Source organism: Centrocercus urophasianus, unplaced genomic scaffold (assembly GCF_019232065.1).
Source record: "Centrocercus urophasianus isolate 14NV4802_14NV808 unplaced genomic scaffold, USGS_Curo_1.0 seq_26, whole genome shotgun sequence".
Taxonomy (NCBI): Eukaryota; Metazoa; Chordata; class Aves; order Galliformes; family Phasianidae; genus Centrocercus; species Centrocercus urophasianus.
In genome coordinates this window covers 548996-691280 of record NW_024884822.1, presented here as the reverse complement: position 1 = coordinate 691280, position 142285 = coordinate 548996, and the positions used below count along the sequence as shown (strand labels likewise).

Here is a 142285-nt window from a genome sequence, read left to right as displayed (position 1 = left end):
AAAATTTGCAGCTGCTTTATTAATTTAAATAATAAGATATGGCTTTCTCTAGCATAGCTTGAGAGGGTTTCTAATGGAGAGGGGCTGCTAGATGAGGCATCGCAAGGAAATCAAACAGCCTCATAAATAAATGAGTTTTCTCTTTTCCAGGGCATAACCGAGCTCATTCTTACAGCGCCCACAGAGCATCACATCACGGGGAGGGAGCTGCCGAGGGAGCTGCCCAGAGCTGCGGTGCCTGCTGCTGCATCCCGAGGGCAGTGGGCACCCCGCATGCCCTGTGCCCTCCGGTTCCTCCTCCCCTCTCCCTGCTGCTCCTCCACCTGTGTGCATGCACTGGGTGATGTCTGTGTTTCTTGCAGCCCTGTGCCAGAAGCCCTCCATGCTCAGCCCATTGGCCCCAGTGAGTTGGGCGCACGCTTGTTAGCCCAGCGTTAATTTTAGGTTTAGAGGCAATTAAGAAGCATTGTGTTATCCTTCCTGTGCTAAAGCAGGCTGTCAAAATCTTTGGGTAAAACAGCAGTTAAATGAGGTGCTGACAGAGAGTTACAATAAGGAAAGACAATGGCATCATTATACTGGGATTTATCTTCCTGAGACAGGATTGTCCTCATTATTCAGGAGCGTGTACCCAAAAGCCTCTAATAAGGCTCCCTCCCAGGACAGAGATAAATCCCCAACCTCTGGCAGAGCTGTGAATGTAAATGTTCTGCCTCTCTCCAAGCGCCCTTTGGTGTTCTGCACTGCCAGGTGGGCCTTGCTTTGCCATGCAAGTGGTTCTGGGGACCACTACAGATGGAGAAGAAAACATGAGGGCAGAGGCTCCAGCACTGTGCTGGGGGTTACATCCCTGCCCCACAGGGAGAAGGGGAAAGGGGCCTGTGGGGCAGCGATGGTACGGACAGGTCCTGTCCTCAGCAGAGAGCTGTGGGAAGCAGGGGGTTCAGCTCTGCTCCTTAATTCTTCGTGGTGTAATTAAATGGCATCGACTGGAGAAACGCCTTCACATTCTTCACATAGAAAAATCCATGCTTCCAAAATAAACAGGATACATTCTTTTCTGTTATGAAATAAGAAGGTAGTTACTACATCCAATCCATACTTGGGAGGTGCTGTGTTGTTTTAACTTCTGCTTTTCCCTTCATGCTGCTCCAAAAGCGGTCAACAAATCCAGATATAAGCACTGGGATTTGACACGGATTTGCAAGGAGGAGAGAGCTGTGAGTGAGGGTCATCCCAACACTGGGAGCCAAACACTGAGAACAGAATCATGGAATCATTCAGGTTGGAAATGACCTTCTGCCTACCAGGTCCATCAGCATCCGTCCTGGCATCCATTGCTTCCCATCAGGGCAGAGGGCTGACACATCCCTGTGCATGGAAAGCAGCCATCTCTGTTTCCTCTGCCCAAGGATGGGGCAGTTTTTAAAAGGAGAAGATGTATTTCTTGGCACCTTTGAGATGAGTGATGTGGAGGATCCTTGGGAAGCACGAAGGGCAGCGTGAAGTGATGGATTAGGGGCTGGCATTCAGAAGATTGCTCTCATTGACTGAGCCCACACCACCCGGCGCTGATGGAGGAGCTTCCTTGGCTCTCCTGCACAGAATCATTTTTCTGTGCTTTGCAGACACGGTGCACAATGCATGCAGTGATGTGATCCCCAGGCCATGTCCCTGCTGTGTCCCCCCTGACTGCAGCAGGGGCTGAGCAAATCCTCGCCTCTTTGGCCTACATGAGATTTCAGCTCGGAGCTTCACGTTGCCCAGAACTCCCCCAGTCACACAAACCTATCCAAAATCAGGAGCACACAGCTTCCAGATGCCAGTGGTGCCTGCCACAATGCACTCCTCCACGCCGCTCTTATTAATAAAACCCTTTCATCTCTGCTGGTTTCTGTTTCATCACTCAGCAGCAAAACACCGTTAGATGTTGTGTGATTCCTATTTGGTGCTGGGAGAGGCTGGTGGGCACTGGGAGTGTTGCACGCACAGACCAAACTCAGCAAAATGAGGTCTGGTTCCATTGTCACACATCTTACCAAGACTGACTCCGCTGTTTGGGATTCCTGGAGGATTTACTGGGGATAAAATCCCCAACCACCAGAATGCTGTCAGTTAACAATGAAAAACAACGACAAGCAGGTGCAGCTCTCCAGCACCAGCACTGGGGGTTCACAGCCCCTCACACTCTCTGCCAGGAGGATGCTTTCTGCTGGGGCAGATCCAAATGCACAGGACAGCCCAGCAGCAGAGAGACAAATTGCAGCTCGGTGCCACACAGCTGCTGTGCGTGCACTGTGCTGTGCCCTGGGCTGCTGTACCTCAGCTCCAGCTGCACCCGGCGCAGCATTGGGCACAGATGAGCACCGCAGGGCTCTGGGATGCTGCCCCAGCTGGGACATGCCCAGGAGCCACACTCGGGGTCCCACGTTTCACTGCGCTACTCTGAGCCATGGCAGCGTCAGGAGATGAATTACACGGAATTATAATTGCATTACCCTCACCTGCTCCGGGCAAAATGCAAAAGGTCATCTTCCCTCCCCTCGCCGCTGATCTCCAATATGTTAGGGCACTTACAGACACTGGCGTGACATTTACAGCAGGGCCGGGCGCCATGCCGTGCAGGCACTGGCACAGCGGTGCTCCCTGCAGGGACACACAATGCACCACGTCCCAGTTAGGGCTGGAGGGACGCAGCTGGGAGCAGAGCACGGGATGGGAGCTGCATGGGATGGCTGCTCACCCCTCCGTTCCTCAGACATCCCATGGGCTTCTCAGCTCTCCCAAGCTGAGGACCCGTTTCTCTTTTTTGCAGCAATTCTCTCCAACTCCAACAGCTCTGGGTACAAGTAAATGAATACAGGGAGGTTCTGCGCAGAAGGGAAAGCAGAGAAACCTCCCCAGGTCCAAGAGCTCTGACCATGCTCACTGAGAGGGAAGCAGGGCAGGGATAAGAGGGGCTGGTGGGATGGCGGCCTCAGGAGCCCCAGTGGTCCATGATCCCTCATTCAGAGAGGAATGTGGATCCCTGGGAGAAGGTCTCCCTGCTGAGCACTGCTATTTACTCAGAGGCTGCCCAAGGACCCAGAAAGCAAAGCGTGTGACTGCTGTGGACAAGGACAGCTGATCCCCTGCCTGGAGCCTCAGAGATGTTCCCAGCTCTTGGGAGCTCGGTGTGGGCATGGGACAGCCCTCCCCATGGCATGCAGCGCTTTGCTGGGACCTTGTGTCTTGAGGGGTGAGGGACTCAGGCATCCCCAGGGCTGCCAGCAGTGGGGAGCTGACAGATGGGCATCGCTGCCTGGAGTGGCAAACACAGGCTGCAGTGATCCCCCTGCACAGCTGGGCTCTGGGCTGGACTCTTACATTGGAGGGTGTCCATAATGTTCCATGCACAGCATCACAAGAGCACCCCACCACCACCATACCCTGTGAACCACTATGTAAGAGCATCCTACCACCATGATGCTCCATGCACAGCTCCATAAGACCATCCTACCATCATAAAGTTCAATCCACAGCTTCACCACGCACAGCTCCATAGGAGCGCCTTGCCAGCCTCCTCTTGCCTTTGATGCTCATCACATCCTAGGAAACACCCTTTGACCCCATGGCCCTGCTGCAGTCCTGAGCAGCTTGGTGGCCTCATCATCCTGGGACCAGGAGGCTGCTCTGCCCCCAGCACCTCCATCAAGGGCTGTGCTGATCGATTCTTATCTGTTTGTCTCCTCCGGCAGCTCATGGTTCGCTGTTGCAGCTCACTTTAATAATCAGTAATAGGTTTTTCTCCTCTAAAAGCTCTTGGTTTGCTATCGCACCAACAGTATCAGGTGTTCTCTGCTGTAGGTACACTGAGATAAAGATTTCAGGGTCCTCTGAGCTGTGGTGCAGACCTTCCTACAACAGTAACGGTGATATTTCCATTCAGTAATGTATTTATATCTTCCCAGTGAGGTCAATAACAGAGTATCCCTTGAGCTGAGAAAAACGATGAGCGATGTCTGGTAATTACAGAGACCATAAGGCAACAGTGAATCTAATTTTGACATTAAAAATCACGACAAGCACCTCCATTTCCTCTTTTATTTGCCGGTTTGGGTGGCGAGGTCCACGGCAGCGCGAGGCACGGATGTCTGTACGCAGGGCACGTTTGGGGGCTGCTGGAATCTAAAGCAATTAACCGCTTTTGCCTCTATCAGTTTCCTGGCATAGAGCCTGACCTTGAATACGATTCATCCTCCTCATTTGTGTTAGATGTTTGCAAGTCATCTTGCTCTGAGCAATGTAGGCTGCAGTGGGGATTGAAACGCCTGATATTAGCATCCTTCGCTCTTCCTTAGCTCCGAGCCAGCCGGAGCGCTTTCACAAAGCACGCTTTACCGCCGCGCACCGCAAACAAGAGGCGGAAGATGAATGGCATCAAACAACTCTTCAACGAGGTACATTTTGCATTTCAAACACCGCCACTCCAAATGCCCAGCTGTCTTTGCCAGAGGAATGGGTGGATTTTTTTTTTTTATTATTCATTTATTCTCATTTCATACCAATAACATCGCTCAGACTTGGTGTGCTTAGAAACCCAATGTTTTTCTGTGGAGTCAGGCTGCTCGAACCCGAGCCCGCTTTGGCTGAGTTTGCAGGCTCTCCCCTTTCTGCCCCGTGTTGGAAGAGCTGGTTTAAGGCCTCCTGAAGCGTTTGAGTTGAAGGCACCAGGATTTGCTTCCAAGGTGATAAGATACTTTTCCCTAGAAGTCAGAGGAGATGAAATGCTGCTTTTGGAACAATGCAGACTCTCAGGAGTTGAGGATGGAAGAACCTGAGGGTCGGCCCTGCCTCAGTAAGTGACCTCCCTCCCTCCAGAAAGATTTCTCCAAACCTTCTTCCCTTCCAGTGGTCATGCACCAGCATGGGCTGCCCAGCAGTGGAGTCACCACCCCACCAGTATTCAAGAAGTGCATAGATATAGCACTGAGGGACATGCTTAGTGAGCATGGTGGGGATGGTCTGGAGTTTGGACTCACTGGTCTTAGAGGTCTTTCCAACATTTATGATTGTGTGACTCAATGGCAGAGACCCCCAGCAGAGCACCCAGCACAGGCCATGAGAAGTCTCCTTCTCTGCAACTGCAGCACTTATTCCCATCTCAACCCTCTGCAGACATAGCAGTGAATATTCCATCGTTCGGATCGTTAGGGAAAACACTGACTCCTATTAGACCAAGGGCAGATTCCTGCAGAAAGTCGCTCAATCCATTCTTTCGCTTGACAGCAAATCGTTGATCCCTCCTCTGGTTTCCAGCTGTGTGCTGCCCCATCCTGCTCTCCTGTTCAGCTCCCCACAGCCTGGCTGGAGCAGGATCATATACCGTAGCTGGCAATGCTGCAAACAGCTAAAGGATGATTGTCCTGACATTTTTTATGGCAAATATAGTTCTTTTTAATAGGCATTTCTTTCATAATTGCATCTCTTCCCCCACAGGATTTACTGCGAATCAGGAGTAAATGCAAACACAGAGAAGCAAACGGTGATTAATTGCACTTGGGCTGTTTAAGGTGTGATGGGGGTAAAGCAACAGCAGCTAAACATAGGGGAAAAAAAAAAAAAAAAAAAGAAAGGACAACAAGATACCCAGGCTGCTTTCCAAGGAGAAGACTGTGAGAGTGCAGCCCCTGATGTTGGGCGTATCACGGATGTGGGTTCTCACAGCACCCTGCTGCAACCTGGTTGGGGTGGAAGGAGCGCAGAGGACTCTGTTGGGCTGGTTGCAGCAGAGTGGAGCTGGCTGCATCTCTTCCTTCACGTCCCCAGTGCTGCTGGGAGCAGCGGGCACAGCAGGCACCATCTCACCCTCACTTCCGCTTACAAATCAATAACCCATTTTTTTTTACTCAGCAGAGCCATTTGTCACCGACACGATGACAAATTCCCTGCTCCTCCAGCAGCACTGCACCAACCACTGCCACATGGGCAGGGCCAGCTGGGACCCTGCTCAGTACCAGCTCACCCTTTGGGTCAACACGGGGCTCCCCTTGGATTTTCAGCACAGCTCATACCAAATGTGCTGTGGGTTTGGTTGGTGAGCTCTGCTTCTTTCTGTTTTCTGGCAGCTGCTTTGCCTTTCTACCTTTACCCATTGAGATGCACCACCCCGCAGGGCATGGGGAGCATGCTGAGCACAGGGCTGGAGCTTCAGAACTCCAAATTTCAGCCACTCAATGCAAGCAAGAGCATTATGCTAGGATGGGGAATTTCTCCCTCCAATAAATAAATAAATGAAGAAAAAAACACTGCCAGTAGAACTGCTCATGATGTTATAAATGAAAATGGATTTGGGGACTCCGGGTTTTCTGCACAAGACAGAATTTTAGACCATTAAACTGGAGACATACATTACTTTCCTTTCAACACACTGTGCAAAACAGGACCTGTGCATCTCAGAGCCCCAGAAGGCTGCACAGTTATGTTTGCAAGTTATAAGGACACAGGTCTAACCCCAAAGCAGCTCTGGTGGATGTTTGGAGGTGTCTGGATGGGGACGAGCCAGCAGTGGGCTCAGGGCAGGGCTGAGAGATGCGGTCCACATTGCATAGAGGTGTGATAGCTGCCATCATCAATAACAAGCAGAGCTGGTAATAGCAGCTGGATGCTGATTGCATTTTGTGCATGGAAAAGTGGCACTCACCGCTGCCAGCCTGGGGCCACCACCTTCAGTACCAGCTGCCACCGCCTGGGGACACACACAGAGCCGCTGAGCTGAAACACTCCTCGCAGGGCTGATGCACTGGTATTCATGAGGGAAGAGCTGGCATTGCTGCTGGCAGATGTACCTAGCAAAAAGATCAGTGAGAGGGAGTAAGGAAGAGAGCCATCCGTCATCCAGAGCCCAGGAGGGATGTGGGGACGGAGCTCAGTGGGTGGGAGGAGGAGTGCTGAGCATGACCATCAGCCACTTGTATTTTCCATGATTAACATTTCAGGAGCAAGATCACATCATGTAACAATGCATCCAATCTTAAAATCTCTTCAGTGCACAGAGAGTGGTCAGAGATGCCCTCCCCTTTATCCCCCAGGCCCTACACAAAAAATTTTTGCACACCCTGGGAACGTCTGTGCAAACACTGGCGTGGTATTTTCCAGGCTGATCTCAGCCTGATCACTGCTGTGAGCACCACCTTGTAGGATCCCTACATTTGCATCCCAATGAGGCATCTATTTCATCTCCAGACACTGTGGGTTTTCCGGCATATTTATGAGTCCTCTATCTCATTAATCAGGTGAGTATTCATAGGACTTCCCTTTCATGCTGGAATATCTGAGGACAAAGTCTTTCTTTATATATCCTATGCCAAAGAACCTTCCTCAGGAGTCCACTGGATGAAGGGTTTTCACCTTTAAAAATTCTTAATAGAGTTTTCCCAGCAATATGTCATATTTTAGAAAAAAGTCAACTTCTTCATGGCAGGCCTAAGGTTCATCTCTTTTATTACCTTGACAAGATAACATTCAGTGCCTCTCAATGCCTGCTTTCTTCCACAGCCCACGTCACACTCACGCCGCTGAGCAGCGATCTGTCATGGTAACAGCCTTACGGGAGCCCTTTCACAAAAAAAAAATCAGAACACGGCACAAAAGGTCACCCTGTGGCATCCAGCAGGGGAGAGCAGAGCAAGGAGCACAGCTTGGTGCCACCAGGGGTGGCCGCTGATGGGGTGGGCAGTAGGGTGCCTCACATCGCCCCGGTAGTCAGGCTGAGCAAGGTTTGGGCACCTGCACATGGTTTGCCAAGAGGTCTGGGCACAACTTCCCCTCCCCACAGCCTTATGGAGGGCAAAACCTTGCCACATGCAAGCCCACGTGCCCCTTCCCAGGGCCCACCAGTACCAATAACCGCAAGGACCAGGCTGGCTCCCACGCAGCTCCTTTCCATTAGAGCACTCCTTGGTAATTGCTTTTCATTAACTTTTTTCAGGGGTCTTTTTAGCACTGTATCTAAATCAATATCGTAATTAAAACAAAAAATATTTCAGGAAAGCCGCAGAGCAGTAAAAACAGGGAAGCAATTACAGGAAACCTTCGAGCATCAGCACCGAAAAGGAAATAAAGGAATAAAAGCTTTCAAGCCCCCATCTGGACCATTTACAGAAACATCTCTGTGCAGCAAATGGCCTTTCAAAGCATTCCCCCCAGCCGGCCCGCAGCCTGTGCTCCGTGCTGTTTTGTTGTAAGCTGGGCTGAAGCGCAGTGGAATTATTCCTCCTGGGCCCCTGCCCTTGGTTTCTCTTCCAGCTGGAAGGGGCCGGCGGCAGCGCTGTGCGCAGGGCTGGGAACGTAGCATCTCCACTGCTCCATCACCACCTGAGTGGGGTTTGGCTGCTCCCCACTGGGCACGGGGCAGCCTCGCTTCTCCTTGCGCCGTGCCCAGGTGAGGGGTGAGGAACGCAGTGCGGCTCTGCCCAATTATCCGTCAGGGAAAGGGAGAGCAAGCACACAGGAAACAGATGGGGCTGGTGATGGCTCGAGAAGTCAATCTGTTTGTCTACTAATTATTTAATGTACGAGACAATTTCAATACTTAACCCTCTTGATCCCAAGAGCTGCCTCTCTGCTCAGTATGGGCGGCAGGCAGCACGCTCCTCATTAGCATTTAGCACGGGAGAGCCGGATTAGCTGGCACTGAGGTTCTGAATAAAAAATGTAGGGGAGTCAGACAGCTTATTCATCATCCACGAGGAAGATGTCAGGTTTGGGTATCCTGACCATTATCATAATTGCCAGCAATATTCATCCACAAATGCACATCGAGCAGTGCCAGCCTCTGCCCTCCTGCCCTGCATCCCCGCCCCACTGCTCAACTACCAACGTCCCCGTGCCTCTGGCTCAGACCCCACCCCGCTCTGCAAGGAGCATCCAGCTCCAGCTTCACTCTGCTCGAGTGCTGAGAAGTCCTGTCTCGTTCTGGGACTTCTGGAACACCCAACCCCCTCAGCCTCTCCCTCCAGTAGCAAGAAATCACCTAAAAAGGGAATTTCTGAGGCACAGATCCACCATTCCCTGCTTCTCCTCCAGTGACTTGCACTGAAGCAACAATGAAGCAATAGAAAGGAAATGCTGTTTCTTTCCTGTCCATGCTTCCTGTCTCCGCACCTGCTGCTGCCACATCCCACAGAGCTGAGCACAGGGCTCCAGCAAGCTGTGAGCCAACACCAGCACAATGCCTTGCCCCACCAAACCCCTCAGTGACACATCTCCACAGCTCTTGAACACCTCCAGAGACGGTGACCCCACCACCTCCCTGAGCAGCTGTGCCACTGCATCACTACCTGCAGAGAAGAAAAGTCTCCTAATACTGAACCTGAACTCCCTGACACACCTTGAGGCCATCACCTCTCATTCTATCTCTGTTACCTGGGAGCAGACGCAGACCACCCTCACCACAACCTCCTTCCAGGCAGTGATAAGATCCCCCCTGAGCTCCTCTCCTCCAAGCTGATCAATCCCTCTTCCAGAGGAGCAAAGCATAAGAGATTGCACCATGAACAACTCCAGCACCTCCTGAGCCCACGTCTCAGCTTCGGGACTTTCAGTACTTGGCCAGGGAACATTCCTCTGTGTCCCCAAGAACCTCCCGTGATGCAAAGACACAGCAATGCCTTGGAAGCCAGAGATGGGAGCCAACAGCTTGGTACATCTCCCAAAGGCTGGATTTCCACGTCCTTGCAGCCCATACACCTCAGAGCACAGAGCTGCTGTGTTCCATATGGATCTTATCTTCCTTCACTGTGAGAGTGGTGAGGCGCTGGAACAGCTGCCCAGAGAGGCTGTGGATGCCCTGTCCATCCCTGGAGGTGTTCAAGGCCAGGTTGGATGGGGCCCTGGGCAGCCTGGTCTGGTATTAACCAGAGGTTGGTGGCCCTGCATGTGGCAGGGGGCTGGAGATTCATCATCCTTGAGGTCCCTTCCAACCTGGGCCATTCTGTGATCCTCAGATAACCAAAGTCAAATAAAGTGAAATCCAAAGAGTTAACGAGCGCAACGCTGCACTGCAAAAAGAAAAAAGCAGTCCCTCAACAGGCCTGTTCCAAATAATAATTCAAGTTCTTTAGAAAGCAGGTCAGCAGCGCTGAGTAATAAGTTCATTATAATCTAATAAAGTTCATTAGTCCTTGAAAAGTCTAAAATGCAAAAGCAATATTACCGACGGAATCGCCCTCTGGCGGGATCATTTCTGGGTGGGAAAGAAAGGATTTGAGATAAAAGGAAATAAAAATAGGAAGCAAAAATTGGAAATAGGAGAAGGCATCACTGGGAGAACTGCGGATACCTCCAGCATACCAGGAGCTGGCAATGAAAGCATTGGTCTGCAAGTGGAGGGAAACAGCTGTTAATTGTGGGACAGCAGTGCAAGGGAGCAGAGAGCAAGCCAGAGCATTTGGAGAAGGAAAACCTCTGCAAAGGGGATAATAGAATCCTTTAACATAGTGCCAGCAAGCACAGGGTTGAGACAGGGCAGGCAGCAGCATGCTGTGCTGTGTGGGATCTGCAGTGCAGTGAAAGCACAGCAGGGCTAGCAGCTGCCCCAGTGCTGCACAGGTTCTGGCCTTCAGCCTCAGGAAATGGCATCGGGCCCCAAGAAGAACAGCAGCAGTTTCTGTAGCATATATTGACTCATTTTTTTCCCTTCTGCCCCTCAAAAGACAGTTATTGCTGTCCTTACTGCCATCCAGACGGCAGCCAAACAGGGCTGTAAAAGCTCTTTGCCTAAGAGGAACAGGGATAAGGAGTAGTGTTAAAGTAAATACTTCACTTGAGACTTCATTCTTAAGGCTTCTAAATTGGTTTTCCTCCTTTCCCTCCAGGAAGAGGCCACATGCCACACAAGCTTCTCATCAGTGTGACTGTGGTCTCATCCCCACCTACAGAACAGAGGATACTCTGTGGGACAAAGCAGAGCAGGAGATAACACCCAGAGCTGTCAGTGCATTGCTCAAATACACAGAGAGCCCCACGCAGCCACAGTGAGAAGTGTGCCTTAATTAGAGTCTGCAGTGATCAATGCTTTGGGGGCACGTTTTTGCTCTGTGCCCTGTAGAGCCGGCAGTGCTCAGCCGTGGGGATGGCTCCTCACCCAAGGGTCATTTGTCTCCAGCAGCCACAGAGGGCAAAAACCTAGATCTGAAGGAAGAACACAACGATTTGGTCAAACTACAGGAGAACATATTGGGAAAAAGATGAAGATAATGACCTTAAAGATTGATTCTTCTAACCAGCATTGTGATGGGCTGCAAATTAAAGCCAGAGGGACGGGAGTGAGGTTGCAATTATCAGAATACTGTGAAGCTGGGAGAAAATTTGAAATATCAGAGCAACACTTAATTAGAAATAGCATTCCAGATTCTGATCCTAGTGACATTATGTGAATTCTGGATCATTCCATTACAAAAGGTTGCGTCCCCTCAGGAACAGCCCAATGCCCCCAAACAAAGGGCCAGGTGCTGTGCTCATCTTACAGCCAGGGTCCCACAGCCATGGGACACCCAAGCAGCCCACCACAGCCCACAGCAAAAGAGGTTTCTCTAAGCTGGGCACTCTGACTTTGTATCTTCTCTCCAAACTGGAGAGCTGTGGCCAAGTCTACCCAGGGATTATTGCTGGCCCTGGCACTGCAGGTGTGGATGCAGGAACAGAGGTCACTTGCCACATGCCATCACAACAGGCATTTTCCACCTGGTTCAGTAGTTCAGGACATAAGCAGAACTCACACCAAAATGCTCATTCTGCCTCCACGTCCTGCAGAGATGCCATGCAGATGATTGCCAGCCAAAGGCTCAGCACTGGGTCAGCCACGGCTGTGGGTTTGGGACACCAATCAGCAGCTCACAGAGCAGCAAGGAGTCGCTGCCTGAGCACAGACAGTGCCTGAATCATTCTCCCCAAAGTTTGTTATGAGGTCAGAATCATGCTTTGGACCTGCTTCCACATAGTGTTTTATGTTTTGCAAGCGCTGCATAGGATTAGCTGGTTAATTAATACTTAGCATTATCCTCACAGATGGAGAGAGCTTCGAAGAACTTAAGGTAAAATATTTTAGCAATACAGATTTGTGCCAACCTAAATTTACGCTCCTAAGCATAATGAGATTAGTAACAGGAAGAAAAACAAAATGGGAGTAATAAAACAGAGATGGTTTTATGCACACACCGGTAACTGCCTTTAAAGGTGCCTCTTCTACACTCAGTGCTCTGAAGTTTCAGCTCAGCCTTCCGTGCTCGTGGCAGCAGCTCTGCAAGGGACAGGGGCAAGGCAGCAAGGCACAGCCCATGCAGGGCATTCCCAGCTTGGACAGGTGTCCCTAAAAAGGGATCCAGGACAGGTCAGCAAATGTTCAATGTTGAAGTACTTATTTTCACACCCATCTTCTCAACTGTTTGCCATATTTAAACTTTTAAAACTTTTTTTTGATGGAGATCAGATTTTGGGGCTTGCTTCAAATAGAAAATAAATCAGGTTTGCACTAAAAGATGTAAAAAAAACAAAACAAAAAAAAAAACAGCATAAATTCAGAGGCAAATCCAGCCCAGGTTGGCTTTGCTTTGGGGTAGCATAGAGAATCTCCAGTGCTCCTTCCAGTCTGAGCATTCCCGTGTTCCTGGTGGATTATTTTAAGACATTTTGAGGTAGTTGGTAAAAATGCCATCTCCAAAATAGCCTTTTTGTCTACAGTTGGACTTTCAGAGTGAGACAGCATTTCAACTGAAAAATGGCACTCAGCTCAGATGAGCTCTAACTCCACATGCTCCAGCTCAGCTGGGGCTGAGAGGGGATCCAGCCAATCCTTATCAAAAGGCAGGGGTCAAGCACCAGGCTCTTTTCAGTGGTACCAAGTGACAGGACAGGATTAGGGTCTGGCCAAGCTCCGAGACCTCTTTCCAGGCATACAAGGGCTGCTTTGGTTTCAGGGCACTTTCAGCCCTCATGGCTCTATCTCCCAGCCCAATCTCCTATACCTACAGAGCAGTGTGGAGCTCCAGCACTGAGCCTCCCACCCACAGCAGCATTGTTCCCCAGCTGCACAAGTCATCACTGCTTCCACACCGCATCTGGCTCTCAACTTCACAACAGGATTAATCAATATCTCTTACATTGTCTTCCCCAAAGCAAGACCCATTCACTGATGGGCAAGGCAATGCCACAGTGACAGTACCACAGCCCACCTGCTGCCCTCCCATGAGGAGTTATGCTCAGGTGGGCATGGAGCTGCAGTGGCTTACAGGATCAGCTCTGTAGTTTACTTTGGATGGAGGAAGGGATACGCTTCTATTGGTTGAGACACGGCTCCAAGTACAGCCTGCAAGGATCTCACCTGGAATTTGGGTGGCTGAGTTTACATTACTACTGCATAATGTTATTGTGGGAGGCTTTGAGTGCTGGCAATCTGGCAAGAGCAAAAAGATCTCTGGGGGAAAAAAATGCACTGGGGAGTTAGTGATAACCAGGACAGCACAAGACTGGAATCCCACTCTGCAGCCTGGGAGAGGAGTGACCCTGGAGCAGGCCAGCCCCTCTCCGCACAGCCTCTGGGCAGCATGCAGGTCCTGGCTTTATCCCAGGCCCCAGGGAAAAACAGCTGCTGCCAGGGAGACAGCTCCACATCAGGTGGGCATCACTTTCCCAGGGGCTTTCCAGCAAAAAGGAAAGTGGAGGAGGGAAGATGTTGCTTTGAGTCAACACTCCCCACAGCCTCCCCAGCTGTGCAGGGTTATCATCTCCCTTACACCTTAAAATGGACCACAGGATTTGCCTCACTCCACTTTGTGTGGGGAGAGCAATAATTAGAACAAAGCAGGGCCTGAACTTAGCGCTGATGGGAACTTCATTGGGGGAGAGCACATTGGCAGGAAAATCAATCTGCCATGAAAAGGGAAAAGAAAATCAAGCCATGAGGCTGGCGCACCTTCGATCAGCCTACCGGCACACCTCTCCAAATGAAGGGCACCAGGCAGCTCAGCTCAGACTGAGCCTCAGTCTGCTTTGTAAAATAAAATCTGCCCTAAATAAGACATTTTCAGGAGTGGCATCAGCATGGAGAACAGCTGCAGCCCGTGCGGGAGGAGCTCAGCACCATCCCCAGCCAATGGGCCCATCCTGCTCCAGGTGTCCCCATGTCCCTGCGCTCGCTCACAGCCCCAGCGCAGACAGGCACATGTGGAAAGTGCCCCCAGGGTGCAGAAACAGAGCACAACGAGCTCTATATTTAGCTTTCTGCTTATGGAAATACAGCACTTGGTTTCGTAATGGACCACACAGGCTACTGAGTGTGTTTGGGGAAGGCAAGAGCCATCCCAGCTCTCCAGCCCCCCCACCTGCACGCAGTGCTCCTGGACCTCGCTCCTTCCTCCCAGCCCTCAGCATCCTCAGGAAATTACACAGCGTTATTAAACAACCTTGTCCTGACCCGGCTTCTCTGCTCCAAGTCAGCAGCAGCCACACACAGATGTCATTTTAACAAATAACCACACTCTGGCTCAATAGTGCCTCCATCACAGCTCAGAGACCCCCGCTCCACCCCAAGTCCCAGCCCCATAGGCTGTAAACTGTGCTCCCCATCTAAAATTCAATTAAAGCAAGCATCCCTTTGCTGTTACCTGGTCAGAAAGTATTACAGTGCATTACACACCACATGCAGGCAGAGGCACAGCAATCCCCATCAAGAGGGAGGGTCTCCCTGAACATTTGCTCTAAGCGATACCAGTTTATAGGATCTTTCAAGTCAGCTTTTGCTTAAACCCAGAGTGTTACTTAAGCCATGGCTAAGCAGCACTGCTTGGCCCCAAGAGGTCCCAAGGAGACAGAGCTGATGGGCACTGCATCCTCCAAGCTCAGCCCCAGGGGATGGGCAGCACCAGCTCCTGCCCCCAGCACACAGCCCTGCTCTGGGCTCCTGCTTCCACAAAAACAATAAGTTTAATTTGAAGGGGCATAATTCTTAATTTATGTGTTGTCATGAGCAAAGACAGCAGAAGTAGGTCATTTCATTATCTGCTGCCAGAGCGTTTCACCAAGGAGCCAACGCATAAAGCTAAACAAAATCATCACCCAAGGTTCTGGAATTGTTTGGAAAAAAAATATTACAGTTATTTTTCTCCTTGCTTGATTTGCACATCTTGGATTGCAGAGCATATTTAGCTAGGCTTTATAGCATGCATTTATTGTGACTGCCATATTCGATAATGCTGCCTATAGTCAAAGAGCAATCTTTCATGGAATACAGTGTCTCAATTTATAATTCAGTATCACAGCTTTGAGAACTCACACAGTAAGTCAGCCAACAACAAAAAGCCCCAAGTGCCTCTATGCAAATAAAGGCGTCAGGATGAGCAAACACCTCCCCAGGACGGTGGCGCCTCCCGCCTCCCTCCATGCAACTGCAGAAAGGCTCAAGGACAGAGCTCAGCACATAGGGGATGCACCTGTCAAGGTCTGGGGAGCTGCTACTGGGGAAGTTAGGTTGGCACCTCCTTCAAAGAGCCCTCATAGGGGCTCAGTGCAACACATGACAACAGCACATCTCTCCACCTCTGAGAGCACCTGGCAGAACCCGGCCAGCCAAAGTCCCCACCAGCACTCAGGTTTTCCTCAACGCAGAACAAGGTGGGAGATGAAGCAAGAAAGCACCCCATGAGCTTTGGGGCAGGCACAGCTCTGTCTGAGACAGCAACAAGGACCCAAAGCCACCCATCACTTCCCAGTCCCCTGCACAAAAGCAGGAACATCTCTGAAACCCAACCACCCACTGCAGCCAGTGCTTACCTGCCTCCAGAGCTGCTTTCTGCTCTCCTGGCTCACTGACTGCTGCCCAGGCACAACAGGAGGCATTAACTCCTGCTCTATCCTCTGGATGCTGTCAGCAGGCCCTGATATTATCACAGCGCTAGGGGCTGTTAGCACTGTTGCAGAGCTCAGCCCTATGGTTTGGTGCCCAGGACAGAGGCAACACTGATGGAACCACCCTGCTAGCCAGCCCTCAGCAATCAGCTTATACTGAAAAGGGAAGGAAAAGAAGAGATGGAGCTTATATAGAGCTGGGGGTCCCAGGTAAGGCTGCTCAGGGCAATTAGAATCAACAGCACAACCATGATATGGCACCTGTTTTCTGGTTTAGAGCAATCTTTACAATGTGTGTGTCCTATTTCTGTGGATACTGCTGGGTGGGAAGGGGGCTGAGGGCTTCTGTCCTTGGGGGTAGAGGAGCTTTGGGTGCAGCTATGGGTCCTGCAGTCACAGCCCAAGCTGTGCCCAAACTCAGGCAGCCTTCTGCCACGTCCTAAGCCACGCTGAGCACTGCGCTTTTTTTCTGGCAGATGGACCCAGCTATGGAAGGTGAGGCTGAACAGATTTCCTTTTGCTTGCTGACTTATGCAATGGATTTGCTCAAGAGTGAGGGAGCAAAGGTGGGGAATGTCTTTATCTGCTAATGATTCTGTGAATTATACATGCTTAGTATTCATGCATTTGAAGAAGAGGCAAACACAGCCGTTTTCTGTGGGATGACCTTTACCAGCAGCCAATACATTTACATTTAATTTAGAATTACAATTATTAGGTCAACTTGGGAGCAAGTGGAACTTACATTTATTGAGAGGAGAAGAAAAATTGGTCTTTCTGCTTTCATCCAGTTAAATGCTGCTTTTCTCTGGAAACACACTCAAAGTCAACCTCTAGCAGTGTCCCACATGCATTCTGACTGGCTGAAGCCCTGCCCAATGGAGCTGCCAGCTCCATGCAGCATCACTGGAACCAAGCTGGCTTTGGCACCACCAGGAACCCATCAGAAGGCTTCCTGTCCTGTGTGCTGCATGGAGCCATAGCAGGGACTGTATGGCCATACTTATAATGAGGATGGCATCACCCAGGAATGGGCAGGTGTGAGCGAATGAGGAAAGGGAAAGATTGCTTGGTGTCCCTTCTGCAAAAGTCCCTTCTTTTTCTTTCCCACCCTCCTCTTCCTGTCCTGGCTTGCTAACATTGAGAAGCTGGAGATTTTCTAACTCTGGCCCTGGGGTGACCCCGTGGGATGAGGAAAGAGCTTGGGTTGGTCTGAACACCTAACCCATCCCATAATACTCAGTGAGAACCAGTGGCACTAGCCCAAGCCAACGATGCCCATCAGAGGACACCTATCTCAGGAGAAGCCCTCATCCTTCCCATCTCTATCACCCTCAAGCAGAAGGGCACTGCTCGACCTGGGAAGCCCCTCACTGGGAGCCTTTTGGTCCAAAGTAACTTTTCATGGAACAATAAGATTGTTTGAGCTGGAAGGGACCTTTAAGGGTCACCCATTCCAACTCCCCTGCAATGGACTGGGACACCTACAGCTCAGTCAGGATACTCAGATCCCTATTCAGCCTGATCCTGAGGGTCTCCAGGTGACCTTGAGCATCTTCAGGACTCAGGTTGGTGTGGGTGAAGCCACTGGAGTCTTCCCACCACTCCAGTATTCCCAGAAGCCCTATCTGAGCACCCAGCCAGCTTCATCCCTTTTGTAGTTGCAAGGAAGTTCACCTGGAGTTCATCAGGGCAACTTCTGTGCTGGGTTTTGGCTGTAATAATTCATGAACGCTGCTTCTTGACCGGGTTATGGCAATGGCTGCTGTGCACTGAGCAGTGCCAGTAGTGGGGCAGCACCACGGGAGGTGGCACCATCCCACGGGGCTCATGGCCACTCGTCCCACCTGGTGGCTTCAGCTGGGGCAAGCCATCTGCCTGCAAAACATCAGGACCCTGGGGTGGGCTCACGACAAGAACCCATCAATATTGCAGCACCCTGTGATCCCCAGCATGCAGGTGGGAAGAATTAATTGCGTTCCAGGTGATGTTTAAAGCATATAAAAGATGCAAAGCCTGCTTCTTGTATTCACTCCCAAGCTCTGCAGCACGCCGGTGGGATCTGTTGCTCTGCAGTTGGGTAATCACAAAGCAGCATGTGCGTCAACAAGCAATTTCTCATTGAAAGCACCACGGGTGGGAGTGCAGGAGCTTCGACCCCTGAGGTGCTGCGTGGCACAGCTCAGCCCAGCACTCGGGGGCTTTCCCAAAGCCTGCAGATGTTTGTGGAGTTCAACAGGCTGAAAGCAATGTCCCACCCTGGTGGGGAGAGGCAGCCGGCCCCAAAACACAGCACAGCCTTACAGGACTGTGGTACTGCTTTGCTCCTTGTGCTGTCAGAAGTGCAGCATGGAAATTAAGTCTGTGGTGTGATTGAAATGGTAAAGGACTCTTCTCTTAAAAAAAAAAAAATATATATATATATTTATATTCCTATGGGTGGGTACTCAGCTATTCTATTCCATCCTATGCTGTATGTGTGGATTTGTTGGATGGATGGATGAGATTGGTACCCAGTTGTCACGTTCTGTCCTACCCTATGTGCATGTGGATGGATGGCAGTGGTACCCTGCTATCGTGTTCTGTCCTATTCTATGTGTGGATGGCTGGATGGGATTGGTACCCAGCTGTTCTCTGGTTGCACAGAAGCCCCCAGCCATGGGGATGTACTGAAGTATAGGCTGGGGCTGGCCAGGGATCACTCAGAGGGTCACATCCCCCCATGGGGCCATCTCCTTTCATCCCGGACAGTGGAAGGAGCCACGGCTGTGTGAGAGGTGATCAAAGCCCCATCAGGAGAAGGGATAGGGGGCTGCAGGCAGTATAGGGGGCTGCTGTTTAACCAGCCTGCCTGGCAAAGATGATCCCCTTTACTTTGGAATTTTGTCTTAAAATCCATCACTGTGCTGCGAAGGTTACTGAAAATATCTGACAATAATAAATGCATTAGAAATCAGCTTTACTCCTGAGATTGTCTCATCAGTTCTGAGCATCACCAGCACGATAAATGTTGCTCCACAGACCCCACACTGCAGCAGAAGCCGCCTATTTTCACCCAGTTCCATTAACCCTTGTGCACCATGATGCTCCCAGTGTCCCTCTATCCTTGTGGGTGTAGCCCAAGGATGTCCCCAAGGGCTGCATGCTATCCAGACCCACAGGATTCCTATGTAATTGAGTGGCCCTGGCCAGGATCACCTGGTTTTGGGAGCTCTCTGGGAGAAGTGATGTCCTCCATGTGGAGCCTACATGCAGCAGAACAGGGGGCAGCAGGGGCTGTTACACTGGGATTGGTCACAGTGTCATGCAATAATGTTGGTTTTTGGGGGGATGGAGGAGAGCAGGAGGCCATTTCCACACCTTGGGACCCGTGGGGTATCACTTCTGCCAGTGTGAGAACAAGTTCATCTTTCTCTTCCAGCAGGGATGCCAAAAGCTTGGGCTTTGCTTTGGTCTCAGATCAGCCCTTCAAGGCCACTTGCCTCACAGTGCCTCAGCTGAGCAGGGTGAAGGAACAGAGCTGCCCTGGCCCCTGGTGACTCTCAGAGGTCGGGTGCTGGCCCAGGTGGGCAGTGATGTGAATACATTTATTTTCCTGAGTTTGCAGTGGAATTTTTCAGCCCTTTCCCAGAAGAGACCTCATCTCTGCTTCAAAGAGATAATTTATAGCCAAGAAACAATTCACCTCGCCTTTGGGCTTGACTTTTCCCTCCTGCTCAGTCCAGCGAACATCCTGGGTGACTTCATGGCATCTCCATGACTAATGCACTGCTGAGGACACAGCACGAAGCACTGCGAGGGCAGCGGCTGCGTGAGCTCTTCCCTCTTAGCCCAATGGATTTCCCCTTCCTACCTGGAGACCATGAGCTTGTTGGCAATCTACATTAATGCTTTCATCCTGCCTGCAGTCTGATAGCTGCACAACAGATTAAGCAAAGCCAATCAGCTTTCAGTTACTAAGGGTGCAGGTGAGGATGTGTTCTCGTTCCTTCACTGTAAGCACAGGGCTCTCAGCAGAGGTTGAGAATCATGGAATCATCAAGGTTGGAAACAATCTTCCACGTCCCCAAGGCCAGCCATCACCTACTGGGTCCTGTCACCACTCTTCAGTGCCACGGCCCTGAAATGGCCCAGGGATGGGGGTCCTATTCCCAAGCTGCCACGCGAGGCCATTTTTTCAAAGGAATTTCCCCAAAATACCCACTGTAACCACACAGAGGGGCTTTTTGGGGCAGTGTTGGGGATCCCCCTGGTTTTGGGACCCTCTCCGTGCAGACAGAGAGGCCGGGGCACTGGGGCTGCCATGGTGTTTGCTTCCCTTTGGGTCCCTTATTGAGTTGTCTCTTGCACTGCTTGCAGCAGTGAAATCTGCCATGGGCACGTTAAGAATTCTCCATGCAAAACTGCTAAGCTGAAGCCTCATTATTATCCTGCACAGTGATTATCTCTACTTGATGAAGTCTCGTATTTGCCCAATTTCAGATTGAAACCTTCCTCTTTTCAATTTGAGCTTAATTCATTTCTTGACTCCTGGTTACAGTGCAAGATATCACAAATGCTCCCGGCCTCTGCTGGCTCTGATTTATATCGTTAAGAATCATTTACTCGCAATTAAAACGAGCCTTCGGGGCTTTCACAAACAAGCTGGATTAGCTAACAGCAAAACATTTGCTTTTCATAAACAGTGACTGAGGGCTATGGAACAGGCTGGGAGGGGAGGGACTGGAGGGGACAATCCAGCTTTCCCCATTCCTCGTATCCGGAGCACGGGGACACACTGGGGTCAAGGAAGGAGCATCTCTGGGCATCCCTACTCCCTCCCCTTCCTCCTGCATAGAGAGGAAGGAGCTGGGGGGATATGGGGTGCTCCCTGCATGCCCCCCACTCCACTGTCCATCACTCAGCCTCAGACTGCTCCAGACATATCCACAGGTGCAGCTCTGGGGATCTGGGACCCAACCACCATGGAGATGTCACCCAGTGGTGTGTTCGTAATGAAGATAATTAACAGTAGGATCGTGTAATTGGCAAAGCCTCCTGCTCTTGGCTGCTCTGCTGCAGCTGCTACTGACAAAACTCCATACCCAGAGCATCACTACAGTCCTCTGAACATGTGAACTTGGCCAAACACTGAGGATTTAGGATTCAGTGCCCCAAATCCCAGCATCAATAGACAGCATGGCTGGCTTTTCAATGAACACAGCTGCTCCCAGAGCAGGGTCTGCAACAGGCTCCAAAAATAGTGGAGTGTAAACATACACAGAAACAATGCTGACCTGTTTGCAAAAGGTTCTGTCTGTGCTGCAAACTGCAAAGAAACTGCAATGGGATGCATTTCTGGAGGGAAATGCTCCTGCTTTGGCCAAAGCCACTGGTGGAGTGCTGCTCCCTGCACCCTCCCTGCTGCTGCTCTTGTGAGTGCTTGGAGCATTTCTAGCAAAAACTGTGGTCCTGTGCTTCCCAAAGGCCTGTACAAAGGCCCTTACACACGTGGCAGCAGCATTTCCCTGGTGCACAAACACACCAAAACTTGCAGCTGCACAAAGGGACATTGCCCACAGACTGCTGGGCAAAGCTCACCTGTGCCACCAGCACAGTGCCTCCACGTCTCGTTACAAAAGCAATTAAGCTCATTCTCTCCCTTGGCTACTGAAGCTGGGAAACACTGTGAGGTTTTTACCTACAGTGTGCAGTTGGGAGAGCTTTGTTGTTTCTAAACACATCGCTTCCATAATTTCTTTAAACGCAAAAACGGATTGCTGTTGTGATGCTCAGCCATGAATGCAGGTGCCCTGTGGTGAGGGCAGACCCAGCAGTGCCCCATTGCCAGCACTGCCCAGCAGCAGGAGCACCGGGATGAGATCAGCCCCAGGTGCTGCTCACCCACACCTGGTGGCCACCAGGCTGCAGCCCAAGCCTCTTTAGGGCTTTGGTAGCAGGACAGAAGCCTCAAAACCTGTGTAATAGGCAGTCATGTCTTCCCTAATTAGGAAGATGGAGGGTGCTGAGAAGCTGCTGGGAGCACAGCAGTGCTGCTCTCCCTCCAGACTGCAGAGCTGCAGGGAAGCAGAGTAGGGAAAGACCACTGCCTGCCCTCCTGCTGTAGGGATGATCCACGTGAGCCTGCTGCTGTCGTGCCACAGGGTGCAGGCCAGGGACACAAGGGGCCCAGAAGTTCTCTTGCTTGGGGACCTGAGTGCCGTAGCTTCTCGTGCAATTGATTTGTGGCTTCTTGCAGAGCCTGGGGCTTCGCTGGTGTGGTTTAGCAGTGTTTTCCCAAGGGCTGCAGCCTAAGCAGTGAAATGCTAGATTTGCAATGATATTTTATGTTGTGAACAGTAATAAATCATAAAAGGCTTTTTTTTTTTTTTTTTTCCCCTGGGAAAATGCTTCAGCTACTGGTACAGAGGGCTCCTGAGTGAATATCTGTGGCTGTGCCTCCCTCCATCTGCCAGGAGGGACGGGGGGTTCTCCAGCCAGGCCCTGACTGTCAGTTTGCCTCTAAAGCCTGGATGAGACAGCCCGCACTTGCAGGTCTCATGCAAAACTTGTGTAGTTTTCTATAAATTTGGGTGCCCCAGTGTGGCCAGCCCATCCCTAGCTGCACCCAGAGGTGGGAGGTGGTTTAAGGCATGATTAAGGGTCACTGCCACCTGCAAGAGAGGGGCTGAAGGTTTGGGGACTGGGGCTGCAATAAAGCCCTGTTCTCAGTAGTGACAAAACTTCTCTTCTGTGTGTCAAATCCTTTCTGGGAGGTTTGTGCTGGGTGAGATGGGGCTGAAGGCAGCCAAAGTGTGAGGGAAAGTCCTTAGGGCACTGGGGATGTGCAGAGGCCTCCTCCTTGCCCACAGGCGACCACAGCTAACAGCTCTCGATATCACAGGTGTCTCAGTGATGACTTAAAAAGGCTCAAAGCATTACAAATTCCCCAAAGGAAAATGGCTGCACAAGAAGAGGATGCAATCTCTGCTAATGGAGCTCCTGCATTGGTTATTGGAACAGGGGACCCAGGGGCCCCCACCCACCTGCAGTCCATGTGATTTCCATACCCTGGAGCCTTACAAGTGGGGTCTCCTTGACAGTGAAGCCAATGTGTTGCCTCAGTGAGCTGCGTTCAGCGATAGCTGCTGTCTCTGCAGGAGCTCTGAGCAGGACACCCATACCCTCCAGTCATCTGCTGTGTCTTCCTCTGCTGACATGCAATATTTATTTGGTGACTGGATAATTTGAACCTATGGAGTTATTAATTATGACCTTAATCTGATCATTGCTTTGTTCCATTTTTAATTAGCTTAGTCAAACCAAAGTCATTTCGCTTGGTAATATACTTGCTTAAGTGCATGTCTGATTGCATATCCTTTTTATATCCATCTGAAGCGTGCGGGTCTGGCTCTCTCCGTCAGACTGCAGCCTGGGGCACGAACTCCCAGCAAACCTCAGGGAACAGAGAGCAGAGTTTTGCAGGCAGTTTGTTCTGCTCCTGAGCAGCTCACCATACCTGGATAACAGGGGAGAAAGTGGGAATTTGGACCTCTGTGCCACCGGGAGCTGGCCTCTACATTCAGCATGAACCAAGTGCAAGAAAAGCACTGCTTTATCTGAATGTGAGGTTTGGGGGAGCACAAACCCAGATGTTTCAGCAGGAGCTATGTTGCTGCTGCTGGGCACAGAGAACTCTGCTTATGCCTATTCCCGGTTCTCGGTTGGTGGAGCATTGCAAGCAGATGGAGGAATTGAAATTATCTTCTCTCAAGGACTTTAGTGATGCTCATGGGTAGTTTTATCTCAGTATTTTGGAAGGAGAATGAAGCTGTGAGCAGAGAGCATGGGCTGGACAGCTTTAACTGCTTCAGACCTGCCAGCATGGATGTCCCCAGCTGCACAGGACAGGTGGGTTGGAGGTTTGTGGCCTTGATGCTGACATCTGATGGCTCATTTATGATCCTGGGGATTTTTCTGAGATTTCCTTAATCAGGGATCTTGCTGCATTCCCAGCTTTCCTGGGCTGCATAAGGCAAACCCGTGCCCTTGGTTCCCCTGGAAGAAGTGGATGCTGCTGCTGTGTGGAAGTGCTGGTGCTGGAAGGCTGTTTTGCCCCATTTCTTCTACCCAAGTGCATCAGCAGCCCTTATACATCCTTTTGTGACTGGCTTGGCAGCCAAGGATTGCAGTGTGAGACCGGCACCTGCACAGGTTTGCTGGAATCATGCTATAATTGTGTCTCCTGCCTTTTTCTGACAGCAGAGGTGCTGGGATCATTAGGCACAAGAGCAGTAATGAAAGAGAACCAATCCCTGCCATGTTTTCCACTTTCCCCCACTTTATTGCCTAATTCACAGCAGGGCAGTGCCACGTCCGTTCTCTTGGGATTGAATTTAAGCAGAACTGCGTTTAATCACCTGTCTCATTAATCCCTAATATTCTGTGTGCAGATCCTGCTAACAGAACTGTGCAGGAAGGCGGTGCTGAGCTGGCGAGGAATTAAACAGCTTTACCCTAAATGAAAGCCAAACTAGCAGTTCCCCAGCTGCCAAGGGCTGAAACCCAGGTTATGCTGGAGGATGTGGCCCAGAATCTCCCAATGGCCCAAGTGTCAGAAGAATGGACCAATATGGAGCTGGAGCAAGGCAGCACTCCCTGCAGACGGAGACCACACTCATGCCAACGTTTGCATGGGGCAGTTCTCATCCTGAACGTGGCTGTCACCACAAGGTGGTCACCACCATTTCCATACTGTCTGAAGTAAATGTTCACCTGGAGTTGCACTTCTTTCCCTGGAAGATGCAGCAGTGGGGCCAATCCCCACTCACTGCTGGGCATCTCTATCTTCCCCATGCCTGCCAGCTCCAGGATGCAGCAGGAGGGATGTGGCTGCAGAGGGAGCTGGGAGCATCACCATGGTTACAGGCACTCTTTGATTTTTATTTTTTTTTTTAACCACTGCTCAGATTGAAGCACTGCAAAGGAACCAAGTAAAAGGTGCTGAGGTTTCAGATCCCTCCCCCTCTCCCCCGCCCCCCCCCCCCCCCCCAAGAAGTCCACATAGCTCAGGATGGAGACTGTTGAGAGAGGAGCTCTGGTTGGTAGTTCATTTCTTCTGTCCTAAATCAGTCAAGCAGAAGTGCAGTTTGGCTCTAAACCATGTTGTTCTCCCCGTATTCCCCGGAGGAACCTCCCACAGACTCCCTCCTAAAATCTCCAAACCACCCCTTTGATACAATGTCTGTGTGGCTACAAAACTTATCACCCCTCCCTGATTTACCCAATTAAACCTGCACTTAAGGAGTCACCCTTCCCCCCCACTTGATGTCAGTTAGGAGGCACACCTCAGGTGGTGATGGCTGGGGTTGGACTGTGAGTGAACTGCTCTGCTTTGGATGCCCTGCACTGGAGCTCCTTACTCCTCTCTCCCATTTGGGCCCCACTGCTCTGCTCCAGGAGGACGGATGCGGCTGGCGGGGGTTTCCGCCAGAGTTTCATCTATAAATGGTTGAGCACTTTACAACTCCATTTCTGCCACAAGCTTCTAGAAGGGCTTTGGATGTGATGCATAGATGCCTCACCAAGCAGCAAGACGTGGGTTTGTGCTGCTCCAGCTTCTCCTGCAGAGAGGAGAAATGTCCCTGAGCTTGAGGACACATGAAGTCCCAAAGCCTGGCAGGGGCACCTGGGGATTTGCTGCTCCAGATACAACGTGACACCATTCTGACACCAGCAGAAATATGCTAACATTGCCAATCCTTTCCTGGAAAGACCCAGAAGTAAGCAATGCTGGGGGCATACCTGTTCTCCTTTGCTTTAGTGATGTATGTTTCTGGAGAGCTGGGAATGGTTGTGCAGAGGTAAGGGGATGCCCCCACAAGACACACTGAATCCAGCAGGATGCTTCCCAAGTCAGTGCTACTTCTTTCTCTTCTGCATTAGAGGAAAGCAGATCAGCAGATAAATGTGCTGAGTGTGATGCTCATTCTCTTTCTACAATACCCCAGGAGGTGGGAACCCCACCAACATTTTCTCTGGTTAAGAAGTATCCTGGTGATATTTATGAAATGTTTATTCCTTTCTTAGGAAACTGGTAAGACAACGGGACAATGCTGCCCCATCCTTTCTGTACCCCAGGGCACAGACACAGAGCACAGCCAGCTGCCCATGCGGACAGGCTGAGAGATGAGAGGAGATGCGATTATTTTTCCCCGATGATTTCCCTCCTGTGATCTTAGCCTCTATTTGTAACAGCAGCAGATCCATGTCCTCAGACAAAATCTGCTTTTCAAGTGACGATGTCCCTTTACATAACAAATGCTGCCAGCTCCTAGAAGTGATAGCTCACCATCGGCGAGAGGACACTGGGACGCTCTCCGAGATGCCGTGTCGAATAGATCTTCCACTGTACTGCAACAAATCAAATTTAGGGAGAAAGAATTTGAAAACAAATTACCAGTGAGATATTTCAAGCTGACAGCAATTTGGAGCAACTTAGGTCTGTCTGGTAAGGACTGTATTCCTTTTATTTTTCTGTCAATAGCATCTACCTTACAGGATCGTTTTCTCAATGATAATTCTCTTCTCTGAAACAGAAATGCCTCAGTACACTTAAGTTGATAACTCCCCCTTTGATCACATTTTGGTGGCAATACCTGTCATTGATGACAGCATATCTCCCTTTGGAGGAAGTTCTGATATGTGGCAGTGGGATTTCCAGCTCAGGGAGGAGAGAGACCTTTGGATTCCCTGTGGAGATTTTCAAGACCCATCTGGATTCCCCCGCAGCCTATGTAGTGAACCTGCTTGGCAAGGAGCTTGCTAGGTAACCTCCAGATGTCCCTTCTAATCCCTATGGTTCTGTGGTTCTGTAATTCGGGCACTGGGGATAGCTGGACACAAGCTTGGGCTTTGCCCACCTCATGGTCAGCAGTTGGCATGATGATCTTCATGGTCTTTCCCAATCTGAACAACTCTGTGATTCTTCGTGTTTGAGAACGGCACTAATCTGCTCTGTTTCCCTGCAACACCATAAAGGCAACTTGTACCTATTTCTGTCTGCACCAACAACCCACTGCCACCATGTCCAGCCCCGTGTGAGCGAGCAGGGTGCTTTAATCACGGAGGAAAGCACGTCAGCAGCTCCATCAGCAAGCAGAGAGGATGGGTGGTGAGGAATGTGGCGGGTGGAAGGGAATGCGGCAGTGCTGACATGCCCCGAGCAGCACAGACATAAAAGGAGTGCACTAGTCTGTAATTTGCCTGCAATTTCTCCTCGGGAAGCAATGAAATTTTACGACTAGCCCTGTCCATGCCCGTGTATTTCTTCCAGAAAGAGGCAGATAAAAATAGGCTGGAACTGCACTGAGAAAAAGAGAATGTTGACATCCCTTTGAAATCTCTTTGCAGCCAACAGATGCCAGCTCACTTTGGCCAAGCACTTAGCCAGGTGATGCTGGGGGGGCTGAGCAAGGGTAGGGTCCCCCTGTGCAAGGCTGGCTCATTGGCACAGGCCTCTCAGCCTGGAGAAGTGGGCCAAGAAGAGTGGTGAGTTGAGCCTTGTGTCCAGCATGTGGGAATAAGGTGCTCATCGGGAAGGCGGGAAGCCTTGAGCCAACAGTGTTGGTTGTCTTCGGGTCCTTTCACACCCTAAATTAAAATCACACAGTATTTGTATTGCCCTGCTTCCCACCAGGATAAAGAAAGCAGTCTACAATGCTTATTTATTCAAGTGGTGCCTTAGAAGCTAAAATCTTCTATTCTCCACGGATATGAAATGCTCACTGATATAACAGAGGCTCTATTTAAAATTAAGAATTCTCTCCCCATGCCCTTGGCTGAGCTTTGCTGCCCTGCATAGTCCCACCTATCTGGGAACCACATTTCTGCGGTGCTGCATGCTCTCTTAAGTCCTCACATCGTTTTAGGATCTTCCCAGATGGAAAGCGCTATAGAAATGTAAAACTTTATTAATTAAAGGCTGAAATAGATGCAGTGTGTGGAGGTCAGTGACTCATACAGTAGGATTCTCAGGCTTCTGCTATGCATTGCCTCGGGGCATTTTTTTGAATGTTCCCTTCTCTGGGGCTACAGCAGTTTATTACACAAAGGCTGTGTGAACGGGAGGTGAATGCAAACTGCTCGGGCTGCACTGCTGGCAAAGCAGCAGCCGCTGAGCCCAGTTCATGCTGAGCCTTTTGGGACAGCATCGTCTCTCTCTATTGTTTTCTGCCTGTTCCAGGATGCCCGTGCCATAGGAGAGGGCACAGGGGCTGCTGGCCCCATGCTGGTCACGTTGGCATTATGGATTGCTTTCTATTTCCACAGGCCCCGGGAGCACTTGGCAGTGAGGAGGAGGCAATGCTGCCATTCAGATCCAGCCACTTCCTAAGAATGAATCCCAGCATGTTTCTAGTAGAATGCTTCTCTCAGAGAGAGTGGGCAGTGATGGTGAATGAAATGGTTGTGAGCCCTGGAGCAGCGAGGGGAAAATGGGCACAGTGGCTGTAGCCCCAGCTAATGCACACTGCGCCAACCCTGGGACACAGCAGAGCCCAGCAGGGCAGCAGTCCCATTCCCAGGCAGAAAGCAGTGCCGGTGGGAGCCCTGCGTGGGGGCAGACGGACTGGCAAATCCATCCTCCTGACTCAGCTCTGTTTAATTGAGGCTGCTGCTTTACTATGCACAGCTTGGATGGTGTGGCTGCTGTCCCACCAAAAGCAGCACCTCCCAGTGCTTCCACCCTGCTAACACAGTCCTGAGGCATCCATGGCCTCAGGACATTGAGATGAGCTTCCTGGCTGTGCAGATTCCTAACTGGATCCTGTGAGCTTCCTATGCAGTTCTGTGTCAGAGCCCTGAGGAGGATCAGTGATGTTTCCCAGCAGCATGGAAATGCTGAGACTGATTCTGGGGTCCCTCAGGACCTGGTGCCATGGCATGCATGAGATGGCATCTGTGCTAGACCCTCAGTTTGGTCTCACAGTGCTGTGTTGCTGGCTTCATTAGAGCCACCCAAGAGAATGTTGCTCACCCAGGCATGAGGTCCCTGCCCTGCCCCATGCTGGTAGACCAAGGGTAGGCAGACATTGCAAGGCTCTGCACTACAAGGCTTCTCTGTGGCTGTCCTTGTTGGGCTGTAACATCAGCCTGCACCAAGCCTATATCCCCAGCTGCATGGACCTTGAGATTCTTTTACACTTATCTTTTGTTTTTACTCTTGCCACTGACCGTTCAGCCTCTTCTGCAGCACCTTCCACTCAATGCTGCTTTATACCTTCCCATCTTTTCTTCCTTGCTGCCTTCATCTCCTGCCCTCTCCCATTCTCTCGATTCCCCTGTTACCACCTCTGGCCCCTGCAGTCCCATTTCCACACCCTTCGCTTTTGCTTCAGTGCTGACTTCTCAAAAACAAAACTGAAATGCTCCTATCAAAACCCACAAAGATCAAACGTACACTTTGAAGCAGGCATGAATGTATGCATGGAGCAACTATTTTACTTTCAGCAATGTTGTCACAGAAACAGAAAATCCGATTCCAGCTAACGCACGTCACTTGGCCCCCTGTCAGCTGTGACTAGCAGGCAGCACAGGTACACCAGGTGCCGTGTAAACAAGATCCTTGCTTAGCACGCAAATCCAGCCCAGGATACAGCAGGGAGAGGGCAGCTGCTGCTGTGGCTACACCCACACGGGTATCCTTAGGCAGCAGTAGGCAGCGACTGCCTGGTGCACACCTCTGACTAACGCAGGTACTCTGCCAGCAGTGTGCAATCTCCAGCCACAGTCTGCTGTGACGTGCTGCACCCTGAGTTTCCCTAATAGAGGCAAGATCGAAAGCGTTTGTTTGCTTTGTGCTGAGCAACCCGCCAGCAAAACTGCTGCTGCACCCTCTCCTCTGTGCCTGCTTCTCCCCCTGGCTTACATTTGCTTTTTAGCTGGTGAAAAGGGCTGAAAACAAAACAAAACACTGAAAGAAAATGGAATTACAAAACCATAAACACTGTTAAAAGGGAGATTCAGGGGCAAGCAGAAAAATTCTGACTCATTTCAGAAAATGGATTGGATTTCAACTGCTGGCACAGCCTGATGCTGTCTCAGTGACATGTGCTGGATGGGAAGTGCTAGCTATAGTTCCTGGGTGCCTGTCCAAACAACACCCTGCGTTTCAGTCTTGCTGACAAAGCCTGCCACCGTGTTCCGAGAGAGCTGCTAATTAAGAGGCAAAGTCCAATCTCAACCTGGCTGGCTCTATTTTTACATGATTTTGTTTTTGTTTCCTGCGTCTTTTCACTTGATTCACAAGCCGTCAGAGCTGCCAGCTGATTGCTTGCATTTTTGCTTTGCTTTTCAGCAGCGTGGCACAGAACGTGTGATTCTCCACCATGCCAGGCCTTCTACCCTTGGGTTTGTAGTTTTAAAAGAGTTTTTTTTTGTGTGTATTTTTTTTTTAATCTGACATTTTGTCCTGAAAGGATGTGAGACGTGCGAAACCAGTGAATGTGGAAGCCACCACAGGAGGCCAAGACACAGTATTAAAAGGAGTAATGAAAGAAAGCAAGCTATTGAAGTGTAAACTCAATTTTACTGTGAGTACGCTGCAGATCAGAAATGAGTAGTTTGGATCCCTGTTGCAACCGACACCAAAATATTAATGTCTTGGTACAAACAGGAAACAGAGAGAGCTTAGAAATCTGTTCTCTCTGTTTTTCTAGAGGAGACAATTTGTTAGGACACCGAACACCCTGTGTCATCTTAATAAATAGCATCTCTATAATAACAGACCTTGCTTCCTTTCGATTAACTTTGCTCACAAGGTTGGACTCTTGATCCCTGTTTTCTTCCTGGTTTGGAAAACAACGGCGTTGTTTTTATTTCCCTGCCTTGGATCCCTTTCTTGGGTTAAATCCGCAGGAAGGAAAAATGCAATCTGAATCGCTGCAGGACACCGCCTGCCTTCCTGTAGCAGCGGCCGGCAGGAGCCTGGTGAAAATAGGAAGTGCAGTCCTGGTAATGTCTGGGCCCAGAGAAAAATCACAGCTGGGAGCCATGGTGTGAACCACAGCATGCTCTGCAGTGACATGGGCTGGGGGTTGGCACCCCGGGAATCTGCATGGGCTGAATTGCACTGCTCAGATGTAAGCTCCCTGAGGGCTGCCCGAGCTCTGTGTTTTGATTAGTATCAAAGGATGGAGCAAATAGATTCAGGTATCTCGGAAATGCTGGCAAATGAGTCATGAAATGTATTAAATTTATTCATTTGTTTTTACAATGCAGTACGAGCGCAAGTTCTGTAGAGATATTTGAATTAAAAGTCATGTCAAAACAAACTATGAAAAATACCAGTGATTTGGTGCAGAGTAAACGTGGTCGCTGGCACTCTTCAAAGCCTTTGAAATACATTCTTCCTTGGAGACATTTTTCCCCATCCACAAATCTACCTCCATTGACTAACACTCAGCTCCTAAAAGCTCCCTAAGAGCAAGGGCTGCCACTGACCGCACCAAGCAGCAAGCATGGCTCAGGAAATCCTTGCAGCGTCACCGCTCACACAGCTCCATTCCCTTCTCTGGATGCTCTCCAGGGCTTCAGTGTCTTTCCTGCAGCGAGGGGCCCAAACCTGAACACAGCGCTCAAGGTGCAGCCTCACCAGTGCTATGTGCAACGGGAGTGTTGAGGAGCAGCATTAAGCTTTCAAATGAAAACAACTCCCGAGAGGAACGGAGCTGTTTTCTTTGAGATCCTCCACTGGTTTTCCACAAGCTTGCTACCTCTGCATCCTGCAGTAGCCCAGGAAGTTGAGGGCTGCTTCAGACTCCTGCGGACTCTCACAGCTAAACGTATGATGTGTTTTCACTTGTCAAAATTAGACATCGAAAGACTAACTACAACTCCATAATGTCTCAGTCAGGAGCCACAGCTCCAAGACGGGACATCCCAGGTTTGACTTCTGGGGGCCTACAATGCTCTTGTAACAGCAGTCTTAGTGAGGAGCAGCTGAGTGCTCTGGGCTGTCCAGCCTGGAGCAGAGGAGGCTCTGGGGAGGCTCTATACACCTTCTTGCAAGGAAGATGTAGGAGCACTCAGTGTGTTGTAAGTGACAGGATGCAGGGAGACAGCAGCACATTGCACGAGGGGGAATTTAATTCAGCTATCAGGAAGGATTTCTTCATAGAAAGAATGGTAAAGCAGCGGAGCAGGCTGCTGGGGACGAGGCCCCATCCCACAGGCACTGAGGTTGCGGATGTGGTGCCTGGGGACTGCAGCAGTGCTGCTGGGGGTGCGCTGGGTGGTCCTGAAGGTCTTCACCAAGTGAAAGCACCCCGTGATCTCACTCTGGTTGGTCAGTAACCGGACGATTTTTTGCACCCGCGAGAAGTTTTGACTGGAAATGTCGGTCCTGCCCCAAGCATGAAGTGCGAAGGGAGACGCCCGGGCACCGCAGCACGGCCCGGCCGGCCTGCAGGGCCGAGGCGAGGCGGGCGGCACCCCCAGGCCGGGCCATCACCTGGCCGCGGGGCGGCGCGGCGGGCGGTGCCGGGAACAGCGGCCGGGCGGGGCGGGTGCGGCGGCGGGAGGCGGCCGGAAGAGCCCATTTCCTCCGCGGGACGGGAGCGGGTGCGGCCGAGACAAAGCGGCCGGGGGTCAGAGCGGATCGTGTGGCGCGGCGGGGCTCCCTCTGCCCTTCTCCGGTAACTCTCGGCGCTCTTCCCTCGCGGTTCTCCCACACGGAAACTTTTGGCGGCGGGACGGGACGGGCGCGGCGGCCGGAGCTGAGGCCGCTGGTCGGGAGCGGGGCCGTGGGGCTGCGGGCGGGGCCGGGGCAGCGCGGCTTCCGGGAGCGGCCGTGGGCCGGGGTCGGTCCGCCCGTCGCGTTTCGGTGATCTCGGAGGAGGGCGGGCGGGCGGGGCCCGGCAAAGTCCGGGCAAGTTTCGATGTCTGCGCGGAGTTCGCTGGGAGACTTCGCCCGGCGCGGGGCGGTCCCCAAAAGCTCGGGCTGCCCGCCTGGTTCCTCGGGGCCGCTCCGCTTTCTGTTCCTCCGCTTCGGGAGCGGCCGGCCTCCCTCCGGGCGCGGTGCCGGCCCGCCGCTCCGCTTCGCCCTGCTGGCCGTTGGGCGCCGCCCCCGCGCGCGGGCGGACGAGGCGGCGGTGCGGCCCGCTGCGCTGTGCTCGCCCTCGGCCGGACGGCGGTGTCCTCTTCTGTCTGAGCTGCCGATCCGTGACCCCCGTGCCCCGCCGCGATTCGCGCTCACTGCTTGCCTTAGGAGTGCCCGCGGCCTCGTTCCAGCACCCGGCCTGCCCGCCCGTGGCGTGGCTGCGGTGGTTGGGTTGAGCCGCTCTTTCCCTTCATCCCAGTTTCCTTTTTTTCTTAATATTTTTTTCCCCCCTTTTTTATTTTCTTGGGACGGGGCTGAACGACCAGAGCCGTTCCTGGAGCTGCAGTTGCTTCCTGTGTTTTTCCTGCACGGGGAGGAGGAGGAGGTGGGGAGGCTCTGCTGGCTGCACCCATTCCAGTGCACAGCACTGGGTGAGGCTTCGCTTCACAGGCTGCCCAGCTCAGCCCTTGGGCCGGGCCGGTGGGAGGTCATTCTGTGCTTAAATGGTGTGAAAGCCAGCTTGCCTCGTGGAACGCGTGGTCTTTGGGTTTGGTTTGGTTTGTCTTTGGGTGCTGAGTGTTTGGTAGCACTTGTTTCTCCTTCCTGAATGGAAACTTCTTCTTTGGAAAGGGCGTTATTTTATGTTGAGTCTTTAACTGTTTTTTATTCAGAGGAATGGTTTTTAAAGGAAATGTCTTAGTCTGTTCCTCCTCTGAAAAGTCAATGATTTACTTCTTGTGTGGTTTTTTTTTTTTTTTTTTTTTTTTTTTTTTTTTTTTTTTTTTTTTTTTGGAGGCTTTGCCCTAACCTTTTCCATAATAAACAACAAGCCTTCAGCTTTTCTCAGCCAGCTCTAATAATAGGCCTTTGCACTGGAGATTAAAAGTTTACCCAAGGTGGCAGGGGGGAGCGCAGCGGGCAGAGATTAGAAATCCTGCACCCAAACCGATGACTTAAAATACTGTAGCAAATATTTATGTCTCCATAAATTCTCGAGCTTTGTGTAACATCAGCGTTTCCAGTGTCTGACATGTGTAATGGCAGGCGCTAATATACAGCTGCTTCACAGGGTGTCCGTGGGTCTGATAAAGTTAACTGAAAGACGTAATAGAAAAACAATTTGTGTGTTTTCAGTGGCACGAATATCTTCCTCCCGCAGCTGTGAGATGGAGAAACTGATCTTGCAAAAGAATCTTCATAAATATAAGTGTTTATGAGCTGGAAATAGACTTCAGTAGGAAGTCAGGCCTGCGTTGAAGTTGTACCTACTGTTAGAACTTGATTTCTAAATTTCTTTTCTTATGAACAGAGTTTGTTAGGCTCATGGAAGTACTTAATGGCACGGCCAATCAACTCATCATGGATGGTTAGTAAGGTTGGTGTAGTGTGAGAAGGTACAAGGCCATGGTTCTCTCTGAAAAGACTGGATGTATGGCATCTGGTTTGGTTTTACTGACATCTCTTGGCTTTGGACACCAGAGGAAACATGGTGAATAAAAGAGGACTGATTATTATGTTGCCAGCACAATGCCATACTGAGACAAAGTCATCTCACACAAAGCTGAATGCCCATTGTTGTTCTCTTCTGAAGTGCCTTGACTGGAAATCACTCAAAGTCTTGCGTTGTGGAACATTAGTGTGTATAACATTAGTGTGTATTTATGAGTGGTGTTCCCCAGGGGTCGGTGCTGGGGCCTGTCCTCTTCAATATCTTTATTGATGACCTCGATGAGGGCATCGAGTGCACCCTCAGTAAGTTTGCAGATGACACCAAATTGGCTGGAAGTGTGGATCTGCCTGGGGGTAGCGAGGCCCTACAGAGGGATCTGGACAGGCTGGAGAGCTGGGCTGAAGCCAATGGGATGAGTTTCAACAAGGCCAAATGCCGGGTCCTGCACTTCGGCCACAACAACCCCAGGCGACGCTACAGGCTTGGGGCGGTGTGGCTGGAGGACTGCGTAGAGGAAATGGACCTGGGGGTATTGATGGATGCTCGGCTGAGTATGAGCCGACAGTGTGCCCAGGTGGCCAAGAAGGCCAATGGCATCCTGGCTTGCATCAGAAACAGTGTTGCAAGCAGGAGCAGAGAGGTGATTGTTCCCTTGTATTCAGCACTGGTGAGGCCGCACCTCGAGTACTGTGTCCAGTTTTGGGCCCCTCACTGCAAGAAAGATATTGAGGCCCTGGAACGTGTTCAAAGGAGGGCAACAAAGCTGGTGAGGGGTCTGGAACACAGGCCATATGAGGAGAGGCTGAAGGAGCTGGGAATGTTCAGCCTGGAGAAGAGGAGGCTCAGGGGAGACCTCATTGCTCTCTATAACTTCCTGAAGGGAGGTTGTAGTGAGCTGGGGGTCGGCCTCTTCTCTCGTGTCATTAGTGATAGGACCAGGGGGAATGGCTTCAAGCTACGGCAGGGGAGATTCAGGCTGGACATGAGGAAGTATTACTTTTCAGAAAGCGTGGTCAGGCACTGGAACGGACTGCCCAGGGAGGTGGTGGAGTCACCGACCCTAGGGGTGTTCAAGGAAAGACTGGATGTTGTGTTGAGGGACATGGTTTAGTAGGAGCTATTGGGAATAGGTGAACGGTTGGACTGGGTGATCTTTTAGGTCTTTTCCAACCTTGGTGATTCTATGATTCTATGATTCTATGATTCTATAACCTTGAGGATTTGGGTTCTTTATTACTTCTGGGAATCCACCCCAACTTAGCTGTATAGCTAATCTGGAGTAGCTCTGCTCTGTGTGTAGCTCGTGCGTTGGTTAAACGGAGTTGCAGCTTTACAGGAAGTGCAGATGTTGATGATTACTACTTTTAGCTTCATATGATTTTAGTCCAGCATGTGAGGCTGGAAAGAAAAACTGCAACAGCACCTTTGTTGGAGGAACCCAACTGAGAAGAGAAGCACTGGGAGTGACCTGTGGTACCACAAGGCAGCAGTGGGTGGCAGAGCCCAGTGCAGGGATGTTGTGCCTCATGGAAGTAAAGGAACTGCAGGAGGAACGCAGCTGTAAGTTGGGTCCTTCTCCTGAGTAACTGAGACTCTTCGTCTCCCATTCAGGGTGAGAATGGGTGTCTTGGTTTTTGTGTGTGTAATGGGTTACTATAGACTCTCCTATTAGCAAATCTGATACTTGAATGTGATTCATGATTCTACCTTCTCTGCTCTATTTAAAGAGCCAGCTACCTTTTATCTGGCATGATTACGTATTTTTGTTAGTCGATCCCAGCTGTACAACACAAAACATCTGCTAGTCCTTTCGTGGATGTTTGTAAACAACTCTGGTAGAATCAGAGAGGAGTAACCTTTTTGTCTACGCTTTATGAAGCAATAGAAATAATTCAGAGTGCCTACCACAGTTTGCAAATGGAAATTCTCTGCAGTCTCTTGACATTCCCTTACTTCTGTTAGAATTCTAGTTCATAAGGCAGCTACCTGAATGATCGTATTTACTCATCTGCATATCTCTTAAAGGCTTTCTTTGAATTCAGGCATCTGAGAATGGGGAAAGCAAGCTTGGGGTCAGGTACAGCTAAGGGGGGTAGTTTACTGAGGCAGATAGTGCAACAGTAGCAAGAACACAAACTAAACCTGATGCCAAACAGTTCCCTAGTACATCTGTTTCAGTATATTAAATGACAAGAAGTGTACACACATTATAATCTAAGAGTGAATTCAAATCCTTAATGTTTCCAAGGGATGAGCAAACAAACTGGAGCCCAGCAGTGATGTGCCAGGTAGGATTTCAGTGCCCACAGCGAGGTACAACTGCCAGTGTGTACTTCTTTCCAAAGAACTTCCAGTTTCCAAAGCTATCTGTGCTGTTGCAGAACAGAGCTGTGCCTCACGTGTGCTTCAGAAGGCTTTCTGGTCAGCGTGGGGCTGATGGCAGGGAGCGGGTGGGATGTTGGTGTAAGCTGGGATAGGAGATGCTGTGAGCCCATTGGTGCACTCTATTCTGGAGTGGCCTTGAGCAGTTATTTTGGGAAAAGGAGACTGAAATTACAGGGCTTGTGGAGAGCTGATGAAGGCTCAGGAAAATAAGATTCAATTTTTTTTTTTTCTTCTGGATATTGTCTGAAGGAAATGAGGAGAGTTAGGGTCAGATGCTTCTGATGCGCTTCTGTCCTTGCTGCTGTGCAGCACAAGATCAAGAGGGCATTTAGGGAAATACCTAATTTGCTGCTTTTAAATGGATAAAGAAGTCAATAAGAAGTGATGCTGCCCTGAACTTGACCTTGATGGCCTTTTTTTTTTTTTTTTTTTTTTTTTTTTTTTTTTTTTAACCCCTCAACCTTCTGTGGCCTTTCACACCCACAAAGGTTCAGAGAGTTTTCATTCATTCCTTGCTTTGTTCTGGGTCCTTTCATGGGTGATATCTCCACAGCTTTAAGGGAGGATTCTTTTAGAGTTATCTTTCTAGGTAATATAACCTCAGCCCAGGAGATCCACTTAAATGAAATGGTCTGCACTAAACTTCACTTAACCAAAAGGGTCAGTTTAATTTTTTATGTAAACAAGACTGAGCTGTGTGCTTATAAAATAATGTTTAACCTGAGTAACACCGGGCGAGTCAGTATTCATCTTTGCAAAGTGCTCTTGAGATGAAGCTTTAGAGAGGCTTTTTATTATTATTATTGACTAGAATGATAATTATATTAAGAGACAGCTTTGAAATATCGGGGACAGGACTGGTTGTATGCTGGCGGAGGTGCAGGATGGTGCAAGCAAGTATTTCTTCTGCATAAATGTAGCTGATGGATGTGTACAAACTCTCCATTCTGTACCCACTTTAAAGTGTCCATGGAGTGCCTGCTTGTAAAACTAAGTTCCTTTGGCATGACTTGGAGGCATAAGGGGTATTGTGGCTCAGTGTCAGAGTTGCCAAAGGTGTTGGATAACTCGTGGAATAACATTTGGTGATGGTGGTGGAAATGTACGTACGCACAAGTTCTGTGCAGGCTTTGCATGCTGTTTGTGTTGTGAAATGGAGTTCATGTCAAGCAATGCCTGATAATTTAAGCATATTAAAGCTTGAATTATTTTGTTTAAAGGATGAGAAGCCAAAATAATGGACTGGAAGTGGTGATGGGGGATTTGATGGGGTTTTCTTGGGAGAGCTGGGAAGTTGTTGGCCTGCAGTCCTGTCTCCAAGCCTTTTGTTGGGGGAGGGCCTGGGTCCCAGTGCTGCCATCAGCTTCCTGCTGACTGCCTGGTCCTTGTCTGAGCTCTGGCTCAGATCCTCTTCCTGGCCTTCACCAAGCTGCCTGGTAACACTAGGAGGAGAGAATAAGGCAAGAGGAGCTCAAGAGCCATTCCCTCTGCTTGTCACACCGTGAGCAGTACTGCTCTGGTTTTATCCGTATTCCATCACTTGTGCCAGCTGATGCATTTATGGAGCAATAGATGCTCTTGGGTAGTGGCTGGTATCTTCCTCTGGTTTCCTATTTATAATTTTTGACTCTGACCTCTTTTTATTATCCCCACAATCACTTGGCTTCCTTCTGTCTTTCTTACCCCTCCTCCCCCCCAAGTCCATAAAATCATCCCCAATGGGAAAGCAACAGGAAAGCAATAAAAGAAGGAAATGGCATTATTTTCAATAGGCTCAATTTGATGACTTACTTTCCTTTAAATTCCCAAACCCGATTGGGAGTTCAGAAGGCTTCGTACAAAGGAGGAACGTGACCTTTTTTTCTTTTTTTTCCAAGGCAGTAAAAAGCCATGATGTGGTTTGGGTCGATGAAAATGGCTTGATTTCTACATGAAGCTGGGCTTTTTTATAGTTTGTGCCACTTCCACTTTCTGGGATATGTGTTTATTTACAACCAAAAGAATTTCCTAACTAGCCTTAAGTGTCCTGAAAGCAGGCATACAAGGCTTCCAGGAAAATAGGCTCAGGGGTTACTTGTTGCTCCATGGCACTTCCACTGCTGTCAGGAGTGCTCAAAGTACTTCAGTTTTGTAGTGAAACAGAGAAGAGTGTGATGTGACTCCTTTTGCCCTCCATTTCTGGCTGGGGTTAGTCTGTCTTCGATCAGATCCTGAGTTGGTTTTTTCACTCAGTAAATCACTGTCAGCAATTTGTTTTGTTCCTCTCTGTGCCCTTCCAGAGAAGCTGTGCAGCTCCCACTGGTCCCTCCTATGTGCTCTCCTCAGCTTTGTTCCCCGTTGGTGCGCAGAGAGGGTGTTTGTTTGAGCATCCTCCCTTACGTATTCCTCCGGATAATTGCAGTCATTTACGACACTTAACTCATCCAACAACGCTTGTGCGTTACATTCCTGCTCAGCCTTCATCCCGGGCTCTGCTTTTGTGTTGTTTTTTGATTCCTTAGCTTGTGTGTGTTGGTGGAGCTGCAGGCTGACTTGTGTGGAGGTGTGTGGTGATGGTGCAGCTCTTCCTCTCACCAGCTCCTGGTTTGTAGTGAAGAGATTTCTCGTGATGCACGTGGCACATCTCAGTGCTGTTCTGAGCCCTATCACCTGCGGTTTGTTATTCCTTTTTTTTTGACTTACTGCTTTGTCATACTTAGATGAGTGTTCCTGAATGAAAGTGAAAGGCTAGAAATCTAAATGTCTTTTTTTTTTTTTTTTTTTTTTTTTGAAACTTCAGAAAACATCTTTCTTTGGGGGACTCATCGAGCTCTGTTATTCAGTGCTGTAGTGGATGCTACTCTTTCAGTAGCTTGCACAAACTAAAAAGCAGTGGAAAAACCTTTTTCTCACCTTTTTAATACCATAGTGAGGGCTTTTTTTTTTTTTTTTTTTTGCTATTTAGTCTGTAGTTGCTTCTACCCTGCTCATGCAATTGAGACGAGTGTCGCATTTAGTTTCTCAATACCTTCTGACCATTTTGTCCACGTTCAAGAAAATTGTTGTCTACCAAACCTCTAATTAGAGAAGTCTCATTTCTCATCTGTCAGAATATGTCAGCTCAGACAGCTCCAATATTTGTGTACTTCTCCTTTCTAACTGTTAATGAGGGTCTGGCTTTGGAGGCTGGGGTCAGCAGAAAGGACCAAGGGGAGTCGCATCACAGCGGATCGCTTTGGGAACGAGATGCTGGTTTGAGTGGGGTCACGTTCTGCTTATTTCCAACCCTGTAGCTTAAACTGCGCTTCCTATTGCAGATTGAGTGCTGAAGATCAGGGGAAAAAAAACCAAACAACAGGTTTTCTTTGCTTTTTATTGCCAGCAATCAGTTTTTGGGTTTTTTTTTTTTTTTTTTTTGCAAGCTGTACAAGAATTAATTTTGCAGAACTGGCAAATTTTTGTGCCAATTGATAAAGTAGGCTGATTTATTACAAGCCCTTTTTGAAGAAGACTTGTGAAAATTAATTTGTTAAAAGGCTGCCCTCCTTTTTGTTGATGTGCACTCATTGTAACATCAGTTGGTGGTTGGGTCCTGTGAGGGGTTTGCAGAGCCAGGCTCAGTAGCCACAGCCCAGTTATTGCCTCTTCAGTTACTCCGTGTCCCACGGCTCTGAAATGTGCTTTGGGGTGCTGTGAGCTCAGGACATGCTGTCTGACTTTGAAAGTCTGCATCTAGAATGTTAAAATTATTCTTAGCAAAAGGATTTCCCGTGTAACGAAGGAAAAGTGGATGTATTTTGTAAAGCAGTGTCTGATACATCATCAGTTTTCTTTCTATGTAGTTAGAATCCTGTGTGAGTTTGGAAATGAGAAGCCATGCAGAAATAAATGGGAAGCTCGTTGGGCCATACGATGATATCCATCTGGACAGTTAAACAGGCGTAAGCACAAGTTTGGTTCTTGCATCCTTTTAGGATCTCATCCATGACTTGAAGCCTTAATGTGGCATGAATAAAGCAGTAATTGCCCATGCTTGCTGTGATCTGGCTTCCCATACACCTCCCTTCCAGCTCCTTTGAGGCAAAATAGTCATGCCAAAATAGAACAACCAAAGTCTACTGCTGATGTAACCGAAGGCAAGAGGCTGTTGTTAGCAGTGGCTTCTCCCAAATGTTGGCTCCTGTAGAGCTGTTGCTGTGTTTCCATGAACGCTGTGGTGAAGCTGCTTGCAGAGTGTGAGCTTTATGCCCTCAATGACAGCCAGACCAAAACTTCTAAATGGAAGGAGACTGCTTCAGTCCATGGTTCAGTAGCAGTTCTGAAGCTGCTGGGAGCAAGCACTCATTGCTTGGGCAAGTTTGTTGCATGTGAACCTGGTGACATACAGGAAAGTGTGTGCTTTCCTGTGGTGGCAGTGCATGGCATAGGAAGGGCTCTGCAACTTGTGAGGGGTTCTTGGGGGCTCAGTGCTGGCTTGGCTAACAAGGCAGGAGATAGCTCTTAGTTCTCTTCATTGAGGTTATGGAAGTTGTTACTTTGCCTAGAGATGTTGGGTTAGGTTGCACTTAAGGTTTATTAAACAAATAGCTGAGTTAGAGAAGCATTTGTCTGTCAGTGGCTGTGCAGTGCCCTCTGATTGGCAGCTCCAGGTCATTCTGGATAACCTTTTCCACAGCAGTGGGGATATACACAAGCAGATGGGAGCTGGGTCTGAGTGGTGCCTGTTCTGCTGGAGCTGCTGAGCGGTAGGCTTATCCTAAACTGGATTTGTCCTCTTGTTTGGCCTGTTACTGTGGCCTGTGCTGAAACTTGTGGTGAAGTTGAATACACTCAAGTGATGGGAATATTTTAGGGATTAAAGAATATAGTCAGTGCAACACCTGTAGTTTGTATTTGAAATCCTAGTTCTAGGGCTTTGTGTGGAGTTTAAAACTTCATTGCTTATATGGTGGAGAATGAGATTTGGTAGCTGAGGAGAAGGAATTTAATGTTGAAGGTTATGTTAGAAGATGAGTGTGTGTGTGTATACTTGGCTTTCAGTGAAAACAGTTTAAATCAAAGCCACTCAAGTCCTCCTTGAAAAGAATGGTGCGTACCAAATGTCCAGCAGCCATTCTTCCATGGACAGGAGCACAGTGGCAGGAGGCTGTGGAGGCAAAGAGGAAAGAATGGAATTGCTTTTTCTGAATACTTAAACTACATTAAGAACAGTTCCTGAAGCCCCTTCATGGGAACTGGGCTCAGCATGTAGCATGCCTTAGCCTTCTTCATACCAAGATGTTTACAGTGGATGTTAGGTACCAAAGTTCTACAGATTTGTGTCTGTTGTGTTTTGTCCTCCAGGGATAGAAGATCCCTGCTTATTGTCAGCTGGGTTACGTACTCAGATAACAAAGCAAACAGACAAAACCAGAATTTCTTTGAGGGCAGAGAAGTGTGGTTTGCTGTCTGGCTGGAAGATGCAATGGGATCGTTATCACAAATCCCTTCCGTATTCCATGCTCATGCTTGGATGATGGAATAAGGGCTATTCTCTTTACATTGCACAGAATAACCAAGGGCGGCCTGCAAGCACAGGAGAAGACAGGGTTATAATTCAGCATGACTGACTACATAGCAAAATATGAAAGGAGGAAATAAATTGCAGAATACTGTTCTCGTGTATTACTGTGCCTGGGCAAAGTGTGTTGCACAAAATGGGGACGAGTGGCTGGGTAGCACAGACAGCTAAAATGGAGAATGTCCTCCCAGGTATAAACGAAGGATTGTGTTTTAAATAGTCTTGTATAATGTTCTTTTGCTTTTTTGTACAGCATAGTGCACAAATCCAGCATGCGGTGGTGCTTGGCTTGGGTGTGTGCCCCCCGCTGTGTTCCTGAGGCTGTGTTCCTTTGAACATCACCTTCCTTAGGAGAACAGGGAGGGTCCTTCTGGAAAGCCTTGTGTTGGGGTGATTAAAATTTGAAAACGTGGAGAAGACAAATCCTTGCTTGGTGTAGGAAGCACCAAGTGCTGGGGCTTACATTGTAGGAGAGGAGACCAGCGGTTAGATCTGCTGCTTCACAGCCAAAAGGTTGGCTGTGGTGCACAGCTCAGGAAGCTGAGGAACAGAGCAGGTCGGGCGTGCTTGCTTAGTGCTGTGTGGGATGGAGCCAGCATTGCCACCAGGTGTGTGTGGGAGCAGAGCCTGGGAAAGCAGGACTGGGAGCACTGGGCCCTGTTTGCTGCTGTAGGGCTGCCAGAGTGCAGAGCTCACTGTGGGAACCCTGCTCTGTGGGCTGCAGAGCCCTGGGTGCCTTTGGGACACTGCTGCAAGGAAGCCACGGGGCTGCGTTCTCTCCCTTGCCCAGGTTTAGAAGTTGTTTGCATGCCGAGATGCTAGAATTAAGCATCTGAAGTTATTCTTAAAACCTGGAATTACCAGTTTGTCAAAAACTGAAAGCCACAACTAAAGATCATACAAAAAGAGCACCGTATGCTTATTGCCTGCAGCACGTTCATGGCCTGCCAGCTTTTTTAGTGTGAAATGCAGACGCAGCCTCACAGCTTGAGCAGCAACCTTCTGCCAGGGCATCCATGCTGCTGCAGGGCACAGCTCACTCCTATCCCTGCTGCCACAGTCCTGTCCTCTGCCCAGCACCGTGGCAGCCCTTCCGGCTGGAACAGCAAGCAGGTGAGGTGACTGGAGATGCCAGGTTACCCTGAGACTTTGGGCTCACTGCATCAAGTGGATGCCAGAGTTGGTGCCAGTTGGAGGCAGATTGGAGGCAGGGAAAGGAGTAGTAGTACTGCAGTAAGCTTGCTTAAAGTGGTTGGAAGTGTAATGGGAAGCTGTTCTTAAGCTTCAACTGTTGATTCATTAGAGGAAGCAGGGGGTAAGGCATCCAAGGAGGGCTCCAGCCAAGGTACTTGTTAGCTGGAAGCTAAAGCTTCTGGAAGCAACGTGAAGCTTTGGAAGTGGCTTCTTTAAACTTATCATCTTCCTCTATCCATTGTGGCCTTGCATGCCTGCTCAAGCCCTGTAAGATACCTCACTCTGGGAAACATGCAACTGAAGTGAGCACCATGCTGACCCTGTAACAACCTGAAGGGCTGACATCTATCCTGCTGGGCTGCGAGTGTGGAAAACGCTGTGGCTTCATATATTTGGAGGTGGGATCTGCTGGGAAGGCATTCCTGCTCTCTGCTTCTCTTGGAGCTCTGTCTTCGGCGTCCCTCGGCACAACTCAGCAGCAACATCCAGCATTGCTGTGCCCATTGTACATCTGTGCCAGGTGCCAGCCATGTTGCCATCTCCCCATTTCTGCTCTGCTTGCAGCAGTACTTGTGGCAGCACAGTGAGCCAGATGGGCAGCACATCCCACCCTGCAGAAATGGGTTTCTTTTCCTCCAGCCAAATCAGCTCTTCCCCATCTGGTTAATCGCTCAGCCGTGGGAAAAGCTGTGCCAGCACCAAGGGAGTGGGATGTGAAGATGGGAGTGAGCTCCTGGAGGGGTGTGGGAGGATGAATGCTGGTTCCCAAGCAGATTCCCTGCTGCTTTTGGAACCATGGGCTGGGTGAACGCAGCTTCTTGTGCGCTGGTGTCTTCCTGTATATTCCAGTGCTTCAGATTCTGTGTTGCTTCCTCTCTTTTGCTGTGTGCTGCTCTGTCCTCGAGCCATGCAGTAGGTTGCTGGTCAGGGTAAGCACATGGTGTACCATTCCTTCCTGTAGCCCCTGGGCTGTCCCAGCCCTGCAGCTATGCTGGCTGTGGGGGGGATCCATCTGTACTAAATGCTACAGTTTCTGCAGTCGTCATGGGAATCATTGAGTGTGCTCACAGATAGCATAGCAGAGCTTAACTGCTCTATGCTTTATTGACAAGATATTAACATAGTTGCATCCAGTGAGGTAAAAGCTTGTGCAGTCACAGGAGGAAGAAGAGCTGAGCATCAAATCTTTCTCCTTTTGGGTGCAGCCCTCCTGGCAGTTGTACCTTTGTGCCCTAAAACTACCCTGTTCACATGTGCATTTGGAGGTCTTTTATTGTATTCTTCACGAGTATTAAAAATACCATATTTACTGCAGTGTGCAAATGATATCCAAGCTGTTGCTGCCAAACAGTGTATTTGATATCAAGCCATGTTTTAAAGATAAACTCCAATAAAGTTCATACTAAGTGGTTTTATGGACCATTACTTTGGGCCAATTCGTGAGCCGTCATACTAACGTATTTGCAGATGAATTGCCTTCATTACCCTACTAATACAATTAATGTATCTTCTTGCTGTTACCTCCTGTACTCTGCTTTGTTTCTGCAAGAGGCATAGCAGCATTAAATATATAGAAACAGCTTTTACCTGGAAACCTAATGGGCTTTCCAGAGACCTGGGCATGTATCTCAGGAACCATAAAGGCTTTCAGCATATTTTTCTTGTCTAGGCTGCATTCACCTTCGCCTAATTGGGGGGAATAAAACATCAGAGTTCCTCGTTCGGGGCAAGGGGGGGAGGGGTGGGGGCAAAGAGGAGCTTCTGTGCACACTTTCACAGCATATCACCTGAGAAACGCATGTTTTGTGGAGGAGAGAGCGTGTGTTCTTGCCGAGCCTGGGCAGCAGTGTGCCTGGGTGGCACTGGGCTCTTGGGCTCCAGCCTGGCAGCTCACTGCTCACCCAGTGCCAGCATCAGCACAGCAGGGCCCTGACATAGTCCAAGGCAGAGCTGGGCCAGCAGAATGGGCAGGGCAGGTGAGGACGGGAACCTTGTGAGGTATTGCCTGCTGCTGAGCGTTGGGGTGAGCAGGAGAGGGGAGCCACCCTCCTGCAGCTCGATGTGCTCCCACTGCTGTGCTTGGAGCCCTTCATCTGCCCCTCTCAGTGCTTTGATTTAAAGCTAGCAGAAATACTACATGTGCTCTCTGTTCTGTTCCCTTTTCTAAGCTTTCAACCTATGAAGTGCAGCGTAGGCACAAGGAACATAGGGGATGGAGATATCTGTGTAGGCTAGGTGACCGTTCCTCTCTGCGCTTTGCAGAGTTGTACTCCAGCACATCCTTATGAGGAAGTGTTTCAGTTTGTATTGGGTATTCAGATGCTCGCACTGCTGTGGTGTAAGGCAGCGTGTGGCAGGGGAGCAGGCCAGTGCTGGGGCTGCAGCCAGGTGCTGCTTAGCCCAACTTCCCCACCTGCTCTCCGAGCTTCTCAAGTGCTGGAGAATTTATGAGAAATAACCATTTGTGTCTGCTGTTCCTGCGTGTGTAACTGTCAGCATTGCTGCGAAGCTCTTAGTTCTTGGTGTGCGTCGTAAACATCACTGGGTACCAAAATTAGTGCTTTGCCTCCTGCTTCTTAAACATAGTAGGACATCGTGCTTGCCTGGCAGCTCAGGGACATCTGGTGCTGTCAGAGCAGTCTGTCTGCTGAGATGCTGTGCAGACAATGTCCTGTCCAGGGTGAGATTTAAAAATATCAGCTAACAAGTGTTTAAAACAACTCCAACAGCAAGTGCTTGGGAGGAGTGGGGAGGAGGCTTTGTAACTTACTTATTCTTCCTGACTTTCTTAAAACAAAGTTACGAAACTAATTAAGCCCAATTTTGTATTTTGAGGATGAAAATGTTTTAGATGAAATTGGGTGTGTGATTTTCAGGATGACTTGCAGTGCTGTATCGTGACAGTAACCCAGTGGTTCGTTTGGAGCAGAGCTATTCCAGCAACTTCACTGAACTTCTCCTGTATTCATTTCTGCTGTTCCATTGGGATGTTGGTTTAGAAAAGTAATGGAAAGGAAAGGCTCAGTGATGGCTTTGAAGAGCTCTCTTCATGCAAATCTGTTTTTTTTTTTTTTTTTTTTCCCCTCCTATGTAAATGTGCAGGGGAAGTGCAGTAGGTCTCTAAGCTGTTAAATATGAACCAGCTGAGTTCTCTGGCTCTGTAAGGCTCTTTTGCTTTTGCACTTGAGATGCTGTGTTGGATGAGCGGGTTGAGCTGGCCCAGCTCTGTGCTTACTGAGGTGCTCAGGGTTTCTGCTGGGTGCCCTGCTGAGCTGGCGGCTGTTGTGCAGCTGGAATGTTTCCATCTGTTGTCCCATTGCCTGGGCTGGGTGTGCAGGGCAGCAGATGTGGGGCAGAGGCTGTTGGTGTGGCCTCGTGCCAGCGCCCCTCGCACCTGGGAGGCTCTTTGGAGACCGCGCAGCCTTACTTGTCGTTGTTCTGTTGAAATATTGGGACTTTCGGGTGCTTTGTTGTTGTTTTCAGTTTCTAACCAAAACATAAGGGTGTAAGGTCCACGTGCTTCATAATTAGCCATTAAAAAAAAAAAAAAAGTTGAACCAAACTATTATTTCCATTCATATTGTAAACTTAATTTACACAGGATGGCTGTGCTGCGCATTTAAAAGCCTCTGTTTTTATTCTGTTTTTCAAATAAATTCTGATGGAGCTGATGAGAACCGAGTTATTCATAGAGCACTTTTCTTCTAGAAATGACGGCTGTTACTGCAGGCAACGTGAACTTCAGATGGGACCCCAAAAGCCTGGAGATCAGAACGCTGGCGGTGGAGAGGCTGCTGGAGCCTCTTGTTACACAGGTAAAGGAGAAAAAAAGGTGGGGAACTGCCTTCCTAGGGATGATTACCTGTTTTGATGTGCCACTTCAATCAAGGAACTCAGAGCTTCAAGAAGAACGCTGCAAACCCAGGGGAAGGGTAGAAGGCAGAAATCACTGCTTTGTTTTATTTGAGCTGTTACTGTGCTCAGCTCTGTGCTCCCTCAGTGCGTGATTAGATGCAGCATTTCAACTGGCAGAAGCTGATACGCTGTTTCTCACCTCTATTTTGAGTGGTGTGTTGCTAATTTGTTGTGTATTTACGAAGCTGTGTTGCTGAGGAATGACAAAAGCCCCTTGCAATGAAGCCCTCAGTGCTTGCTAAAAGGAAGGTCTCCTACATTTTCTTAAAGACTCTGAAGGGAACCCTTAATATAGGTAGAGAGAATCAGATAAATGCTGAAGTTTCTGATGGATCAGTTTATTAATTTCAAAGCAATGAGGCAACGCTTTCCTACTCTGTGTGAGGGGGTGTTTGCAAGCTATCTGTAGCAGCCTCCTGTTGTGTATCAGTTACCCCCTCCTAACGGGGTCCCACTTAAGAAATGTGCTTTCATGGCATTTGTTACTGTTTCAGTGTATCAGTTACAATATATACTTTTTGTTGTTGTTTAATTTCTGCCTAGGCTTCGCACTGGGTTTGTGAATTAAAACTTATGCATGGTGTATGTTGCTCAGTAAAGTGCATGGGGAAGTATAGGAAGACTACGGCGAGCCTTGTGAATGTGATCTGCATCTTTTGGTTATTTTAGAAGTTCTTATGAAATAATCTTTATCTTCCAGACCTGGTAGGGTACGCTGGAGAGATTTAACTTACATTTCTAGTATTATTTTCCTGAGCAGTAGAATTTTTCAAGCGAGAGTATGAATTGGACACGACTGGAGCAAAGCATGAACTGAAGCGATCAAGTTGTGTTTCCCATGTGTGTGTCCCCTTATTTGCCATGCTGTAGTCCTTGCCTTTGAAAGAATTTGCCATTCATTCCCTCTGGGTGCACATCTGGGCTGTAGGGGGTTTGCTGTATAGCTCTGAAGCTGGAGTTACTGGTGGAGTCTTTCCTTATCAGAAGTAGTCCTGATTTGGAAAACTTCACTCAGCAAAGGACCTTTTTGGCCAACTTCATTGTCTGTAACTTATTACTAAAGTGGCTCAACAGGCAGTACTGACAATCCCAAATTTTGTGAATGATGAGACTGGCAAAACATGGAGAGGAAAGTTGAGGAAATTGCCTTGCTGCAACTAGCTTTTTATTTGTAGTACATGATGAATTGAGACTCCCAGATCCGAGTGCTTTCCATTAAAAAGAGCAGCAATGCTCCCAGCAGATGGCTTTACCTCTCTGAATCAACGTGAACCAACCTACTGAGAAGATGGATTCAGCTCAGAGGACCTTCATGTCAGCAGTCCTTGGGCTTTCCAGAACATTAATTTTTTTACCATTGTAATTTAATGTCCTTTTGAAATAGCTTTATATGAATTTTGCTAGACTTTAGAAGGGGAGGAAAGAAATGAGAAATGAGTGGGTTTTGTGTGGGTTTTCTGACATTTATATCCATGGGATTGAAGGGGATAGATCTTGATCCTAAGCTAATGGAGTAGCTGGTCATCTGATCAGAGAGGACTCTTCGTACTAAAGCCTTACTGGGAGAAACTTGAAACATTCCTTGATTACAGGAGGATTGTGAACATTTGATTTGAGTATTTTTACACCTAATTGTTTGGCTGCAGCATTCTCTGGTTTTGATTGAAAAGCTGCTGCATTACTAGATTTCTGTAGATCATGGCTTCAGCCTTGTTTGGAGTCTTTTTACGTCTGGAGAGCTATCCCAATCTATCCTCTAGTTGGTTCCTTTGTGTGCGATGCCAAATAGCTCTGGTCTGGTTTTGAGATTGCAGTTTATCAAAGACACAAATAGAAATCAATTCTTAAGTTTTTCAGGTCTGCTGATGCTTCTGAAAAATCTCTGAGCAGTTTAGCTGAATTTGTAAAGCTCATCTAATGAACCAAAAAGCACAGTAATGTTTAAAGAGAAGTGAAAAACGCTTGTTTGCAAATCTCCCCTTTGGAGCTGACAGTAGAGCAAGTATTACAAATACGGTGTTTAAAAAAATTACACGTGCATGACCTTGCTGTCAGGCTGATAAACTTCTAATTTCTTTTTCCCTTCCATTCATACCTTCAGGTTACAACGTTGGTTAACACCAGTAACAAGGGCCCCTCTAATAAAAAGCGAGGGCGCTCTAAGAAGGCCCATGTTTTGGCAGCCTCAGTTGAACAAGCAACAGAGAATTTCTTGGACAAAGGAGACAAAATAGCAAAAGAGAGCCAGTTCCTCAAAGAGGAGCTGGTGGCAGCTGTGGAGGATGTTCGCAAACAAGGTAAGAGCTTCTGCAGCTGGATTTTTTTCATAGTAAATAGAACTGTTTCCATTTCTTCGCTGTTGTTACTAATGATTTTACTTCTCTACTTGTGGATTACTCCTCTTCTTGGATTATCAACTTGTTTAGCTGACTTCCTACAGTTAAAAACATTAACTGGGCAGATCTGGAAATCAAATGTCCCAAGGAGAGATTCAGAGGAGAGACGAAGGTTGAGGCTTTGAAGAATGTAAAAAACAAAGCAAACCAAACCAAAAAACACCCAAAAAAACACCACCTCAACTTAGGCAGAAAAGTAACCTTCCTCCTTGTAAACCACCGCCTCTAAATATTATGAAACCACATCTCAAATACTTGTCAATAACTTCTGCAAAATTTGGATGTGTTTAAAACATCATTGGAGGAGGAAGAGCTGAGTATTGACTTAGAACTGGATGTCTTGAATATGCAAAATGTAAACAGTGAAAAACAGAATGCAAGGACCTTGATTAAATATTCCAGACTTCCTCCCCCCACTTCTAGTGTTGATTTTTATCATTTGCCTTGTTGCTTTTCTTGCAGGTCTTTTCAAAGGAAGCCTATGGAGCGGCTTACTCTAAAATATGCACTAGTAAATGTTGCTGCTCATAAATCATTTATTGTTCTTCCAGTCATGAGCCTTTTCTACGCTTCAGTGAAACCCAGTCAACTGGTATTAATGGTGGTTGCTGCTGCAGCAAAAAAAAAAAGCAACCCAAAACCTCATTGGCATTAATTACTTGTTTGTAGCTGAAATTGCACAGTGATGAAATATTAGTTGAAAATGGTTTCAGTTCTGGATGTGCCTGGTTGACAGACCAAAGAAAGATCCATGCTGCAGTGTAAGGGGCTAATTGAGATGGTTTAACTTAACAACGACAAACGGCAAAAGATCCTTTTGTCCTGAAGGCTTTTAATTCTTTGGTGCTTGCTTGATTGCTGCTCCATATTGGGAGTTGGAGTTCATCTCTGAATGTCTTCACATCACTCATAGTGATGTTGGTGTGCGAGGGAGTTGTACTTAGTTCTTGAGAATGTGAAATTGCGTTATCTGAATTTGTGTTTGGATATTGCAGTGAGAAGCTGGTAGGAAAAACTGAAGCAAGAGGCTTCAGTATGAGTCTTTTGCCCCTTTTTTGTTGAGATGAGGCAAGCCTGATGCCCGAACTTCCCTGCTCTATTGCTCTTCGGCAGAGGAGGTAGGGTTCAGAGCTGAGAGATGCTGGAGAAAAAGTACTTCTACCATAATGTTGTTTTGCTTCTTCATTTCATGCTACCTGTCGCTTGCGTGAAGCTTGATGCACAGGGAAAACATTCTGAGAAGCTGTGTGGATAATAAGCATTAGACATAAAGTTGCAACTGAATACAGCTGCTGCCCACAGTTTGTGGGCAGCAGTTTGTGGGGATGCAGTCGTCGTGTGGCTGAGCTGGGGCACACCGTGGGGCTGAGGCCTGTGTCCCTGGTGTGGGGCAGTGCCTGGGCAGCCAGAGCAGAGCAACTCGTCAGATGAAGTAGAACCTCAGAGGCAATCAGAAGCAAATGATGGAAAATGAGATGCGACAGACTGTGGAGATGAGGGTTGTTTTGTGGGTTATTGTTGCCCTGCCCAGGGGTCTGTGTTGGGAGGGTTGCACTTTGCTAGCGCTAATGATAGGAGATACAAACTCACAGAGCACAATTACATGCAGTCTCTGCACTTCAGAAGAGCTTCCAGTGGTGTGGTAGGCCAGTGGAGTTCAGAGACTGGAGAAATGGGAGTGGAACAAATAACCTGTGCCTGCCAGTGCTCAAGGCAGTTGGCTGATGCCTGTAGTAATAGGCTCCAGCTTGTGGTCAGCCCTGAAGCGGTTGGGAAGCTGGACTTGCTAATCTTTGTAGGTGCTTTCCAATTGAGCTAATCTGTTCTAAAACATGTGCTTAGCAAACCTTTTGGGTGCTGGTGCATTTATGTGCCATTTGTGATGGGAAGCAAAAAGCAGAGAGGTCAGTCTGGATGCCTGGGTCAGCAGCAGGGCGATAGCAAAGTGGCTGTCTGTGAAAGCAGCAGTAGGACTGTAGATGTGTGCCCAATTTATCTTCAGCAGAAGACAGGAAAATAGAATTAATAGTGCCTCTATTTAGAATAGGGAGAGGTTTAGATACCATAATAAAAAGAGATGAATGAATCTGGACAGAGGTTATGAAGATGATTAGAACAGTAGATAACTTGTCTCATCAGAGCAAATTAAAATTTTTTTTTTAGCCTAGCAAGAAGATTGAGGGGGTACATGATTTTAGTGAGCACAGTTGCTCATAGAATCTATTTGTTGGGGGTAAAAACAAAGAAGTGGAAAGAGCTATTTAGAATGAAGGATAGCATGGCTACATACTAAATCAATATAAGTGGATCACTTCAAAGTCTTCCTGATTTTAGAATGGAAGAATAAATTACAACTTGCTTAAAATATTAAACAGCTTCACAGAATATCCAAAGTAAGATTTCTGACCATGTAAGGCTGTGGACTTCTGACTTCTTTTGAAGCAGTGAAACTTCTTAAAGGAAAAATGTTAGTGGAAACAAAACTGCAGTGTTTTTTCCTGCTGTGGCTTTAGAAAAACGGTAGTGGTGAGAAAATGTCTGATGTGAGCTTTGATTTCAGCACCCTTGTGGTATATGTTACTCTGATTTTTGCCATTACAACTTTGCTGGGTAATAGAAGGGGTCATAACAGCCTTGCCTGTTCTTATTTCCTCTTCTGCAAGCTCCTGCTCTGTGCTTGATGTTGTTATAGGGGTTTGCCCTCTCTGAAGAACCGAGGCCTGGTGCAGGTTGAAGTGGCAGCTGTTGGAGCTGTTATGAAACCAGCAGGGTATTTATCCAGATGCTGGGTACTAAGGCAGGCTGTGAGCTCTGAGGTCAAGAAGGGAGCTTCCCTTGGGTTGTGCTGACCAGGCTATTCCTGTTCTCCTCCCATGCAGGCTGTGGTTTGCTGCCTCTGTATCAGTGTGTTAGCTTACACTGCGGAGCCTCGCGCTGCCTTCTTACTGTTGCGTTTCTTCCAGTGGTGTTTTTACATTAAAGACCAGATATTAAAGCTTAAAATTAGAAAGCGTAAAGCTGTGTATTGGGTTTGAGGTAAGAGAATGGATAATCTTTGTAATCCTGGGGGGTTTTGGTTGTTCCAGGGTTGCACTGCAGGGCAGTGGACAGACTATTCAGCATTGTTACTCTCAGCCCTATGCTTGAGTGAAGCTTTCTTCAAAACTGAATGGGGGTTTGAGGAATTACGAAAGCGTAAGAAAGGTGTTTTTTTAATCTGTACTTCACATGAGATGCACAGCTTAAGGGTTTCAGAAGAGCAGAAGGAAGCCAGCTGCACAAATAGCATAGTTAAGCACTGCATTCTTCTTGGAAAATTCAACTTTACAAGTCTGTTGTGACCAATTAGCTTAATTTCTTGAAAGATTACAGAGTTTTTGCTTGTTCTCCTGCAAGAAAAACATTTTTGGAGAGTGCCTCTTGTTGTATTGAAGTAATTCCCCAGCGCAGGACTGGAGACCCTTGAAAAGCTGTAAGCGAAGGGAGCTCCGAGACAGCTCTTGGCAGGCTGCAGATGAGTGCTATATGTGGCATATGGATTTAACTGAAGGTACAGTTTGAAGAATTAACCATTTTTTGTTTCCCTAAGCGTCAGTTCCCCATATTCATGTGGCAAAAGGAAATGTGAAATCTGGGCTGTAATAAGGAATCAATGAGTGTCTGTTGGAGTGCATTTGAGACTGCGTCCTTCATATCAGGAAGCCAGGGCAGTCCACTGTGCCCCTGTGGAGGACAGTGAAGGCAGCAGCAGTGGAAGGGAGGACTCATTACGCAGAGTAACGTGGCATTGAGGCTCTGACTTTATCTTCACCATCATTTGGCAGGGAATAGGGGGCTCTGCAGAGATGAATTGGTGTTGTGCATAGGCAGAGGTATGGCGTGGGTGAGAGCAGTGAGTGGCACAACCACAGGATGGGGGCACCAATGGCTGTCCAGGCAAAGGCATGGCCAGTCACACTGGTGGCTGCCAGGTCTGTAAATGGCTCTGAAATGCTGGGGAAGAGTATGCAGGAAAGGACGTGCTGATAGCATGCCTTGTGATTCTGATACTGAGAGTGAAGCAGCCTGGAGACAGGCTTTAATCTGCAGGGTGCTGAAGGGCACAAGATGATGAGCGTGAATTTGTAGCTTGAAGGGAAAAAAAAAAGTGAATGCCTGCGTGTCCCCTAAATGCACATAGGTCTCCCCTCCTCTGCTCTGCTCAGCCAGCGCTCGCACAGAGCAAGCCTCTTCTGTCATGGTCATCTGCAGCATGCTGCTGGGGAGGATTAATAGTGCTGTCTGAAAGTGCTGTCAGAGCCTGTGGGCATGGTGGGAATGAGAGTAGAAAATGGGTAATTTTCTTTTGATGGACTAAAATCTTAATATTTCTGAAATGGGCTTTGTTCCATTAGATTTAATTGAATTCTTGGTATTTTATTGACAAGATCATATGTGGCTACTATTGCCTCTTCTTTTCTTGGTTCTTTTATTATCTTTCCTTTATAGTATCTAGTGAAAAATCTGAGGTGATATTGGAAAAACAGATTACTCCTATAAGAATTCATATCAGCTGTATAATCTGAGTTGCAGTCTGACACTTCTGTGGTGTATATCTTTAACTCTTAAATCCCATTTTCAAGCTTGCATTCTAACCTCTGGCTCAGGTTTGAAAATGAGATTATATTGCATGCAACTCCTGATGTACGCCACGAGCAGCAGCAGTGCAGAGGCCGGGGCAGGGTTCCTTCCTGTGCTTTGGGTCTGGTTACAGTAACCACATCTCCTGAGGCTTCTGTAGCAGAAGTCTGGAAGTTGGCTTTCTTCGATTGGTGGGGAAAATAAATAAATAAATGAACGCAATGGTTTTTAAATTTAATCTTCCATTAATTTGGTGAAGCCAGTTATCTTCTGACGAGCTCTTTGAAACTTACTAAATCTTTAAAATCTCTCATTAAAATAAAAAGGGAGAGCATTTCATTTCAGGGCTAGCATGTAAGGTGGTGATTTAAGCAACGGATGAAAGATTATCTTGTTTTTTAGCCTCATTTAGTGATTTCTGAGGTTTGAGTGAACTGAGTGGCCACCTCCAAGTTGTTTTGAGTAGGAAAACAATGTTTTCTTTCTTTGGGGGGGGCTGGGCGGGGAGGGAAGAAAGTGAGAATTTTACATATAAACAAGGGAGGAAATATGGCAGAACCAAGCTCATGACAAATATATCTTAAATCCTGAGGTTGTGCATACATGCATTTTTTTTTTACTTGTGGTAAAATGAATTTCACTATTATTTGTCTCTTCTAGGATAAATAGTCATGTCAGCTACATAATTTCATAATCTCATGGCTCGTTGTTTTCTAGCACTGGAGGAATATTGTCCTTCACCCATGTGAAAAACTATGGCTCTTAATGCTTGTTAAAGTAATGAGTCATAGCCCTCAAAAAGTTGGGTGGGAGATAGTTGTAGATTGATGCTTATAGCTGGTCTGTACTTGCACAGCAGGTTTGTCATATGTCACAGTGCTGAAGTAGTGCATTTTTTATCTTAAAATGTTGTATGCCATTCTTGGAAGTAGTGTTTAAGATGATGGAAGGATGTTGCACAGGAGGGAGCATCTGAACAGAACGGAGTGTCTGCGTGTGGTTGCTTGGACAGGCTGGCGGCTGTGCTGGAAACTCTTCCAGGGCAAGTGTGTGATGGTTAACTTCAAGTTCTCTGCTCTAGGTGATTTTGAGTGGTTAAAGTGTGCCTCCCGTCAGGGTGGTGCCCCTGGCTGCTTGGCCATGGGAGTGGCTTATGGGCACAGTCATGCCGCAGCATTACCATGAGATTCAGGTGCAGATCTCTCCCAGTGCTGTTTGGTGGTGGGGACACTGGGTAGCTCTCCCTTCTGAAGCATAATTTGAAGTTCTTTTCTCATCTGTGAGAAATGTGCTGTCTGTGTTCTGGCACTTGGCCAGACGGGCATTTCTCAAACAGGTTTGGGAAGCCTCTGGCACAGCAGTCAGCCAGAGTATGCAGTCAGTATGCTTTTCTGGTCATCTCTGATTGCCCATGAATCTTTGGCCTTGAGCACCCAATGTTTTCTAAACTATAACCTAACTGTTCTCCAAATGTTTCCAAAATGCAAGGAGGTCAAAGAGCAATTATGTGGATTCCAAACCTAGTTGCTGTGCAGGAATTGAGCTGGTAGGAACAAAATGCTGCCCTTGAAAGGAGGAGGACAAAAAAGGCTGGTTTTATTCCTCTGAATATATGCAGAAATTACTGTTCTGGCTTCTGGATGAATTTTTCTAGCTGTTTAAAGCAGCTTTTGCTTTCATAGTTATCCTGTTGCACTGTTACTATCTGAAATCCAGATTCTCTCCTGCAGCAGATGCAGCCCCACAGGCTATGAAATGCTGGAGCGTGTCAGGAAGCAGAGCCTTGCCCTGCCTGCAGACTGCGGCGCAGCTGGCCAGGTCCTGGCTCCCAGTTGTTTACAGCCCTATGAGCTGTGGCACTTCTCTCTGTGCTTACAGGGTGTTCTGCTGCCTCCTGCTTGAAAGCAGAGCTTCCACTTAACGAAGGTGCTGTCATGTGTGGAATAACCATACACTGCAGTTGTGCAAGTAACAGCAGTGCCACTTGTATTTGCCCCTCCTGAGGACTCTGGTACACCAAAGCACCTGCGTAATTTGAAGGAGGAATCAAAGTGTGACTTCCAAACCCTTCCTTCCTCCTGCACCACTCCTTCAGTACTGTGATGACCATGCTTGGAGACGGCAGAAATGCTGGCTGTGCTTAAGCAAATGCTTTTTGTTGGCACAGCCCAGACTGTCTTTCCCAGGAACTCTTACGCCCTGAAAGAAATGCTGTGACAGTAATGTGGGGCCTTCTCCTCTTGCAGGTGACCTGATGAAGAGTGCCTCAGGGGAGTTTGCTGATGACCCCTGCTCCTCGGTGAAGCGCGGCAACATGGTGCGAGCGGCGCGTGCCCTGCTCTCCGCAGTGACTCGGCTGCTCATTCTGGCAGATATGGCAGACGTCTACAAGCTGTTGGTTCAACTGAAAGTAGTAAGTGCAGGCCTGGGCTGTGCCTGGTGTGCCACGCTGAGCCTGGAGCTCTCACTCGCAGTGATTTGCCTCTGGAGCACTGAAGGTTGGGGACTTTTTCTCTTAGCGTGCAACTGATGAGTGTAAAAACAACCAGCAGACACTGTCCGTAGCTTTTGATGCTGTGTTGCACTTTGTTCTCAACTTTTAGTGTTGAGACTAATGCACCGTGGTCTGTGAATTGCAAAGATTTGATAATCAAATCTTTTAATCATAAAGAAGTAACTTGGTTTTCTCATTGACTTCTACTCTCTTGTAGCTAGCAGATATGACTGGCTATTAGTACCAAAAGTAGCTTCAGTGGATTGAGTAAAAATGAATATGATTAAAATTTTTTTTTTAATATATTTGCAAGTAGGAGGTGGCTGGTTTGTGTGGAAATTGAGATGCAGTGAGCCTCAATATTGGGTTGACTTCATCTGGGGTTTGAGGTTCTGTCCTTGGCAGCCACAGCTCCAATGGGGCCCAGTTATGCATTCTTGGCTGTCCCTGGTAGCTGATGACTCTGAAAGAGTACCTGAGCTTGAGGTATAGTTAGCCTTGACATGTCTGTGCTCTTAAAAAAACCAACCAAACAAAAAAAAAAAACACAAAAGAAAGGAGAGAAAAATCGCTTTGTCTGCTTTGAAACGTATTCTAAATAGTCTTGTAAACTGTGAACTGTATTACTTGGGAAAAAATGAATATATCTATTCTTTTAGGTAGAAGAAGGTATCTTGAAATTAAGGAATGCTGGCACTGAGCAGGATCTGGGTATCCAGTACAAAGCCCTCAAGCCAGAAGTGGACAAACTTAACATAATGGCAGCCAAAAGACAGCAGGTATAGTGATGGCAGTTCTTATTTCTGTATGCTGTTTCTTATTCTTTTTCAAAATAAGAAATGAGGCAGCCTTGCTGCTCTGAGAGTCTACCTATTGCTTCTACTAATTTTTTTACTTCTTGTTTGTTTTGGAATACTTTGTCTTGCACTCGGTGACGTTTAGGAAATCGAATGGCACTTGCCTGGTAAGCAGAAAATCTGCTCAGCTGTAAAACACTGCTTCTGACTGAAGTGTCCATGCTAGCATTTGTTTATGTTAATGCTTTAGTACCTTTGTGAAATGCTGCTTCTATAGAATTGCACTGGTGCATGTCAGGACATCCATTTTGAAGCAGTGCAGGTATGGGTAAGGAAAGAGGGTTGGGATGTGACTTAGTGCTTGGTGCTCTCACCACAAAACCACGCTGTCTTTGTGGCTCACACCGATGTACTGTCATGGGTAGGGGCAGAATTGCAGCTCTTCTCAATGCACCACACCAAAGCTAGTCTTGGAGTCCCCATTTAAGAAAGGTTTTAAGGTCCTGTGCTTTGTGTATGTTCTGTATTTGCATAGCTATCGCTAGGCCTCAATTGCATGCAGAATTTGCTTTTGTACAACATGACTGTTGTGACTCATTCCTATGTAAGGTAAGTCTTAAGGGAAAGGTGTAGGCAGTCTGATTTATCTGAAATAGCGTGGTTTTTGTAGACTGTATTTTTTTGTTCTGCTGATCTATACAAACCCAAACTGTTTATGCACCTCTAGCGCTGCTTGTTTTCTTGCATGGATTTATCTTTGAAAATAAACTGGGAGCAGTTTTAAATGGATTGCTGGTTGGTTATGTATCTGGGATCTGATTGCGGTAAACGGGGATGGGGTTGTGATGGCAATGCAATAAATGTCCTTAAACTGCTTTGTGATGGATTGTTTTACACTGTGGGAAGTGGTTGTGTTAAATCTGTAAATCTGAAAGCCTGCTTGGAGTGCCCTCGCTGCTTAGTGTGTGTCTTAAGAGGTCGTGTATTACTCATTCATTTTTAAGAGTCTGTCAGATTATTTATTTTTTTCTGTTGGTAAGGCAGCCCACTTCATTTTCATCACCTCTCTGTAAGACTGAAGAGGTAACTTTAGAGTGTTTGTGCTGCTAATAGTTGGGTTACTTTTCCTTTTTAGAAACTCTCCTGCTTGTGCAGGACTCAGAAGCTCTCTCCATTCATAGTACTTAGATTCCAAAGCAGAGATGATGATGCTTTAAAGAACTGCAGCATTGAGTATTTGTGAAAGGACCTATGGGCTTACTCAATCCTCAGTCTTAAATTAGTTATAATTATAGTCATTGGTTAATTTTCTCCGTTTGGAGATGAACAAGAAGTTGAGTGATATTCTTATTCTTCTGAAACGAAGTGTGTGAGTCTCTTGAGGGGAGTGAACTCCATCCTCTAGGTGTGATTAAAGAAAACATACTGGTTCTGAGCATTGGAGTTAAATTTAAGATCTGACTTCTTAGATGCAGAATTCATGACATGGTTCCTGTGGTTGAACTGCTCCATGCAGAACAACCGTGTGAATTTCTCACAGAATCTCTGTGCTGGTTTGCACACACTCATTGGATTAATTACTTCTGAAACAGAGCCAGAAGGCTAATGTCAGTGATTGTCAGAGATTACCTCTCTTTTTTTCTTCCTCTGGTTAAATGATGCTTGTCACTTACCTCTTGGCATCCTAAAGCACGGATGGAAAAGTGAGGTCACAGCTTCTGAGTTCTCCTGATGTAGCGGTATTGTCTGCGTTCAGAGTGCTGGTCCTTTGCTGTGGCAAGGAGCAGACATGCCTTGGATTTTGAAATGTGGAACTGTGAATTGCCCTGTAATACTGCTTTTATTTGAGTTTTTATGGAGCTGTTGTGTTCTGAGATGAGTTGAGCTATTAATAATAGGAAATGGAGAAAGCTCAAGGTTGAATTAGACTTGAACATGCTAAGCAAAGAATCTGCCTGTCTCTTGAAGATGTGGGAAGGCAGTATATGGATCATGTGTGGGGACTGCTTTCAATTGCTTCTTTCTTCAATTTTCCTAATAGGAATTGAAAGATGTGGGTCACCGTGATCAGATGGCGGCAGCCAGAGGAATCCTGCAGAAGAATGTTCCTATTCTCTATACTGCATCTCAGGCCTGTCTGCAGCACCCTGATGTGGCTGCGTACAAAGCGAACCGGGACCTGATCTACAAACAGCTTCAGCAAGCAGTCACGGGCATCTCCAACGCAGCTCAAGCAACTGCATCAGATGATGCTGCCCAGCAGCAGGGTGGAGGTGGAGAGCTGGCTTATGCTCTGAACAATTTTGATGTAAGTTCTCAACCTGTACATAAAAAGTGGCAACTCCAAGTATTTTGTTTGCTTACGTGATTTATAAGCAACATCTCTTGTTTGTTACCCAAAAAAAACCAGTTTTCTACTGAAAACCTGCAAGTCCCAGGTGAAGCAGGCTTTTATTTTTTTCAAAATCGGCTCTTTCAAAACGAGGATTGATAAAATATAGAAAGGAGAAATGCAGTTCTTGATGATTGAAGGCTGTCAAGTTAAACTAGCACAAAAATAGCTGTTAGCCTACTGCTATGTTAGATGTAAGCCTTTGGTTTATTTCAAATTTGATTATTTCATAATGTATTTATGTAATTTATTCTTGTGGGTGACAGAAATGACTTATTAGAAGTGAATAATGTATTTGGAATTGCCCAAACCTACCTATTGAGAAGAACATAGAGTGGGAAGTTTAATGTGATACCTAGTTGGGAACAAAGTCACTTTTAAACCAGTGTGTTGCACTGATCTGTCATTTTCTTTGTCTTGTGTTCTGTAAGTTACCAAGGATAGCCATGTGCTTTTACTGAGAATACTTTCCTTCTGAAGCCAGTATTTTGTATCTACTACTGAGCCAGTCTGAGAATTCTAAACACCTTGGAAGTAGCTTCCCTCTAAAACTTTTTTTAATGTCACAAGGCTGTCAGTCACAAAATTCTTAGTACTTTTTTTCCCAAATATTGTTCACCTTTTCCTCTTTTGCTCTTGCCACCCCTGCTTCTCTATGTTACTTTATTCCGTATATCTTAACTTCTTTTAACATCTCCCTAAAGGATGAAATACTATTTGAGGTTTTCCCTGTACTGAATATGAAGCCTTTCTCTGTCATCTCTTGGGTTACAAGAGGACATTGTGGTTATCTTGATCTTTGTGACAGATTTCAGCTTTAAATCTATCTCAAATTCTGTCAGTTGTATATTCAGTTACATATGTTTGAAGAACGTGCATTGGGTTAACACCCAAAGGATCACAGGTTTGATCAGATCTGTAGGATGGGAAGGCAGTTCCAGGACCAGCACACGATGCTGAGGACTGGCTCTGGTACGTAGAATTGAAAAACATGTCAGTTCCAATTTGTATATTGGCTAATCTTGCTCCAACCATTTAATATGATTTGTGCTGTGTGCTCATATTTTACTGTGAGCTCTCTAATATATGGTCAGAGACTTATTGAGTGCTTTAGCTTGCATTGAGTTCTGAACTTTAGTTTCCCATACTGCGGCTCACTAACAGCACCAGGGCTTGCTCAGCAGGCCAGCCTGAATAGGCATTGTGTGCAATGGCTTTGTCTGCTCAGCCTTGCCAAAAGAGACAGACAAAACAAATGTGCCCAGGTTCTCTGCAGATGTTATCCCTGCACTTCATTTCCTGTTAACATGTCAGTGTTATTGTGCTTTTGTTACAGAGGTTTTGCACGTCCCTCCCAAATGCTTCAGTGTTTCTGCTGTGATGGTAAAATATTAAATGACTACCAGAAGATAACAAGATAGTGATTATCTCTCGTTTATGTGGTGTAATTTTGGGGTCATAGCACACCACCACTGCATTACCTGAATAGCTAGAATTTTCAGGAAAAATGGGAATATTAGAAGAACGTGTGCTGTTTCTAAACCTACTGTGAATTCTGTGGTTACTCAGCTGGGATACTAATTGTGCTGACATTAATGTTGAAATTAGCTGGCATACAAACTGACTGTAGAAAACTCCCATTGCAAAAAGCTTTAGGGCTTCTTTCGTGATGAGTTATCTACATCTTTCCATCCTGCCCCTTAATTGGGAGAAAACCTATGCAAACCCTAAACAAATCAGTAAACCTTGAAATGGTCGTATTATTTTCCTTAAACTGCACAACCTGTTTAAATAAGCCACCTGGAAGTAATCACAAGGTGGTGTGTGCTACATTACTTCTTCCTGGTGAGCACTGGATCGTGATGTTGGCCCCTTGAAAAGCAGATACATCAGTATTGCTTATTAAGCCTCAGGTTTCTCAATACGAGCTGTGCTTACTAATCGTCCTTCAAAATGAAGCTGATAGACTTCTGCCATGAAGAAATCAATTTATATGCTATTCTAGTCATATGTTCTTTTACATGAATTTGAAAATACTGTTGTTTACCTGTTATAATTGCATACTAGTAAAGGAAGGAGGACTTGATAAACCAGGACAGCGGAGTACTGTATATAGGGCTAATTTTGGGCATTTGTTTTTCTTGGGGATTTTTTTTGTTCATGATGAGGTAATTATATCTGACAAGTTTAAATAGTGAAGGCATGTCCGGATTGACATGTAGTTAAGAAGAGTTCTGTGCTTTGAACTTTATTAGTGCTGGCACACTTGATTTTTGCCATTCATATAATGAGACTTCTTGTGGCTGAGTTGGGTTTAGCTGTCAAAGCAGCACAAGAAATGACTAGCAATCTAATGTGCTGGGGAACCTGTTAGCAATTTTACTAAGCTACTCAAGAAAATCACTCTCAGTGCCAAAATTCTGTTTGCTTTTTATGCCTCATCAGGGAGTTGTGTTAACGTTGGTCTTTCTGATGACCTAACAGTAACTTACTGCTCAGCCTGACTGCTGACTTCCGAAATCTTTATTTTACCAGAAACAAATAATTGTGGATCCATCGACCTTCAGTGAGGAACGTTTCAGGCCTTCTCTGGAAGAGCGCCTGGAGAGCATCATTAGTGGAGCAGCCCTGATGGCTGATTCATCCTGCACACGTGATGACCGACGGGAACGTATAGTTGCAGAGTGTAATGCGGTGCGACAGGCCTTGCAGGATCTACTTTCAGAGTACATGGGGAATGTGAGTATCTTCTGTTCTGTTTGTTTATTTAGTTTCTGTGTTTTTTAACTCCACGTGATTATCCAAAAGGGGGGATAGCTGCAGGTCTGAAAGCTGGTCTGCTCTGTCCTCAAGTAGGACAGGAGCATTAACCAAGAGTCCTGAAAGGTTTGTCAGAAGGCCAGCCTGGAGGCTGAATCAAGTGCATTTAGATCAGCTGTGATACTTACCTTAAGATTGATCTCTGCTCTTCAGAAATGGTTATCATGGCATTAACCCTTCAGTGCTGTTTTTGGTTATAACTCTTACATATTGGTTTGTATAGAAATCCTGGAATTAGCCTGTCTTCCCCACCAGATCAGTCTGCATAAGGTAACTTAGCCTATGAGAAATAGGCTAACTTTGATGCTTCAAAATTTTAAATATGTGAACTTCTTAGCCGAAGTAATAGATTTTTCAGAATCGAGTTGATTTGCTGTTGCTACTCCATTTAATCAGGAAGGATGTACAAAGATAAAACTGAATACCGAGTAAGAAATTCTGGGAACAGTTTGGTGTAAATGTTGGAGTGAGCATCTAGCACTGGTACATTACACTGCATGTAAGCACACAGTATTTGAAGCCTGAGTGTATTTTTGCAGTTAGAAGTGTTATGTCATGAAGATGAGCTGCTGAGTTTGAAGGCATCATGATATAATATCAGATGCTGCCTCTTTCTTGGCTTGAGGGATTTTAATCTGAGCAACTTTAGCAGTGTTGAAGGGTGAGCTGGAGATATCATAAGATTTAAACAATGTCAAGTCTCTAAACTTTATACTCTTAAAAGACAATTGGTTTCAGATGAAAAGTTGTGGAAATCACAGCAAGGAAATGGCTTGTAGTGTCATGGAAAGTAAAATTGGCTGAAGTAGCCATAATGGGCTGAGGTGAAGCCTGATTTACACTGGAGGTAAAACAGTTCAGAGGTATTTTCTTTTGATAGTAGAATTCATTTAACAGTGCTGCAGAATTGTGTGTTGCCTTTGAGTCTGCTGTTTCTTGGTGGAAGATACGTCAGCATGAGGTAGTGGTGCTCTGAAGCCTGCATGTACAAGTGAGGGTGCTTGGAGGGCAGAGGCATGCAGTGAGTGGTAGAGAGGGAAAGTACAATGAGTTTCTGTTTGCCGGTGGAAAACAAGGGCAAAGTAATTGAACAGTACTGAAAGACAAGTCCTGTATAGCTGGCAGGCTGAGCTAGGTACTTCATGTAGTCTGTCTTAATTGCCTGTGAATGTAACTTGTGCTCAGCACTGACGTTGTATGGAGCTTGAGACTGCAGCAGGGAAGCCAACCACCGTGTTGTGCCATTTAAAACTCCTTTTGGAGCAGGGTGTTTTGTCAGTACATGATGCACCTGGAACAATCCCTCGAACAAATGTGCTGCTGGATTGGATGCAGGCCTATCAGCACAACAGAATGAAGCATTCACCAAATGCAAATGAAAAATATGGAGGAGGCAATGCTCAGTCTTGTGCACAGAAGATTCCGTGCATCTCTCTCATTGATAGTTGGTCAATACCTGTGTCAGATTCTAGAGCTTTGACTTCCTTGGGCCCAAAAGCCTATCTTGCTCCTCTGGCTGTGTTCTGCTGTCTCTGATATGCAAGTTAAAGTAATCACGCCGAGTTTCAAAGACCGTATTCCCTATGTTATCTCTTTTAACACATTGTGAAATTAGTGGAGCATACTGAATTTTTTCAAAGTCACTGCTATGATATGATTGTAGACAGTGTAGTTGGGAAAATGAGATTAGAAATTCAGTGAAATGGAGTGGAAAAAGCAATAGATAAATTATGGTGAAAATGTGGGATGATGTGTAAAAATCCATACTGAGGGCAGGAAAAAAATCAGAATGATGAAGCTGAAGAATGAATAGTAGCTGGGGAGCTAAACAGTGAAAAAAACATGGTTCATCTAAAGAAAGAGTAGGGATGTGCTACTTACAGTGGTGGCAGAGGAAATGTCATAGCATGTATGGTGGAGGTACCCACAGCACAGTGCCCAGCCATCTCCTCCTGTGCTTTTCTCCCATCTCCCTTTGAAGATGGGGATGAATCAGGAATTAAATCTGTTAATTGCACTGTGCTTGCAGTGCATCGTAAATCTTGTTTGAGTGGTAGAATAAGAACTATTTATTGGCCAAGTGTAAAAATTCAAAGATAGGATTGAATGAGGAATATGCTGAAAAGGTTGAAGCACAAGAATGTCTTCAGGCAGATTCCCTTTTAGTTTTAATGCCTTCTGTTTTAGTGGCTTCTTCTAGCTTCTGGGTTTTCTTTCAGATCTTTGGTAATAAAAAGGCTTTTTCCATAGGTAGTTTATAACTCAGGGTTTAGTGGTTTTGGACCCTTGGTTTAACTATCTCCTTGGGCCTGTCCCCAAGGGTTCTGTAAGTCTGCAAGCATTGCTGGCTGTGTTATGATGTGTGGCAGAAGCTTCTGTTCAAATACAATTTTCAGTAATAAAGAAACTGAATCATAGAAGCCCTTGACCCCTGCATTTGCTGGCATGGTGATGAAACCTGTGATTACATCATTAAAAGAAGGGCAAGAGTTGCTTGTTCAGTAGTTCATTATGAAAGTTATATCTTCTTTACTTGGATTGGTGTGCATTTTATTCCCTTTTCCATCTGACTGTTTTCAAAACAGAAGAATAGCCCAAACTGGTCCAACTGAATTTACATCAAGGCCAGTCTCCTATCTTGACAGCAGTCAATAGCAGATGCCTACAAGAAAGATGACAGTAACAAGGGAGGTATGTAGTTTTCCTTGCCCAAAATAGCTCCCAGATAGTAGTGGGCTGTAGCTCAGATGGTTCAGAGCTAGCATTGCTGGCTGTCCTTAATAGCTCTTGATGGACTGACCTCCAATGAATGTGCCTTGTTTTTCTGAACCATTGTAAACTTTCAGCATCCGTAAGCTGGAGAACTCCTTGATAAAGAAAATGATTTTGCATTAAGAAACATCTTTTTGTTCGAAGCAGAGAAATTGTTTCATTTCAGAGAAGGCCATGAGCAGCTATCCCCCCCTCACCCTTCTCTGTGCCACGTGGTTCAGAGCTGTGCCGTCTCCTCTTTGCCGGAATGAAGTGTCCTGCTTTCGTTAGTTGCTTCCCAAGGCAAAGACTTTTGACACTTCCTCTCAGCTTGGGCTGTCCTCATTACTAACCAGCGTGGTGCGGGAGAATGGGATTTGAAGAGAGAATGAGAACTTGGTGCCCTTCCTTATCCAATTTGCAGAACTTCCATCGGCTGTAGCCGAGTGCTGGGGGCGAGGCGCTGCATTGCAGTTGGTGTCTGCTTGCTGAATCATGCAGAGGTTCTGAGAAAAGAGCTACAGTGTGGCAATGATCAGGAGATGTTTCAAGAGCACGCTGTTGGGTGAAAATGCTAGTGTAGGTGCGTTTCTCAGCATCCTACTGAGGCTGGTCTGGGTCTTCAGTTCCTTTTAAGATTTGGGGACCAGAACTGCATCTGGTCCATTTGGTCTGTTGGAGATTCAGACTGCTGTTGATTTATAGGGTCATGAACACTCCAGTACAGTGTTGTGGTGCTTTTGTTTTTTTCTGTTTTAGTCCTGTCCTAATAATGTCTAATATTTGATCTGTTTTTGATAGCTGCTGAACACTGAGTTGATATCATGATGAAACTGCTACATGAAAATCTAGCTTCTGAGTCAGAGGGACTGTTTTTGTGAATGTAAAGTCAGATGGTCTTGTGTATCGTTTAATACCTCTTGTCTCTTGAACTTCATCTGCAGTTTTATTAGCTGATTTCTTGATTTATATCCTAAAAATGCCAACTGTTCATCCCTTAATTATAGCATTCAATTTTTCAGTGATTTTTTTTTTTTTTTTTTTTTTTTTCCCCTCCTTTCATCTTCCATTTTCTCCCAAGGACTGACTTCCATTATGGCTTTTGCTTATTTCAGCCTCATGACTCCTAATAGGAAATAGTTTCTCTTTTTAAACTAGCGCTGCAGATCCTGGATTCAAATAGCAAACTTGAATATCTGAGTGTGATTTTTGTTTTCTTTTTTTATATATCTTTGAATAAGCTTTATTCTTATTGCTAATGCTGAATGGCACAGCAAAAGTGAGAAGGCTTAACAGAATTCGTTATTGATTCTGACTAGCGCTGTAAAAGCAGAGTAGTCCAAGGTCTTGGATGGGAGTTCAACTGCCTAGAATGCAATAAATTACCCACCTTAGTCATGGCTGAACTTGTAATATAAATAATCGATGGCAGGAGTCAGATCTGTGTGTGATGTTGCGTTTAGGCATTCATGGTATGTATTTTATTAATTAGATGGGGGAAAAAAGTTCAAAGCATATGCCAGTTTAGTTGGATGATGATACCAGTCTTTGAGAGAGGAGGACAGAACAAAGCACCTACCTGAATGTTGTTCAACGTCAGTGTTACATCAGTGAAGAAGATAATAAGAAAGCTAGGATTTGGGGTTCAGGAGTGAGCACTAAAGACGTTTTTTTTAATTGTATCTGAAGTTACTGTTACAACTTCATAATTTTATGTGGGTAGATGTTGACTGACTCTGGTTTATTCCCTGAAGAAAATAGATGAAGCTGAATATTTCTGGACAGTACCACCAATTTATCCTTTGCACTAGCAGGTGGTATGGTACCTTCCCTAATGCAGAGAGCAGGTACAATGCTTGTTTCTGCTTTACTGTACTGTACAGGTTACTCTCCCTTATATTTATATGCTTGGCTTTCATTGCAAGTTATATTAGCTAGAGTAGTTGAAGTGAATTCATTAGAAAAGAACAGGGAGCTAATTAGAGCTGAAATATTTCTGCATCTTTAAGAAGCAGGTACATAGAATGGAGAAGTAGCAATATCCAGAAACATCCACAGACTCAAAGTTGTGACGCTATGCTCTGTGCTGGAACTCTCCTTGGGCATTATTAGTGTAGAGCATGGACAGCTTGACTTCATCTTAGTGACTGTGTTAAGTACAAGAGATGCAGGAGGTCATGGCTTTTGAGGTTGGGGTTTCACATGTTAGAACAGAGTGCAGGATGTCAGCTGGAACCAGAAGATTTCAGTCTGAGCTGTTTGACTACTGTGCTGAAGTTGCAAAAGATACCAGTCTGCTGTACTTGTCTGGTTGACATGGAAGACTGAAAATGAGGACCTCCTTCAGCTTTAGACAGTCCATTTTTCTTGCTTGGCTTTATGGAATGTGGGCAGTTGGGTTTCTTTCCATGAACACTGCTTTTGAGCCATTGGCCTGTAGTGATTGGAGGTGTCCAGAAATGTGCAGGGAAGTCTCATTTTTGAAACATATTCTGTACCCCACTGAATTCTCATGCTTCTAACTACCCTTTCAGATGCACACAAGTAACAGACTTGTACTTGCCTAAACTTTGTCAGAAGCTCTAGTTTGGCTAGCGTGGAATGTGAACCCAGAGCCCCATTGTGTACAACATGCTCTTGTACAATAAAATCCCTTGTTACTACATTTGGAAACGATAAATCGTGTTACATAAAGTAGCTTGACAGGTCCTATTTCAATGGGAATTTTAATGCTTTCATATTATCATTCTGACTGTGTCCTTGGCTGTCTGGATTGCATTAGAGGTGCTTGGCAGCAAATGGAGAAAAACCATTTGGGGCCAGCTTCAGAGCAGGCATTTCAGGCACAGATCATTTCAGCTCATTTTTCCAGTTTCCGTGCTCTGCTTGGCCTCAAGACCCATAGCAGGGTGTGATGGAGGGGGAGAAGTGGGGGTGTTGTATTTCTTTAATAATAGATTTCCAACAGTTGCAAAGCACATCTTTGAAGGTAAGCGAAGCAGCTGATCTGCAGACTGTGTGGTGCCTAGAGTGCCTTGGCCCTCAGTACCTGACATAGATATCACCACTTCTGGTTTTAGACTTGGTGGTCGCATGTCTTGCTGCATGCCTGTGCTGGACTTCATGTTTAGTGTGCTTAGGGAAATGTGCTACACCAAACAAGTACGTTTGTTCTCCTGATTGTCATTCCACTGGTTTGCTTTCCTTTCCTAAAGCTTCTTTGAGCACCTCTGGTGCTTGAAAGTGAATGGGCAAGAGATATCTAGCGCATATCTTCAGTGTGTTTGGGCAGAAGTAATTTTGTCTTCGGAACTACCTGTGAAGGGTATTTCTACCTCTGACACATAAGACTTTTAGAATGGAGATGCTTTTATTATGAATTTGCCCATTAATAATATTGACAGTTTCTATTTCCCATTTGGAAAGGAATGCATGTGTATTTGCACGTGTCTGCTAAACTTAGGTTCAGTTAACTCGTGTATTTGGAAGGGCTCTTGCACAGCCCTTTTAATGAAAGCAGCTGTATCTGTGGGAATGTGTATGTGAATGAAAATGGCAGACTGATCCATATTCATGATAGATGCTGATAAAAAAAAATTCTGCCTTGAGATAATCTACCCTTTCTTTTTAATATTGTTTCTGTCAGTTTAAGATGGTTGAATGCTGAAGTGATGGACACGGCTTGAAAGCCTCTGGATTTTCCCTTCACGGACTTTGCTGTTCAGCAGAGATGTGTGCTATTCTCTGGGCACTAATTTTCATAGATGTTATCAGATTGACAACAATGCTGCTTTAAGAAAATAAATACATTTCTGAAGTGATACTGATTTTAAGTTGCTGAAGGGTGATATAAAGTAAATCAGTGAGCATGATGAGTCTGGTGAGAATTCAGGTGGTGTTCATTAGCTCATTCTTTCTGAGCCCCAAAAAGGAGCTTCCAGGTTGCTTCCCCTTGGTCCTGGCTTGGGACTGGGCACAGCCCGTGCTTTCAGAGGATGTTCTGGGAGCTCTTTGGGGTGGTGATATCAGGCCTGTTGAAAGAAAAGGAAGAATTTACGAGTTCTGAATGCTTTTTTAGGCCCAAGGCAGCTTTTGCACTGAGTGGTGAAAATGTGTTTCTTAAAGAAGAGCATGGTTGTCATAATTACCTTCAGGGAAATACACCCTTAGGGAAGCTCAGCAAAGCTCAGGTGGCACCTGAGGCCTTGTTCCAGAACAGGTTCAGCAGCCTGTTGGTATCACTGCTCTCCTCCATTACTGTGCGCAGCCTCTGCTCCCAGACATCTGGTGCCAGCAAGCAGCAAAACCCTTCGAAATGGAATGTTTTGACAGCGTTTGGGATTTAGTCGAAATTGCATTACGTAGCTGCAGTCCACTTGCAGTCCTCACGCACTTTCCAGTGTTTTTATTGTAGATCCTTAACACGCATTAAACAAAAAAGGCTGCTGCCCTTCCAGAGCAGCAAAATTCTGAAGCAGAACTGAGGGCAAGTGCTGTCTGTAGCTGGGAGAGCCGAGTCGTGTGGGTACCTCGTGTGGCTGTGATGGCTCTGCCTTACCTGCTCCCTGCTGCCCCGGCCCTCACCTTTCCTGGCAGGCATGCTTTCTCCGGTGTTAACAAGTCTAATATTTTCTAATACTGTACAATACAGCTCCTTCTTAATTTAATTATTCTGATTAGCCTTGAGGATGGGTGGAAAGAAGACTTCAAATGAGGGGTGCCTGCTTGTTTGTGTTGTGGCACTCAGCCGTGTTTTGCCTCTATTGAACTGTGAGCCATTTTACATAAATGTGCATGAATTCTACTTCAAAGTTTTGTTTTTAGTCAGAATTCTACTGTTTAGTATAAAAATATTTGAACTTTATCTGTCAGATAATATATTTAGTCAGTTTGTTCCGTACTACTTGAGTACTCTCTCAAAATCAGAGAGAACAGATAGAGCAGAGCGTGTAAGATTGTGTGGTGACTGCTGATCTGTGGATAAACAGCCTCCTAGCCTCCAGCAGGATCATGCTCTCCATGTGCAGAAGTATTACACACACAGCTGGGCTTTTTAATTTCCCTCTTGCTGGATGAAAGGGGTGATGGAATTATTGCAAAGCTGGAGTACTGTATTTTGTGCACTGGGACAAAATACTTGCGTCTCAATTCCTTGATTTCCCTTTCTTTCCCCTCGATCTGAATAAAACTCTGCATTAAGTTCTGCCTTTCTACATGATGAGATTCAGGAGGTGGGAGAAGAGGACAGTCACTGTGTGTACACATGGTGCTCTGTTGTCTGCTATCCAGTGGTATGAATAATGAGTTAAGCTCTTTCCTCTTTTTCTCCTATCTCTTTACTTTCTTACAGACAGCTATATAAGCAGAATAGGTCTTCACTGGAGTTGCTGTTCTAGGTGTAGGGTTTAACACCTAGACCACACTCTTTGCTTAGCGTCTTTTATCCTGTTCAAACAAGCTGATGTTCTGTAATGCTCATAATGTCTCCCAGAGCTTTACAGCTACTTTGTCCCGGAAAGTCAACTGAATCAATACAGAATAATTAGCATTTGTGGCTTATCCAAGTAGTGGCAGCCCTCTTGAATGTAAATAGAGGCAGAAGAGTGACTTAATCCTCCCCTAGTGTGAGGAAAGGATGAGGGTTAAGCTGTATCTTGAAACAGAGGAGAAAAACTCATCTTGCCTTTGGTTTGCCCAGGGATGTGTTCCTTCAGCAGGAGAAACAGGAGTTAGAGGCAAATGGGAAGAGGAGCAGCAGAGGAGGTGCAGATTGTATATGCCAAGGGTTCAAAGCTTTCTGCTCAGCTCTGGTGGTTATTCACTCAGAAAGCCAGGCAGTCAGGATTATCATTGCTGGATTGCTAGTCTGAAAGTGTAGTCTGAAAGAGAGGTTTCTTCAGCATAGCTGTAGGAAAGCTGTGGGCTTTCAGGCCAAGAACTTTCTTGCAGAGGTGTGCTAAAAGGTGCATTTTTCTCATTGCCGATTAGAAAATAAAACCAACAGTCCTTTCCCTAGGGATCAAGCCGTAAGGGGCAAAATAGGACACCTGCAGAACTTGCATTGATCAGTGAGAAGGCAGAGTGCCATCCACTGCAGCTCGTTTCCACAAGTAGCTGTGCCTTTAACGGACTGAGCGTGTTTTTCTTTATCCTCTGTGTTTCGGGCTGAGCTTAAATGTTGCGTGATGTGCAGCCATTTGTGGATTATTGATTCATCCTGCATATATGTTAACCTTTGACTGTCAAGAAAAATGCTTTTGCCATTCATAGGGTGCTCTGCTGCTTCCATATGTGGCCAGAAAAAATAAAATATCTTCTCAGCTCCGACTCTTTTCTGTGTGCCTGAGGTGCTGTCATCTGTGTTTAACTGAATATGCTAACTTGAATTGACATTATCAGTTACTTTATAAAACCTGTGGAAAGAGCTTGAAAAATGAAACCTGATGGTACTTAGACAAATAAAAAGGTTTCTGAAAGCAGAAGGTTCTCTTCTGTGGCTCTAACTCTGTACGTGTGATGTCTCAAGAGCTCGGCATCTCTGGAGCAAAGGAAGCTCAGGAGACGTGGGGGTGTGCAGTGCAGTAATTTGGAGAGCTGGGCTGCAGTTCCTGTGGATGCAGACAAGTTTGTCTTTGCTGTTTGCAGACTGGCTTATTAGTTCAGGCAGGAAAGGTGTTCTGGCAACAGGCAGGTGTCCCTGGAGGGACTTCCTTTGTCCTTTCCGCTTTTTGCTTGCTCCAGATTTTCATTCGTGCTTACCTTTCATCTGCCAGGCTTCCATAGAATGCATTTTGGTCTCCTATTTAAAAGATGGGCTCTTTGAAAAATAAAATAGATGTACTTTTTATTGCCTTTGTGCTAAATTGATTGAATTTTGGGCTACAATTTCCACCTACAAGTGGGGCAGGCACCTTCTTTCAATGCCAAATTTAAGATTTTACAGTGCAGAGAAGCTGTACATAGAAGAAGCTTAGGGGAGACAAGGCATTTAATATCTTAACATGCAAAACTTGGAATAACACTGATTAATACATGTTAAATACACTGGTGTTATTTTGATGCATGGATGTTGTTGTGCCATATTTGCATTTCTTTGAGAGGAATATGAAAGAGTGCTGGTGATCCTAAAGCATTTTTGTGTGACTTCCTGGAGACATCCCTCATTTATGTGCCTGAGCTTTATCTATATTTCAAAGCTGTTTTTCATACAGTTTCTGTTGATGGGTTTCAGGTTTGCTCCAGAAGATGTTTATTAGCAACACTGGTTTACGAGGCTTTAAAAATATAAATACATATCCTTTTTTTCACTAGCTTGTTTGTAGCACGTTCACAGTCCTCTATGTAATGGCAGGAGATCATGACAGATGGTTCTCTTCTCAGAGCTTCCCAGCAGTGAGTGTCAGTGATGGCCCAAGCCTTAACATCTCCGTTTACTTGGTAGTTTTCAACTTTACACCATGCATTGCTTCCAAAGATATGCTAATTTCATTCAAAACCACGTGCTGCCAGACCCCAGCCATTGCCTCTGCTGCTGTGGAGGCTGAGCAGCTGATTGTTAAATTGCCCAGATGGCTTCTGTGTCTGGTTTGAATTCCTTCATTTCTGTTTTGAAAGGGTTTGCCTGTCAACCTTCTCCACTGTATTGAAACACGTAGGGAGAAAGTTCCTGAGCCTCTGGCCAGACCCTGAGTGCTTCTGTTCCTCTGGTAACCTTAAGGCTGATTTGCTCATTCCCACAGCAACTTTGAACCTTTACTTTGAGGACAACTTTAGAAGAATTGTCATTATTGAGTCATTTCAGGGGAAGAAGGTGACAGGAGAGCTCTGATGTCAAGTAAAAAATAAGGCTGCAGCTCTATCATTTGATGCTGTTCCCCTTAAATGCCAAATTGTGAATTTCCTTAGAGGCAGAATGAGTTTTTGGGCTCTTCTCCAGGAGTCAAGGAATCCCAATTCTAGAGGTCAGTGGACTGCAAAAAGCAAGAAAATGAGAAGTTAATGCGGAAATAAATGGAATGAGGTTTAGGTTGGGAATAGGAAAGTTGAAAGCTTTTCTGTCTTGCACCTGAGCAGTTGACCCTTTTGGAGCTAATGGCTTGCCAGTTGGTCACATTTCTTCTTGTGGGATGATATTTTAAATCAGGTCTGTAATTAAGATTTGTGAAGACCCTGCCTTCCTCAAAGTGGATGTTCTTGTGCTGAGTTGTAAGAGCCAGTCCAAGGCAATGGTAGTAATGAAGCAGCCAATTTTCATGTCCTGGCACTCCTGCATGCTGAAATCTCCTCTAAACTTTTATGTCCAGTCCATTCTGTGGAGCTGTGAGAACATCTGCTGTTATTAGGGAACATATTCACTTTCTTGCTCCCCAAAACTAAGAGTACTCTCAGCTGGAATTTAGGAAACCTTTTTGAGAGGACAAGACAGGCAGCTTGTATTGCTTCAGAGCATTCCTGGTGTCATTTCTAGTAGGTGGATTAATTTTTTTTAATGCACTTCATAGCCTTCCTCTGTGGCTTTTGGTTATATGCACTGCTTCAGAAGTGGGTAATACCCAAAGGAAAGCAGCTGTTTCAGTGCCAGGCTGTAGTGAACTGTATATTCAGTTAAAGCTGTTTTCTCAGTGTAGAAGGGGATTTTACCAACTGTTTTTTCAGAGCATTATCTACTGAAGCACATCCAGTTTTCCTGTTTTTCTGCACCAGATTGTACACTTGTATACATGAATTCTGTTTGCTTTGAATAGTTGCTTCTTTATCATCTATCTCGTGCTAATTTAAATCATGTCTGGTGGTTTCTTTGCAAGTAGTAGTTGATAAAATAAACATGTGAGGTGCCTCCTCATCCCATGTTTCTCTGCCTCGCTTCCTGCCCCTTTTCTGAGCTCCTCCTTAGATGATGCCACAGTACCGCCTCAGCTTGCTGCCTTTCCTGACTGGTTTATTTCCTTTGACATCCGCTTTCTTTTGAAGAAGGGCAGCTACTTTGTATGTGTCAGCCTAGTGCTGGCATCTTAAATACTTTAATGCATTCTCATTATCTGCTAGGGTGGCTGTCTAATTAGTTAGCTTAGTAAATAATGGCTTGATAGTGTCTCTGGAAAGTTATGCATGCCACTGTTTTAATGCCTTTCTAATCCTGGCCAGTTCCTTGGTGAGTCACTTGCACTGGGTAAGAGGAGGAGATGGAAGTGAGGGTGATGGCTTTCTTGAACTCAAACCAGTATTGCCAACCCATGGTCAGTAAGGTTGTTCTCGCTTCCAGCAATTTTGTCTTCTGTGGAGGGAAGTGAATTTATCGAGATCTGTGTGTGGGAGGGAGAGGAGATGCTCGGCTCCGGCGTGTTGGTGCTGGGAAGGCTGGAGGTGCTTGTTAGCTCGTCCCTCCCAGTTAGTCAGCTTTGATGCTATTTCCAGTGATTTTAATGCCTTTTGCTTCCTGTCGAAGGCAACTTCAGATTTAGTATTTCACTTCTATATTGCAGGGTAGATCTGCTGAATCCTTTTCTACAGGAAATACTTAAAAATCTGTCACAAACTAAAGCTATTTATATTTCTAATAATGAATAAAGGTTACATTAATTCTAGCTTTGAATGTCTTATGACTTTATGGGCAGGATTGTTTCATTATCTATTTCTCTGAGCTGTCTTGCCAGGAGTTAGGTGGCTTTATTCCCAGATTTATAATGCATTCTCTTCCTCTTGGAAAGGGCATATGCTGTCTTGGCTCACTCTTTTTAATTTGAGTCTTGCAGGGGTCTGTGTTGTTCCAATTTTAGTTGTTCTATTTCTAAAGCCTTTCACATGCATGTAAAATATGATAAAAACTAAAATATTTCAAGGCTTTTACAATGACTTTGGGTGTAAGCTTCAGACTGCTTTTCATCTTTCTGGATATATCTATTAGTTCATTTAATCTGCAAAGGAAAAACTTGAGATATTCTTTAGATTAGGTTAGTAATTAACATAAAAATGAAAGGTTTAGCCTGTAAGAAGGGGCTCTGGTAGCATCTTACTTGCCAGCCCCAGCAGCTGTCTCGTGGCTCCCATGAAGCATTGTCCATCAGGCTTGGTACTCAGGGCATTCTCTCATCCATTCTTCCATGCCAGTCCAACCAGCAAAGTGGTGAGTGAGATGAATTGACCCACGTCCAAGCTGAACTAGTTGTCATTCAACACAACAGCATTAGAGGAAACAGCTCTTAAGTATTGGCAAAACCCCACGCTGCCCGCCTGGAGCTGGGCTTCTGCCGCTGGGGAGTGACTTAGGCTAGGCCAGGTGGGGAGAGGTGCGGAGCCGTGCCAGTCTGCAAACACTGGAGGTCAGGCAGGACGCTGGGCCTGCTGTAAAACCACCTCCATGCATCTGGAGTCATGAGGAGTAGAGCTCAGGCACTTCTCCCTCCTGCCTGCGGGCTGCGTGTGAACGGATGGAGGTGTGCAGGGAGAGGGGTGGGGAGAAGTTCCCTGTGTGAAGGCTGGCGAGGAACCTGCCAGATTGCTCCAGTTTCAAGTGAGATCCTTTTGGCATGGCTGTCAGAGCTCACCTAGGTAACGTATTTGAGGTTATGAGTCCAAACCTTGCAATTTTATGCCCTTCTAATCCTGGCCAGTTCCTTGATCCCAAGTGTGTTTGCCTCGTTAATGCTGGGTCTCTTGCCTTTGAGCTTTTCCAAACTCTGCCCCGTTCCAGTTCTGCTTCTGAATCACAGCTTCATGTAAACTAAGAGAACTCGGTTTTAGAGTGTGGCATGTTGCCAAGTTTGATTTTCCTTTTGAGCTTATATGGAAGCGAAGTTCTGTGTTGTAGCAGGTTGATTTTCTTGGTATCTTGTGTGACTAAATATTTTTGTCTTGCTGGTGGAAATGTGTTGCAGAGATACAGAGCCTGTATGTACCCGACTATGAAACCCAGGCTGCTGCCTTCTTTAGATGTAAGAATAAGTCTCAAGAGAAAACTGATATCTCCATTACCTGGTAGAGCTCTTTCACAAACGTTTCATACCAATTTAATTTCTCCTCTGTCCCAGGCCGAACATCTCTCTTCCATCCACCTCCTCCCCAAGATCACTGGTGAAAATAATGGTAAAAAAAAAAAAAAAAATTACTTTGAGCTGCCTCAATATCATTTATTCCCTCGAGAAATAAATGCATCAGTAGCACTGCACAGTAATTCTAAAGCTTTGATTTCACCTTTGCTTATAAGAGCACTTCCTCTTGTTACTCTCCTGTGAAGGTATTTGAATGAAACTGGTAGTTACCAATGCAGCTGGAGGACAGGCAGGGTTTGTATGTGTGTATGTATACAGGTTAGTTATTTACTAACAGGATTCCTGCGTGAGCTGGCAATGAAACTTCCCACTCCACGTGAAGTGATGGGCTGCTGACAGTGTCTGGTGTTCTCAGCATCACCTTCGAGAGGCAGCTCTGCGGTGCGATGAGGCTCATGGCATTACGAATAGATTTCAGTCTGAAGTGGTGTCAATAGGTGTTGAAGGTTTTGGTCAGCTGCCATTGAAGATAGAAGATATGAAATTTGGAGGCTGAGTTAAGTTGCGAGTTCTCCTGATTTTCCCTTTCCTCTTAGGGAACAGACTATGTACGAGTAAAATCACAAATCACAGCGCTCAGATGAGGAAGTGAAATTTTTCAGAGTATTTTGTATTAATGAAAAGCCTACAAATATGTGACTAATTTGAATTATGTTTGAAAGTCAAGAGGAATGCTTTTGATAAAAGATAATGAATGGTAAAATAGGCCTTTCCCAAAGTATTTCATTAATTTCTTTTAACTTGTCAAAGCAGAAATCAATCTGTGTAATGTCCTTACTAGAAGCTGTTTCAATAATCACAAAAGTCCTATTTTCTGCTCAGAATGCTTTTTTGAGTCAGATCACAGAAACCTATTGTTGTTCTTTATCACATTGTGCCTTGTCTCTGAGCAACCTTTGTCGAGTATGTGGTCTTGTTACCAAGTCCTAATTCTTTCAGTAGTTTAAAATATGTCTTGCATAAGCAAGTGTAGGAAACTCTATATAAAAATAACTCAAAAAAAAACCAACCCAAAAAAGCATAGTTTAATAGTTTATCCACTAAAAGCAGTGTACAGCAACTCAGCCCCGCTTAGCCTGCAGCTGGTAATGGGTAGAAAGCTTAGAGAAATATGAGTGTGAAGTAGGCACTCGATTTTACAGCCACTGGTTAGGGTAACATGGTATGGCTGAATCTGAGAGATAATTTTAAATGATTATTTAATGCACTAGAGGAGACTGGTGCCATTGTATCTGTGCTTTGAGCAGGTTCCCATCTGTGGAGGCCCTTCTTGAAAGTGAACTGCTGTGTTTCTGCCCTGTTAGTGACTTCAGAGATTTAAATTTTGATATCTAAACATCATTTCCAGTGAGTTCCCTGGGGGCACTGCTTGTATGTACTCGTATCACGTGGGCCTGTTTTGTCATATCTCTGTCACACTTTGTGTACGTGAGTTTAGAGGCACAAGTGATTGGGTTGTTTTGTTACGTAAACTCATCTGTTGTGCATGGCTTCCTTCACTGATGTCTGGTGGTCAGGAAACACGGACCTACCATGTGGTCTGGTGGTTACAGTGCGGGCTGCACTCAGTGGCATTACAGCGAGCAGAAGAAATGTGCCACATTGTAGTTCAGTTTGCATAAACAACTGAAACGGTGCTTTGCTGATGATCTCTTACTAATTTTCCTGATGAAGATTACAGTTTTTGAATGAATGGACAGGAATATTAGGTGTTTGAAAGTTCCTCTTTTGATGATGCAGCTTTACTTGGGCTTATTCAAATGATGGAGTACCCACTGAGAAGAGGAAAGCAGTCAGCAATCTAATAGCACTGGTTCATCTGAATGTGGTATAAAACTTCTTCATGTGTCTCTGGACACTCTCATTGGCATGCTTTGTCAAATTAATTGTTGGCCATGGACAGTTGTAGATATGAAGGGGTAATATCCCTGAAATTTATCTGTGTGGAGCACTGGAGTAGTTCTGTGCTTTGTCAGCGCTTTCATTTGTCTTCATTGTTTTACGGCGTGCTGTCAGACAGCTGTTAGGCGTGGAGGATCCCGGAGTCCTGGTGCTGTGTCACGGTGAGGCACCGAGCAGCTCCAGCAGTGTGGGAGCCCCTCTGATCTGCAGCTGGCTGCCGGTCAGGAACAGGAGCCGAGCTCTGAATTCAGTCCTTCAACGCTTCTCCCATTTGGAGCCTGAAGGAAAGTTCCAAATCCTCCACGTTTCAGAATTGTCAACAAGTACCTGAATTGCCAGTGGAGCTGAAACTTGGAGTAGCCGAGGCATCGCAGCTTGCTTGGCAGTGTTTGAGGGTATGTCAGTTGCGTGGTCTGTGCATATCTGGAGTGCCTTACTCCTGATTTTGCTGCTGTGGGCTGTGTGGGTGCTGAGTTATTTTAGCTATCAGCAGCAGGTGTCCCTCAGCTGAAGCAATGACAAATTTTAGCTGGTCTAAAGCAGAGAGCTGCTCCCTGCTTGCAGTCTGACAGCAACACCTGGCAGAAGTTCAGAGCATGCAGAATACTGAGCATGCTGCTTCGTGGTGCTGGTGAAGAAGGGCAAACATTACATCCATGGAAAGTTAGCTGCCACTGCAGACTGGTACCTTGTTGAAGCCACACTATTTTGTTTGCTCAGGACTGTGATGTTGTGTTAGCAAGCTTTGGCAGGTACTATATCTGTGTATTTTTGTCCTGTAGTGCAACCTAATCAAATGGCTAAGCTTTAAGTTTCTGGTTTCTTAGCAGTGGATGCTAACTGCAGGAAAAAAGCATTTATCAAGGAGTCAGCGCTCCCTTTTCCAGGTTTCCAGGTTTCACGAGTGCCATGGTGCTGATAGATGTCCCAGAGCTGAACTGATGGTCTGTGGAGAAGAATATCAGCTGGTAGTGGTTTTCTCTTCCTGCCTACCCCGTGGCTGTTGAGTTTCTGAGGGTCTCAACCCCACAGATGTGCTGTTGATACCCATACAGCTCCCAGTTATTGTTAAGAGCTGCCAAACCAGTGACCTGTGCTCTCTCTTTCCAGCTGTGTCCCAGTTGGTTCTGTCTTCAGGATTGCCTGGGGAGATTAAGAAGGAATTCCGTGCCTTTGCTGAAGCATCTTTTTCTATGCAGAGGACAATACAGATGGAGCTTTCTCTGCCCTGTGTATGAGCATCGTGGTTAGGCAGCAGGCCTTTTCCCCTGTCCCCAGCTGGGCACGTGCTGAGCTGCCTGCTTGCTGAATGACCCTCTCTGGTTGGATGAGTTCAGCCCCGTGTGTGCAGAGCTGGGACTGCCAGCAGTGCTGCTGGGGATGTGCTCACCAGTGAGGAATGCACAGGTGATTTCCTGTTGCAAGCCATTGTGTGGTGTCTTTAGTGGTGGAGGCTTATTCATAGTCTGTGTCCTTATCCCTTTCCCCGTATACTTGCTGTTAACAGATTATATCATTATCAGCTTGGTATGAGCTCTATTAGGATTAGAGTTTTTCTTCCCTGAAAGATTAAAAACTTCAGATGGTATCGGGGTTGAAGCAGTTTGTTTGAGGGCAGGAAATGATAGTCCCGGTTAACTGGCACATGGCTTCAGAGGCAGAGGGTCTGGGCATGTGATGGATTATTTAGGAGCTGAAGAGAAGAGAGCCAATACCTCATCGTACAAGTACTTACCCTAGGGCTGAGCTGGATTCCACATCCATGCTCTTCTCCGTATTTTTAGCTCTTTGCACTCATGTAAGTAACATTGCTTTTGCAGTAAGCTTTCCTGCAGTGTTCTGTACACTTGGTAAAGGATATTTCAGGATTTCTGTAGCTGTTTGGTTGGAAGCATCTTGGAAGGACCTTTCTACTTGAAATGCATTTCCTGTATCTAGTGCTGTTCTTTAATCTCAGGCGGTCTCGCAAAACCCGTTCTACCTATTAAATATGCAGTAAAGCTGTTCTGTTTGGTACAAGACTGTATGTTTAAACAGCAGAAGTCCTCGTTGCTCTTGTATTTTAAAATTAAGAATTCAGCTGCAACACTACCTTCAGATTTGGAGCCATTAGAATGGATTTTTCAGATTTATTCTCCTGATTACAGTACAGAAAATTAATTGCTTTTGACGGTAAAGAATTATGACCTATTCATTATTTAAGAACCTTCTTGATGGATGAACCATTTCTACTTCCAGACTTTTTGTGAAGTGAGGCTGCATTTTAAACTGATACAAGCATAATACACCCATATCAAACGATGGATGCTTTCTATGGGGTTAATAATTGGGAGAAAAGAATGAAAGCACTTAGTGCCTCACTTGTCTGAGTGTTTAGCATACAAGTAGTAGAGCCTGCTGGGAGAAAACAGGAGTAACTTGCTTGAACTGCATTTAAAATAATAACATTTTTAAAAGGAGGATTTGTTGTTTCTTAAAGTGTCCTGGCTGTGGAGGTACCACCCTAGTTTGTGTCTGTGTTCCATACTGGAGAGAAGGCCTTGCACGTACTGCAGGGAAGGCCTGGCTCTCCCACCCGCACAGCACTCAGCTCCTCACTGTTGGCACTGCTGCTTCAGAAGTTCTCCAATGATCTCTGTGTGTGTTTAAGCCTTTGTCTCATCCTTTTAACAGATGAAGGAACAAGAAGAAATATGTTTTTTTTTTTCTTTAAACCTTGTCAATTAAAAACAGCAGATCTGTAGTGATGGTTTGGTTACCTTTGAGCCTGGAAACGTTTGCTGAATGCCCTCAGCAGCCAAACCTCTTCAGTCATTCATCATAGAAGTAAATATGGAACTTTGTGAATGAAACATGTCCAGTCATTTTTCTCTGTTTTATGAGGTAATTCCCAGAGCACATGGTTCTGATGTCAAAGGTCATTATAAAGCAAATGTTTTCATAGCATCTAATAGTAATCAAACTGCTGATAAGTTGCTTTAAGAAGTTTCTTTCTTTACAAACACAGAACTATAAAGATTAACTTCAGGGTTCCAGGGGTGTGTGACCTCTTGCGGGGAGTTCTGTCCCTTTAACAGCATAAAACCACACCTGGAGGGAGGGAGGGAGGAGGGGGAAAGGGGGGAAAAGGTGTCCGAGCTTCCCTGTTGTGCTTCAGCTCTCCTCTTGGGCTGTGTTCTTGAGTCTTCGTTTTTTCACAGTTGCTTTAACACAGCCCACATTTAAAAGCTAGCTGCCAGTGATGCTGACAGTTTCTTATTGCTGATTGATTTCAGAGATTTTGCATAGAATTATCAGAGTACCATTTTTTTCTCCTATGTGTCTTACCTTTCCTTGTGAAAACAGCAGCTTTTATATTTTTAGAGAGATGCTGTTGATCTTAACATTAATTTTTTTGAAAGTTTAAGAAAATACATTGATCCTGTTCTGCTTTGAAGTATGAGAAGGACTGAGGAGCCACTGGCTTGTAAAAGCCGTGAGAACTTGAGTTAGCCAAACTTAGTGCACAAAAGCAGAAAGCAGCTTAGGCTCAGATAATGAAGTGACTTTAGCTGGCAGTTCAGTGCATGTAATCATCTTGGAACATCCTGAAACGTGTTCTTTCTCTCAGCTGTTGCACTGAGTCTTTTGGGCTGTGCCCGTGAACTTGTCTAAATGAGGCTGTTCTGGTGGTATTGAAGCACCGTGACTTAGAACACAGTGTTACAGTGGCCTCTGTAAAGGATGCTTGTACGGGGCTGTATCTCTCTGTCACTTCCTAGGCTGTAATAATTCAAAGCCAGGGAGATGTGCTGTGGTTTGACACCTGTGCACGGTGAGGTTCCTGCTGAGTGCCTGGAAGGGCGGTGCTGCTGGAGGGGACAGGCTGCTGCTGGCACTGACACTGCCAGCACTCTGCCCGGTGGCCCAGGGCTGTGCCCACGGGTCCTGCTGGCTGCCATGGCTGCAGCACAGGGAGCGGCCCAGCGCTGGCTTGGGCTGCTGTTGGTGTGCTCTGAGACCCCAGTGGATGTAGGCAGTTGGACACCTCTGCTTGAAAAAGGAGGAGAAAAAAAAAAAAAAGAGGCAAATCCAGTTTTACAGTATACACAATTTTAATAACAAAAATGTTCTGTACACTGCACTTCTTTTTATTCCATTACTTACACCCCCCTCCCATCAGGAACTGGCTCTTTAACTATAATTTCAATACAGTGCACTGAGGGCTCTCCGTCTCGTTGCTGAGCTGGTAGAATAGTTCACTTGCTAATGTTTCATGAGGGTGAGAAGCAAAACAGGGTGCTGTTTTTGTTTTGTCTTTAGGGTTTGTTTTAACAAATGGGTGGCTGAGGGCTGGCAGGTGGAGGTTTGTGTGTACATCACAGGTGCATGAGCCGTGTGGTGTTTTGTCCGTAAAATGCATGAGTTTTGCCCTGTCTGAGGTTGGCCGTATCCATCAAAGCTGCTGTCACCTCTCCCTGAATACCTCTCAAAAAAGATTTTTGTTCAAGGTGTGAAATGCTACATTTCCAGGTGACTAAAATGATCTCCAAGCATCCCACTAGCACCTGGCTTAAAAAGGAAAATCTGTCCCCACTTCCAGTGCATGGGACTCTGTGCAATGCAGAAGGGGATAGGAGGAAGGATCTGCTTCTGTGCAGCTGCCTTCAGGTTCTGCTGCTGTTTCTTTGCTTTCTTTTTTTGTTCTTTTTACTGGGGGAGAAGTTCTGTGTTCCTTTCTGAACTCCCTAATTTTTATGTAAAGATGAAATTCAGCTTTCTCAGTAGACTTCATAGGTCTGAACAGATGGATTTTAATAGCTGTGCAGCTCACAAAATTAAATCAACTTTATTTTCATTAAAGCAGTACAGAAATTAACTTAGGCACATTAAAAACCAAGAATGTAGTGCAGACTTCTGATTAAAGCCACTGGATGTTTCTGGTTTACATGTCAGCAGTAGACTGCAGCCTTTGAAGGGGCATACAGGCTGCGAGCTCAGATGCTGGGCTTTGCGTGCAGGCTGGGCTTATCTCTGAAAAATCACATAACTTCTGCAGCAAAACAAAACCCAACATTGATTCAGCAGCATTAATTACGTTTCCTTCTGATGGAAGTGGGAGCTCTGCTGGCAGAGGAGCGCTCCCATCGGAGTCTCAGCGCTAACCCGTTTTACTCTCGATCAAGTAATTCTTGGTTGTATGCATTTAAACGATGATCTAATGCAGAGCGACTAACAAGAGGGGAGCTGAAAGCATTAATTCAGACCTGTTCCAACACGATGACTCAAATGGAGCTTGTACTGCCTGGTTTGCATTTCACTGGCACGAGGGTGGGGAATGGAAGCGTAGGCAATCATGTCTTTGGGTGGCACAAGGATCCTAGAGCAGCAGAACAAATTTCCACTTCTGAACGGCCCTGAAGGCTTGTGTGATGCTGTACATAGAGGTGGTGAGGTACCTCTGTCATTTATCATAGTATCACAGAATGGTTGGTTTGGAAGTGACCTTGCAGCCTCCTCAATCCTTGCTGTGCCCCCCACCAGCTCAGACTACCCAAGGCCCCGTCCATGGCCTTGGGCACCTCCAGGGATAGGGTAACCACATGTCTGGGCAGCAGTGCCAGGGCCTCACTGTCCTCTGGGTAAAGAATTTCCCCCTAATTGAGTACCTGCAGAAACCAAGGCTGTGCAGTAGAGGTGATAGTCTCAGAGAAGAATTTAACAACCGCTTCATCAGTCAGTGCTCATCCTGAAAACACTTAACTTAAGCCAAATCATCCTGCTTCGTATTCCATAAACAAAATAAATCAGACTGCTGACTAAGGCAATTATTATAATCCTCTCTTTGTTTGGAAGAGTCACAAGCCATTGAGAATGGAAGACAGTAACTTTAAAACAACCAAAAAGGATTAACAACCTCTCACGGTGCCCTTCTGTAGGGCGATGGCTGTGCCTGCAGTTTGCTGTCCCTCCCAAGGGAATTCAAGTTGACTTTGCTGCTCGTGTTTGACATTCTGCAGGTTTTATTGTACCTGTTACCCTAAATGTGATGTTTATGGAACTGCTTTGCTCACGCCTGGAACCTGGCAACAAATGGTTTAGGAAATGGCAGGTATAAACCACAGCATCTGGGAGAGCAGCCGCGTGTTGGAGCGTAAATGTGAGTGGGGCTGAGGGAGGCAGCATGGGTGGGCTCCCTGCACCCCAACCAGCAGAGCCTGTGGGACCTGCAAAACTGGGATGATGGATGGGAGAAGTGAAGCACCCAGCTGGAGCATCAGTCTGTACTCTTCTGGGGCAGAATTACAAGCTGTTAGAGACGGGCTTCTGGGGCACTGGGAAGACACTGCAGTCAGGAAATCATAGAAAGATTTGGGTTGGAAGGGACCTCAAAGATCATTGTGCTCCAACCTCCCTGCCATAGACAGGGTAGCTAACCACTAGATTAGGCTGCCCAGGGTCCCATCCAACCTGGCTCTGTGCCTTGTGAGCTCCCAGCTCTGGGCTGGCTGCATGGGGGGCAGGAAAGTGGGATTCTGTCCTGCATGCACAGCTTGGACATTGGTGTTCAGTGCTGCCATCTGATGGGTGGTAGTGCTGCACTAAGATTAATGGTATGGGCACTGGAAGTTGAGTCATGAGTTAAGTCAGAACTTTGTCTCTGCTGGTGCCTCCATGGAAAGCACTGCTGCTCCCTGGTACCTTTGGTGCAGGCATGGGATCAGCCAACACAGTAAGGGTGGCACAGCAGGGCGGGCTGCTGCACTGCTCTGCTCCCAGCAGGAGCCTGGGGCTGAGGGAAGAGCCACTGATTGCTGGGAAGGAAGCAAGTCTTCCTACAGTCAGCCATACATTAAGGTTTTGTATTGGCTTAGGGCTGAATCACATGGGTTGTAATCATATGGAATCATAGAGCCATGAATCGTGGAATGGCTTGGGTTGGAAGGGACCTCAAGGGTCATCTAGATCCAACCTCCTGCCACAAGCAGGGCTGCTGACCACTGATTCTGATACCGTACCAGTCTGCCCTGGGCTTCATCCAAGCTGGCCCTGAGCACCTCCAGGGATGGGGCATCCACAGCTCCTCTGGGCAGCCTGTGCCAGGGCCTTGCCACACTCATATTCACTCCCTGCCCACCTACCTCGCCGGATTTATTACATTCAGTTGAAAGCAGTAAAAGCAGAAAAAGCAACAGTTGATTTCCTAAAATGGATGCAGATTGGCTTGTCGTATTATAAACAGTTAGGGGAGTTCAAAGAGAACTTAATGGAAAACCATAGTCTTCTCTGGCTCTCTTCTATTAAAGTACAAAGTCGTAGGAAGTACACAAAATATTTGTTTTATAATAAGGGCACCGTAAAAGTAAAATGATGCAAATTAATATCTTCAAAACCAGTAATTTAAAAAATCTTTATGTAAAATCTGAACAGAAGTCACACTTATCTTGCTATAGTTGCCTCGGACGAATTCATTTCACAATAAAACATCAAACTTGTATAATTGCACCCTAAATACCTCACTAAGTGGTAATACAGATATATAAAAGCAGAGTGAAATAGCGAACAGATTTTTATGCAGTGATTTTTCTGTTCAGAAAGTTTGCAGAATAGTTTAGTACAACACAATTAGCATACTGTAATTACTGATTCGTTCAAGGTATGTTGACACTGTGAGGAATTTCTCTTCATCCGTGTTTGCTGGTAATTGTTTAACACTGCAGCATTGGACACAACACATTTTTTAGTTATACATACATGTATATATATATATATAAAAAAATTCCATCCCTCTGGTCCTTTTAACTTTGGTTAGAACGTTTACAATATTTGAGCAGTTGACTTAAAAATAACGTAATCCTTTGCAGACCCCCCCGCCCTCCCCCATGGCATCTCAGTACCACTGTCGCTGCATAGATCTGCAAATATTTACATATCATTTCATAATATAGTATAAATAGCAATGTGATACCTCTGGTTAAAGAAATCAAATTACTCCCGAAGAATGAGGTGCGTGTGTGTGTATATATATTTATATAAGAATTTTTTAATGGCATACTAGTTTAGATTCTGTCCCATTTTGACTAAGAAACAAAACGTTTTTTTGTGAACTATTCTATAAACTAACCATTATCCTAATGTATCGGAAGGTACGCAGCTTTGAGCTGGTAATTACCTTGAATTTTGGAAGAGGAGGACAAGTGAGAGCTTATATTACAGGGGCTAATTCTGTCTCCAGAGAAACCGTGGAGTTAGTGCATGAAAATAGCTCCCAGCAAGAGGAAGCCTGAGGGGGGAGAGGGGGGGGACGACAAAGAGAGGTTTCTTCCTTCCTTCTCTCTTTCTTAACCTCCGGTTGATATTTACTTTTAATTAAGAAAAACTTGTGTTAAGGGTATTTACACATGAAAAGGTGTGGAAGTGCTGTTTGTTCATAGGCGTGAGTCATTAGCCCGAGTGCATGAAAAGCATCATCGAGGCAAAGCAGAGAGCTGGTCGGGTTTGAACGCCTGTAACATTTAGATCATCGTACCAACCTTCCTAATTAAGCACCACCAGGTACTCTGCAAGTGCCTGGAGAGCCATCCTGGTTAATTGGTGGTCGTGTGAACTGCTCCTGCCTGCGTTTGCTGCGAGCTCGAGCAAGGTATGTGTAAGCAAGCCAAACTGTGAGCATGGAGGTAGGAAAACTGCCTTAAAAATTAATTTGCCAGTCCCCAGTGCATCTAAATCCCCACCTGAACCTTGGTCACTTTTTTTTTTCTTTTTTTCCCTCTCCCCTTTTTACTCGAGTGGAAATGATCAGAGGAGGAAAGCCTTCCTCCAGCGTGCCTCTGAATTGAGCAGAGCCAGCTGGGATGTTTGGCATCGCACAGCTGCGGGGGAACAAATGCAGTGTATGTTCCTCTGCAGGTCTCTGTGCAGACAGCCTCCCTCCTTCCACCCGGGCTGATTTTACTGGGGAAAGTGGAGTGTGGAGACTTGGGTATAAATGGTACGCACAGTCGGAGAGTTACATAACATGGAACATTTTACATAGTTTGAGGTGAGAGTCTTTTTAGACTTTTAAACACTAGGAGTGCAAGTTTAATGTGATCATTGCTTCTTTAACACTGAAAATATTATGGATTTATTAAAAAAAAAAACAACAACTTAAAAATACTGCACCACTCCATAAACAATGCTTCCATTGAGTAGCTTGGAAAATTAGGCTTTACGTCAACATTTGTAAAAATTAGAATCTGCTGTAGGTCCCCTACAATTTTAAAATAGGTTACTTATCTGGTTTAATTTTAAGTATTATACTTCACATTCTTTATATGGCAGCTGCTGACACTTGCATTGTCCGTAGCCGTTAATGATGATGAAGGGTCCTTCGTGGGTGGGTTCGTACTCATTGTACGGTCCTTGGTCTGACATATTTGCCATATGTAGCCGCGTTTGGGATCGGAGCTGCCTGTGGTTTTGAATCATTGAGCACTGCCTAATTCTTCTTAATGTGGGAGGGCAGCATTTCCTGGAGATGAACACTATAAAAATGATAAAAAAGAAAGAAAACAATAAAGCCATTGTCCCTGTAATTACCCTCTGAGTGAAGATGGCATTGTTTGGCTCGGGGAAGGGTTCCTCGGTGGTGACGACCATGCCTGCCGTGGTGGGGATTTCTTTGTCTCCCATATGGAAATGAGAGGAGCTGATGCCTTTCGTGGACTCGGTGGTGGGAGCGTCCGTCGGAGCCGCGGACGGGGCGGCGGTCGATGCGTTCCAGCAGAGCTGGAAGCCGTGCACGGCGTCCAGGATGTCCTCTCCCTGGGCGTGGTCGGGGCCGTGGCACAGGATGGGATGCTCCCAGCGGCCCCGGAAGGCTCCCAGCCAGGCGGCCAGCGCGCAGATCCGGGCGCTGCATTCCCACAGATTGCCCGAGAGCCCCACGGTGCTGAGCGACGGCAGCGAGCGCAGGATCTTGGAGTCCAGCGTGCTGAGCTTGTTGTTATCCAGGAGGAGGGTTTTAAGGTTAGGCATAGTTTCAAAAACTGTTAGGTCGATGGCTTTGATCTCGTTTCCAGTCAAATCGAGCTTTTCTAAGGTGCCCCAGGTCCACTCCATCCCACACGTCAAGTTGCTAATTTTGTTCCACTGCAAGAAGAGAGTGTGCAGGCTGCTCAGCCGGAGGAAATGAGCAAAATTAATCTTTGTCAGCTGGTTGTGCTCTAGGTGCAGCTCCCTCAGCTTGATTAATCCCGCAAAGCCATTGCGAGCCAAACTTCGCAAGCGGTTTGTGCTCAGATCCAGGAACTCCAGGCTACGGCAGTCCCAGAACAGGCGGACGGGGATCGTCCGCAGGGAGTTGGAGCGCAGATGCAAGGTCTGCAGCTTGCGGAGGCCGTAGAGCAGCTCGGGGTGCAGAGAGGACAACTGATTAAAAGAGAGGTCCAAATTCTGCAGGTTAAGCAGCTGGCTAAAAGTGGTGTTTGGCAAATGAAAGATTTTGTTGGAACTTAAGACTAATTCCTTAAGTTTATACAGTCCTTGAAAAGAATCTTCTCTGACTGTTGCAATTTGATTATGATCTAAGTGAAGCCAAGTAAGTTGACTGAAGCTCGCAAATTGATCCCTTTCAAGTTCAGTAATAAAATTGTGCCTCAGTGACAAACCTAGAGAGCCCTTTTCAGTGGTGTTTGGCACTGAGTGAAACCCCTGAGAGTCACAGTAAAAGAGTAGCTTCTCACAGCGACATTTTGGTGGACAAGCCATGCCCAAGGCAGGCAGCATTTTTAAAACCATGCTCATTGCATATAGTGCTGCCAGCATACGAGCCCCTAATGGCCACTTGAAATGTAAGCCTGCAGAATATAATTTAGGAAAACAACAAGATAGGATATCCTTATCAGTATACTTTGAACATCACCGTGGAAGATTTCACTGCAGATAACATTTCCATGCATTTCCGAAAAGCTTATTCTAAATGCAAGAAACAACTTAGTACTACACACAGAATACCAGCTATTACACTTAGGATGAGTCTTTATCGGCATTACGGAGGGTTACAGCGTCACAATCAGAACACATTGCTCTCACAAGGTTCACCCCAGCAAAGCGTGCTGTAGCACCTCGCCGCTGCCTTAACACACAGCCATCATTCATTAGACAAGGGAGAGAGAAAGGCACACACTTACCCATTCTTTTGAGTACATTGGAGGTTGCATTCAGTCGTAGTTTGAGACTCAACACGGTGAGTCTGTGAAAGGCTCTAACGCGAGATAGCCTGTGAATAATTTACTGGTTTAGGGTCCTGTGATATTAGTGCAAAATTGAATCCACCGTGCTCTCTTAGAATATTCCTTTTGAAAGCGCCGGCGTGACCTCCTCTGCCAGGTCTGCAGTTTTCAAGTCGATGCTTAATAGAAGTTTTCTTCCTCGGCGGCTGCTCGGCTGTTTAATTGAAGCTCACGTTTTCTTTTTCCGCAGCTGTGGGTTCCTTTAGTCCTAACTTGTTGATGGCGGATGGGTGGCTTATTGCTGAGAGAAGCTCCTGGAGTAGCATGAGTGCATTTACTGAAAAGCTTTTCAGGGAAGCGGCACAAGAATGGGTTTGCTTATGCGCTGCGACCACGCAGGGCTGTATATAGGCTGACGTCACCTGGTGACGTTCCTTTTGTTTGGGTTTTCCAGAAGCTTTGCTGTTTTAAAGCATTGTGCTGCATACTGCGATCGTGTTTGAGACCGCTGATCGAGGAGGGCAAAAAAAATCAGCTGTTAGAGCCCTTCGTCCCGGCGATGCGAGGAGCCGGAGAGCCGCGCACCGCCCGCTCCCCCCCTGCATTCCTGCTGGCTGCGCTCACTGTGGCAGCGCAGAGCTGCAGCTGGAGCCTCGCTGCTGCTGCCAGCTGCCTGTCCAACCCGGCTGCACTGGGGATGCTCGGGGACGTGAAGTGTGCCCGACTTGGACTGAGGGCGCTGATTAGCAGCGCTTTGCAGGGAGGTGGGGCAGCTCGAGGTCCCTGCAGGAGCACGGGCAGAGGGGAGTGCTTTTTGGGACAGGGGTGCTGTCGGGGCGTGCGGTGGAGGCCCTGCGGTGAGAAAAGTGCTGGGAAATTTCTGGAAAAAAAAGCAAAGCTTACCTTAGAGCACAGGAGAAAAAAAATTAATTGGAATCTAGCTTGACAGCTTGCAGTTATGAAATGAGGAAATCCATCTTATTTTTTTTTGTTCCTTGCAAACCCTGGCTTTTGTGTCACTTATTGCTGCTTACCGAAGTGTAGGAGAGTAAGTTGCGTTTACAGCAGGCATTCCCTGCAGCTCACAGCCCTTGATCAAGGACCGGGAGCCACGGTGACGGCAAGACCTGCAGCCAGCATGCACAGTCCTGAGCTGGGCTGTGGTGCCAGCAGCCGTGCAGGGCCACAGCCTGGTCCAGGGCTACAGGCTGGGACATCACAGCTCCCACTGTCCAGAGCAGACTGTCCTGTGGGACTTGTTGTCACCTTGAGACACGTGGCAGCAGTGCAGCACGAGGTGCTCGGCGGTGCTTGCCCTGTGGCAGTGAGGTGTCGGTGATGACCTCGGGACAGGGCTGAGCTGAGAATAGCCAATTCCCCATGCTAACAGGGAGGGATATTAATTGTGTCAGAGGAGGTCTGAGAAGACAATGGTCATTTAGCTTCATTATTAAACTTTAGTTCCTTATTTAAGCTTAGCCTTGCTGGTTTCTGCCTGATTTTCTTTCTTTGTCCTACAGAGCAGCTGTGCCCCTGGCTGCAGTGCTGGACCTGTGGCTGTCCCCACAGGGGAGGTGTTAAATGAAATGGAGGGATGGAGAACACAAAGCACAAAGAAAAGCAAAAGCCCACAAAACAGAAAAATAAGTAATGTAGCTATTTTTAATGTTAAACTGGGCAGTGCTAGGTGACTGTGTTAAATTGTTCTGTCACCGTAAATATTCCAGCTTTTGCTCTAGACTGAAAGGACCATGTGTAAAGAAATGACACGGACCTATTCCAAGAGTTTTTCCATAGTTAATATTCACTGTGCAAGAAGTACGCAGCCAAAATGCAGCCTGAGCTGCCCGTTGCCTTGGGGGAGTACAGCAGCAACGTGCCTGTAGCTGTGCTTCTCAGCACTCATCTGGTGCACTGTCCTGACCCCAGCGCTGATCTGAATGTTAATAGCACATAAATATGATAACACAATCTTTTAAGGAATGTTCCTAAGGTGTCATTTAAGAAAATTGAAAAAGCTCCGAGATGAAAAATTACTATCCTGCTGTGCCACTCTTTCCATTATTACCGAGTGGCCAAATTTGGGTACCTTTTGGAAGGGTTCTGCTTTTTCACATCCGTGCATGTTGGTAGGTTCCTCCCACGTGACGGTTGTGTAATCTGGCACGGCGTTGGGAGTTGCTGCTTGCACATGGTAAGCTGCTGCCTCGCTGAAGCTTTTGGTTCTCTGGCCTGTAACCAAACAAGGGCTGTTTAGCACCTTGCCAGTGAGTTTCTTGTTTGGGAAACAGTGAATGCGAGCTCTATGGGTGCTTTTCTCAGCGTAAACCTGTTTTTGTGCGTGCTTGTCGTGAGACAACAGCTATTATTGAAGGCATACCTCCGATTCCTTTTAAACCTGAAAGTGTGCTGATATTCTCCTTGTGCTTTGGGAACTGTCTGGGGTGCCGAGGTGCAGCAGGCTGAGAATAGACTCCAGCTGCCTGCTTAATTCTCACCATTGTATTTCTTCTGAGACTGCAAACTTGCTTGCATGCCAAGGGAAGCCATGGAGTAGTGCCATCTGGAGCCTCCCACCAGAACAGGCTTTGAGGTGGTATCTGCACCTCTAAAACTTGGGGGAAAAGAGGAAGTGTGGCTTTCTTGAGAGTAAGTGCTCTAGGACCAAAGAACCCGCTCCCTTACCTGGCTTGTTGTGCAGCAGCGGAACTGGTCTTCCTGCTAAACACATGCACTCGAAGCAGAGCTGCACCCCGAGGCCAGCGTTGTCATTTAGTTAGGCTGACATCTGGTGGAAGCCTTCCTGGCGCATTAAGTCCCACAAACAGCCTAATGGCACTTGATGCTGACGTGGGCCGGGCAGCCTCTTTGTGCTTCTGGTGTGGAGAACGGAAGCATGGGTGCTGCAGGCACTTGGGATTTGCACCTGAGCACACAGCTCCTGTCTGCGTGGAGATGGGCATGGTGGTTGTTCCTGAACGTCAGCATGTTGGGAGTCATGGGAGAATCAGCTGCTGCTTTTTTGCCTTCTTGCTGTGCAAATAAGGCAGAGCAGGCTAGCACAGGTGTAGCTGGGGTGTCACATAGGTTAGGTTGCTGCTGTACCAACAGACGTGCTGTGCAACCCCTATATTTCAGTGCTTAGCTGTGGCTATAGGAGATTCCTTACAGTTATGACTGTAACAAGCCAGGGTGTTACTGTCTCCTCAAACATCAGATATCAGATAGATAATCACTGATGAAATTTGTGCATCATGCTCCATCACCTGCCCTTCGTGGTTGCAGCGTTATAGGCTGGATGACTGTGAAGAGGAAAGGGGCCTGGGGGTGTTGGTTGATGCTCGGCTGAACATGAGCTGACAGTGTGCCCAGGTGGCTGTGAGGGCCAACAGCATCCTGGCCTGCATTAGAAATAGTAATTTCTAGCCAGCAGGAGCAGGGAGGTGAGCATCCCTCTGTGCTCAGCACTGGGGAGGCCACACATCGAGTGCTGTGTTCAGTTTTGGGCTCCTCACTGCAGGAAGGACATTGAGGCCCTGGAACGTGTGCAGAAAAGGGCAGTGAAACTGGTGAGGGGTCTGGAGCAAAAGTCTTGTGAGGAGCAGCTGAGGGAGCTGGGATTGTTCAGTCTGGAGTAGAGGAGGCTCAGGGCAGACCTCATGGCGCTCCACAACTTCCTGAGGGGAGGCTGTGGTGAGGAGGGCTTTGGCCTCTGCTCCCAGGCAAGGAGCAGGACACAGGGAAATGGCTGCAAGTTGTGCGTGGGGTGATTTAGGTTAGACAAAAGGAAGAACTTTTTCTCTCAGAGTGGTCAGGCACTGCAGTGGCTGCCCAGGCAGCTGGAAGAGTCGCCGTCCCTGGCAGTGCTCAAGAGGTGCCTGGATGAGGAGCTGCGAGATGTGGGTTAGTGCTTGTGGTAGCAGTGGTGATGGGAGGGCGCTCGGACTGGATGATCTTGCAGGTCCAACCTTGTGGTTCTATGATTCTGTGGTCCGGAATCAGCACTGTTACACCTGGAATTTGTTTGCAGCTCTGCTCTCTTGGTAATACAGCAGTATGGGCGGCCGTCCTTTGTAGGCATACAATTAGGCGGGGTGTCAAGGTGAGAATTAAGCATGTGACAAACTTGAATCTGAACACTACATCTTTATGCCTTGCCATGAAGCACTGCTCAGCAGCCCCGCACTGATGTATGGCTTCCCCGTGCACCCCGAGGACGGAATGCCAAGCACCCATTTGTCACTTACTCAATCACCAGCATTAAGCACAGCACTGCTCCTTCCTTTGGTTAGAAGACAATTCAAAGATTACCTGAAGCAGAAATCCCTCTGCAAATGACCTTTTTTTTTTTTGTAGAGGGACTGCTGCAGGGTGGAGAATGCTATTCCTCAATAGCTCTCTGATCTTAGGTGAAGCACTGAGATTAATAAGGGAAGTTTTTGTTGCGTAGCTATAAAAGCATGGCTGCATAACTACATCGTAATATGTGCTCTGATTCTGGTTGCTTCCACATAGCATTTGTTTACTGCCAGCACCGTGCTGTACATTTTCACATTTATGAGTTAGTTGCGGTTGGATTTTAACATCGGTAGCTGCAGGAAGAGCTTGGTTTGGTTTTGTTTCTGAGTCAGATGGCAGGCCTACAAAGGGAATGCTTTGTGGACCGAGACAGTGATTCCGCTTTGCCTCTCTGTGTACAAATCCCCTTTCTCTGCTTTAAGCTGTTGGAAAAAAATGGTGAGGTTGGCTGTGAGATCTGGAAGAGCAAGGATGCGGCAGTGACTGCTTGTGCTGCCTTCCAAGCAAAGCAGCACCGATGGTGGAAGAACAAAAATTCCAAGGGTTGGGGGAAATATGTAGTTTCTAACAGCAGTTCTAGCCCTTTTTAATGATGATCTTAAATATATTTGCTCTGAGTGTATTATCTGTTGATACTGGGCAGAGCAGTAGTATCATAATGCAAAATGACTGATGCAATCAATATGACCCTGTTAAATCCAATGAATCTATCAGCTGCTTCCTCTGCCACCGGCTGCAGAGCCTGTGATTCCCTTGGACAAAGCTGCTTTCCATGCTGAATACCTAAAAATCCCACTAGTATGAATATTCAGGATTCGCTATTATCAGTCCTCATCCCATGTGCAGAAGCTGATCACTGGGATGTGTTCTTCTGCTGCATCATTAGTTGGCTTTTCCATGGAAGTTTGGACTAAAAACAAGGGCTGTTTTTTTAATAGGAAGAGTAATTGGTTACTGGAGCAAATTATCCAGAGGTGGTGAGCCTTTACAATGTGATTTATTACTTTATAGACTAGCTTGAACGGGAGTTGTTAAGCTGTAGGGTAGAACCACTGGGTAAAATTCATGGGACTTGAGCAAGGGGATTGATGTTGTCCTTGATGATGTTTAACACTTGGAAATAATGTTGAGATTGGAGCAGCCAACATCCCATAGGCTGGCTGTGCTTGGACTTCGCAGGGCGTAACTGGCTCCGCAGTTGTGCATTATGGTAACTTTTATGCAAAAAAAGTCAACTGACTTCAGAATGGCAAAACTTGACATCCTCATCTTTGGTCCAGGACGTGGGTTACAATTGACTGTGGGAACTGTAGGTGGGAATGGCAAGAGGTTCCCTTTCTGCAGCTGCAAAAGTGCAGGTGTGCCTCCTCACGTTGCCTGCAGCCCCAGCCGTAGTGAAGGTGCTGGGTTAGCAGCTGGGGCATGAAGGTGGTAAAGTGCAGCAACTCAATTAGTGGGGTGTTTATATTGCAACTTTCCAAGGGAAATGCTCTTAATACTTTCTGACAAGCTTTTGTACTAAAATTTCAGAACACCAACAAGATGGAAATAAATGGGAGCTGCTTTGCTCATATCTAACGGGTTTAGATTATACAGCTATTTCTGTGTTAGTACACAGTGTGACTTAATAGGAACAGATCAGCAGTATGAAATCGGAGCTGCTTACCCTCTAATGTACACATTGAATGCTCTTCAGAGTATTTTACGTAGGGCTGCCTGTGGTCAGATCTCATGAGCTGAACAGCCATTGGTGGAAACCATCCCTGGGTTCCCTTGCAAAAAGGGACCTGCGCCGCACTACCAGGGCTGCTCTGTGCTGTGAAACTGAGCATGGCAAAGTGCAAGTGACGGGTGGATTCGTGTCAGTGTCATACTCCTGGTAGGTGGTTAACATGGGGGTGCCTGGGGAGCAGGAAGAGGGCACTTCTTGGAACAGCAGAATGTTTGGCTCCCTGTGCATTAGATGTGCGTGTACCTTCCAGAGATACTGGAAAAATACTGAGGTGGAAAGGGGAGTACTCTGGGTTCATTGAAACAGTCCCACTGCAGGTACAGCGGTATGGTAACGTGAGCAATTGCAGGTTTATGTCTCAGCAAGCACGGGGGGCTGCCAGGAGCCCACTGTCTGCATCGGCCCTGAGTGCCAGAAGGGCTGCAGGACGGCTTCCAGCCCAGCTGCCTGCCAGCTCTGTGCCTGACCAGCTGGGGAGCAGCTCAATAAAGGCAGCGTTCGTTTTCACCTTATTTAGAGGTTTCTGGTTTCATTTTAAAGTGTGAAGACCGGCCCAGCATCAAGTCTGCTGGAGCTGTGGTGTGGTGGAACAAGCTTCTGGGCTTATTTCAGCTGGTTTCGGTTACCATTTGTGATGAGAGCCAGTGACTGGATTAAAAGAGTGACAAATCTTCAAAAATTCAATGAATTATAATTACTTGACAACATCCGAATCTTCCCCCTGGTTTTATTCAGTTTTTATTCCCGCTGTAGAGTGGACTTTGTGATTTCAATTCAAGGCTGCCTATGTGAATGTTTCAAACCAGCCTGGCATCTGTGGAACGATAATTGGCACAGCCTCGCTTTAGTGCTGTAAAATGAGTTTTGCTGTTTTTTGTTGTGTTGTTTTTTTCTCCACAGGATAATTATATTGATCGTGGCTTAGAAGTTCAGAAATTGGTTTGTGGTTGCATAAAGCTTACTGCACATAACTCAGAGAAGCTCTATTGTACAGAAAAACCCTCCCTGTGAGACTGTAAGACCACTGCTGTCTTATCTGGCACTCCCAACTTGATGCGAATTCAGATATTTTCAGCCCACTGTCTGCTTAGGCAGAGGGAAGCTGCCACTGCATCTTGGCCCCTTTCCCTCTTTTTAACAATGGTGCTAATGTGAAACTTGCTGGATCGAACTCGGCGAAATCCAGGTCCCAGCAGGCAAGCCTGGATGCTTATTTGATGTTGGGATTTCATCCCTGACAAATGTTTTATAAGGATTTTACCTTTAATATAATTGATTTTTGGCTTACGATTGACTGCTGAAGAACAACCTTCTGTAGTAGTGAGGTGTGGAGCTGCACAGGGAGCACTGCTGTGCTGCACCACCCGGTGCCTCCGTCTGCCATGGGAGATGTTGGGGTGCCGTCCATCTCCCTTGGTCCCAAAAGGTCGAGGATTGAGGCAGGAAGAGCTGCAGGGGACTGGAGATTCACGGCAAGCTGTGTGGTTGTCGGCAGAGCTGTCAGAGAAGAGAAATCTAAACTTAGCTGTTTAAATACAGTCTTTGGCTGATGAGGAGCAAAAAGCAGCCTAGATGTAGGAAAGCATCCATTTCTCCAGAAAGGAAGCTGAAGAGTGTTAAAGGATGCAGCCTTATGTTGTCAGATGCTCCTGGACTGCTTGAGCCTGCCTGGAAGAATAATGCTTGGGCAAGGAGGTGGAGACCTCTGCTTCTAACTTGAATAATCACTTAGAAGTAATAATAAAGGAACTGACAGTCTTCTCGACATAAATCATACTGGTTTTGCTTGGAGACCCTGAATGCCTGTTTACCTCTTTGTCTCTTGTTTTTCAGGCTGGACGCAAGGAAAGAAGTGATGCCCTGAATTCTGCCATTGATAAGATGACCAAAAAGACCAGAGACTTGCGCAGACAGGTAATTGCCACGTGAGGTTCCCACCTGGTGAGGCAAATGAGTGCACCTCTGCATGTCTTCTCTCCTGGAAGTATTTCATCTGTTGATTTGGCTCCAATTGGTAGAGAGCTTTCCTGCTTGTGATGTAGAGTGAATGAAAGCAGTGCCTGTTAGTGAGTGTAAGGCAGAAGCACAACCGCATTAACTGTGTGATAAAGGTGCTGGATTCGGAGCCGTCCTGATGGCAACAGGGATTATAAAAACCCTAAAATTTTATGAGATTTAAACGTAATCGCTTGTGTTTTAAAATTTTCTGTTGGTTTTATCTCAGAGTATATTTTCTATGAGAACTGTAAGGTAACACTGATCTTTTATCTGTTTTTCTATTTTTATGGCAGTATATTCCCTTTTTCAAGTAAATGTGAGTGTGGATGAAGCTTATTTTAAAGTGTTTTTATTCTAGTAGAAAAATTGAAGAAGTTAAATCGGCATGTTATTTTATCAGCTGTGGGAAAGTGGCAAATTTACTCAGACAAAACCAATATGAGTTGCTAAATCAATATTTGTGGCCAAATGGTGACTTGCACTTACATAACTAATCCAGTTTTTAAGGAGATTTAATTTAAATTGAAGCAAAAAGTGTGTAGACAAGACTTAGTGCAGAGAAAGCCTTGGTCACAGGAAGGAAAAAGGATCAACGACAAAAGCACTTAAGCTTTACATATTAATACAGTGAAAGGAAAATAGCAGAAAAATAACTCTTTTGTTCTTTCATTTTTATTGTAGCTCCGCAAAGCTGTGATGGACCATGTATCAGACTCTTTTCTGGAAACAAATGTTCCACTTTTAGTATTGATTGAAGCTGCCAAGAATGGGAACGAGAAAGAAGTTAAGGAATATGCCCAGGTTTTCCGTGAGCATGCCAATAAATTGATTGAGGTAAGGTGGTGCAAATTAAAATGAAATTAGTGCTCCTTAAATTAAGTCAAGACTAGGCAAAACACACTTTTCAATTCTGTTGAAACAAATAGCAATTTTTAAAAATAAATTTGCTTTTTAATGTTCTTTTAATGAATTTAAGTGCAAGGTAATATTTAAATAGTTCAAAATGTAAGCTTGTCAAAAAGCAGCTGCTGTTACACAGCCCATGCAGTTCTACTATACCGTTACCTTCATTTGCTTTGTTAATTGGACATGGTCGAAGATGTGGTGTAGGGAAGACAGTGGCATGACTTTCCTTCTGTCATCCTTGCCCTGCCACTTGAATCCCAGTGATGTTTTTATTTTCTGGCTAATAATGGTGCCTGTGAACAGGCCTTTTAAGTAGGGATGTATAGAATGAGGACTTGCTTGCATGTCTGTAAAGAGCACGCAGTGGACGTACACAGCATTTCAGCCACGACAAATTTAATCCCCTCCACCTTTTCCTAATAAAAATCCCAATGGCTGTTGAACACACATAACTGCAACCATTAGAACTAATCTGTGGGAACATTAACTTGCACGAGACTGACCTGCCTTAACTAAAATGCATTGAAGTTCATTAGTCTTCCATGATTGATAATAGTAAATGCATCAGGTACGTGCAGTTATAGTAAGAGAAGTGAGTTTGTGCTTTGTATTTATAAGTACATTTTGGAAACCTTGTGCTTTTTGCCATTATTTTAAAATTTAAGTAATCATGCTTTACATGACTTACAATATTTAAGAGTTTTGTGTGTGTTCATGCTAAATGCCAAGGATCAGACATACACCTGTAGTTCTTGTTGACGAAATATGACAGGAATAAAGCTCAAAAACTCTTCCCAGAAACCATCAGAAACTGCTCAACGTATTTCTGCTTAGTGTCTCTGCTGCTGACCTGTCCCCGTGCCTCTTAGGATCATAAAGAATAGTTTCACACAACTTAACATACCTAAATTACTCAAGAACTTAAGATTTGACTGTTACTAGTAAGCATATTTTCTGACTCTTGATGACTGGTTTGTTTTTTTTGCCTCTTTCTGAAGCGTTATGGACTCTGAGCAGAGCATGTGGGGGCTGTCCCAGAGTTCCTTTGAAGTTATCAGCTCTTGGTCTGCCATGGCTCTGTGTAAATGCTGTCCTCGTGTAACTTTGGAGTTGTTTTGTTCTAAATATCAGGTAACTGGTGCTGTTTAGTGATCTGGCAAAGCAGCAGATGGAGGAGAATGCAGTGCTGAGGCAGCAGGCTTTGGCCATCCCGTGTCAAGTGGTGGCAGTGCTTTTAAGTGAGCTTTAAAGCCTCCCTTCTTACACTGCAAACCTAATTTGCAGTGTAAGAAATTATTTTAAGGGCTTGTTTGCAGGAGCAGGTGGCAGGCATAGCCGTAGAAGCATCTCTGTCCTAGCTGCACCTCTCCAAGGGACACAGAGGGTCCACACGAGGAGTTTATTGGCACCATTAGTGAAGATGCCACGCCACTCTGCCTCTTGCTAGGTGAGCCCTCACTCCCTACTCCCTCACACTGCATGTGGCTTCTGAAAAGCAGTGGGAGCTGTAGGCACTGGCATGCAAGAGTGGCTTTTTCTGACCCGACCTTGTGTGCAAAATGCCAAACTGCAAATGAATTTTACAGAACCTCTGTTGAACCACCCAGTCTGCCTTTTCAAGAAAGGCTATTCCATTGGAAGTATGCATTAAACAATATTTCTGGCTGGCATCAAAAGGTTCTGCTAAAATTATATGCTGCTGAGACAACTTTTTGAAAGCTTGTTTATTGCTTTTGCTGTCTAAAATGCAGCTGTAGCTATAGGAGAAGCGTGATCTAGATGACTTACAAGCCCCTTCCATGAATGTAGATGGGTTACTACATATGCCTGGCTTAGAAGGCGAAAAGTACTCCTGGAGAGCGCCTGTCTCCAGGGGACACAGAGCTGTTGCAGAGTCATCTGTGATGTCAGATTCACTGTAAAGGAAGGCAGGTCGGGGAGGGCTGTGCTTACCATGCCTCTGCTGGAACAGAGAGGGATGTTTGCAAGCTCCCACGTGATTCTGCTGGTGGGCAGAAATCTCCACTGCAGATATCCACAGAAACAATAGAGACTGTGTAAGAACAGAACAGAACAGAAGATGCTCCACTTGGTGAGATCAGAAGTGATTGCTTCCAACTGCTTCCAGTGGGAGATAAATGTGCTGGGGAGTTTATCGTAACTACCCTCAGAAATGCTGCTGAACACCTCGAGACATCAAATGTGACAAAACAGCTGCAGTGCAGAGCAGTGGTGTTGTGTATTGTGCTGTGACTGACAGGCTCCTGTGCCTTAGGTGTAGAGCAGAACATGCCCTTCCCTTCAATACTGAGCTGAGAGGAGAAATGCACGTCAGAGGCCTGTCCTGCAGGACACAACTTGGAGGATTCCTATCTGAACTAAGCAGTTTTGCAGCTTGGGTGTGGTGCTCAGTGCAGATCTTTGCTCTGTGACCTGGAGGAGCTGGTGCTGCCTTCCTGTGAGCTAAGCACAGGAGAGGACTGGGATTCTGTCTTCGTGGGCCCTCCATGTAGCTACAAAGCTGTCCACGCACCTCAGTTGGTACTTCTGTTCTAACTGTGTTCCCTTCTTGGCAGTGGACCACTGCCTAGCTTGCCATTCTGAAGTCCAGGCAGCCAAATTCAACCAAAGTATATACAACCACAGAGATCTGATTTGCCTGCAGGGCCTGTATTGTCTAGATAAACCAAACCATAAAGTTGTCCCGGAGCGCTTCCATTTGATTTGTGCTTTCATAGTAAAATACTAGCCCTTTATCCTGCTTGTTGAAAACCGAGAAAGGGTAAAATTAGATTTAAATTAGGGTAAGATTAGATTTGTTTCACTTTAATAATGTATTTCAAAGGTAGCTTTCAAAATCTCTGCACTAACAGCCCATTAACTAACCAGTACTCGTCCCGAGTTTAACTCTGGGATGGAGAAGCCAATTTAAGCACAGCAGAGAAGAAAAACGGAAGGAACAGCACTTCAGGAATCAATACAAGAGAGAGTTAAATTTACTCATGGACTATGGAAGTCTTCCTAATACACTGATTGTAAAGCATGTGCTTGTGTTCTGGTGGGTTTTATGTTGATGGATAAAGAAACCTTGGCTCTCAAACCTGTAATTCTGCTCTTGAGGAAAGATGTGGCATCCTTAGAATTAATGTTTCTTCTTAGAAACAAGGCTGTCCTGAAACTCGAGGCTTGTTTTTCAGTGTTGTCACTTAGCACCATGCTGCCTTCGCTCACCTGGGCTTTGAAGTGTGCTTATGTGCGAGCTGCCGGCGTGCTGCGAGCTGCAGTCACTGTAATGGCACTTGGGCTGTTCTCTGAAAAATGAGAGAGCCATAAATGTCGGAGAGGAAACGTTCTGCTACACTATTGAATGCTCTAGAAAAATAAGAAATTAGGCTGTTGATTTGTCACCGTACTGTGTAATTTCAATTTACAAGTTTTCTGAACCCTTAAGAAATTAGGTATTGAAAAGACAGATGAGGACAGAGTGCAGGTAAAAGCTTGCAATGGCTGTTTGCTTGCTTAAAGGACGTTTCTGGAAAGGAGTTTGTAGTTCCTTAAAAATAGCAAATAACCTTGTGCGGGAGCGAGCCTGGTACCCCTGTGTCACATGTTTCTCCTGACTCAAATTTTATTTTCAAATCTTCCTCTGAGAAACTTTGATAAGAGCAGGGAGGTGAAAGCTCTCCATGATATTTCATAAGCATCAATTTTTTCCCAATTACTTCAATTTATCTGAAAAGACGACGCTGTGCCTTTTTTAATGCGTTGGGTTTTATCTTGCATACAGAGATGACTTTCGCATCTTTGGTGAAAACCCATGAACAGATGCAGACTGCAAATTTATTTGCTTGGAAAGAATCGCATTTGGGCACTTAACTCCGTAAGCTATCCGTAGCCTCTCACACTGACATTCTCCCCTTCTGTCACCCTCACTGTCTCTCCCCGTGTTCTGAAATAATTCTTCAGACCTCAGTCTAAAAATACCACTGTCCAGAAGCACACTTGTAACATTTTTATTACAGATGGCCCTGATTTGCTCATACTTACAGCCTGTGTTTTCTTAAGGGAGCCTAACAGCTGCAAGGTTTGTTTTCTGTTGTTTTTTTTTTTCCTTCATGTGAAATGGGTAACACATAGCTTAGGCTAAAATAGTAGCTAGCATTTGGACACCTCAAGGGCTTGACGTAGCAAAGGTAAACTTATGAAACTAGAAGCTTTGGAGGTGGGAGTGGGCTGGATTTGCTCGTTCTTTAAATGTTCTTTCATCACATTTGCCATCAGAGGTGTGTAGCAGCAGTGCAAGGCAGATGGATGTTGGGTGCACAGCGCACGACGAGCCCAGCCCTTGGCACCCAGATCAAACGCTGACTTGAGATGCTCTTCTGAATCTTTGGGTATATGAATCTCTCAAAACTTGGCATTTGCAAGGCTGGAGTCGTTATCAGTCATTACCATGGTATCTGAGCACCTATTTTTCCTGTTCAGTGAGCTAACTTACAGGGAGGAAGAAAATCTGCAAACTGAAGTTTGTCATCTTCCTGCTTTTATTTTGAAGTGTGTGTTACAAGGGAAATGTCTTTGTGCTATGGTCTGGAGAGAAGAGGCAGTCTTAGTCCAACTCAAGAGTAATTTCCCTTTTTAAGATGCATAGCAAAATATCTCTTCCAAAGAACAAGCACGTTCTTTGTAATTTGTCTGTGGATAACCTTGGCAGCAATTTAAAACAAATGTCTTCAGCAAAAGACAGTGTAACTCTAATATGCCCTCTAAAATCTGACACTGTTCAAGAACCAATGAACTTTCCTTGCAAGTTCATTTGATTAGTCAACTAATTCATAAATAAATTAAGTTCTACTCATAAAACATGCTTTCCTTGTGCGCATTCCTAATCAGCAATGTAGGAAAGCCTCAGCAAAAAAAAAAAAGTTCTTTCATTTTCCAGCAAAACTGCATGCACAAATTTAATCCAGCATACATAAATAAAATCAAGTGACCTTTTAATAGGGTGACTTTTGTTCTTGTAAGGTTTCTTTGAGGCCAGTGTTTAATGCTGCACCACATTATGTATGGCAGGGTGTGAAGAATGGTGGCAGAAATCAAAAAGTCAGCAGAAACTAAAAATCTGGTAGGAAGAAGAATAAGACTTGAGCATAATCTGTCTAGATTTGACTACAGATGCACACAGAGAGAGGAAACTGAACAGTAAAAATAGTGGAGGGATGAAGTGGTTGAAGATGAGTTTGAATGCTCACGTGCCAGGATGGGCATTAGTTTTTTGACATTCTCCTATTGAAAAGCACCCAGGTTGGCTGTTGCTCCCTGCTCAGGAGGCAGTTCTGCTGTGCCTTTTCCACAGGGACAGCCATCATTCCTATCTGTGCGATGGTTGGGAGTGTGGGGCTTCAGCTTCAAACACTTGGGCCAGTGGAGGTGCCAAGGGTGTAGTAGTTAGAGGTGAGTGAGGTTAGGGTTTGGAAAATTGTGTTTAATTCTGCTATCCTAGAAACAATCTCATATGTTTTTTGTTCCTTCCTCTGTTGGAAACAGCAGGGGAAATCTGTGAAATGTCAGGAAATGTAAGTGCTGTTGGGTATACGTGTTGTTGATGTAGTGTGGTGAAGAGCTCTGGAGTCCTGGGCTGCTTTCTTTTCCAGATACTTCAGTCTTGATATTTTTTTTTTACAGCATCGTTAGGTAGCTTTTTTGGATACAGCATTTATAGATGTGACGTAAATGTTTTCATTCCCAATATATTAACAGCCTTGATGCAACACTGGATTTTCATCATCTCACTCATTAGCACCATTGGACTATTATTCACATAGAGCCATTGAGGATTGCTTGAAGTTTGTGTGGAGCTCATTTCTCTTACTGTTTTGTTACCTTCTTCAGGAGCATAATGTGCTTATAATTCCCATTAAACTTGTCATGAACAGTGGGCTGAATCACCACAAACTGGTTTAAACAGCTAGTAATAGGTCAGAAACCTTTGGTCATAACACAGCATGCTGAGCGATGAGGAAATGTTACAGCAAAGAACTCTTAAGCTCCAGTTCAACAGAGACCTTTTTGGATATTCAGACACTGAATAGCACTGCTAGAAACACTTTTATTTTGAAGAAAAACAGTTATGTTGCTAAGAGGCATCTAAGATGAGGATTTGCTTTAGAAGTTACTACTGAAGATCAGCTCTACACTACATACCAGTGGTGGTATTTCCGTCATGGTAGCTCTGACTGGCTTGTGTAACGGATGTGTTCTGTGCCTGTACCAACGTTTTATCACTTTAGCTTGTTTGTCTGAGGAGGGCATGGTTCCTGTGCCAATAGTTGCATCTGCTGCTCCAGCTGCATCTCCGAGGGGCACGGTGCCCATGTCAGACACTGCTGCTCCTTCAGCAGCTCTGCTCTCTAGGCCAGGTCAGTAGAAAGGATGATCTACCAAGCTGGGAATAGAGGTACACTGTGCTGTTAGCAAATTCCTAATGGGCGTCTTATGCTACACACCCCTTTCCCCTCTTTGTTTGCAAAGCCTTCCTGTTGGTGAGAGCAGCACTCTCCCTTCTGCACTTGCTGTTCAGCAGACAGCCTGTTCAGTTTGTCATGATGCAAATCCCGCAGTGTGAGAAGTTGTCTTTCTCTCTGCAACTTTGACAACACGAAGTGGGCTGTTGGACAAAGATGTTTTCTTGGGGTATGGAAGGAGCTTGCCAGTGTTGAACAGAGCTGCTGTGGGGTAGCAGCAGACAGCTGGAGGAGGCAGTGGTGGACAGTTCATCTGGGTTGAGAGCCAGATGTGATGCTCTGCTCCTTAACTAGATCTGTGTATGCTCAGACACAGCTTACAGGGTGCTAGTTGTGAGGTTTCATCCCAAAGGAAAGGTTGCCCTTGAAAATCAGAAGCTGCTGCTTCACAGATCTGTGGAGCAGGAAGTTCACAACATGCAGTCTGTGGTCCCCTTCCTCTTCCTGCTGCTTGCCAGCCTACTGAAATTAAAAAACAAAAAATTAAAAGAGAAACAACAATGAAGACAAATCTCCATTTCTCATCATCTGAAAACTTTTGAAGAAAAAAAATGAAAACATTTTGCTTCATAGTTTTTTTTTTTCCATGTAGGTTAAATTTCCCACAGTGTGTTTAACACAGAACTTGAAGTTGCTCTTGTCTTCTGCTGGAAGGTAACCGTGAGCTTGCAGGAGCACTAGAAGTAGCAGTTATCTCCATTTCAGTCCATCGTTCCTCACTGTGCAATACGTCAGGAGTTTTTCTGTGTAACGATTTGTTTTATTTAAAGGCTTTCACTATTTTAAGTCAATACGCTGGGATTGCGTTGCCCAAGAAGCCTTTGCAGGTACCTGCTGCAGACCTGCAGGCACTTGGCTCTACTAAAGTCACATGAAATCACAGAGCAGCTGACAGCATGACTCCTGGTGACCTGCTGACAGCCTCTGTGGGCCCCCACCAACGTCCTCCCTCCGTCCTCCCCACTCTGAGGTGGTTTCACCACAGCACAGTTCCTGTTTGGCCATGCCTCTGCAAATCTGGGGCGCTGATAGCATGATAGAGAGAGGGCAGACCTCTGCCTCATAGGACTGGGTCTTGAAATGCTCGTGTTCAGCCTGAGTGGTGGGTGAATTAATGCATGTAGGGACTTTCTGAATAATAAAACCCTCTTTTATTTCCCAAAGAGAAGTGTGGGCTCTCATTGACATCTGTCTTCTGAAAGTCCTCAGTCACTGCTTCCTTTTGGCTGTTGTTTCTGCAGATGAATGGATTCCTTAGGCTTTGGCCATTGCCAAATGAATCTGGACAGTTTTCTTAACATGGGTGAGGAGGAAATTGCATCTGTTGTAGCTGAATTTTGTGAGAATCTGTCCTCGAGAGGGAAATACTCAGTGATGCTGCTTGTCCTTTTTTTTTCTTATTCATTTTAAATGGGCAGTTTTGGCTGCTAAAGGCAGGAGTTTGCATTCCCAGAGAAACTGTAATATAAAAACAAACAAACAAAAAACGGGAACAAAAAGCTGAAATATTGGAGTTTAATCAGAAATGAAAGCACTAAGAACACTTCTGAGAAGCGTTGTTTGCGTGCTACTGAAACTGCTGCATTACCTGTGTGTGTGTATGGGTGTGAGTATGGCTTTCGTCTCATTTTTGCACAGGGGTTTGTGAGCATCAGTTGAGAGGATGCTGGTTGTTGTCCCACTGCAGCCTTGAGTTCTTCAGTAGGAACGCTGAAAACTCTTATCTCTGGAATGCTGTTCTTGCACCCAGGGTTTCAAAGCAAGAGTAGTCAGGCTCTTAAGCTCAATTAGTGCTTGTTTGTTCCATGCATAGAGAGACAATCCTGATTTGTAACGATGCCATGTGGCAGAGGCGGGCTCTGACAGTTTCAAATAAATTATGTAACAATAAACTCATTACTGAGCCTTCTTTGGATCGCACCGTTGCTGCGTGGTTGCATCCAGCACCCACTTGAGTGTGCCGTGTGTGTTTGGCTTTCCGGAGAAGCTGTCCTGAAAATAGGGCCGGTAGGTAAGGAGCAGGAGGTGGCGGTGATGCTCTGAAGTCAGCCCAGGTGCACTGAACAGAAACGTTCACGTGGGCTTTCAGCATCAGCCTTCAAACTCCTTGAAAAAAGGAAGCTTGGATGTGTTAGGGATTATGGTTCATTTTCCCTCTCCTGTGGCTTTTGTCTTCTATTGAAAAAGCAATTTGTTAAGGCTTTACTAAACTGTCCTGTGTAAAGTAACCCAACTCCTTAAGCTAGGATGTCCAGTGCAGAAGACACTTTAACAGCTGCAGAGCCGTGGCAGTATTTCTCCATGGCTTGCAGCAGTGCAGTGTAAGAAGTTCATGCTGACCCCACACTGGTGTAGCTGAGGCTGCTGGAGGCTCAGCTCCTGAGTTGTCATAGGAACAAATTTTAAGTGAAATGAATAAATAATGAATTTCAGGTGAAAAAGGTGAGCGCTGCCTAATGTCAGAGAGAGCAATTGTCTGGAACACCCGACAACACCAACGTGGGTTGGCAAATTGTTGCTAATGGAGGAAAAAATTACTGTAAAAATATCGAGACTCTTCCTGATTAAAAATAGCAAACTCTGAAGAAAAATAGCTAGAACTGTGACAGATGGTATCATTTCCCCCTATTCTTTTAATTTGGAAATGCACCTTGTTGCTGCTAGCCTGTTTCCAGTTGACCCTGTGCATGGGGGTGGTTAACTGGCTCCTCCTCATTCCATCTCGGTGTCATCGCTGAGAAACAGCTGACCTGAGTTCCAGGAGCAGGTCGGTCGCTGCAGCTCAGGGTTCTGCTCGGCAGAGGTCTGTTAGCTCGGGCTGCAAATCGCACTGCTGCTTCACTTGCTTGTTGCTGACGTGGGTTGAAGCTCATCCCTGCTGCCCTGCAGGATGCACAAAGCAGGGTCTGGGCGGTGGCTGTGCACTCTGAAAGCTACCGGAGCCTTGAAGTCGCATCAAAAAGATGCTTTTAATTTGGTCTGGCTGTGCTGCAAGCACTATCCAAGCACCTTGTCTTGCTTTCCAGCGCGCCTTGGCCTCCCTATGTGTTTTTTAAATTCTTTCAAGAAATTGGCCATTACGACTGATTACATTATTTGCAATTTTTTGTCTCCTTTGATGCCTGTGCCAGCAGTGCTTATGTAAAGGGGCTTGATGATATTGAATGGTAAGAATGAACAAATGCAGCGGGAATTCAATTGCTATTTTGCTCTCAAGCACAAGTGTTCTTTCTAAATCAAATCTGACCACTTACTATGTCAGTCAGCTGTGTTGTTGGCGAGACGGGAAAACTATTTCATTTCCATTTGATTTGAAGGGAGCTTCTGTTTGCTTGAGGTGCTCTGTTTTATTTGAAAGGCTTGGAAATGCGTATGATCTCCAAATGCTCTGCATGCTTTAGAACAAATTTAGTCACTTTTGATCTTCATCTTGGCTACAGAGCCCTGTGCATTATGTGCACGTGTGGCCAGGAGCTCCTTCTCCTCCCCCTGTCAGGGAGCTTGAAGTTGTTTGCCAGGTACCAGGCAGGAGTTAGCAATGAACTGTGCTTTCAGACACTTCACAGTTCAATTTCCTAACCATCCAGGCGCCCAGTGCAGCCACTGTGTGCCATTCCACAGTTTGTGCCATGGAGCACTGGCTCGTTAATGACATCTGAAATACGTAATTGTAATGTCATTTACAGCTGGATTAATAAGTTGACAGCACTTGTAAACTTGGTATTTTAGGAGGTTTGTGAGTTGTTGCAACAGACTGAGAGTGTCTGCGCAGTAAGCATTGCATTGCTGTGGGTTTGGGGTTTGACCCACTGCACTCTAAACTCATCGTGACATTCTTGCTTTGCATTTGACGTTCAGCAGTTTGCTGGGAAGTTTGTCTGCTAATCTGGCAGAGAAGCTAATCTGCCAAAGCAAATAGCCTGCTCTTGGACTAACGTGCTGAAATGAAGTGTTCAGATTTGGAGGCACAGAAGTAGGATGGAATGTGGCAGCCAGCAACTGGATTGTCTTAAGCTGCCAAGGAAGCTCAGTCACGGAAGCACACACACTTCTTTCATAAAGGTTGGCAGTCCCAGTCAGGCCGTTTCTAAAGAAGAATTGCCATCAGTGAGGTATTCAGAAGAAAAATGACTGTACAAAAATGACTGTGCAAAAAAGCAAAATTGCATAGCACCACGGTGGGGGCACTCAATTACCAACTTCTTTGCCTCTCTGTATTCAGACAGAGCGAGGATTCTCTGTACTTGATTCATCACACTTGGCTTGAGAGAGAGCACAACATCTCCAGATAGCGGAGAGGCTGATTCTGCAGCGCCTCAATGTAGCTTTTATCCAGCCCCATCTCAAAAGGGCTTTGTGTTCTTCTCACTTCTAGAAGCCATAACTGCTGCTGGGGAGGCAGAAATGATGTCGAAATATGGACCATAAGAAGTATTGGCAAACTGGTATTTCTCAAAAATATGACCCATGCTTAAAACAACAGCAAAACCTTTATTTGACTTTTAAATCATGACATCTCACTGCCTTTATTTTTGAGCCTCTAAACAAAAGCAGAGTATACTACAGCTCACTGCGAGCTGGGGATTTAAGATGCAGCAGATCTAGAAAAAAAAACAACCCCCTGTTCAAAGGAAAGCTCCTTCCTGGCAAGGTGTCACTGGGGGTGCCCTGTTGGTGGCTGTGCCACGCGGGGTGACAGAACCTCTGCTGAGCTGGGAGCACACGGCACAGCCCTGCAGGGAGCCGAGGCGTGCAGCAGCCTCACCTGCTGATGTGGGACCTTTGCTCTGCGGACTGTGGCAGAAAAGAAAGTGGAGAAGTTCAGGAGCGGTCTTGCAGCAAGCTGGCACAGTTCTGTACGGCGCGCGTTGATGCCGCGTAGTCTTCCTTTCAACTTGGGTTTGTTTTGTCCAAATATATGCTGCAGCATCTGTTTACTCAGTGGTGCAGTGCTGGAAGCGTAGCTCTCCTCCTGACAGCTGACGGCTTCACATCCTTTGTAACTCGATTTGGATCTGGGGGAAGGAAGATGCGTGCTTCGCGATGGGAACTTGCTGCGGTCCCAAAATTAATAATGGAATTGATGAAACACTCCACTCAAGTCTCTTGGCATGTGGTTGATGGTTTGTGGGACAGTAATGTATTCTGTGTGGGAACATCTGCTGTAAAGGGAACGGCTTGGGGAGGGGGAAAGCGTATGATACAGCTGCCAATACTACTTCAGAGTGACTTGCGTACGAACGCACAGGATGGTTTAACTAAAGGGAGGATGGAGTTTCCCCGTTTTGTAGAGGAAAGTCAGTGTAGAAACCTGGTTTGCTGCTGCATATCTGCTGGTCTACAGTGGTGCTTTACAACACCTAACTGGGGTTTTGCAGGTTGCTCTGCCTTTGGAATGACAGTGCTCAGTGTTCGTCTCAGTTCACTCCGTACTATTTTTACAGCTCTGTGTTCAAATGGCTCAGAATAACATGCTTATCACTCACCTGTCAGCTGCAAAATGCAACTCACTTCAGACTTCCTTCCCCTGAGAGTAGCTCCGATACGAGGAATGTCTTCAATTACCAAAAAAGTCTGTGCTGTCCCCGTCCTGCGTACTCCTAAAAGGCAGTTGGTAACAGGAGGTCCTCTGGTTCAGAGTGGCCTACTTAAGAGTGCTGCTGTACAGCAGGTCAAGGTTTGGGAGTAAAGTTTTAGCATCACGAGATGCTGTTCCAATTCTGGGGAAGTGGGAATGGGAATTCAGCGTCATCTGTACCAGCACATGGCTTTGTTTGGTGAATTCCAGCACTGCAGAGGACCGGGTTCTGCCTGTTGGATCCTGCAGCCCTTGACTCAGTGGGAAGTGCATCAGGATCCAGTGTGCCGTCACTGAGCCCTGCTTTGTACAGCATCAGCAGAACAGAGGGAGCTGTGCAGCACCTCTGCACTTCCTGCATAAGTGCATTACACGATCAGCCTGTCTCCAAGTGTTTCTGGGTTCGCATTAAGCTAGATGTACAAATCTTTCAGGAGAGCGTCCCGACAAGCATCAGAACGTTTAATCCTCACCTGTGTTGAAGCTGAATTGTTTTTTGAATTGTTTGATTGCTGCTGTCTCACTCACTGAGTTGGAATGGGCCTTTCAGCTCTGGCTTCACGTGCAACCAGTGATGCTCTCGTCTGATTACTGTCAAGAACTTCACCGAGTGGGTGGAGGCACCGAGCTGCCTGTCCTCTCAGTAGTCATTCAATTTTATCATCCAATATTTTGCGACTGGAGACAGAACAAATGTCATTAGTGATTTCAGATTGGAACTGAATCATTGTGAACACTTTGCATTTTGTCACTGGTCACAAAGCTCCTTGTAGAAGAAAATAAAAATCATTGCTAACAGTTCTTTGTTTTTTCCCCTTTCTGACACAGGTTGCCAACTTGGCCTGTTCCATCTCAAACAACGAGGAAGGTGTGAAGTTGGTTCGCATGTCAGCCAGCCAGCTTGAAGCCCTGTGTCCCCAGGTAATGAAGCACATGAGATCCTGCACCTTGGCGAGTGGTTCTGATATTTTATGCCCACTTATAGACTTGTCTGCAGATCTTGATATTTTGCTTAGTGCATGTAGAGAGTTAAATGCATCATGACTTACATTCTTAAAGCTACACAATAGAAAGTAATTAGGTGAGTGATAAAGGTGGATCTTGCGGTTCTTTACGTAGCAGCTGTAAGTTCCTCTTGCTGGGAATTCTTGTAACCTGTGAGTCAGGTTTACTGTTTTCTGTGGACGTTTGTGTTGCAGAAATGTGTTGTAAAGACACTGCCTCTGCTCTTGTGTGTGTGCTATGATTGTTATCTTCTTTACATAAGTAGAATATAAATACACCAATAAATCTGCCTGATAGCCCACAGTCAGTAGAAAGTGGCTATGCAAGAGGAGTTTCAACCTGTCTGAGACTGTTCTTTAATTAATAACTTCTTAACGACAACGAGGAAATTAGGTTTATATGAGAGCCAGGCTTTTCTCTTTCATTTTGACATTCCAGTTGTTGGCATTTCAAATGTCAAGAAACTGGAATGAACTTTGAGGGCTGTAGAGTGCTGTCAGTTCTTGTGGTTACATCTTGTAAAGCATCAGGAAGCTCAGGCCTGAAACATACACATTGGTAACTAGATACTGATGGAAAAGACGTCCTCAGAAATGGTCATATGGCACTGTGTGAAAGTAAGGTGTGTTGTCATCTCAGGGTTACTTGGAATTTGTTGCCATTTTTCCATATGTGTATGGAAACAGAAGGGACCTGTGCAGATCTGTAAGTCCTTTGGAATCGTGTTTGTTTCAATCTCTTCTTTCTTTGCCTGTCCAACAACTTCCTATTTAAATAAGTCCATGCCTTTACAAGATGAGCATCGTGACAGCCACTTCATAGTGAAATAATAAACTGCAGCCAGTGGTCACAGAACTGTGGTGGCAATTACCGAGGTGCAGTTGTTAACCTTTGTTTTCAGGGATTGTGGATGCTCCATTTGGAGTGGCTGGGAGCTGTGGTGAAATGGACAGGGAGGGCTGGAGCTGATGAATTTTGGCTTTATGTAAGTTCCACATCTGAGCTTCCAAGCCTGCAGTTGTGATGCTCTGCTGTGCGATCTGCCTGAGTTTTAGGGCAGTCAAGGGATTAGCAAATAACACCATAGATGTTCATGGGGCTTGTGAGAGTGCTTTTATGTTACACTGTGTTCTCTGGCTGATACTTTAATGCTCTGAGTGTATTTGAACATGTGAATCCTGAGAGATATTTAGGGACACTTATTTAAACTGTTCTACAAATGGCATCTGCTTTCTCCAAGCAGTTCTCAGGTTTGTCCTGTGGCAGTCTGTGCAGTGCAGCACGCTGCTGTGCTCATTGGCTGCCACTGAGCACCCCAAATAATCCCCAGATGCTTCTGGATGCACGGAGCAGCGCAGTGAGGTGCTGCTTTTTAAAGGCAATTACAGGCTTATTTTGCAGTTCATTTCTGACAAGATGCACAGTTTATTCTTGGATGTTGTTAGGTGACAAACATGCAAATTAGGCATAAAATACAAATTTACTCCAATATTATCTGCCTTTTTTTCTTCTTTTTTTTTTTTGCTTAGATGGTATTTTTCCAGAAAGATGCTGGATTCAGAGTGAGTCAAGTCAATCAGTAATTATAATACACTCTGAAACTCAAGTGAATATATCAATATCACAAGGAAATATGATGTATGAAATTTAATTCAAGGCATTGCTGTGGTGGAAAGGATGAAACTGAAATTTAATGCACTTGATTAAGTCCCCAGGTAACTTCTTAAATAGCTTAGCAGTGCAGAGGCCATTCTGGGAGTAGGGAACTCCTGGTTAAGGAACGATTTCTGCAGAAATCAATCTGTAGAGTTAATTATAAAAGCAGTATCTCAGGTAGAGCAGTTAGTTGGTCCCTTGCGATAACTTGCCTGCTTCAGCTGCCAGCTGGAGCCAGGATGGTGCAGCTCTTCAGACAAACAAGGCTTGGAAGCTTTGTTGGTGTGCACAAGAACCCATTCACTGCCCACATCACCAGAGGGCTCAGGCATTACAGGTTTGAAATTTAATTATTACAGCAAAGAGAAGGCGTGGAAAATTGTTCATCTGAGAAGTCACTACAACAGCATGCTGTTGTACAACAACACTGGGGCTGTGTGGTTGGGTTGCTTTTCCTCCAGAGAAGTCATTTGAGTCACATCAGCCTTGCTGTTTGCTGAGTGATCAGCCAATTAATGCAGAAGGCAAAGCTGGAGACTAAATCTAGCATTTCAACTCTGCTTTGTGGCCCAGGAAGAACCGCTGGGAAGAACTGTGTGCTCTGTAGCAGCCAGCTGGGTCACTGCTGCTGGGCTGGGCTCCCAGAGCTGAAATGGCACCACGTTGGGGGTCGCTGTGCTTTCCTGTGAAGCCAGGCAGGACTTGGAAGCCTGCCTGCGTTCTTTTGGTTGAGGGCACATGTTGCTGAAATTCTGCTTGTGGAAGCACAAGGATTTCTTCCAGCTTTGCACAGGGGTTACCTGTGTGCCTGCATCTTTGTGCCTCCCTGGGTGGTAAGGGGAAGGGGCAAGTCTGCCGTGTGTCGGGATGAGGGAACAAAAGTCCTTGATCGTTGCAGCTAAATGTTTAGGAAATGAAATGCTTAACGTCTCCTTCTGAATGGAAATGGAAAAGTACTGCTGTGACATACTTGAAATAGTTGCTTGTGCTCCCATTTGCCTAGCAAAGCGCTGGGGAAGTTTTCTTTGCCTTCTTGCTAAGCATAGATCTTGCCAATTGTAAATTAGTGAAAGATTTTGTTTATCTCAACTCAAAAACCTGGATCCTTGCTTGTAACTTTGGCTTCTGAGTTCCGTTTCCAAGAAGCACTTACTTTAAGAGCCTGCGAAAGCTGTTTTGTAACAGCATTTTGAATTTAAGATGTCTAAGAAGAGAGCTTAACCATAGCAAGCTTTCTGATCATACAAGCTGTAGGTGTTGAGGAGGCAACAGTGAAAATGCCCCAGCATGGCTCATGAAAGGAAAGAGCATTGCTGCAGCCTTTTGATGTGACAGTCTGCTGCCACTTGCAGCTGCATTTACCAGCGATTTGTTCACTTTCTCGTTCTTTAAAGCCTTTAATGTTTGTCTGTAGATCTGTAGTGAAATTGTGGTCAGGATTTTAGAAACTAATTACAGAACAGAACTTCCATAGATGGGGTGCTTGATTCCACAGTACGTGCTGGAGCCCCTCGCCCCGAAGCCGACCATCCTAAGGAGCAGCAGGTGGAGGTAGGTGCAGGATGGACCTGCAGCTGCAGGAGCTGCTCTCCCCTCCATAAGCAGCAGGCTTTGCTCTGAGCACCACTGGTTGCCTTTCGAGGGCAGCAGGCAGTGCCTGCACCCGTCCTTTCCCTGCTTGCTCCGTGCCTGCTGTAGCACAGCCAGCATTTAGCAGAGCTCACCCACCCTGCGCAGTCAATGAGTGTCACTGATTAAACAGGCTTCAGAGGAGTCTTGGATTAGATTACATCTTTTATGAAAATAAATTGGCTCTTCTTGTATTAATGTCTTCTTTTAATGACTGCTGTTCCACATCCATACATTCCAATTTTGAAATGCTTGAAAAGCAATTTGCTGCTTATAGATTTCTGATGAGGCAGGTGGTTACGTATGCTGGTCACACCTGCTGCCACACAAACAAAATGCAGAAGTGCAAGCAGTCCCATGCAGAGGTTCCAGGTTGCATGGAGACTACTGTGTAAAAGTTAACATTGAAGTTGCAGTTCTGTGTCATGAAGGCTGACTGTGAACAACCAGCACAGGACAGGAGTGGCCAGCAGGGAAACAATGTCAGAAACTTGAGCAGCTACTGATTCAGTGGACTTCTATAGAAAGAATCAGTGATAGGAGAAAAATTCAGTTCTGGGCTGAGAGGTGGGCAAGGGCTGTGTGTTTTCTCACAGGCACAGAATGGACTGTGGAATGCAGTAGCAGAACAGCTTCCAGAAATGCCACTGCTCCCTGAAACCCCCAAACTTTCATTGCTCCAGGTTGGGGAAATGCTGTACAGAGCCACACAGACGGGCACCAGTACAAATGGCTCAAAATTCCTGCACCTTCTGCATGGGCTGCTGTTACCATGTGAGCCCTCAGCTACAAAAGTGCTTCTCTTATGTTTGGAAGTTGATAGGATAATTATCCATATACAGCATATATATAGAAAATCACTTGGATGGCAGCATAAGCTGCTGGGAAGGGTTCTGTTGCTCCAGAAAAGTCTGTGTCGTGGCATTGTAGCAACAGGAGGAAGGAGAGACTCCTCTCAGAGACTCCTGAAGCAAATCCCAAAACGCAAGGAGAGTGGTGTAAGCACCTTTTGTATGCTGGAACAAAAAGGAGGAAGTCAGAAGTCAACTTCTATGATTCTATGATTCTGTGATTCTCCTCTGGTGCATCAGCCTCTGTCCACTTACTGGTCACTGCCATTACAGCTGGAGATCGTGCAAAGCAGTCTCTGCGTGTTTTGCTTCCAGGCATTTCAGCTCATCAGTCTGCAGAGTGCTTTTTGCTGTATTGAAGTTCAGGGAGGGCTGGCACACAGGCATGTGAATGCAAACCTGGGGCTGGATGTAAGTGGAAGTGACTTAAATGTCCTGCTTATGAACTGTGCTTCTGCTTGTAGCAAAATGGAACTGGGAGCAGAGGAGGAGACATGAAGATGGAGATAAATTTGGAATCTAGGATATAGGAAATGAAGTTAGGGGCAGGTTCTTATAAACTGCTAGTAAACAGGCTGTGTTTTCTTTGATGCAGAAAAACACAGGTGTGAAAATCCAGCTAAGCCAGGGGCATCCTGCTGGGCTCAGCTTGGGGCAGCTTGGGAGGCACAGGGCAGGAATGTTTTTGGTGATCGTTTGGGAGCTGCGAGCTGAGCGCTGTGCTCCCTGTGCTCTTATTGTGCCTCCCAGCCACCCCTGGGGGTCAGAGCAGCAGCAGAGAGCTTGGCAGCACTGCATGGCCTCTGTCTGTGGGCTGACAGCAAGAAAACAGAGCGAGTGAGGGGTGATGCGTGGTGCAGCCCTGGCTTGGGCAGCTTCAACAAGAGCCTGCTTCCCCCAGCCTTGTACCTAAATCACTTCTCTTGGGGTCTCCACCCCTTTATTTCAAAACTAAACAAAGCACACACACACAGAAAAAAAAAACAAAAATACCAACATGAGAACAACCCAAACCAAGAGTTAACTCCCCATGTTTGGGCTGTAAAGAACAGGTGTTTAGTGAGGAGAGGGGAGGTGTGTGGGTGCTCCTTGGTGAGGCACAGCAGCATCCTAAAGCCAGTGCCACAGGAAACAGGGCAAAATGCAACCAGCTGCAGAAGGAGCAGCGTCCTACAAAGAGCAAAAGGTCCTTATGAAAAAGATTGAGGCGAAAATGACATAAAATTAATGCTTGCAGCCACTGACTCAACTTGTTATGTAGCTTATGGGTGTTGTGTGCATTGAGATAATCTTAAGGTACAATAGGTAAGAATTGCAAAGCAAATCAAGTAAGTAATTTTCTTCTCCCGTGTGAACTTTCTTCTTTCGGCCCTGCCAGCCAAGTGCTCAGAATGGCTCTTTGTAGGAAAAACAAATGTGCAGGAGCTTTCTCCTAGCTTCTGTGTCAGTCTTCCAGATGCGGGGCCAGAAAGTTTTTCAGTCTTTAATCTGTATTTTCAATAGGGAAAGAAGCGAAACAAACAAACAGGCCAAAAAGCAGATTGTTCCCACGAGGCTGTGAGCTGCAGATTGAGCCATCGCTTGCAAGGCTTTGGATCCCCAGCCTCCCCTGTGTCAGGGCAGGGCTGCCAAGGCCTGGCTGCGGCTGCAGGCACAGGAGAGCTGCTCCAGGATGTGCTGGAACGGCGGCGCTGAGCGCTGGGCTGAGTGCAGCCCTGCAATTGCTGTATGAAACAAAGCATCGATAAAAATAGTGTGTTTTCTTGCCATGCTTCATTTCCTTCTGGATAGTCTCAAATGTCCCTGTTTGATTCTTTTCTTTGTACAACTTCAGTGAGTCATTGTGATCGCAGTGCTCTGGCAGAATTTTGAGCAGCTCTGAAATACAGAATATTTCCCTGCATTGCCAAGTGTTTTACGTGGAAGCAGCTACATTGCAGGTAGTCTTGCCATATTCTGCCTATTTTTGGACTATATGTGTCCTTCACACAAGTTATTTGTATTGTAAATGATTTCACACAGTTAAATGCCCAGTGTTTGGTGTTTTTATGCAGGAATAATTGTGTACTTCCATCAGTCCCTTCGCCCTTACTCCAAAATGTTTGGTTTAGACAATGAAGGAATTGCAGTGCCCACCACCCCCAACATACACAGACAGAGGAGATCCCATATTTCTGTCCTTCTGCCAAATCTGTCCAAGCATCTGTTAGAAAATAAATCAGTTGCTCTGTGGTGGATACCAGACTCACGTAAGAGTGTATTTACCTGGAAAGTTGGGGTTTTTTTAGGATTTTATCAGTAATCCCTGGGATATGGGATATCATCTGGGAATCCCAGGTGACGGCCGGGATAATTGGTTCATGTAAATCTTAAGCTTTGCATGTTTGCTGGAGTGAAGGTTCTGATTCCCCTAGCTAAAACTGGATGTTGCGACCACTGTGCAGATGGAGATCCAGATGCTAAATGTGTGCGAGTGGATTTATGGCTGTGAGAGTTTGTGCTATGGAACAGGACTCCGGGGTGCATCAGCTCTACTGAATTTCCTCCTGAGCGCACGTGCAGGCGTGCACACCTTCGTGAGGCTGTCTGCACTGAGCTGCAGTTCTGGCTTTGGCTCTGCAGAGCTACGCAGCAGCCTTTGATTTCCCCACCTCTACATCATCCACATGCTGGCTGCTTTCTAAACACAAGGCAGGTCTGTTTGTAAGGGAGATCTCACCTGCTAATTTTGCTCGGTAGATTTGTTAAGATGCCTTTGAGGTGACTGTTCCTTTCTGCTGGTGTAACTGCAAAACAAGGATCCTATTCCAGATGGGTGAGCAGACTGCCTGAAGGGTAATGGTGCAGCCTGTGCCTCCTGCATTTGAATTTGGTGGCAGTGCCTTGTTTGAGCTCTTTGAGTACTTGCTGAGCCCTCTGTCTATGACAGCTCTTCCGTTAGATATGAAGAGCTGCTTAATGTGGGCATCTGGGGTTAGGCATGTGCTGCTGACAAAGATTAATGGTTCAGCCAGCTGCTGCTGTCCAGACATACATCACACAGGCACGCAGGCCATATGCTCCATCAGCAGTGGAGCTGACCTGTCTGAGTGCTTAAAATGTGTTTTCATACCTGGTGTTAGCCAGGGTGGCTGGGAGAGGGGAGGAGAAAGCATCGTGAGCCCTGGCATTGCTGTCCTGTGTCTCTGCATTAGTGGTTGTTAGCAGATTTGTGGAGCATTAGCTGTTTTCCCCATTTTGTTTGTGTATTGCTCATCATTTTGCATTCATCTTCGTAAGACTTTGGATATCTAGATTGTCACTGATAGGTGACATACATACATGAGGTTACATGCATGAGGCCGAGGCAAGAAATGGCGATGGCCAGTCTTAGGAACCAGCCTCCGTGACCAGAAAATGGGCTTCCCTTTCTAAAACCTCTTTCTGATTGATTTTAAGTTTTGAACTTAATTCCTATGCGTGTCACAAGGCTTTTTACAGAGCTCCCAGGGCTGGAGAGCCACAGTCCCATGGGCAGATTGAAGCACTCAGAGCAGCCTGCACCCCACGGCTCCCCAAAGGGACTCCTGCTCCTGCAGCTGCTTGCACAGGCAGCACAAATTCCAGGTTTCATTTTGAGGCAGGGGGAACAGCAGAGGACTGACGTTGCTCAGGAAGGACAGGGGCAGTGCTGCATTGCCAGGAGTCAGAGCTGTGTTTCAGCCCAGCAGCTCTCCTTACCAGACTGTGGTTTGTGCCAGGTTGTTTTTTACATTTGCACACTTGTTACATCAAGCTCACTTGTAGATGTGATCAAAATTCCCAGCCTCCATCTGCAACTGTGATGTGGCAGCCTGCAGAGCAGGACAGCTTGGCTCAGGCACTGTTGGTTCCTAGCATCCCTTGGGTGAATCAGCCTCCTTCTCCTGATTCATTCGGCGCCATCGTGATATCTTTAACATCGTCATCGTTTCCGTGTTTAGTGAGTTGTATCTTCTTTAAAATGCTTTGTGACACTTTCAAATGAAGCAGGTAGAAAATGTCGATTTTGGAAAAGCAGGAACATCTGGCACTTACATGTTTTGTTCAACAACTTTGTGAAATTAATGCGGTCCTGAAGTAGAGAAGAAAAATTACACGTTGAACTTACGAGTTAATTAGCTCTAACGCTCTAGCTTGAAAACAAGATTAGGATTGTCATGTTGGTCTGACTGGAGGTGTTCCCGTGCCTGGCATGTCTCCAGGTCGTTTTGCTAACACACACAGGAGCCAGAGCGGATGCTGGAAGAGGAGCAGGCTTTGTGGCTGCTTCCTTCCCACACCTGAAGAGGCTTTTTTGACATTTAACTGACCAAGGAGTTGGCAGAGCATGGATTCGTTACCCAGCAGTGTGTAACACTTCTGCTTGGCAGAACAGTAGGATTAGAAGGAATTACATCCTAACAGAGAGCTCGAAAAAAACGTGCAGGGGTGTTTGGGAGGAGCAGCAGGGGAGCACCAAATACCCTCTCCTCCTGTTTCCTGCCTAATCCAGCTCTTCCAGAGCCGTGACAGAAGACTTGAGCTCTTGTAACAAATACTGGTAAGGTACGGACTAAAATTTGAAGGAAAAGAAGATAAACACAGAATATATCTTGAATTCTGTATTTGTGTATTGTTCCTGCTTCAAACTGTCAACTTAATCCGTTTGGACCTTTTTTCTCAGGTTCTGGTGAGTAGCTTAGGAAATGCAGCCTCCAGTGAACCAACATCATCACGTCTGAATATTTAACAACATAACCTGTGCTCTGAAAGCTGCTGTGCCTTTTTAGCATGAGCTGTTAGAGAAAGGTGCAGCTGGCTGGTGTGAATACCTGCCAGGTGTCCTTGAGTGTAATAAGTGACCATAATAAATGTGGGAGCACATGTAAGTTGGGCGTGAAAGCATCAGAATAACAGAATAAACACTTTGGTGTTTAAACAACAAGTTCCTGAAAACTTACTAAACTTGCTTTGTTTGCTGCTGAGTTCATTGGATAAACATACAGAACCTACTTGTTTAGTGAGGAGCACGCTCTAAAAATCCAGAGGTGTTTTGCAGGTCATCAACGCTGCCCTGGCCCTGGCTGCAAAACCACAAAGCAAGCTGGCCCAGGAGAACATGGAGCTCTTCAAAGAGCAGTGGGAGAAGCAAGTCCGCGTGCTGACGGACGCCGTCGATGACATCACCTCCATCGATGACTTCCTGGCTGTGTCAGGTAACGGGGAGGCTCTGAGGAGCAGACTCCTCACTGAGCTTGTTTCTGGAAACCAGTGGTGTCCACACGTGGTGGAGTCCCTCGTTTTTGGGAGGAGCAGTGTTGGTACACTGCACCTGGCAAGCGCTGAGTGTGATGTAAAAATAGAGCAGGAGATGTTGGCACAAGGAGAAAAGGTATCTTTCCAAGTGTGAAAGCGGCGATAGTTTAGTTAGCAGGTACTCTAGAAACTTGTCATTGCTCTTACAGAGTGAGCATGCATAAATGTATATATTTACATGTCAGCAGACAGATCGGCTCAAATATAGCAGAGGCACTTTGAATCCCTGGGTCTGCAGTTGCTGGTGAGCTTGGCACGGATTGCATGGAGCTCCTGGAGGCAGAGCGCACTGCGAGCAGCGGCGCAGCAGGAAATGCGAGCGTTCAGGCTACGAACTGCAGAAAGCAGAATCCCTCCCTTCACCTCGGACTCTTCTTACCTCATGAAAAATTAATATCCAGCCATAATCGTACAAGTTAATTAAAACTGTTCATATAGAAAACGTTCTGTGAATATTTTTAATCACGTCAGTTTTACTAATGTTTTTAAGGAAGATCAGATACTTATCACAATACATTAATAATTCCATTTGTCACAGTGCTTGCCAAGATAACCTGTTTTATCAGCATCAGATGATAAAGACCCACTAGTAGCTGCTGTGACCTAGAAATAATAGGGGCATTTTTATTTTCACGTCCTCTAATTCCACTTGAGTCAGAGGACACAGAGCTATAACACATGAGTTGTGGCTGCACTAGCTTTCACAAATTGCCACTACAAACCCAGGGCCTAATTTTCCTGGTGCAAACAGACTGGAGCATCTCCAGTGACCTAGAAAGCCAAGTCGTAAAGCGATATTTCATGGGAGGATGTGTGGGATCGGAAGCACCGAGCGAGCGTATCTAGAAAGTGCAGGTGAAAATACAGATAACAAAGAGTTATCAGTATTATCGTGTGTGTTTTATGCCCTGGGTTCTGAGTAAAAGCTTTCTGTGCAGTGAGTTAGCAGAAGCTTACTCGGCAATTGAACGTCCTCGTTCTCGTTATCTTTCTGCGTGTTCTTCGCTGCAGCAGCAGCTGAAATTGCACAGCTGTGAGGAGCCTATTTCTGGGGAAATATATTTAGAGAGAATTGTGTGCTGAAGTTCATGGCTCCATTTGGAGTTTGTCCACGAGCGTACAGAACATTTTAAAGAGAAAAGGCTGTTATTCTGCGGAACTGCAGCCCGCTTGAAGCCGCCTGGCTGCGTTTTGCCTGCTGGTGGGGCTCAGAATGGGTCGGAGCAGCGGGACCGAGCGGTCGCCTTCCTTGTGCAGCCCCCTCGTGAGACGGGTTCTTCTGAGGGGGCAGTGGTGGTGCTGGCCTGCTCCTGAACGGCTCTGAAAGCTGCGGGGCCTCGGCAGCAGGCATTTCTGTCCTGGGGCGGCAACTGGCTGACTCAGGGGGCCGCTTTCCTGCCCCGTGTGCGAGGCCGTGGAAATGCCACGCTCACACTTAGAGACTGCTTCAGATGCTCGAGTGCCTTCAGCGATTGTTTGTGTTTGCTGCCTTATCAGAGAGGCGTTTGAAAAATATTAAAGCAATAAATATTGCTTCGAGTGTTATTTGTTTGAACTTTGATAAATGCTTTCCATATAAATGCCGCTGCTGCAGTTCTCTGCTAAAAGTCGAAACGTGTCTTTGGATAAAATGGTGATGGCTGTGATTTATGCCAGGTTCCCTTTGGGGTTATTGGGATCTTTGAGCACAGTAGGGTTTATATAGATTGCTAACTGGGATGTAAGCAAAATAGAAGTGTTGTTGCAGCCTGTGTGTTTGTGTACAGCATCACGTTCCTGCAATGCCCAGCATAAAACTCATGCTTTGTTGATCAATTTATGCTAGAGTTGTTATAATTAAGAAAAGGTTTGATGAGAGAGACATTCATTTTAGGTGATAGCGGATTGTTGTGCAGGATGAGGACACCTGACTGTGCAGTGTTGAGGTTGGCTTTACGAAGAGCACAGCATGAGAAAGGCTCTGTTAGGATGGACAACGGTCTGGCAGTGGCTAATTGTTAGGGCCTAGGAAATTGGCGACAGGAGACTCCTAAAGACTAAGGATCCTCCCCAGACGCTCCCAGCCACGAGTGTTGGCAGTCCAGGGAGCTCCAGCAACAGAGGTGATACCTTCTGAACAGTTCTTGACAGGCTTTTCTCTGTACACTCGTGTTAGTTGCTCTTTCAGCCATTATCATCCCTTGACATCTCCAGCATCCTGTGCACAATTCATAGCCTTAGCTGTGCTCCGTGTGAAGATCCTCCTTATTTTTGACACAGCACCTATTTGCTCCAGTTGATGCCCCCAGTTGTAAAAGGGTTTTTTCATGCTGTGTGTAAGTGTACAGACCTCTGTCCTGTGCCTCCTCAGTCATCTCCTTGACTGCAGTGCCTGTTCGTTATTCCTCATTTCAGAGCTCTTCAGTACCTCTTGTGATTCCTGTCCCCTGATGAGTCCCATCCCCTAGCACTCTGCCTGTGGTTCCCACTGATTCTGTCCTTCAGTTGCTGGTAGCACTGTGTAAAAAATCAAATCCACTATTCTGAAGTCCCCTGGTTCTCCTTCAGGACCCTCTTAAAAACCATTCCAGATGCTGCCTCCTGTTGTGGTGCTGATGGAGGTTTGAGCTGGAGATTGCCCATCGTGATGGAGCTGTTTCTTAAGAGCCTCTGGATGAAGACTTGTGGTCACACTGATCATCCTTATTACAAAATGAAAACTGCTTTTAAGTGTATGAACATGCAAGTGTTTGTTTGTAACCACATCTGCTGGCACCATGGCTTCACCTGGTTTCTCCAGTGTCCCTTGTCAAGAAAAGGTCCAGCATGGAGATGGTTCTGAGACCATCCATGGGAACATGGTAGAAAAGCAGAATTACATCTGTGACTTAAACTTGGGGAACTTGCTTTTATATTTTGGTCCTCCCTTAACCCCCAGCACCCCGATGACAGCCTTGTTAAGGTATTTAGAAAAGGCATTCCTGAGCCCTTTGGTGGGGAGCTGAAGGTGCACTGTGGCGCTGGAATGAGGATGGACAGTCACAGGGGCTCGAATTCTCGTAGCTTTTCACAGTTCTTTGAATGTCCTGGTTTGCTCTAAAAATATTTTCTACTAGGAAAACATGGCCTGTCCTCTTACCTTCTCTTAGCTTGTCACCAATCCATTTTTCCCTGTACTTACTTCAGTAGGATGAGATCACTTTGCTGCTGCCGGTGTTCCATTCTGTGTTACCTTCTGTTGCTGTGCGATTTTTCTCCTGCTCAGCAGCACCAAGGCAGATGTAGGACAGCTCTGTAACATCCCTGAAGGTGGTGGTGCTGAACCCATGTGTCAGCATTTCCCTGCCCTGCACCTTGGCCTCAGCAGATGGCATTTGGCACCGGACACCCGTGGCCTGCGTGCCTGTAGGACAGGTAGGAGTGTGTGCACTGCCAGCACGGAGCAGCCTCACATCTCATCTCCTGTCGTCCAGCTGCAGAGCAGGAGCAGAGTGGATGCCTCTGACAGTCCTGTGCTTCCCCACAGCTTTGCAGGCTTCCTCTCACATCCTTCTGGCCGCTCTGCATCTGCAGAAGGCATTGAGTGGTCGGCAGCATTTGAACATCAGTTCTCGTTTCACCCAGGCCCTTTATTAAAGCCCATATCATCTGAAGAAGCTCTTAAATGATCTGTGGCTTACTTTATTCTTTTAGGAACTCAAGCAATAAACATTGTGTTATTTGGCCTGACACTGATGCTTTTCTCTTCGCCTTTGTAACTTGCAGGGCTGTCTCTTGCTTTAATTCTGAGCCTGTGCGTGCTCCTTGCCAGGGCTGTTGCAGCACGGCTGCCTGCTCACTGAATTGTCAGATCGCTAACAAACCTGCACTTTCCTCTTGTAGGGCCACATCCTGCCCTCAGCTGAACTTCTCCAGGATGAGTTCCTTCGGAGCTGTTTCACAAGTGCACTGTTTGTCCAGGCTGCTTACGCAGGTCTTGCAGTATTGCATCTGGCTCTGCTAATTTTATGTAAATTGGGCAGAGCTCTTCCAGCAGCAGTCCTTCCAGCCAGTTCTTATGAATCCTCCCTCAGCTCCATGTGCTGCTCATCTCTCCCAGCTCGTGCAAAACAGCTCTCTTACCACCTGGGCAGGGAATAGAAGCTGGAAATGATTTAAGGGGCAAAGCAGGGATGCTTCCAAGGAGGCATCTTATGATGTTGGATTGCAGTGTCAAATCATTGCTCCTGATGTATCAAAGAAGTGTTTGACAGAGTTTGTAAGAGCAGAGTTTGTAAGTTCTGGGTAGGTGTGTGCTGATGAGCACCCAAACCTCTCCAGGCATTTTCAGTAATCTCTTGAGGGTTTTTACTCATTTGGAACCTCTTGAGCTTGATGAGCAAAGGAAAACATGTCTATTAGAATGTATTTTCTTAAAGCAAATTACAAAAGGAGGTTTTATGGCTTTCTGTTTTCTTATGAGGCAGTGAGTACTGCTGGAACACTTTTGGCATAAATCAGTGCACATGTTACCTGTCTTAATGCGTGCAGAGGGCTGACAGTGTGATACCATCCCATGGTGTGTGGTTGTAGGAGAACTCTATGTAGGAAGCCAGAAACGTGCACCCAGTGCCCCTGTCTGTCAGGGCATCAGTGGGTGAGGTGTGGCCTGGGCCACGTATGTGCAATGACAGCGGGAGTGGCTTGCAGGTATTTGGAACACGGGCTTTGGCAGCCCAGGGCTGGGGTATGGGGAGAAACGAGTTGAGGGAAGCTCCAGCTGAAGCCAGCTTTTGTCTTGGCAAAGTTGAGTACAGAAAGGGGACGAGAGGTTTGGATGCCTCCAGATGAGTGGACTGCTGGTTCTTGGTTTGGACAGACAGCTGTAGGCTGGTTGTAGCAAGCTTAAAAATTAATGCTTTACAGCAACTAGCTGGAGGTTTTTTAGAGCAGGTCACACGCTGAGAAATTGTAATGCTGATGTACATGACAGAAAAGAAGATATTACCGCCTAAATCCTCCTTCTTTTACCACCAGAGAACCATATTTTAGAAGATGTAAACAAATGTGTCATTGCTCTCCAAGAAAAAGATGTTGATGGTTTAGACCGCACAGCTGGTGCAATTCGAGGCCGTGCTGCTCGAGTCATTCATGTTGTCACCTCTGAAATGGATAACTACGAACCTGGAGTCTACACCGAGAAGGTGCTGGAAGCGACGAAGCTGCTGTCCAACACAGGTAAGGCAGCTCTTCCAGGACCCCAGGTTCACACTGCTTCCAAGTGGGTGGGCAAAAGGACAGCAGCGTGCCCGTGAAACCTGTTAAACACTCCATTTACATACTGTAATGAAAATTAGTGGGAGTTATTTGCAGAGCTGTTGCAAAATGAGAAAAGTAATTTTGCTTTGTTGACTGGCTTAAAACTCAGCAGCACAAAAGGTCTCCCTGGCTGTGCTGGCTGTCAGCCTGAGCCGAGCCAGGTGGCAGTGCCAGGAATGAGTCCCAGACAGTGAGCCAGGGCTTGTGGGCACGCCGGGCATCTTGCAGTGCTGTACCACGATCTGGAAGGGTTTCTGCTGCATTGCCCCAGCAGAATGAGCGTGCATTTTTGTATAGCTTGTAAAAGAAGCACTGTAGGTCCCAGTCCCCCATGCCATAGAGTAAATGTGGGTGTTGCTGTGAACTGGCTGGTAACATCCATCTAGGGTAAGAAATGGTTCTGGGCGCTTCAATGAGTGCTATGCTAAGGATCAGTTGCTGTTTTTGTTTTAATTACAACTTTGATGAAGAATCACGGGTGGCAGTGAGGAGCCAAACAGACTGCAGATGGCTCTGAGATGTTCTTCCTGCGGCGGCGGTGAATCACTGGGGCACAGAGGTGCAGGCTGCCCTGCTCAGTGCCGTGCTCAGCCCCGGCCTCGTGATGTGTGCCCCCCGCAGTGTCTAGAGGCATGTTAAACAAGTGCTTAACGTTGTATCCCATAGAATGTAACTGATCCCCCAGGACTTTGCTCTTTGTGCACTGGGAGGGTGGGATAAACTTTTCACTGTGTGGGAGGGAAGAAAACAAGTAGCAGCAGAATAAACACAAAGTGCAGTGGAGATAGGACTGAAGCAGTGGCGTTGGTGTTCATTTGTAAGAAATGTTTCCAGTTTAAAGGGAACTTTTGCACACTTTCCAGCAACAGTTAACAGCACACCTCACCTATGAGGGTATCTGTGTTACTGGGTTGGAAATGACGGCTCTTCTGTGCTCTTAATACAGTTATGCCACGGTTTACTGAGCAAGTAGAAGCTGCTGTGGAAGCTCTGAGTTCAGACCCTGCTCAGCCAATGGATGAAAATGAATTTATCGATGCTTCGCGACTGGTGTACGATGGAATCAGAGATATCCGGAAAGCTGTATTGATGATCAGAGTGAGTGTCACTTACCTCAGCTGCTTTCAGTCTCTGCTCACTTTCCCCCAGTTACAACACATCAATTTTATTCCAAGCAGACAGCGTAAGATTTTCATTTAGCTCATGTTAACGTTCTCAGCCTTAAAAAGTGCTAATCACTCTGTGGAGTACTTCAGAAGTGCGTGTTGACTCAGATTCATTAAACAGATCTGAGCATCAATGATAGCCTTGAGTGGTGATGCTAAATACCCTTCACGCATCTTTTATAAAATCATGTTAATGCCTCGTTTATTAATGTGCTAAATCAGTGACCTTTGATTTAACAATTGCGAGTGAATTCCTACTGTAGATGCTTTTTCATGGTTTAAGAGCCTCAAAGTAAAGCTTAATGTTTCTTTCTTAAGTAAATTTTGAGAATTAATGCTGGTTAGCTGAAAATGGGTTTAGAGGAGCTCAGTCTGTAGTTCTCTCCAGGTTTCTATAGCTTGTATTCATTAATTGGCTAACCTCGTTAAAAAGAGAGCGGCTCACAGACCTGGGGGCAGCAGCGAAGGGGCAGAGGAGCTGCTGCAGTTGTTTGGAGGGACGCAGAGCACAGCTCTGGCTGAGGCCGGCCTACGGGCAGATCTCTAGAGCAGCATGGAGAAGAGGGGCAGGAGCCAGGCGCAGCAAACAGAAGTGTGGAGCTTTTATTCCTCGTTTGCTTTCCCCTGTGCCCCCCAACTCCACACTGAATGCCTCGCAGCTGAGCTCGCCGTGTCTTTCACAGCGACAACCCATGCAGATGCATCTTGGTAGATTGACAGCGCGCAGCCCCACAACATATGTGATTACAGTAACCATTGCAGTTCTGTCTTCCATGTTTGCTGCTTAAAGCAAAGAATCAGATAGAAAATCAGAAGAAAAGCTGACAGCCACATATGTGCTCTCCGTATAATTCTCTTGTATTTACGCTCGGGATTTATAGAGAGCCAACATTATATGAAGATATCAGTGCTTTCCTGCTCCGCAGACGAGCTAATTGGATTCACCCCCTGCTAGAGTCCTTGTTATTCAGGACATGGGAGCAGGGCTGCCAATTGCACGTCGGCAGTAATTAGCAGAGCTGGCAGTGCCAGGACTGCTGACATTTCCCCCTGTCGCTGATGTCAGGGTGCCAGTCGCTGGCAGCAGCACACTGCTGACACATTGGCGACCTATAAAAAAAGTCAAGGAGTTGTTATTTGTTGTCCAGAGGGCTGTAAGGTGTAGAATGCACTTAGATAAAAGAGAAGGTGCAGAACCCCCACTTCCGCAGGCCGGGGGCTCTGGCTGAGCGCAGGCACGGCCGCCCGGCAGCAGGATGCTGCACAGCATGGCTGGGGCTCACGCTGACTGACCCTGAGCCCCGGGGCTTGCTGCTTGGAAACCAGAAGGAAAAGTAATTTCTTTACCTGACTTTTGTGCTTCTGCAGCCTGTTTTCAGAAGTAAAATCGCACTCTCTCTTTAGTTATTGAAACAAAGCTCTTTGCTTTCTGGTCCCCAGGCAACCTCCTGTCAGCCCCAGAAGAGTCTTTGCCCCCGGGCTGTGGGATGGACAGGAAGAGAAGGGGCTCTGGCATTGTCAGCATCTTCCTAAAGATGTGGCAGAATGGGTTTGGGGGAATTTTTACCCTTTTCTTAAAACACTGATACACCGATGTACTCAGCACTGTATGTCCCTGCCCAGGTCTTAAAGGCATGGGCAGCAGCTGGGGCCCAAACAGTCTGCGTCTCAGTTGTCAGCACGCTCAGCCATCTCTGCTTTTTTGCAACTCTTTTCATAAGTGTTTATATTTCAAGTATATTATGAGATGTCTGCATCAGTGTCAGGGAACAAGTTTATGAAATTGAGCATGGGAAAGAAACCTGAAGAGCAAAGACTTTGTTTGCATTTTGTCTATTGATCACAGTTCGTGGCATTGATCAGCAAAGTTCTTTGTTGATCCAGCTCTGCAGAATTACCATCAAGTTCTTAGCAGAGATGCATGCAGTATTTTAACAAACATGCTGTTTGAACTGATAAGCTTTGTAAAAATGTTGCCAGCCATAGACTGGCAGTAGCAAAAATAAATTCTAGGCGAGCGGGAAATAGGTCAGCTGGGTTTAGCCTACAGCATAAAAGCTGGCCCTCACTAGCTAAAAATTTTAAGTTTCTCCTGGGGGATAAGACTAAATTTTGATACATTTTGTCTGTTGTTAATTCAGTCGATGCTTTGATTCATAATTGTGCTAAAGATGTCCGTGGTTGTGAACCAGGGTTTCAAGTTGTATGTAATTTTAGCTTCAGAATGTCAAGCGAAGCTTTTACATTTATCAAAGTTGCAAAAGGTGATGTTCATTTTGGAAAGACTTTTTCTGTATTTCAGCTCCTCTGTGCATTTGTGTCCTCTGACAAATCTCAGATGTTCAGTGACTGCTCAGTAATTTGGGGGATTTCTACCGTGTTTAACATGAGCACTCAGCTGTGCGCTCCACACGCAGATGCACCTTCCTGCTCAGAACATTGAGTCATTCTTACCTTTGTTTGTTTCCATTCTCACACGCACGGCCTTCTCTTTGGTTTTAGAGCCATTCAAACTGCTGTCTGATCTTGGTGCACTTCTCTCCCCTCAGACCCCCGAGGAGTTGGATGATTCCGACTTCGAGACGGAGGATTTCGATGTCCGAAGCAGAACAAGCATTCAGACAGAAGATGACCAACTCATTGCTGGACAAAGTGCAAGGGTAAGGAAGAAATTGGTGTGTTGGCAGAGCCTGTCCTGCTTTCAAGAAGCAGTTCAGCTCGTATTGAAGATCCAGGGTAAATGTTGGTGGAAACGTTAGATCAGAAAGCAGCCGTTCTGTTTCCAGTTTCCTTTGGAAAAGGAGTTCAAGTGAGATGCAGCAGTGCTGGTGGATGGATGGCACGAACACTTGTGTGTTGTTGTAGGCGTTCTGAAAGATCAGAATGCTTTTCATACTGATGAGCTGCTCCAGAGAATCACACACAATCACAGAATGGCCAGGGTTGGAAAGGGCCTCCAGGATCATGAGTCTGCAACCCCTCACCACATGCAGGGCCACCAACCTGCACATTTCATACCAGCCCAGGCTGCCCAGGGCCCCATCCAACCTGGCCTTGAACACCTCCAGGGGTGGACGGGGCATCACAGCCTCTCTGGGCAGCTGTTCCAGCGCCTCACCGCTCTCACAGTGAAGAACTTAACGGTTGGACTGGATGATCTTTTAGGTCTTTTCCAACCTTGGTGATTCTATGATTCTATGAACTTCCCCCTGACATCCAATCTAAAGAGACACTGTAGGCACTGCCCTTTAGTTAGGCAAGGAGTGTGTGCAGTAAGATACAGGACAGGTAATACTGACTGTGTGGGCATGAAACTTTGCAGCTCAGGCAGTTTTTACGAAACGTCTTCTTATGCAGACGTTTGGCCACTGGGCCTTTAATCAAGACGATGTGGAAAGCAGCTGGAAAATGAAGTAATTTAAACTAAGTGAATTTCCTATGACTGTTAAAAATGAAAGTACTGGTACGTAATGCATAATCATTAACAGGTGATAGCTTAAAATTGGTACATGGAAGGAAAAGCAGGCCTTACCTGTGTTCTTGCTTGACGTGTTCCCTTCTGGATCAATAGCAATTTATCCTCTTCGGCAAGTGCCACAAAAGATTTTTCTGAAGGCTCTTTTTGTCCACAGCCAGACAGGAGTGGTGAGGCCTTATTTATCAAACTGCCACATTGGCTTTGGAGCCCTGCAAACTCCGAGTGCTTTTGTGCTCTCCCTCTTGGGGCTGCACCCTCCATTCTGTGCGCCTCCCCTCCTTCTACTTACATGCAGACATTTCTCATTCACCTTTCAGCACGGTGCTGCCAGATGCATTTCACCCTAAAGCTCCTTTTCACCTGCTGCTGGAGGCACCAATGCTCCCAGTATTTATGAAGGCAAAGGCACTGAGGCTCATACAGGCCATAAACCTATGCTAGTAGATTTTATGCAGGAGTAAGCACATATTCTTTATTTCCACTTGCACTTTTCTCAGCATTCATGTTTCAAAATAGCATTTTTTGCCAGATCCATAATATTTCCTTTGTGCATTACAACACTGAAAGATACCCACGTGGATCCTCCTTCCAAAACTCTTTCGTTTAGAGAAGAGACAAGTCCCTCCTGGCCGTGCTGCTGTTCTTTGATGGATGGTAACATGTGGCAAACATGGTTGGAGTTCGCAGTTTTGCCATGCAGACGCCTGTGCTTTGAATGTCAGCTTGTCTGTCCGGGCATTTTTTCTTCTTTAGTGCTGTTAGTAATTCATACAGCATAAACTTTGTGTTCAAAATGGAAGGAGATCATTTTGGAAACCCTCTAGGTAGAGGATTGCTATTAAAGTTTTATCCCCCATCTACACAACTTAAATTGGTTATCAGTGAAATGTTCCACAAGGCCTTCTGCACTGTGGCTGGAGGAGGCTCTGTGAGAAAGCTCTCTCTTTCAGGCTATCATGGCACAGCTCCCTCAAGAGCAAAAGGCCAAGATTGCTGAGCAGGTAGCGAGCTTCCAGGAAGAAAAGAGCAAATTGGATGCTGAAGTATCAAAATGGGATGACAGCGGTAATGATATAATTGTTCTGGCAAAACAAATGTGTATGATTATGATGGAAATGACAGACTTCACCAGGTGAGTCTTTTTAATTTGTGCACACAGCACCTTCCCTCAGAACTGCCTGAGATGGGGATCCTTTTTAGCAGTCCTGCTTCTTGTAATTTCCTTTAAATGTTAACCTGTTAAAGGCTGGGTGTTAACCTGGGAGAGGCGTTGCTGTGCAGTGATGCGGTGTAATGACTGTTCAAATTGATCTGTAGATGCATGCAGTTACTGCCTGGCATTCTTTATTTCTTAAGGGTGATCTGGTCCCAAAGAGTACATGTATATGTATATATATATATGCAACTAAACATATATATAGTTGTGCAGTTCTTTACAACATTAAGTTCTATGGGCTTCTTGATATTGCTGAGCTGCAAAAATAGTTCCTCACACAGTTATTTGCAAAAGAAAGAGTTTTTTTGATGGCTTTTGAAATCCATTTACTAGACTTCATACAACACTATTTCTTAAACTTGATGTTGCGTTCCATGCAAATTACAAATCTGTCTTCTAAAATGTTATCTCTCATCATAATTAGTTTGCTTGAAACAGTAAAGTTTTAAGATGTTTTTATTCCTGCATTTAATCTGAACGTGGGGAGAGGCTGCGGGGGGGATCTGCCTGGGAGGTGCATGAAGAGGCAGTAATGGCTGCTCCTGTGACCTGCCTGCTTGTGCAGCCTCATTTGTGCTGTCGGGTGTGTTTGTGCTGTAATAAGCAATAGAAAGTGCAGTGTCTTGTTCAGTCTTGTGTTTTTCTGATGCTAGGAGGTGTGATCCGTTCTGTTTTACAGAGGTAAAGGTCCACTGAAAAATACATCAGATGTGATTAGTGCAGCCAAGAAGATTGCAGAGGCTGGGTCAAGGATGGACAAGCTGGGGCGCACTATTGCTGACCATGTAAGTTGGGGTTCATTTTCATAACCCTCCAGCACAAATGAGCAACAGCAGATCTTTCATATTGCAGACATGATGAATACAACGTGTGCTTACTTGTGAGGTCCGGGCTGTTTTTCTGAACTGAATGTCCAGAGTTGCATTGTAGTCTTCTCCTGCTTGCTGCTCTGCTGCCACCCTCAGCAGTGTAAGCAGCCAGATACGTCCAGCCATGAAACCTGCAGCTCCCTGGCTTCAACCAAGCACCTGCAATCTGGCAGCCCTGCTGTGTGCCACGCAGCAGCCAGGCCAGTGCCTCTAAGTGAGCAGGGCTGGATCAGCTCCTGTTGTTTTCATCGTGCTCAAGCTGCCCAACACTTCCCAAAGCAATGACAAGGCTGTGTAGCCACGCTGTAATTACTGCACGTGGCCTATTTGCACAACCTGTAATATTATTTCTGAGGCAGCTTTTTAATATTGAACGATTTTCAAATGCCCCATAGATGAATGGTGGCCTCAGCGTTCATGTCAGATCTGCCAGCATTATTCCTTCTGTCCAGCCAGAGCTGATGGAGATGTGGAGCCAGGAGTGCTGGGTGCTCTGCATCATCGCAGGCTGTGGTGCAGCTGCTGTGCTCTGTGTGCTACAGAATTTGGAAAGAATTCTGTAGGACTGAGCGTGGCCAGCTCAGGGTTTCTGCAACGCATCCTGTGCCACTGCACAAGCTGGGCTGGGCCAAGCAGAAACACCTTTGTTCTCAGTCCACACCCAAATAGCAGACATAATAATGCTCTGCCTTCAGAAGGTGCCCTGAAAGGCAAGTAGGTGAGGTCTGAGATCATGACTGCTATGAACTGTGTTTTGTGCAGCTGTTGCTTGCCTTTCAGTCTTGCTCTGAACGTAATTGATAATTCCAGGCTTCTAATGAAGTCGTCTTACTCTGGAATTAAATCTTTGTAATGCAGATCTCTATTAAGTGTTGCATCAGGAGGACTTTGTGCTCACCTCAGTGTATTAATGGTGCAGTGAAAAACGTTTGATGAGGAGCAAAAGTGGGAAAGTGTTGTTTAAAATGGGGCTCCTTGCTGTAGCACTCTGCCAGCTGTATTTCTGGGGATCAGGTGCCATTGCTGCCTTAGGGAAATGAGGCGAGGAGCAGTTTGTGCTGGGCTGAAAGTTCGCAGTGCTCCTTTTTCTAGTTCATGTGTTTTACACAAACCTGGTGTATGGGTGTCTGCACCAAGCAGTGCTGAAAGAGAGGAGGAAGGCTAAATGGCTGCTTTTAGTAGGCATCAAGTCGGTAGAAATGTAAAAGATGAAGCACAGGTCAGGAGATAAAACGAGCAGGAAAGCCCAGTTAGTCACTTTGACAGGAATATGGCTTTTTTGTGACTCCACACCCTGCTAATACATCCTCTTACATATTTCATTAGATGTGCTTACATGCTCTGTAGAAGCTCGCCATAATGTAGACATAGCTGACAGAGAACTGCGTGCAGCCACTCTGCCTTCCTGTGTCACATGGCTGTGAGCAAGCAGAGCTGTCCTCGTGTCCTGCAGGCCACGTGGCAGTGGTGAATCACAGCCCTGGTGTGAGCATGTTGGGGCTCCCAGCTCCTGCTGCCAGCCAGCTTTACAACACAGTGCCTTCGAAACCATAAAAGCTGTTATCCCAGCTATTTCATGTCTGCTGAGAAGCGTCTAGCCATCAGTCCGCAGATTTCCCCAGAGGTATTCCATCCTTCACTCAGAGTAGCAGCCTGCTTGTTTTGAATGGGAGAATGTAAAGGAGTTATGAGTACAACACAAACGAAAATGATTTGCAGCAGGACAGCCATTCTCCGTTTTGTTTTTTTTAATGTAGAAGTACTTAGAAAGGGAAAACCCACCCCGTTGTGGTGCTGTGTGTAGTGATGGAAGGCTGCCCAGAGCCACATCCAGCCTGGCCTTGAGTGCTGCCTTTTATCTTGGGTAATATCTCTTTGCAGACATCATTGGTTTTTGAACTGAATTCTCCGCTCTGCTCACAGAATTAGTGCACACCCTGTAGGCTGTGGGTTTCCCAGTCATGTCACATTGATGTCTACTATTGAGTAATATCTCCTGTCCCGTTTTTTACTTCCCCACTGCTCTTTGGTTGCCTCCTGCCACCACAGGTAAGCACGCAGCAGGCTCTTAGTAATTCCCACCCATACAGCACCCTGAGCTGTGCACAACCCCCTGCCACAGCGCAGTGTGCATGTGTCAGCACTCAGCCTCAGCTGCGCTGCTCGGGAGATGGAGAGCATTTCCCAAATGCTAATGGCAGGGTTTCATTAGCTCTTTGGCCCACAGTGTTTGTGGGCTTTCTCTAAAACATCTTGCACTGCTGGCTGCTATTGATTCACTTAAGAAAATAACCAGCAGACCTCACCTCTTTGTTATTCAGTTTTCACTTTGCTGATGGAAACCAGGAGAGAGCTGCAGGTGCCTCACTGTGTCCTTAGCTTGGCTGGGGGGCACGAAGGCGACTGCTGCCACCCCGACCACAGAATCACAGTATCACAGGGCACCACAGGGTTGTCACAGGTACCTCCATGCTGAGCTGCCCCAGGGCTCTTCCTCCACAAAAAAGATGCTCCAGGCCCTGATGCTCTTTGCAACCCTCCACTGCGCTCTGTCCAGAAGATGTGTTCAACTGGAGGTCCCTGGTGGCAGGCAGGCTCAGAGAGCTGGGCTCTTCCTTTCTCTGGCAGGCGAGGATGGGCCATGAGGCAGTAGGCAGTAAGCCTGACTGCCAGCAAGGCTTTAAGCAGCAAATCGCCACCACATGTGAAGTTATTTTTCCAAGCCCACCATCTCTGTGGTCAGTCTTCATTTGACAGCACCTCGTAGCACATCGGTGTTGAGGTGCAGTGTGTGGGGTAGGCAGTGCTGTTCCGACCTCTGGTGATGCTGTGTCCCCACCACAGCTGGGATGGCACTGCAGCTGCTTGTTGTGCAGAGGTGGTACTGGGAAGTGCTGGGCAGTGCTGTGGGGCATTGGAGGGCGTTTGGGTTCCCTGTGTGAATATGTGGGGTGCTGGAAAATACAGAACTGAAGAAGTTACTCCCATGGAATGGCTGAGTGCTTCAGCAAGCACTTGAGGAATTGTATTTTGTGCCAGGTGAGAGATCTCACTTCCACACCGCTGCAATGTGGGAACAGCTGTCAGGAAAATACCTGTTTTGTGGGATATCATCAGGTAACTGTTGGGTTTATCATCTGCTAGCTTATGGCACTTAAGGCAAGGTATGGGGGGTGGGTTAGTAGCAGCTACCTGGAATTTGCAGTCCTTGCTTCTGCTTCTGTCCAGCACAGAGGGAAGGCTGTGTGAGCCAGCTCAGCAGCTTGCAGGAGCCAGGTGCCTTCCCTATCTTCCCGGGCAGCTCAGGTTCCCACTGCCCTATTTACTGCTTGTAGGGTTTGTGTGTATTTAGCCACGTATTGAACAGTTGACTTAAGAAAGCCAAAGCTCAGAACTGCAGCAGTAAGCAGCAGTTAGAGTGGCTGAGCTGCAGCTCTCCCATCCCCACGCCAACCTTTGCTGTCTCTCTCCCTGCAGTGCCCAGACTCAGCTTGCAAGCAGGACCTGCTGGCCTACCTGCAGCGCATCGCCCTGTACTGCCACCAGCTCAACATCTGCAGCAAAGTGAAGGCCGAAGTGCAGAACCTTGGAGGGGAACTCGTCGTGTCTGGGGTACGTAGGAGTGTGGCTCTGCATGGTTCTTTCCTCAAGGGTAGCAACTGCTCATTAATGTTTGAAAGGAGAAAGAGTACAGAAAGAGAAGGGAATGCTTCTCTTTTCCACACTCAGCAGTGTTTGAGGACAGGTTCGCTTTACTCCGTGCGATCTGCCGCTGTTCCAGATGGTATTTCACTATCAGGAAGGTTAAATCACTTCAGTCAGCGCAGCTGAACCCACCCGAGTGTCTGCAGAGTCCTGGAGCACACGGGGTCCTGTAATGCCCCCAGAGCTGCTAACATTTCTGAGCAGCCATGCCCTGAGCAGTGCAGGGGTTTCAGCAGCTCTGAACTCTGTCCTGGGCTGCCCTGCAGCCATTGTGTAGCACGCAGTTGTTTCACTGCCCTTCCTGAAAAACTTCCTCCTAAGAGGGAGCTGAGGTGGCTCTCTGGGAGGGGGAGAGCAGAATGCACTGTGCCCTGCTGTATTCTTTGCCCTGGTTGGTTATGTGTAACCTGCAGTGCTTTTGCCCATCCACCTCCTGGGATGGGGATGGAGATGGAGATGGAGATGAGGATGGGATGAAGATGAGGATGGGATGGGATGAGATGGGGCAGGATGGATGTTTGGTGCCACGCAGCTCTGCTGCATGATGCGCTGCTCTCTGGGAGGCTGAAGGCATTGTGCTGTCAGAGGAGTGGATGTGTCATTACACAGTAATGTGGACTCCAGGGTTTTACTGCCATTATTCAGCTTCTTCAGAATTTACATACCCTCCTGCCATAAATTAGTTATGTGAGCAGGCATCTGCCATCTAATCTGCCGCTTTATCTGCTCCCCTCCAATCTGCCTATGGGGCTGAGTGATGCTGGGGCTGTGTTCAGCTCTGTCAGGTTACCGGGGAAGGCCTTGAGTCTGCAAGGGAATTCCGTCAGCGCCGGCGTCCTCCCCAACCTGAGGCAGCAAATATTTTGTGAAGGCAGAGCCGCAGCCCAGGCAGCTGGCACTGCACCCTGAGCAATCTGAGAGCTCCTTTAGAACAGCACCTCCTTGCTTTCAGTGCAATGGATGGGATTCCTCCCGCTGTGAAGAGCCATGGAAGTAGTGGCCGGCAGTGCAGCGTTGGCAGTGCGATGGCTGGGGCAGGGGAGGGCAATGCTTTGCTGCGTGGCACAGCTCAGATTGCCACCACGGTCTGCAGCGTGCAGTCCTCCAAGTCCTGCTCACACTGTTTGCTGCTGGGCATTTTTTGCTTGGATTTTCCCTCAGCTCTTCCCTAGATGTACACATGCTGCAGTTTAGATGTGGAGAGGGAGCTGAGCTCTCATCTGCTGAGGATTGTTGGTATTTATGAGCAGCAGGTCCTGGTCTTGTGCGGGGTGGATGGGATGAAGCAGCCCTGCACAAAGCCCGCAGTGCAGTCAGCCCCGCTTCGTCCGCACACACCTCAGCCTTCACCTCCTGCAGTGTGGCTCTCCATCAGCCACACACTACAGCTTCCAAAACCACGTCGTCTTGTTCTCATTTTTAAGCTCCTGTCAGTAGAACCACCTCGCAAAGGGCTCCAGGCCTGGCTGAAGATAACACTGCGTTCCTCCCTTTGTAACATAACTTTATATAAATGTTTATTATCAGTAATTAAGATATTTCTAATTTCATTAGAGAATAAGCTGCTTTTAAAGCTTAGTCACAAAAGCAAACAGTGGAACACGAATCCCTTTGGTTGCCATTAGCATGGAGCAGTGTGCAGGCATGGTGCTCCTCGGTCCGCGCTGTCAGCAGGGGAACATCGCTGTGCGGTTGGGCTGCAGATTCTGAGGAAAACCATTCAGAGCAGCCATAGCTGCTTCCAGCAGAGCCTGCAGCACTGCTATGGAGCTGCTCGGCCACTTTCACCTCGAGTAACTGTGCCGTTCCTCCGGCAGGTGGACAGTGCCATGTCCCTCATCCAGGCGGCCAAGAACCTGATGAACGCCGTGGTGCAGACGGTGAAGGCGTCCTACGTGGCGTCCACCAAGTACCAGAAGTCGCAGGGCATGGCCTCGCTCAACCTCCCCGCCGTGTCCTGGAAGATGAAGGCTCCGGAGAAGAAGCCCCTGGTCAAGAGGGAGAAGCAGGACGAGACCCAGACCAAAATCAAGCGGGCGTCCCAGAAGAAGCACGTCAGCCCGGTGCAGGCGCTCAGCGAGTTCAAGGCGATGGAGAGCATTTAGAGGTCTCCGTGTCGGTTGGTTTTTCCTTTAGGCCACTACTGCTACTTCCAGAACTCTACTTTTAATATTCTAAGGATTCTCAGAAGTTTACTACTCCTCAAAATGTATTTACTTAATATAATTTTGATAACTTTGTTTAGATCATGTGGGGAAATACTCAAATTACAAATCCTATCAGTATAGCTCCAGCCTGCGAGAGTGTGTTAATTTAGATTGCTTTTAGATTCCAGGGGTGTATTTCTAGCTGGAAATTATTTTGTATAATCTCGCTTTAAATGAAATATTCTATAACCAAAGAGGTTTCACAATAACACTAACAGTTAATGCTGATAGCTGAATTGTTCTGCTTGGAGACTGCTGTTTTGCCTTGTGATCAGGAGGGAAAAATTAGGTCTTTTCACCCCAAAAAAAACTTTTAGAAACGGATTATTGTATGTATGTGTATTCCTGCTGGGAGGGGAGAGCCAGTGAGCAACGTGTGCTGAAAGGAGCAGGAGAACACAGCGAGCACCTCCTGCATGGCACACAGCCGGGCAGGGCCAGGAGGGGCTGCGCTGCTCCCTGTGCTCTGCTTCCCATCCCTGCGCCCCCATGGCTGCTGGCGCATGGCTGCTGGCTTCTGTGTGACATGAGAGTGGTAATGCCTGGTTACAGACCGCTGATGTTGCTGCAGGACACAATAAAGTCGCTTTTCCCACCCGTGCGTTGTGCTGTGCGTGGTGTTGGTGCTTCCTCCCCACATGCACACAGTCAGCACTGTGCCCATTTCCCAGCACAGCTGTGTGCACCCAGCAGCTCTCGCTGGCTGCGCTGCGACCGGGCACTGTGTGGAGATGTACCTACAGGCATCCTTTCACTCTTATTTACATGCTACGACTGTCAGTGTGTTCTACTCCTACCAGCGAGGTCCCGCATTCCCCAGAAGGCTGGGAGCGCTTCAGGGGCCGGGATTTGGTGCCCTGTGTGTGCAGTGCTGTGACTGTAACTGAATTTGAGAGCCGCTCATTGGCAGCTCTTATGTTCTAATTCCATTTACCTCAATCACAATTTACTCTATCAAGCTTATTGCTGTCCGATTACCCAACCACTGATCAGGATTAGGAGTTACTGCAGTAATGTTGCCCATTTTGCTCCCAAGTGCTGCAGCCTCCAAGGACAGGTGACAGTGCACTGCTGTGTCACTGCTGCCCGCAGCTCTGCTGCCCAACAGGGCCGTTCTGCTCTGCTGCCCCACAAGCACCCGAGGGTTAACGCTGTGTGTCTTTCCCATGCGTGGTTACTGTCTGCTTTCACACAGTGTGGCTTTTCTTTTTTCTGGCATTAATGTAATAGCCTGAAAGGTTCTATTCCCCGCGCTGTTCAGTGGCTGTCAAACACACCACTCTTCCAGAACCCCATCTATTAGCATTACGAAAATAAATCGCAACAAACGGACGTTTAGATCCATCCAGGTTTTAAGTAAATGCAAACCCATGTTCTGCTGTGACTTTTGGGAGCATCCCTGGCCTTCAGGAGCCACCGGGGTCCAGGCAGGCTGCATTCAGCACAGGAGCAGCACCGTAACTATATTAGAGCCAATTGAGAAGAATTACAGTAATTACTGCTTGATGTAATTAAGCTCTGGGGAAGGACTTGTGCAGTTTGTCTCATCTGCAGTGCTGGAGGGAAGGCTCTTCCTCTGGCAGCAGTGTGTGAGCACAGCCCACAGCAGTGCTAAGAAGTGCACAGGGGATGTTCTGCCAGCGCTGCCCTGCTCAGGGACACCACCCAGCTGCTTGTTCTCTCTGCGGATGGAGGAGTGCAGCAGGAGCTCCCATGCACCCAAAGGAGCAGCTCCTCCCTCACAGAGCCCAGCATACACAGCTGTGGTGCAGCGCTGCGCTCCCCGCTGCGGTCTCTGGGGCAGAAGTGCTGTACAACCACAGCCACACTGCCTGCCAGCAGCTCCCATTTGTTGGTGCTTGCAGACACTGATAGGGTAAGTGGCTGCCCAGTCACAGGTGGTGGGAAAAGCTGTGAGCCTGAGCCTGCAGGCAGAGCCCTTAGGTCTGGGTTCTGGCCGCAGGGACTGCCTGCACTATCTCAGCAGCACCTTCCCTGAGCATCAGAGTGCTTTTTGGTAAGCAATTCCAGGAACTTCTTTTTTTTCTCTTTTTCCTTTTCTTTTGCTTTTAGGACATTCTTCTTCCCCTGCACTTCTCTGGCAGTAGGATGGAAATGCTGTCAGCTGTACTTCTCCATGTGCACCACCCGAAGCCATGGGGTGAGCGGCTCATCTGTGCAGTTGTGCATCTGGGCCCCATGTGAGCAAGGTGGGACACAACAGACCGGGGAGGGAAAGCAGAAAAGGCAAAGCCCAGCAGAACTGCATTTTCTGCAATGAGTCCCCGCTGAGGGCAGGGACACCACTGTTGACCACTGTGGGGTTCCCTGGGCACAGCTGTCCTCACTGCTGCCCGGAGGTGGCCCGACTATGGCACTGGCAAGGCACTGCATACAGAGCACAGAGCACACACTGCTGCATACACCCCTGTAGGCTGAGGGCCATGAGAGCCATAGAGCCAGGATGTTTCACTCCAATTTAGCACTGCATAGGGCCCAGCTCTGCCCCAGTACTGAGATCTGTCCCCCCAGCAGCGACTGCCATCAGATGATATTTACTCTTAACCCTACAGCAACCCTAGCCCTAAGCAGGCAGCTGGGAACAAAAACAAAAATAATTTCTAATCCCAGGAAGGCAGCCCGAATCAAAACCTAAAGAGAGAATGAAAAAAAAAAAAAAAAAACAACCACCACCAAATCAATACTTGCAATTAGCACTGCTCCGCAGTGATGACAGCCAATCAACCACAGCCACAGCCAGACATACCTCAGCTCCAGTGGGTGAGGGCTGGCACAGGCAGCTCTGCAGTGAGCTCATGGGCAACGCCACAGGGCTGCATACAAAACCAGCAGCCTTCCCTTATTGGTTTTAATTTATTTTTCTGCAATGGTGTTGCTAACATCAGCACCTCCAGCCCTGGGTCACACTGCCGCCCTGCAGCAGGAGCAGCACTGACTGGAATACCTGCAGCTGCCAGAGAGCAATGCTGGGATGGAGAACAGAAATGAGAAGTGC

General features: G+C 46.6%; 2 protein-coding genes across 2 annotated transcripts; one reads left to right on the top strand and one right to left on the bottom strand.

Moving 5' to 3' along the window:
* The first annotated feature begins 32453 nt into the window (after positions 1-32453).
* On the top strand, positions 32454-139870 carry CTNNA1 (catenin alpha 1). The gene is made up of 18 exons (XM_042826360.1): positions 32454-32555; positions 47236-47342; positions 49544-49739; positions 56705-56871; positions 57612-57731; positions 59791-60057; positions 62677-62880; positions 97722-97802; positions 98568-98720; positions 111723-111815; positions 121095-121251; positions 126347-126547; positions 127575-127726; positions 130344-130454; positions 132223-132404; positions 133168-133273; positions 136835-136969; positions 138880-139870. The coding sequence occupies exons 2-18, from the start codon at positions 47238-47240 to the stop codon at positions 139165-139167; spliced, it is 2718 nt and encodes a 905-aa protein (XP_042682294.1). The 5' UTR covers positions 32454-32555; positions 47236-47237; the 3' UTR covers positions 139168-139870.
* Positions 87793-92588, bottom strand: LRRTM2 (leucine rich repeat transmembrane neuronal 2). The gene is made up of 4 exons (XM_042826249.1): positions 92543-92588; positions 91895-92089; positions 90482-90640; positions 87793-89482 (listed from the first exon to the last, which is right to left on the bottom strand). Exons 1-4 carry the CDS (start codon positions 92586-92588, stop codon positions 87939-87941), a joined length of 1944 nt encoding a protein of 647 aa, XP_042682183.1. The 3' UTR covers positions 87793-87938.
* Positions 139871-142285: the final 2415 nt, after the last annotated feature.

Bases quoted from the DNA above. Each gene is read 5' to 3' on its own strand.
- LRRTM2 (XM_042826249.1), bottom strand. From the start codon at position 92,588: ATGTGTTTAGCAGGAAGACCAGTTCCGCTGCTGCACAACAAGCCAG. The intron at 92,090-92,542 runs GTAAGGGAGCGG...GTTTGGTTACAG, and splicing joins GCTGCTGCACAACAAGCCAG to GCCAGAGAACCAAAAGCTTC. The intron at 90,641-91,894 runs GTAATTTTTCAT...GTGCTCCTGCAG, and splicing joins AAGAGTGGCACAGCAGGATA to GGACCTCGAGCTGCCCCACC.
- CTNNA1 (XM_042826360.1), top strand. From the start codon at position 47,238: ATGACGGCTGTTACTGCAGGCAACGTGAACTTCAGATGGGACCCCAAA. The intron at 97,803-98,567 runs GTAATTGCCACG...TTTTTATTGTAG, and splicing joins CCAGAGACTTGCGCAGACAG to CTCCGCAAAGCTGTGATGGA. The intron at 121,252-126,346 runs GTAACGGGGAGG...TTTTACCACCAG, and splicing joins TGACTTCCTGGCTGTGTCAG to AGAACCATATTTTAGAAGAT.